A 142,234-nucleotide genomic window follows, 5' to 3' on the forward strand; every position below is an offset into this window, starting at 1 on the left:
GCTTGATTGTAAAAAAAAACCCTCAAGGTGGCTTTTAAAAAAGATAAAATAGTTAAAACTCACAACCCTACTTTAAGACAAATGGAACTTAAAATATTAAAACAGATTTAAACTGCCTGGGCTTTGCAAGCATCTGGGTAAAGGTAAAGGTAAAGGGACCCCTGACCATTAGGTCCAGTCGTGACCGACTCTGGGGTTGCGCGCTCATCTCGCATTATTGGCCAAGGGAGCTGGCGTATAGCTTCCAGGTCATGTGGCCAGCACGACAAAGCCACTTCTGGCGAACCAGAGCAGCACACGGAAACGCCGTTTACCTTCCCGCTGTAGTGGTTCCTATTTATCTACTTGCATTTTGACATGCTTTCGAACTGCTAGGTTGGCAGGAGCTGGGACCGAGCAATGGGAGCTCACCCCGTCGCAGGGATTCGAACCACTGACCTTCTGATCAGCAAGCCCTAGGCTCAGTGGTTTAACCCACAGCGCCGCCTGGGTCCCTTTTAAGCATCTGGGTAGGATTGTCTAAACAGGAATGCTTTTAGTAAGCACCGTGCAGTGCCATGAAGGCGCCTGCTTGACCTCAACAAGCGGGGAGTTACAAAGGGCAGGCGGTCCCACACTAAACAATCAAGTTCTTACCAATGCAGAATGGACACCATGTGGCACCTCTGATCCAAAGCGGCCGGGTGGGTGCTTGTGGGGTAAGGCCATCTTGCAGGTCAACTGCTCCCAAGGCGTGAACACCTTGATATGCTAATAGCCACACCTTGAACTTGAGCCCTACAACCAGCGCAGACCTACAGGTACGGGTGCTATAATGCCCACAAGGCCTCACTCTGGTCAGCAATTGTACTGCAGTATTCTGCACCTGCTGCAGCCCCCCCCCCACCGGGTGCTACCTCAAAGCGTCCATGCAACATATGGGTCACACGCATCAGTTCCATATCTGGACCCAAAACAGGAGTGAGGGGCTCGTTCCTGACCCACCAGGCCTCGTGGCCCAGAGCTGGATTTAGGTTTGATGAGTCCCTAAGCTACTGAAAGTAATGGGGTCCTTTATATGTCCAGCTGTCCTTTGTCAGTAACAAATAGTTGCTGGTTTTTGTGTTGAATATATGCTACCGGTATATAGTAATTTACGGACCTAATAGGTATCTAAAGCCATTTGCACATAACAAAATATGTATTTTATCAAATTAATTGTTGAACTGAAATACAATTAAGAAGAAGTATATTAATAGTGAAATACAATTAAGAAGAAGTATATTAATACAGTAGTGAAATAATTATTAAGCTCTAAATTTAAATGATTTTTTATTCATTTATGCAAACACACTGGCATTTGGCAATAACAAAAGTTCCTTTAGAAACACAATTTACAAAGACTCATAATCTAGTCTCTAGAAACTTGCTATAACATGAAATAATAATAGCAAACCAGTGATATTTTAGGGAGCAGGCTAGCAGGCAGGGCCCATTACTTACATCATAGGAGCCTACACAACACAGAACACTGTTGCTGTATGTAGGTTTTATTTTATTTGTTTTTTATCTTATATTTACTACCTAAATTGTAGAGAAATTTATTTATGTATGCTACTACAGCAACAAGAATGTTATGTGCCGCAAAGTGGAAAGGAGCAGAAGTCCCAGCAAAAGAAGAATGGATACAAAAACTCATGGAATATGCAGAAATGGCAAAACTTAGCGGAAGAATAAGAAATCAAGATACAGGGTACCAAACGTTTTTTTAAATAAAAAAATGGAAGTGGTTTATTGAATATTTACAGATAAACTGTGAACGGATAAAAACATTGGGAGGATTAATGTAAAAATAACTTGCAGTTTCACAAGAGTATATATTTACAGGAGATAAATAAATGAGCAAGTTGGATATGCAGAAGGTATATTTTTTAAAAATTAAGGAACCGCAGAAAGAGGGGGGAAGTCAAAATTCGGAAATGTTAAATTGACTGCAAAACTAATGAAACGTATAAATTTCAAAAGTATAAATAAGAAACGAAAAAGAAGAAGAAGAACGAAAGCCCCCGAAAACACGCGCGCAGAGTATAGGATATCGCTCCTGCGCGAGAGTATTTTAGGATATCGCTCCTGCGCGCGCGGAAAGGCCGCGCAGCCGCCCGCGGATCGCTGAGGGAGCCTTTCCCGTCCGACGGAGGAAGTCGGGCGAGGCCCCCCGGCCGCCTCAGCGCCACCGACGGGCTTCCCTTGAGGAGCGGGGGAAGAAGATGGAGATGCCGGCCTGGCCTGGCCCTGCGGCGGAGGCGGAAGGTGCGCCGCGGCCTCTCCGGCCGTCAGTAGGCGGGCACGAGGCGGCGTGCGCCCGCCCCCTTCCCCGCCCCGCTCCGCCTCTCTGTGGTCGGCGGCGGCCAGGCAGGAAGAGGCGGCGGCGGCGGCAAGGCCCGGCTGAGGCGAGGAAGCGGAGCGAGCGAGCGAGTGAGTGGCTGGGAGAGAGCGGGCTGGCGGCTGGGCCGGCGCCGAGGCCTACCTGCCTGGGGAAGGCGGTCCCTCGCGCCCATGGGTGCCTTTCTGAGGGAGGGGGGGGGAGATACACAGAGGCGCCCTCACACCCTCCTCCTCCTCCTCCTCCTCACCGGGAACACAGGCTGCTGCCACTGTCGTCGCCTCCGGTCTCGCAGGCCTCGGTGGGCTTGGAGCGGGTGCGGGTGTTGGCGGGGGGCTTCCTTCTTCCTCCCCCCACCCCACCCCGCACCTCCTTTTTGGGCCTGCTCCCCTTTACTCAAAGGGCGGGGGGGCAAAGAAACTTGGGGGCCCCCTAAGGGAGGTTGTGTGGTTGTGTGCTTTTTGTGTGTGTTTAAAGGCGGCCCTGGGATCCTCAGATGAAGGGGATCCTTTGGGGGGGTGTCCCCCCATAAAATATTTGAGGGGGAAGTTTGAGGGAAATTCCCATTCAAATGTGTGTGTGTGTGTGTGTGTGTGCACCACGGGGGCTTTCCTGGGGGCCCCAATATTTTATTCACGTTGGCACCCCCTGGGTGATATAGAATACAGTAATGATAATAAATGAAGTTGGCACCCCTGGGTGGTATAGGATAATGATAATGATGATAATAATTGGCACCCCTGGAATGATGCGGATGCTGCACATTTTGCTGGGCCCAGTGTGCACGAAATGCAGATTACAGCATGCTTGTTTTATTATGCTGACTTGCCTCCCCGAAAATGATCTCAAATTACCTGTTTCTCCCTCCTTCCCTCCCTTCTTGTTTTCACAACACCCCTGCGAAGTACCGTAGGTTGGGCCGAGAGGTGCTGAGTGGCCAAGTGGGAGCCAGTGTGGCGTAATGGTTAAGAGCAGGCATAGGCAACCTTGGCTCTCCAGATGTTTTGGAACTACAACTCCCATGATCCCTAGCTAACAGGTCAGGGATCATGGGAGTTGTACCGTAGTTCCAAAACATCTGGAGAACCAAGTTTGCCTATGCCTGATTAAGAGTGTTGGACTACTAGGACCTTGGGAGACCAGGGTTTGAATCTACACTGCGGACATAGAATCGTAGAGTTGAGAGCGACCAATTTATCGATCTAATCACTACAAACGCATGCACGTTCAGAGGGGTGGGAAATGGTATAGAGAGTGAGGCCATAAGATGCAAGGATGTGCGTTGAGCTCAGAAGGCATAGACGTGTTGCAAACCATTTGTGTTTCTTGTGTGTCATGGCTTTTTGGTTCTGTTCGCAGCTCCAGTTTATGTTTTATTCTATCTGTGTCTTCTAAATGAGATAAAATAAAAAAATTCCTTCAGTAGCACCTTAAAGACCAACTAAGTTTTTATTTTGGTATGAGCTTTCGTGTGCATGCACACTTCTTCAGATACAGTGAAATAGAAGTCCCCAGGCACTTATGTAGAGAAGGGGTGGGGAGGGGTGGGGATGGGGAGGGGAGGGGGGATCACTCAGAAGGGTGGTGGAAGTGGGTGATTGACTGACTGATAGCTGTTGATGACCGAAAACGACTGCAAATGGTTTTGCATGAAAAAGCAAGGGTTGAGATGGCTGAAGATCGCTTATCATGTATAATGAGATAAGAATCCGATATCTCTGTTCAAACCAGGTCCCTCCATGGTTTTCAGCTTGGTGATAAGTTGTAATTCAGCAACTTCTCTTTCCAGTCTATTTCTGAAATTCTTTTGTAGTAAGACAGCTACTTTGAGATCTTGTATAGAATGTCCTGGGAGATTGAAGTGTTCTCCTACTGGTTTTTCTGTCTTCTGGTTCCTGATGTCAGATTTATGTCCATTTATCCTTTGGCGTAGGGTTTGGCCTGTTTGTCCAATATAGAGAGCTGAAGGGCACTGTTGGCATTTGATGGCATACACAATGTTAGAAGATGAGCAATTAAATAGTCCTGAGATGGTATGTTGGATGTTGTTGGGGCCAGTAATGATGTTGTCCGGGTGCATGTGGCAGCAAAGTTGGCATCTGGGTTTATTGCAGGCTCTGGTACCAGTGTCCATGTTAAGTCTGGTGGTTGTATTATTGTGGATGAGGAGTTGTTTAAGATTGGGTGGCTGTCTGTAGGCAATGAAAGGTCTTCTTCTAAATGAGAATTATGCTTCTTGTTTTTGACAGTGAGGTTATGCTCTACAAGAAAACTTTCGTTCTTTAAGATGCTACAAGGTTGCTATCTAGTGGGCTCCAGTGACATGCTAATATAAGGAGTGTGAGTAGCTCCCTGCTTCTTGGAGTAAACCTATCTTGTATGGGGAGATGTAAATTACACTAATTGTACTTAAGGCCCACTATCCAAACGCTTAGTATACAAAAAATAAAATAAAAAAATTCACTTATCCAAAAACAGATTTGAATATCTACTGTAAACAGCCAGATCTGTGTATAGTACTGTTAAACAAATAAGCCTCTTTAAACAAGGCTTGCTTTTTGCAGCAGCTTTTTCATCAGAAACCATGGTGAAAGAGGGGAGGAAGGATGAGAGATTGGACAAATAAGATAACATTTTTTCCTTCTTTGTTGCCTTTTGCAAGGTTTCAGAGGGTTTTCCCAGGGTTGTTTTTTTTTGTCATTTTGGGATCAAAGTTCCTTGGTCGGGAGCACGTTAGAAATTTTCCTATAGGAATCAGTGGAAATAGACTAATCCTGCGTTTAGACCAATCCTATGCATGTTTATACAGATATAACCCACTGTGTTTAATGGAGATTACTGTACTCCCAAATAAGTGTGGTTAGGATTGTAGCATTACATCATTTGAAGATTGGCATGCTTGCATTTGTCAGAATTTGTTACATTTCTTGCTAAGCACTTCTGAATTGACTTTTCAAGGCTTCAGGTTGTTTCATGCCAAATCTTCATGACTGGTTACTTATCCATGAGAAAGTTTACAGGATTATGCTGAGTTGACATGCTGTAAATAGAAGATGCAAAACGATTTGTGGTTATTGATTGATCTCTGAAGTTCATACTGAATTTTGGTGTCATGCAATGCAAAGCATTAATATGGGTCTTCCCAAGTACTTTCTAATCTTAATCTTTGCAACCCACTTTCCTCACTGTTATGATTCAGCCACTTGCCCCAAACCATCACCAAGTGTGTTGAATAGCTGTGCTCCACATTTTATTATGTTTATGCATTAATCAGCCTTAAAACTTTCCCAAGGTTGTCTTTCCTAAATAACATAGGTTCTCTATGATGGAAAATAAATATGCAGTCACTTGATTGGCCCAGCTCAACCCTCACTCCATTTTTACACCTATGAAAGCAGTTCACTCCAAATTTCTGAGGGCTGTTCTTCAGGTACCCTGTGGCATGACAAACACCACCCAGTGTCTAGAGGCTGGCCTCTAGAAAGCTGAAGCCGGGGATTAGCTTGCCATTTTCAATTTTTGGCTGAAGCTAACCTTACATCCAACTGGCTTAGTAGCCCCACAAACCATTCAATTTGCTGTTCATAAAACTCCTGAACTCTAGCTATACAGATTTTCCTTGGGCTCTGTCAGCTCTCTGGCATAGGAGAGGGCTAGAGTGGCTCTCAAGCAGTGTTTTGCAGATGTTGAACACAAACATCATTTAGGTTCAACCTCCAACCACACACTAATTGACGGAGCTCTCTAATTCAGTAAACCAGCTAACTGTCTTTCTGCACTCTTCGTCCAAAAGCATTGCAGAGACTTCACACTGGTGTGCCTAAATGCCCTAATACTGGTATAAAGAATGTGCAGCACTTAGAGGGCTTGGAACAGTCTTTTTTTGCAGGACCCCAAACCCACCTGTCCTCCCTAGTCCCCTATAGATCAGACAAAAGGGAGAAGAAAGGCAGACTAGGTCACATAGTGCTCCTGAGATAAGCTCAAAAGCAAATTATTAACCATGCTCTTCTGATGAAAGTAGAGCCAGGACTGGGAGGGACTACTCACTTTATTAATCTTTATTATTAAGAAATCAAAGCAAGAAGCACATTGGAACATCTTATCCCAATGTGTATAATACAGTAGAGTGAAAAGAATAAAGAAATAGAAATAGCATATAGAAAAGTAAAATTGGAATGAACATTACAGTATAGAAAATTGTAGTCATAACATGTACTCCAAAAATGGAAAGTACAAAACGTCTTGAGGTCAGTTCCAGGCCGTGATTGCTTACTGCAGCGCAGTACTTGGCCACACTGAGAGTGATAGATTCATTTTGATCTGAGAGAAGTAGGAGGAGGGTGGATGGCAGTTAACGGATTGAGGTTGAATCCTGATGACAGAAGTACTGTTTCTGGGAGGCAGGGGCAGGCAGGTCCTGAATGGGGTAACTGTGTCCCTAAAGGACAGGTGCTCAACCTTGGGGTCATATTGGACTCATACCTGTCCATAGGGGTGCAGGTCAATTCTGTGTCCAGAGTGGCTGTCTTCCAGCTCCATCTGGTACGCCGACCAAGACACTACCTGCTTGCGTACTGTCTCACCAGAGTGGTACATGCTATGGTTATCTCCCAGTTGGACTACTACATGGGGCTACCTTTGAAGGAGACTTGGAAACTGCAGCTGCCAGTCTGGTGACTGGAAGTGGACATATAGTACCAGTCGTAAAAGACCTGCATTGGCTCCCAATATATTCCTGAGCACAATTCAAAGTGTTGATGTTGGCCTTTAAAGCCCTTAATGGCTTCAACCCTGAAGGAGCGTCTCTGCCCACATCGTTCAGCCTGGACACTATGGGCCAGCTCCAAGGGTCTTCTGGCAGTTCCCTCACTGTGAGAAATTAAGTTACAGGGAACCATGCAGAACACTCTCTTCTCAGATGTGAAAGAGATAAATAATGATATGATCTTCTGTAGACACCTGAAGGCAGCACTGTATTGGGATGCTTTTAATGTGATGTTCTGGTTGTGGTTGTGGTGGTGTTTCTGTATACCCTGTTGGAAGCCAACCTAAGTGACTGGGGCAACCCAGTCAGATGGGCAGGGTATGATGATGATGATGATGATTTAATATGATCCTGGCTTACGGGTTGTTGTTTTTTTAAAAAAAAGATTTTATGCAGTTCTTGGTAAAAAGAGAACATGAGTCACCATCTTGACCTTTTCACAGGGGCACTTGTGTTCATGGTAGGTGCTGCACATGTTCCTTATTTTTATTTTGAATTAAGAAAAGATGCAAATGGATCATCACTCCCAGCAACTGGAGTTCTGCCTGGCAAAAGGGCCAGTGAACTTACTGTGAGACATTTCTGCTCCTCCTTAGTAGTCCCCTGCAGAAGGACTTGGGGACCACATCTAGTTCTTACCTGGGTCAGATGTCATGCACCTCAGCAGCAGCTTGCTTGCAGAGAAGTCTACCCTCCTGAGGGCTGTTGCTGCAAATATGTTGCTTTTATAGAGAAATTAAAGGCAAGAAGAGGTTGCTGGATATCTGAAATGATCTGTAGAGGTCTTTTGAAATTAGGCTGAGGGCTGCCTTTGGCTCTGGGTCTGAAGGGTGCACACCCCAGGACAGGGGGAAAGGCTGTTGTATTTCTAGTTGGAAGGAAAAGCTAGATTTGGCTGAATTCTATTTTTTAATATTGTTTAGTCTCCAACCAGGTAGGATCAGAAAATAGGTGTTAGTTGCATTCAGCTTTTTTCTAAATGCCCTCCTCCCATTTCTGTATTTTGTAACTGGCTCCTGGGTGCAATTTCCTTTTGGTGTGTCTGGGCTGAGGCCTTGAAAGAGATGTCTCATATGGCCCTGTGTCATCCTTTAGAAGAACTCCAGAAGCATATGAAACCTGCTGTTTTCCTACCCCCAGCCCTCTGTTCTGCTTACAGTCCAATTGCAGAGAAGTGACAGTAGCTGGGGAACAAGTGTGGCACACTTAGAGCTGTGGTTCCCTGGACGAGACCTTGCCCTTTGTAACTCATCTGCTGCCTGGTTTTCCTTTCCGCTAGGTTTTCAGAGGTGGAGGATGCCAGGAGACTCATGTAGTCATATTTGGAGAAGCTTTCAATGAAAGCGATGGCTACTTTGTTTTAATGTCTCAATTAATGACTGATAGCTTCCTGGATGGAAAAATGGGACACAAATATTACAAATAAATAAAAATGTCAGTCCTGTCTCCCCCACAAATGCCATTGTGAGGTTCCTTGCCCACATTTTTGTATAACTAAGGGTAGAAACGTACATTTTTGCCTTTAAAAAACAGTAAAAATTGAGGAACAAGGCCAAGCATTCATACTATCCAGTGCGCTCGCTGCAGTATTTTCACTGTTTTCTTTCATTGCAGGGCATCTGTTGCTTGCTGTTCCAGACGATTAACTCCCATGACCAGTAAGGCAGCAAAACGTGACCACCCACGAGCAAGGGTTGGGTTTCTGCATACCCAGGTGACTCCACAAATATGTAGAAAAAAACTGGATTTAAAGGCAAGGTGGGGGAACACCAACACTGAAAGAATGAGAGAGTTGTGTGCACTGTCATGGAAACATACAGGACAGAGAAGCTGGGGTTGTGAGGGTGCATGATATCAAGTACGAATCCCCAACCAAGAATCCATCAGGCCAGGAGTTAGGAATCCCTGACTTATCAGGCCTCAGAATCCCAGACATTGCTCCCCACAATGGAAGGTGATAGAGCTAGTGAAACAATTACAGAGTGCTGAAAAAGGCTACCTACCTTGCTTTTGGCTCTTAGGGTCTCTGCCCCATTTGCAGTTTAAAGGCTAGTGTGGGGACGATTTGTGCCTTTCCTCTTATCCTTTCTCCATTCCTAATCAATAACTTCCACCAAGCAATCTTTAAGCTACAAGGCGCATACTGGCCGTAGCTTAAAGAGTCTTGTAGGAAGTGGCAGAAACAAGGCTCAAGTGTGTGAACTTTTAGGGACACACTCCACGAACCTAGAGTAAAGGTTTGGGGAAGAAAAATCTTGCCCCTGAAAGTTTTCCCTTTGGGGCTGCTCAGACAACAACCAGAAATTATAATCTCCTGCTCTTGTTTGGGGCTTGCTGAGTCCAGAATGGGAAATGCTGTAGTGATGGATGGGGATACAGCTAAACACTGTGGGTTCCCACATGTTTGTTCCTGGGTTGTTTCCAGTCTCTTCCTGCCCCCATTTTAATTTTTTTTAAATAATTAAATTATAAGTATTATTGATAGACCTCCTATCTCTTAAATTCTGGAAAAATAAGAGAATGCAAGGAGGGAGGGAAGCAAGCATGCAGGTGGCAAAATGGGAGTGGGACAGTATTAGTTTCTCTGCCCCTTCCCTTAAAAAAAAGCAAAATGCCATCCCACTTTCCCCTGACATTCTGTCCTATTTATTCATGTTTCATGCTAAAAAAAGAAAGAGGCCTAGTGCTTTTCATTTGGAATGTTGTTAAGAAGACATTGCTAAAATGTGTTTCACTGAATATTAATCCTCAGCTGTGAAAGGTCATCCTATATTAATCTGCCTGCCAAAAACAACCTAGGGTGCTGCCTTTGAACCATACATCTCTTAATTGCGTGACTTTTACAAGTGGGTGAAGCTTCCTTACTCAAAGGCATCTCACCCACTATTATCTATTCCCACTTAACAGCAGCTCATCAGGGTCTTGGACACAGAGAGGCCTTTCCTTGCCTCATACCTTCTGGTATTGCTCTAATGAAAGATGTATGGAATTGTACCTGGGACCCTTTGCAGGAAAAGCATTGGGATCCCTAAAGGAGGAGTTTTACTCTTCTTTCTACCAACAAGGATCTGAGCTGAGCTGATGTTTAAGGAGTGCAGTCTTACTAGAAAATTGTTTCTGTAAGGTTGTTGATGTCATGAGCCCCACAGCATTGTTGAGAATCAGGATTGAGTTGGCAGACTCTGAAGCAGGAGGAGGAAGAATGATGGGGAATGTAGGCACTCTGGGTTGGATGAAGTATCTCCCCCTTCTACTGTGATTTTGGAACGAGGAGAAGTTATGCCAGCTCTCCCTTCCAACCTTCCTGCGGAGCAGAGAGACGCAGTGAAGATTGGGAGAGGCTTTGATCAGTCAAGGGCAGAAACTGAACTCATTCAAGAGGCTAGACAGGAGGGCACTGCTTTGTCACCTGGAACCAGATGCCGCCTTCACAAATGGGAACAGTCCCACCCACCCCGAAGGAGTGCACACTTGCAATCTCAACATTCCCAGAAGGCGAGAGAGTCTTGTGAGTAAGTGTGCCTGGCAAGAGGGGCAGGGAAACTTGCTGGGACATCTTTGCCATTTCCATCCGGTTCTGAAATTCTTATTCTGCTCCAGAACTCCTTTTTCTTGACTCTTGAGCCTGTGTCTGCTTTCCACCCTATGTCATTAAATTGGACCTCTTTCTCTCTTAAAAGCAAGAGCATCTGTCTTTGTTGAGCAGGAGTCAAGACAGTTGGGATGGCTGTGGCAAAAAATGCAGAAAAGTTTTCAAACTTTGACACACAAACACACACATTTATATTTATATATTTATATGCCTAGGCATGTAACATTTTCCTTGTGTTTGCAGGTTCATGTCTTTTAGATTAAAGTGTTCGACTAACGGCGTCATGAGTAGAAGCAAACGTGAAAACAACTTCTATAGTGTAGAGATTGGAGATTCTACTTTCACTGTACTCAAACGATACCAGAATTTAAAACCTATCGGTTCGGGTGCTCAAGGCATAGTATGGTAAGGCTTTTCCTTTTTAAAAATAGCTCAGTGATGAAATCTCATTTTGTTTAAAATGCGAACATGAGCAAAACTGATTGATGTGCTACTTAAATGCTAGATAGTACTGGTTGCTAGAGAACCATTGCTTTTGTATATATAGTGCCCCAGTCCTTTTATTGTAGTGCAAGGTGGAAAGAGAGAATAGAACCAGATACAATGACATCAGGTCGTGCACAGGTCATGTGTCACTAGGAAGCAGGTGTGACAGGTACATAATTGGGAGAATAGCAGTTGTATGCACACTCCTGTCCAGGAGAACAGCAGCAAAACTCTGCCTCAAACCATTGAAATATAGCACCTCATAAAATGTGAGAATCAGTCTCCTGATTGAAAATAACCACAGAGGGCTGTCTTTTTCAGGGAATGGATTGATTAGCCTTTTCCCTTCCTGCCCTTTTGCCTCATCTAAATCACCCTCTCTGTCTTACTGTTCTGCAGCACGATGGTGGAAAATACAGGGACTTTGTATCTTGTCCTTTTCACTCCAGCAATTATTTTTCTCCACAAACATTTCACAGTATCATAATGTGCTAGCTGTCTTGATTCTTATTCAAATCAGAATATCTATAATACTGCAAACCTCTTTCAGATCCTTGACTGATTGTGTTTCATGGATAGGTCTTGACTCCAGTCTCCCAGGCTTCTTGTCAATTTTAATATAAATATGGTTATGACAGTTCACTTTTATTTACAGTGCAGCCTACGATGCTATCCTTGAAAGAAATGTAGCAATCAAGAAGCTAAGTCGGCCATTTCAGAACCAAACCCATGCCAAACGAGCTTACAGAGAGCTTGTCCTCATGAAGTGTGTAAACCACAAAAACGTAAGTACATTTGTTCATCGTTTAAACATCAACAGTAAGGGTCAGACTAAATGTGGGATCATTCCTACTCATGAATTTGCCACATTCATGTGTAAAGATGGACAAGCTGATCCTGTTTCTTTCACCTTTTGTTGTAAAAAGTAGCATCCCATTCTCCTCTTTAATGCTTAAATAGGACAGACATCAAGTCTAATTTTGAATAGCAAGAAAATAGCAAGTAGGATACAGGATGGTTTAATTTGCTAGAAACGGATTATATTTTATTATGTTGATTTATACTATACTATCTTGATGATACTATACTGTATTGATGGGTTTGGGACATCAGCAATTTGGTATCTGTAAAATATTTATGTACTTCTTTTCAGCTAAACCTCACAAAGCGTTTTACATAAAAAGATGAAAACAAGCACAAATTAAAACTATATAACAAAACAACAAAGATAACCTACAAGGAAAAATAATACTGCCCCCCATTCTCCATTTATTTATTTATTTATTTCCACCCATCCTACCCTACCCATGCAAAGCGACAATTGCATAAGTAAATTAAGTGTAAGATGAGGATTACCTGTATACAGTACAGCTATTTGGGCTTGTCTTTGAGGTTATAGGTGAAAATGTGAGAGAGCTTCAGTGAATTTGGTCAAACGCTATGATTTCTTGCATGTTTCCTTTTGCGTTTATTACTTAACTCACTTAGAGACAAACACAGACTGTTTGCAGGCCTTCATTGTGACTTGTTTCTTTCCCATAGATAATTGGCCTATTGAATGTCTTTACGCCACAGAAATCACTGGAAGAATTTCAAGATGTGTAAGTATCTTTTTTTTGTAAAACTTGTTCAGCGAGTACATTATGAGTGCACAATTGATTTTATGACCTAAGTTGCTGCTCTCATCTGATTTTACGTTTTGATGTTCTTCAAAAGTTACATAGTGATGGAGCTCATGGATGCAAATCTCTGCCAAGTGATTCAAATGGAGCTCGACCATGAACGAATGTCCTATCTCCTCTATCAAATGTTGTGCGGCATTAAGCATCTTCACTCAGCTGGAATTATACATAGGGTTAGTGAGATTATTGCCGTTGTTTTAACATTCCTGTTTGGGGAGTATTTTTCTTTGCTGTTAAGCCAGGCATCCCCAAACTTCGGCCCTCCAGATGTTTTGGACTACAATTCCCATCTTCCCCGACCACTGGTCCTGTTAGCTAGGGATCCTGGGAGTTGTAGGGCAAAACATCTGGAGGGCCGCAGTTTGGGGATGCCTGTGTTAAGCCAAAGAAGATTGCTGTTCGCTTGAAAGAAAACTGCCATGGTGGCGATGTTTTAGAGCAACTGCAGTTTCAAAACAGCCTTCAAACGCAGACCTATGTACAACACATTACAGTAGTCAACCCTATATCTTACTACAAGATAAACAGATGAAGGGCACTCCCTAGCAGAGGCCACCTGTCTGGTTATACCTCCAGATTACAAACGTAATCCTTTAGGGCAGGGGTGGGGAAATGGTAGCCTGCTAGATGTTGTTGGATTCCAACTCCCATTGTCCCCAGGCGGCATGAGACTTCTGGCTGAAAAAAACCCCTCCCTGCACTTGTATCATAATTTCCAGGTTGTTTTTTATCTTCTACTGGGGACTTTCATGCTTGGCTTAAAATAATCTCTCTGTCTCTCTCTCTCTTGAAAGGATTTGAAACCTAGCAATATAGTAGTAAAATCTGACTGCACGCTGAAGATTCTTGACTTTGGATTAGCTAGAACAGCAGGAACCAGCTTTATGATGACACCTTATGTTGTGACTCGTTACTACAGAGCACCAGAAGTCATCCTAGGGATGGGATACAAAGAAAATGGTCAGCAACTTTCATTTTGTCCCTTAACATAATATGCTATATATCTTCTGTCCCTACACCCTGCACGTTACATTTTACATTTTTCTCAGCTGCTGAAACTTATTTTTTAAAATAACACCATGACCTAAGTATGCTAAATGTTTAATCGCACTATGTTGTGTTGAAAGCATGTTAGGAAATACTATGTTTTATTCTATCTGCGCAAATAACACCTTTTCACTCTATGCTAAGTCCACCTTGATCTCCTGTTTGACATGGAGGTTAAAATTTTAAGCTCAGTTATCTAGAACTGATAATGGAAATGGATGTAAAACTTCATTCAAGCCACCACTCAGTTGTCAGCTTTTATCCTGTAAAAGCTGCAGTGTGGTGGCTGCTCTTTGTAGCCCGAGATGGTGGCCAATCTCCCACCTTCTCTGGGGATTGGAGAGGCAGGTGGATATCTGTTGCAGATTTGGATTTACCAGAAACTTTCCCCACAATCTCCAGATAGTGAAGGTGAATGAATAGGTAGGCTTTCCCAGAGAGATAAAGACAGATGAATGATCAGAAGCAGCAATTGCTCCTTGCAACTATTACTTGCACAATCCTTCCTGCTGTGCGGCTATGAGAGAGGAGTAACTGTGGAGATGACAGCTGCTCCTTTCCTGCTATCCCTGTGGGCAGCATGGAAGGGAGAATTAGTAAAGCAATGGCTTTAAGATGCACCTGCCTCTGCTTCCAAGATCTCACTTGTTATCTTCCTCTGGGAAGCCATACTGCTCAATCACACTCCTTTTTACAGTCTCCTACTAGGAAGAGAGGAAACCATGTTTGCTGCTTTATATAGAGGTATCTACCATTTCTTCTTGCTTGTCCTCAGCCTCTCTCCGGGCAAGTTTTAGGGAGAGGATTAGGACAATAGAACATAGAAAGCTGCCTTATACTGAGCCAGGCCACCTTTCTCACATCTGATGTCCTACGTGATCCTAGGAGTAGGACAGGAGCTGTAAAGTGCGCTCCTGATTGTGCACTGGCAAGAGAAAGCAGGCTTCAACTCTCCCACTCATCAGCAGATGGATGTTAGAGCCAAAGCCTGCTTCATCACCTGCACTAACAAGTTCCCCAGAGCCACAATTCTCAGAGTGGCTTAACAACCAGCCCCATTTATTTATTTATTTAGTGCCAATTAGATTTATATACCGTCATTTGTCACAAGATATCAGGGCGGTTCACAAGATAAAAATACAAGGTAAAAAGCACAAATGCATACCGTATTGGCCTGAATATAAGCCACACCCAAATATAAGCCGCAGCTTTAAAATTGAAGGGGGGAAAATGAAAAAAAAACCGGATATATATCCCCCTTCCTCGCTCTCTCCCTTCCCGGCCTTGGGGGAGAGGACGGGGGACTATGCGCGGGGCGGGCGTTGCTTTGCTGCGCTCCTGGCACTGTTTGCCCCATGCTCCTGGCTGTATACCGTAAGGTCACAAATATAAGCCACACTTTTAACTTTTCACGGTCAGAATTTGGGGGGAAAGGGTGGCTTATATTCGGGTCAATAGGGTAGTTAACACGAAAACAACAATAGTTAAGATGAAAACAAAAAGAAAGTAGCTTTGTGAAGAGAATAGGGGTGTCCTAACAACTCTCAGCACCTATAACTAACTGCAGCTCCAAGAATTAGGGGAAGCCATGACTCTTTAAAGTGGTGTCAGAGTGATTGAAATGTATTGCGTGAATGTGGTTTCTATCAAGGACCTCAGAACTTTACCACTTTAAGAGGTTCTAATGAACAGGATCAGGAAATTCCCTGCTGGAAAAGGAAAAGCTAACTTGCCTTGAAGTTGACCATGTTGTCTATAGCAATGTGATATTTGTTTATTTATTAAATCTCTATACCACACTTCATCTGAAATCATGGGGCAGTTTACAAAATAAAAAAACATACATACCATAATAGGAAACAAAAACAGTACCCCGCTCTCTCTCACATGGTTTAAAAGGCCATAGATTGCTTAATTGGCCAACGGCCTGGGAGAAGAGGAATGTTTATGCCTGGCACCTAAAGATAGGCAACAAAGGCACCCACCTCCCTGGGGAAAGCATCCCACAAACAGGGAGCCACCACAGAGGAGGCACAGGAAGAAGAACCACATATGGAGAGAGGTGGTCCTTAAGATATTGCAGTCTTGAGCTGTTTTAAGGCTTTATAGGTCAAAACCAACACTTTGGAATGGGCCTGGAAACTAATTGGCAGCCTGTGCAGTCAGGCGTTACATGCTCTCAAACCATCTTGCCCCAGTGTTAGCATACCAGTCCACCATAGGAAGCTGTTTCAGGGAGCTCTGGTATAAATTAATATATTGTGGTATAAATTAATGTATTAATATATTGTGATAAGAAAGGACACTCTGCTTGGAATTCAAAGGGGACACTTTTTGCATAGCAGCCTGAGCTCCAGTGGTGCAGCCTTGTTTGTGGCACATTCTTCCCAGAGAAGGCTCTCCATATGGATGCCCCTCAACTTACCTTGGATGATGGTGCTCCCGGAGAAGAGACTCCAGAGATGAACTAAGCACACAGGCAGGTTGTGATGGGAACAGGTATCTGTTCAGGTACCTGTGTGGAAAAGCACAACTGCAAGTGTTTAGTTAGAAACTTGTGCCCCAGGCTCTAGCACTTTGAATTGTGCTCAGAAATGGCCTGGAAGTTCTCTTGATACCCACCAGGCAGTCCTAGTCAACAGCCTGGTGGCTATATTATGAGCTAATGGTAGTTTCCAAGCAGTCTTCAGAGGCAGGCACATGGATGTATAGGTACATTAGAACACTCAACACTAGACATTTATCAGAGCATGGATAATTGTGACCAGGCTGTCTCCATCCTGGAGAGATCCCAGCTGGTATGCCATCCTAAACTGATAAAAGGCACTCCTTTGGCACAGAGGCTATCTGGGCCTTTGGTGACAAGGAGCCATCCCACCTATCCCTTGATATTTTTAGAGTGAGTGCAACCCATCTAGAACCGGTTGAACACAGTCTGAATAGATGAGCCACCTTCCCCACTGATGTTCTGCCTTTTTGAGATTAATTCTCATTACTAATTATGAACCTGTGTGTATTTTCCTCCATCATTTCAGCCGTTTGTTAAGGAATTCAGTTATTCTTAATCTTTTCTTAATGAACAAGAATTTTTTTTAACAAAAAGCTTTCAAGTATTGGGGGTTTACTCTACCAGGGACTTCTGCTAAGCAAGTTGCATTGAAATGTAATGGGAGCTATGTAAGAATGCTATTATTCTCCTGTGGCCATTATTGCTTCCATTGGGTCCCACTCAGAATATGTTTTGGACATATGGAGCTGTGTGTGTGTGTGTTCTAAAAATACGTTTACAGCTTGATCCCATGATTGCTTCTTCCTTTTTGGTGCTTTCTCTGCAGATAGTAAAATGCAGTCATGCCCTCCTGCTTCTTTAATTTTCAGTGACTATTTGCTTTGCTTCTTCTTTTTGTGCTACAAACATAGTGGATTTATGGTCTGTTGGGTGCATTATGGGAGAAATGGTTTGCCACAAAATCCTCTTTCCAGGAAGGGACTGTATCCTTGTACTGCTGCAGCATGTGAATTTTTTTTGGTAACTAATACCTTGTGACTCTCTTCCCCCTTTGCTGCCCCCCCCCCAATATTCCTTGGAAAGTGCTTATAACTCCCTCCACCTACCCTTAAAAGGCTCATAATCATTTCCTCCGGATAAGTATAAAAATTATTAGAATAAATTTGGTTCTATTGAGGCTGCACTTAGCAGTAGGAAATAGTCTCTGCTGGTATGATAGCAAGCACATCTTCACTTTTTTCATTCATTTTCATCCTGCACTGCTCTTTATTATCATTTTTTTTCCTTTTAAAGTCCCTTTTGCTTTTCTTTTAATCAGTTAATGTCATTGCATTTTGTTTTCAGTTGACATTTGGTCAGTGGGGTGCATCATGGGAGAAATGATCAAAGGTGGTGTATTATTTCCTGGTACAGACCGTATCCTTACTTTGGGCCTAGAACTGAATTATTAAAAGTCAAATGTATTCTAGCATTTTCCTTTTCAACATCAAATAATGCTGTCTCCAGCTGCCGAGGCTTTAAAATTCTATTGTTTCAAATATGTATACAGTTTGCGGTTTGCCCCCAATTAAGAGCATAGGCTTACTCGCTTTGTAAACAAAGTGGTTTTTATATGCTCCAGAATAGTAAAAAGTTTTGTGTTAAGAGTTCAGCCAGCCATCGGAACACCTTGTATAAAAGTGTTTTAGTGGACAGCATGTGCAAAATTAATGAGATCCTCCTGCTTTTTTCCTCTGTAACTTCATTTTTTTTGCATGTTCTCCTTTCTATTGAGTACCCAAGTATATTGTCTTAATTGATTATGTTTAGCTTTATGTCCTAACAGAGTTAGTTATTTAACATTCTGTTGATCTTCATTTGTGTGTGGACACCTTCATTAGTGGTACTGCTATTTTGTAGTGTTAACAGGTTGGGGCAATAGGAGCACCTGCTCTGGATACCACTTGGAGAGTAGCATGAGATGGACATCACTTACACAATGACTGACCCTTGCATAAGTGTTTGCTTCCCTGGTTTCTCTCTCTCTCTGGTCCTCTAACATTCTTGTTAGCAGTCATTTCTCACTCTTATAACGTATTTTTCTACAAGTGATTCCCTGACTGATGCAGAACGGTTCTTGGCTTAGATTGAGGTATGGGGAGAAGGCTGATTGGTTTACTGGGTTCAATGGGACAAAAGCACCACACCCTGTACTGTCAATCTTACTGATATTCCCTGCAGGGCAAGGGGTGTTTTGGAAGACACTTTCTCAAGTGATGATCACAAGTTTCCCCAAATTGCCAGACATTCAAAAAGGAGAGATACAGAAGTCATGGGAGACTCCAACTACCCTGATATCTGTTGGAACTCAAACTCTGCCAGGAATGTACGGTCCAACAAACTCCTCAGTTGCCTCGCTGACAATTTCATTTCCCAGAAGGTTGAAGACACAACAGGGGGATCATCTATCTTGGTCCTGGTCCTCACCAACAGAGAGGAGGTGAACTGATCGACGAAGATCTGGAGGTACTGGGAACCTTGGGAGGAAGTGATCACGTCCTCTTGGGTTTCATTATATAGAGGCAACGTAAAGCTGAGGGTGGTCAAACATGCACTCTAGACTTTAAGAAGGCTGATTTTGAAAAGCTTAAGGAACTACTGGGTGGGATTCCATGGTCAGAAATAGTCAAAGAGAAGGGAGTCCAAGATGGATGGGAGTTTTTTAAAGGTGAAATATTGAAGGCACAAATGCAGACGATTCCAACGAGAAAGAATAGTGAGAGGCACCTAAAGAAACCGGTGTGGCTGTGCAAGGAGCTTACAGACGAGCTGAGATTTAAGAAGGACATGTATAAGAAATTGAAGTAAAGGGAAATCACGAAGGAGGAGTATACCTGAATAACCTACAGCTGCGGGGAGATGGCCAGGTGCAAGAAAAGTTACATATATATAAATATATGGATGGTTTCTTTGGCTATGCTCAAAACAAGAGGAGGATATATTATAGCCGTCTTCAAATATCTAAAGGGCTATCACATGGAAGATGAAGCAAGCTTGCTTTCTCCGGCTCCAGAGAGCAGGACCCAAACCAATGGATTATAGTTACAAGAAAGGAGATTCCAATTAAACAGGAAGAACTTTCTGGCAGTAAGAGCTGTTTGATAATGGAACAGTCTCGCTTAGGAAGTGGTGGACTCTTCTTCATTGGAGGTTTCTAAATAAAAGTTGGATGGCCACCTGTCATGGATGCTTTAAATGAGATTCCTGCATAGAAGGGGGTTGGACTAGATGACCCTCAGGATCCCTTTCAACTCTACAATTCTATGATTCTGTGAAATACTGATTTCCTAAGAGTACTTCTTGGCTCAGGACCAGAAGATCAGCAGACATACATATACAGAGAGTGAAGTTAATAAGCTATGTTGACATAGGTGTTCCCTATATGTTAAATTGTTTGCTTCTGGGTTTGTATGGTGTGGTAGACGATTTTGAAATTTAATATTGAATCTTAGGTTGTGATGTCGTTTTCTGTTGATTGGGCCACTGATAGATTAGTTCAACTGGATCAGTTATATATGAGCTTTCATATGGTTTCAGTTAAACCTGTTGCCAAATTGTTTAGAAAGAAGTAATATTCAGGTATTTTCCCATGTAGTTTTCCTGCTAAGTTTTCTAAACTCTCCAGAACAGTCTTGAACGTGGCAGTCCTAACAATGGAGGGGAAAACTCAGACTTTCAGTTGATTCAAATTCTTTCTGTTTTCTGTACTGTTCTGAAAGCCTCTAAGTGGCATTTTGAAATGCATGAGATCCTGTGTGCCAGGTGAGACTATCCCTTGTTGAGATCATAGCGAAGAGGGCAGTTATTTGATTTAGTCATCATTGGTTCTCTAACAAGTTATTGTTGGCCATAGCTCTCCCATTTATTGTTGGTGTAGTTTTAACATGGCCTTTGTCCTGAACGCTACATAAACAATTTTCCTTAGCTGCTTCACCTCAGATATTGATCAATGGAATAAAGTTATTGAACAACTAGGAACTCCGTGCTCAGAATTTATGAAGAAGCTGCAGCCAACAGTGAGGACATACGTGGAGAATAGGCCTAAATATGCTGGTTATAGTTTTGAAAAGCTCTTCCCAGATGTCCTGTTTCCAGTTGACTCTGAACATAACAAACTGAAAGGTAAGAGTTTTGTGCAGTGCTGCACTTTGATTTCCACTGTGACGGACACAAGCCCGCATGGCTCTTTCCCTTTCCAGCTCAGATGGAGGAGTCAGAGGCTAGTTTTGGTTCTGTGCTTCCATCCAGCAAATGCAGAACCAAAACGAAGCCCAGCCTTCTTTCCATATTTGAGAAGGGGGTTGGCATCATCCTCGGCTCCAGGGCTGGGAAGATGCATTTCATTTATCTTGCTCTCTAGGGGCTGGCTGACACATCACCATGATGAAAGTAGTAAGCAAGACTGTAGAGCCTTACTCATAAACTAGTCTACATTGATATTGAAGCAGCTAGTTTGCTTGTATCGCCAAATAAGCTGTATAATAATAAGTTTGTTCCTTATTTTGCTTATGACTCTCACCCCACCCTTTCCCATGTTTCCCGAAATGTTTAAATATCACATCCTATGTTAAATGTTACTCCTGCAGCCAGTCAGGCAAGAGATTTGTTATCCAAAATGCTGGTGATTGACGCATCAAAAAGAATCTCGGTAGATGAAGCTCTACAACACCCGTACATCAATGTCTGGTATGACCCTTCAGAAGCAGAAGCAGTAAGTTGTATTTATTATTTAGAATCTGGATTCTTTGTTGGCAGCGACACCACTGATCATGGTGTCTGGTGCCGGAAGGTAGTCCAAAAAGGCTGATTGTCTGCTCTACAGCTAATCAAAATTTAAATTTAAATTTAAACTGTATTTTAACCCGTATTTTAATTAATTGTTTTCTTTTCTTTTATGTCTTATTGTAATTTTACTGGTGTCAGCCGCCCTGAGCTCTATTTTGACTGGGGAGGGCAGGGTGTGTGTGTGTCTGTGTATACCGTGTATATATATATATATATATATATATATATATATATATATATATATATATAATAGCTTACTCTGCATTATTGAATTGGAGTTTCGGAAGGTTCAGGATAAACATAACCTATTGTATGCATTTTTTGGAGGCTTTTTCAAATGCTGAGCCAAAACAGGAGGCATTGCAGAAAGCTTTGCCAGAATAGAAATCAACCCACTTTTGAAGGAGAGTGGTCTTAAAACTACTTTATTCCGGGATGATCCCTAGGCTCTGTTTGCCCTGGTACATAGCTAAATCTTTTTTTAAAAGTCATTTTTATTGATTTTACAAATATAAAGTACAGATAAACAAAAAGTAAAAAAACAACAACCCCATATCTATATAAAGAGATTATCTGAATCTTGGGACTCCCCCCCCCATCCCCTCCATGGGGTCTCAGAGCACATAGCTAAATCTGACTGGCTGTGTAGCAGCCATCATTTAATTTTTAAAATTAAATATATTAGTCACTTTTTTTTGCCATGGCACCTCAAAGTGGCTTACATTAAAAACAACAACATCACACACATGAAAACCAGGGAAAGAAATACATTAAGACATCCCACTATAGAAGGCCATAGATAGTTAAAAGCCAGATGGCCCATTGTGCAGATAGGGGCGCAGCTTGGGCCATTAGCCGAAGCTGGTGGAAGGCACTCCGCACCACTGAGGCCACCTGACTCTCAAGCAACAGCAGTGGATCCAGAAGTACCCTTAAGCTATGTACCTGCTCCTTCAGAGGAAGTGCTGTAACCCCTTCAAGAGCAGGCAACCCCCCATATGTCTAGTCTAGGGAACTGTCAGTCGTAACTGGACTGAGTGTCAGCTTGCTGGCTCTCATCCAGTCCACTGCCAAGACAAGAAAGCAGCCTAGCACACCCACTCCCTCACATGCAGATGTAAAGGAGAAATAGAGCTGTGTGTCGTTAGGATATTGCTTCAAAACTCCAGATGACCCCATTTAGCTTCATGTCACAAAGCTAAGTCTACTTGCAAAAGAGTGAAAGGGAGATAAAATTTGGTTGCCAAATATCCGTGAAAAGGGTAGGATTAAGCCCTGGCAGGGGCCCCCTTCAAAATAACTTGAAGAGCATCTGGATCAGCACTAGATGATGATGATGATGATGATTATTATTATTAATTTTGCTTTTAATGACTTCTACACATGGCAGAGGGACGCAGGTGGCACTGTGGGTTAAACCACAGAGCCTAGGGCTTGCTGATCAGAAGGTCGGCGGTTTGAATCCCTGCGACGGGGTGAGCTCCTGTTGCTCGGTCCCAGCTCCTGCCAACCTAGCAGTTCGAAAGCCCGTCAAAGTGTAAGTAGATAAATTGGTACCGCTCCAAGCGGGAAGGTAAACGGCGTTTCCGTGCACTGCTCTGGTTCGCCAGAAACAGCTTTGTCATGCTGGCCACATGACCTGGAAACTGTACGCCGGCTCCCTCGGTCAATAACGCGAGATGAGCGCGCAACCCCAGAGTCGGACACGACTGGACCTAATGGTCAGGGGTCCCTTTACCTTTACCTTTACACATTATGTTATGTGCAAGGTTCAGAGTTTCCAAGTTACGCTGTAAGTGTAATTATACGAATCTTCATTCATTTATTTTTTTGCGGGGGCGGGATTTTCATTTGTATTGTCGTTTTCACTTTGCTGATGTCCAACTCATGGATGTGTTACGCATCATGGAGCAGGTTGGCACTCTAACTCCTAAGCATTTATTCTACTGCATACAGCTAGTTTTGCAGCATTGGGATTATTTTCCAGAAGTGGATTGAGGATACATTTTAGCACACTAATTAGCACTGCTGATTAGCATCCCTAAACATAGAGGGGAGTTGGCAAATTTCAGAATCCTGCTGTATAGGTATCTTGAGAAAATCTAGGGAAATGCAAGTGGAATGCTGGGCATGTATTCCTACAAAATATCAGTTTAGAGGCACAAGTGTAAGTTATGCTACTTCTTGTGGAAAAGGTCCATTTAAATTATCTATGTTTAGGCTTGTGATCAACATTGGGCCCTTGTCACAATACCCTCCCCCAAGTGAAATAGCAGGAACAAAAATTCTACATAGTGATAGGTGCTTGGAGAATTTCATGGCTGGTGTGTAATGCAAAATAACTAATAAATTGAGGACCAGTCTGGTATTAATATCCTGGGATTAATGCACGATTATTCTGAAATTGAGAGTGTAAATTTATATTTCCTGCCTTTTATTCAGTTTTCTGCTACGTTTTTGTTTTCAGCCTCCTCCAAAGATACCAGACAAGCAGCTGGATGAAAGAGAGCACACAATAGAAGAATGGAAAGGTGAGGTTAATACTTTAAGTATTAATATTATTACCAATGAAGCTTTTGCTGCACTGTTTTAAGATGCTAAAGTGTGGTGGGAACTGCATTTGCCCCCACAAACACTGTTGGGAATAACAGCCCCCAACAATTTTCTAAATCAGCAGGTTCTTGAACACTTGGGTTGGTTGGTGGTTCTTTTTCTCAGCCTCTACTCCTGTAATAAATAATAATAATCCCCAGCCGCTCCCAACAGATGACTAAAAACAGAATAAAACTTCAAACATTAAAAACTTCCCTAAACAGGGCTGCCATCAGATGTCTTCTAAAAGTCAGATGGTTGTTTTTCCCCTTGACATCTGATGGGAGGGCGTTCCACAGAGCGGGCGCCACTACCGAGAAGGTAGAAGTTGTGCAAGCTTATTAATACATAGCTTATTGATATCTTCTGGATCAGACCAAAGGTCCATTTAGTTCAACATCCTGTTTCCCACACTGGCCAACTGGTTGCCTGTGGGAAGCCCACAAATAGGACAATGAATGGCAGGAGTACTTAATGTTCAGTTACCATTTTGTGCTCACAGCTTAGGTATAGTAGGAGATTGGTATCCGTTATTTCAGTGCCTTCTTATGAAGGAAGTACAGAATCTAATCTGCTTGTAGCTGGAAACAATGAAGTGTGGGTATCATGAATAAGTAAATTAAAGTGGAGTGAAAGAATATGATCCTGTGTAAGTATCATCACCTTTGAACGGCCAGGGAGGCAGTTAGTTGTATGGCTCAAAGTCATGCAGAAAAGGAGAGAACAAAGGTCAGAGAGAAACTTGGAACAAAATGTGTGGGAATTAAGAGTTATAAAAGGGGCTTCTCCTTGAACTTAGATAAAGGCATTGCTTTTAAAATCCCTTGCACATTTTAAGAATTGGGTGTTATAGTATCCATTAACTAGTTTTTGATATATCCAAATGGGATCTGTAAAGGCACTATAATGGCCACCTCTCTTCAGGAGAAGGTCCTGTATGCCTCTGTATTTTTCTTTCTAGAATACTAGCAGTGCAACTCTTGGAAAAGGCACCCATTGTGTATTTGAAGTCTCTTGCTTGGGTAGATTTTCTGTTTCTTGATAGTGTTCTGAAGTTTTGCTAGTTTTGTGGTTGAAGAATCATTTGACCCAGAAGCATATAAGGAAGCAAACATTGCCTGCAGATATTGAGGAGTCGGGGTGGGTGTGACCTTTTCAAAATGCTTTTTTATGTGCTCATCCTCAAGAAAACCCTGAAGCTGTTTGCTCAATGAGTTGCTCAGTTTTGCAAAGTGGAGCAGAATGGCAGTATTTCACGGGTGCATTGTTTGACTTGCCTAATGTACTACATTCTCTGCTTTCTGCTTGATCAACAGAGTTATGTTCAGTAGAACATGTGATACTTGTTATATACGAGTCTGTTTCTCTGGCTTGTTTGAAATACTGTATGGATAACACTACACCTGGTGATTTTCAGAGTTGATTTACAAGGAAGTTATGGACCTGGAGGAGAGAACCAAGAATGGAGTTATATGTGGACAACCGCCTCCTTTAGGTTGGTTTACAATAAAAGTGCTGTTGCTCTAGTTTCTGCCACTTAGCCCTCTTCAGGTGTTTGTGCTGGAGCATGCCCCATCCACCTTCACTACTTGGAGAAGAGCTGTCTGTACCAGGCAACTTGCTCTACTCGTGTGCATTTTACACACATACCCAGTTACCCATTATTGCCATGATACAGTAAGTCATTTTAGAAACCACTGGAAATTACAATGATGGTGTATGCATAAGCACTTCTGATTCACCTTCTTCCCCTGCAACAAGATGGCAGGTGCAGATCTGTTAATATCTGCATGCAGTAAATACACCTGCCTCCTTCACTGTGAATTGCTATGTGCAGCTGTCTCTTAGGTCTGTGGGGCCTGTTTGGGTCTATACGACCTCAAAAAAGTCTTTGAGGGATACAAACACTAATCCCAATTAATTCTCCGAGGGAGAATCCCTGTTATGCAAGTGGAAACCCTTGCTTGCACTGGGCTTCTGCTTGCAGGATTCATTTGGTGAATCCCATCCAGTTTTCAGTACTTCCTCCATTAGCCCTTTCCCAAATCTTTGTGACTGCTCTACTCTGGAGAAATAACTCACTGAATTAAAGGCTGCTTCTCCACTTGAACTCAGAGCGTTTTGCTAGTCCGCTTTCTGTCTGTCACTTTGAAAAGGCAGCTTTTGGGGCCCCCCAGAGAGACCGAGGACTTCAGGAAATCCCTGATCAGACTTGCATTGCCTAGCTAACAGTGTAATCTGACTTGGGCATATGCAAACCTCACCTGAATCACCCAGGTTTGCCTTGTAATTCAGGAAGGAGACCCCTGTTGGTTACCCGGTCTTTCTTTGTTGGAGCCCTATAATTGGGGGAGGGGGTATTTTGTTTCCATTTTAAATAACTGGGAGTTAGACATCCTTGTTGATCTACTTCAGACCACTCAGAGATCTACTGGAACCCATTTCTGACGTAGACAACACATGGCAACTGCAACCTTTGCACCAGGCAGGCAAGTCACCCTCCACTCTGCACATGTGTCATAAGCTCACCTGCATCCCTAATGATGGAATCCCCCAACTTCCAGAGGCGTATCCTCTGTGGGGCATATTTGTTCATCCTACCAAAGGGTTCTTTTTTTCTCTTCAGAGCAACTCCCACCTCCCGGGCCTTCATTCTCTGTGACTGTGGAAGGCCTGCAACTCTGGGAGTGGGATGCTATTATCATATCCCTGAAGGCCTTGTCCCCCAACCTCTCTGATTCTTGGCTTCTTGAGGTTAGCTGCCTTGGCTTCACGGGGATGAGCTTGATCCTTGAGGGCCAGGAGCTCATGGCACCAAGCACCCACCCACAACCTCTGTCCAACAGAGAGGCATGTCACATTCTGCACAGTATGACTGATAGCCCCTAGACCCCTCCTGACTTTCTATAGTGCCTGCTGTTTGTTGGGTGGAGCTCGGAATTTCTTCCATCAATAGCTTTGTAGGGGAGTAATCTGCTCTGGCCTCCTGACTGCCTCACTCCTACTGCCAAACTCACCAGCTAACATGACTCTTTGCCGACTGGGCCCTCCTTTTTTCTTTGCTCACAAAGTGGACTCCCTTGCTTGCTTGCCCTGATTTGTAGCCCTGACTAGCTTCCCCCAGCCGTTGCTGCAGCCAGTTAGGTCAGGAACGCCTTGTTAGAAAAATGTGGCTCAATTAATGGGCTGCACCCAGGTCCAGTGAGTAGAAATCTGAAATGGGATTTGGGGTCATCTTAGTGCCCCCCCCGAATTGATTATTATTATTTTGTCAGGGGGGTTGACAAAGGTCGGTTAAGGCAGTGTTTCTCAACCAGTGTGCCTCCAGATGTTTTGGGACTACAACTCCCATCATTCCTGACCACTGGTCTTGCTAGCTAGGGATGATGGGAGTTGTAGTCCCAAAACACCTGGAGGCACACTGGTTGAGAAACACTGGGTTAAGGTGAAGATATGGGCAGTGAAGAACCTCTGGAAATGCAAGAAGACTCCCTGTGAGACTTTTTAAATTGAGCTGATTTTTAAGTTATTTTGAAACTTAACCAAAAGCTGAGCTTTTAACTTGGATTGAGGCTTACCCTTCCACCTAGATCATATACAGCACTTAATAACTTTGCAATAAGCTTAATCTCGAGCTTCAACTGAGGGTGGTTGGTTGGTTTTTGTTGGTTTAGAATGTAAGTTGCCCTTTGGTTTTAAGTGGTAACTTAGACTGTCTGGTTTTTTAAAATGGCACTGAAAGCTGACACTCAAGGGGTTACTGTATTTTAAAGTTGATCCTAGCTTTTAACCGGTTTTAAATGGAGCTGAAAGCTGAAACATTTAACCTGGAATGAGATCTAAGCCCAGGGGTCAGCAAACTTTTTCAGCAGGTCCACTGTCCCTCAGACCTTGTGGGGGGCCGGACTATATTTTGAAAAAAAAGAAAGAAAGAATGAATTCCTATGCCCCACAAATAACCCAGAGATGCATTTTAAATAAAAGGACACATTCTACTCATGTAAAAACATGATGATTCCCGGACTGTCCGCGGGCCGGATTGAGAAGGGGATTGGGCTGCATCCGGCCCCCGGGCCTTAGTTTGGGGACCCCTGATCTAAGCCTACACTTAGCTGATGTGCTTTCCTGTGTAACCTAAAGCTGAATCCTACAAGATTTAAGCTTAACCAGCCTGTTATGAGCAAAGTGCATTAATGGACAGTCAGAGTGAAAACAAGCCAGTGAAGGAGGCCAGTCTCTCTGTAACCGAATTGATGTTCTGTTTCTCATAGCACAGGTGCAGCAGTGATCAATGGTTCTCGGCATCCCTCTTCATCGTCATCTGCCAATGACGTCTCTTCAATGTCTACTGACCCAACATTGGCCTCTGATACAGACAGCAGCCTAGAAGCCTCCACAGGCCCCCTGGGTTGCTGTAGATGACTACTTGACGTACTTGGGGACAGGGGTTCTCTTAGTTACAAAAATTGGTGGTATTATTTGGGGGAGTGTTTTCAAAAGTAATTGTGGGATTCAAGTGCTAATTTTAATTTAAGTTGCGTTTTAAAAGTAAGCCACAATACTTTCCTGTAATAAATTGTACAGTATTATTAATTTTTATCATGAGTTTTTAAATTTGCATATGTTTTACTACTGTGATGTGGACCTCGTTTTAAAAAAATACATTATTAAATGTAACATTGCTGTCCCGTTTGTTACATGACAGCTTTATTTAAGGTTTACTTGAGTTTCAGAATCATTTTATTAGGGTATTTTTGTGTGTTGCACACCCCTTTTCAGTCCATAAGCTAAATGTTTTATTTTTAGCCATTTGAGTGGTTAAACTATCTAATTATAGGCTAAGGTATAGCCACGGAGATAGCAGTTCTGAACAGAGACATCTCCTGCGGTATATAGGGAACATTATATATGCTCTGACAATGTCACATGTTCTTGTGCCCAAAGGAATCACACAAAACAAGATGAAGAAGCATGATAGAGCACGCCTTTGCCATGCAAATTTAACTTGCCCCATAGTTAAATAGATTAACAATGCAAATTCATGTTTCCCACACTCCCACTCTGTAGTGCTCATTTCTCTACCTTCCTTGCATATTCAGGCTAGTGCATCTCTTAATTTATAAAGCGCTCTTTTCCTCAAATTTAGCACTTTCCCTTTACGCAGCATCTTGTCGCTTCAGGATCTGCAGCAAATACAGTGCATAAGATGATGCTGCAGGGATGTCCATTGTGCTGCACTGACAGCGTCCCTCTTTTGCCTCCCCGTGCCATTGGAGAGGCATAGAAACCCCCCCAAAACTTGACAGTGGGTCATTCTGAAGCCATGAGAATTGGGTAGCATTTCAGCACAGAGATCCCAACTTTGGACGCGCTCCCTTAAAAAAAAACCAAAACCAACCATCAACAACGAACTATGTAGAAATGTTAAATATAATGTAAAATGGTGCTGCTCTTCACTGAAGTATGTTAACTGTTTACAGTGTACATTATTGAATGATATTTTTTGTGCAACTGATTAAGTTCTGTGTGAGTAAAACAATCATTGGGAATTTGTCCTTAGAAAATGCAATGTTTGTGAATTTAGGCTGTGCTGCCTGCCTTGCGTAGATAGAAGTATTTTGTGTAGTGGATTTAAATGTGAACAAAACTGTACATCAGTGCTGCCTACAGAAGCAAATATTAAACAATAGCACAAGTATCTTGTTGGACACAACCATGAAGGCTGAGAGAATTGAATCTGCCTGAAACTGTTTGGTTCTATCCATCCAGTTCTTTGGAAGTGAAAGTCTTGTTTCTTTGCTTGCTTGCTTGTTTTTAAAGAGAGGCTACTTCTTTTCAAATTTTTGTTTCGTCTGTGTTTGTTTTCAGTGGCTGCAAAAAAAGCAAATGTTTTCAGGCGGCATGGGAGAAAACAGGATTGGGTGATTTCACATTGTTTGCCATTCTGGAAAGTGACAGAATGGCAGGCAGTAGATTTAGCAGGTGGGTAGGGGGAAATGGGGAAACTTTGCCATGTGGTCCAGATTTTGGTGATATACTGGCATTTCCCCTCTCTAACCCTGCCCCTTACTACCCTAGGTAGGGCAATTCCATACCTCTTTCCATCCCAGAATATAATGGTGCCTTTGTAGACCCAGGCTTTCTTCTCTTTCAATATTCTTTCAACCAGCTATATACCCCCCCGCCCCCGGGTGACTCTGCTAGTGAATTCCCAGAGATTCAAATAGAGCTGTTGATTCATATAGGGCATTCTCATTTTCTCTTCTCCACTTCCTGGGGTCAGAAACTGCAAAGCTAGAGAGACTAGCATGAAAAAGCAATAAATGTGTAAACCACAGGCAACAATAGCAGTGCTTTTCATTCTGCCCGGACACTGAGGTCCAGCGCCGAGGGTCTTCTGGCGGTTCCCTCGCTGCGAGAAGCCAACTTACAGGGAACCAGGCAAAGGGCCTTCTCGGCAGTGGCACCCGCCCTGTGGAATGCCCTCCCGTCGGATGTCAAGGAAATAAACAGCTATCTGACTTTTAGAAGACATCTGAAGGCAGCCCTGTTTAGGGAAGCTTTTAATGTTTAACAGACCATTATATTTTAATATTTTGTTGGAAGCCGCCCAGAGTGGCTGGAGAAACCCAGCCAGATGGGTGGGGTATAAATAATAAATTATTTATTTATTTATTTATTTATTATTATTTACCAGCTTAAGCTGAAATGCTACCACACTTTAAAGGGCTGGGGGGAAGTGGTCAGAACTGGCACCCTCTCCCTCTAGTTGCAGTGGGATTGACAAAGCTCTTATTTATGTTAAATATGTTTGTTTACTTTAATTTTGAACCATGGCATCCTGGCAATGAGTAAATGTGTGTCTTGTTACGATCCTTGAGGAATGGGTGTGCTTTGATGTTGGAACCAGTGAGGGCGTTATGGGCCCAGATCATAGATTCTGATGCCCCCAAATCTTGAAACCAAAGTTTACAGCAGCCATCATATCTAGTGTGGTTATAGATCTTAGAGCTGGTCTGAAAAATGATGCAAATTTGTTAATTTTTGGGAGCCCACTTGACAACTCTTGACAATTCCCAAGCCAGTTTTTTAACCTGAAGCCCACAGTACAGAATGAGGGCCAGAGTGGTGTCTTGAATGAACATTTCCTTTTTCTATAGCTGGAAAAAATAATCAACACCTTAATTGAGGATTACAGGTCCTACGAAACTGTCCTACGGTATCAGCCCAGCTGTCTAAAAAGGAACACCCAAGTAGATGGAAGAACAAGAATCCAGAGGAGCCCAGACAAAAGGCCAAAACAATGGAAAGAGGGTGCCACTAAGCTACACTCCCCCCTCCAGCATGCCAGAAAAGTTCCTTTTGCAATGTAGAGATCCGCCCCGCTCAAAGCCCACCTGTACAACCCCTTCCATTTCCAATGGGAAATGTATGGATTTTGTTGGAGTGCAGCAAACTAGTTCCATGAGATGCTAAACATCTTGCTTGTGAGATTCTCAAGAAGCTTAACCACGTCTGGAAATTGGGCGGTGGATTACAGACACCCTTATCTTTCTTTCCCCTGATCCCAGAAAAGCAATTTCTTATACATTTATTGTGTGCATATATTATCCAGCGTCTCACCTGCCTGGTTTCCCTGAAATGAACTTAATGCCATTTGTGCAAAACCCGTGAAGGTTTCTGAACTGTTTAAATACTGTTTTGCCTACCAGGTCCCTCAAATTCCGTCGTTCGGTTGAAGGCACTTTACATTTGTCCGGGGCCTCCAGCATGTTCCTTGTTGCCTACCCTATCCCATCTGAGAATACAACCACAGCCCTTTCCCCACTATGTCCAACAGAAGTAGTAGAGGCAGAAAGTAGGGCCTACTTAGGTACCCTAAGCCACATGTTGTGCAAAACCACACCAGAGGAGGAGAATAGTGTGGCTTTTGGGCAGCTGGATATTGTGGGTCAAACTCCAAACCTTTCAACAGAGGTCTTCCTAAAACATAGCTTGTTTTGGAAAGGGCATCAATAGAACATATCCTAGACTTCTGTTGGAGGTTGAAGAGAATTGAAAAAAGTGAACCAGTAGCAGGGTTGTCCCTTCTGGTGAATGGAACTCCATAAAATAATGCAGTCTGAGAGATGCCGGAGTCCTGGGGGATTCCTTGCTCACATCCTGCTTGTGGAATGCTCTTGGGGAGACTCACCTGGAGCCTTCATTGTACATCTTTAGGTACCAGGCAAAAACGTTCCATTTCAACTAGGCCATTGGCTGGTTTAACATTCTATGGCTTTTAAAATGCGGGTTTTTATTGATTTGGTTTGAATTTGAGCTTGCTTTTATTGTGCATTTTGTGTTGGTATTTTGTGTTTTATGCTGTGGACCACCCCGAGACCTTCAAAGGAAGGGCAGCATGCAAATTTAATTCATAATAATCAGTTGCTGTTGACACCGTAAGCTGGCAGTATTGATTATGCAAGCAAGCAGTTATGCATAGGATAGAAATGTTGACTATGCAAGTTCATTTTAATTTAGCAGATCAGTTAAACGTTGCAAACCGAACTTTGTGCTCCCGAGTAGGAGAAGACAGTGCAATTCTTCAGCAGAATTCAGGCACTTTGCAACCATGCACAGTATCACGCTTGCCCTGGACCATCAGAAAGATACTGCCAGAAATGATAACAATCCCCTTTGCTTTCAAGATGAGAGGTTCAACGTCTTCCTCACCAATCTATCATCTGTCTTCAGCTGTTAACAACTCTGGCAGTTCAATACGATAATGTTTGTAAGCCAGTAATTTAGCAAAAGTTTTTCCATACCACTGCAAGCAAACTCGGGCAAAATGGAGGGATGCCATTTTGAAGTGGGGAGCAGGGCAGGAGGAATCTGGCTGGTGGCTTCTCTTTATTTCGGGGTGCTGGCCATCTGGCTTTCTGCAGTCAAATCCCCCAAAGTTTTGAAGAAATCTTCCATCTCTTCTTGTAGGAGGTGGTTTCTCTTGTCTGCATCATTCCGAGCCCTCTCAGAGTTCCGCAACTTGATCGCCAGCATTGTGTATTTCTTCTTTTCTTGATCGAGCTCTTCTTCTAATCTTGCCACCCTCTTCCTCAGTTCCGTGTTTGCTTCTTCAATCCTTAAAGCCAAGAGAGAGCATGAACAAGTTAAACTTGCAGCAAATGCTGCCACATGTTTATCTGTGATGTGACAACCTGCCGTAGAAAGCCTGGGAAAGTCATGTCCCCATAGTGACACAGCCAACCAACTTGTACTGTACTAGCGCAAGACATTTTTCTGCCTGAAGTAAAGCCCAAATACAGAACACAGGGACAGCAGTTTTTAAAACTACACCAATTCCTGTGTTCATCTATCTCCCACACATGGTGCCATCGGAAGCAAGTCATATCACTATGGACTTAGCTACATAGGTCAATTTATGTGACATTATAAAGACGTTATAAAAATGTGACACCAGATGGTGCTGTAGAGCAGCAATTCCAAGTCAATGAAAATTTCCATTGGGAGCTGTATTTTTTATAGCGTTTTTTATAGCTGTAGATCCAGCCCTTGATGTACAGCAGGACCAGCCCTCAGTTTGTGTATGCAAACTTTTCAGTTGCACGTAAATCTATAGGTGCAGACTGCTCACCTTACCTACTTGGTAACTCTAAAAATGTAGTATTTCCCTATTGAAGTGGTGGGAAAACAAAATACCTTTTGGAAGATCCCCAGGATATCCTCACCCATCCCTGTGCAGAAACACCAACCTTTTATTAAATGTATCTGCAAAATGTTAAATCTACATGGCACCAATACCTTTTCTGTAACTCTCTTTGTGAAACCATGCACTAGGAGATATAGAGCAGGCATCCCCAAACTGCGGCCCTCCAGATGTTTTGGCCTACAACTCCCATGATCCCTAGCTAACAGTGGTCGGGGAAGATGGGAATTGTAGTCCAAAACATCTGGAGGGCCAAGTTTGGCCATGCCTGCTTTATGCTCAGACCCTGGTCTGCTGCATTCTGATGCTTCTTATTTGGGGAATGCCTGATATAGAGGAAGTGAAATTACTTCATCATGAAGCACCCTGAGTGCATGCTGACATCAAAGCATGGGCATTGAGGCTTAAGCTCCCTGGTTCCCCTGGGTTGGTTTTTTTTGGGGGGGGGGGAATGTGTGCAATTGTCAGCCCATCAGAGTCTTCCAAAAAGGCAACATCTCCAAGGCAGGAGGGGGAAACCCCAGATCCAAGTAAATCTTGGCAAGAATCAAAAGCTGCCCTCTTGTCCTTTGTCTTTATCCCTGGCATGAGCATGGTACTTCTTGTTAAATAGTCTTCCTGAAACGTACTCTCTAAATGCCCTAAACTAGTGCTATTTTTCTAGAAAAAGAGGTGCTGAAACTCACCATGAACAATGTTATCTTACAATGGCAATGGAGCCCACTTGAGAGGTGCTGGAACTCAGTTCCGGTGAGTTCCAGCTGGAAAAACAACCCCAGAAAGAACCATTCAGAACCTCTTGTATTGACTCTCAGGCATTTACTTGCCTTCCTTCTGGAACGCTTACCTTTTGATACTGGAGTCATATGCAATCCTTTGTTTGCTCAGCTCTGCCTTCAGCTCAGCGACAAGACTCTGCAGGGCTCCAGAGCAGTGGGCGGAGTCTTTGGAAGCAGACGTCCCATTGTTTTGATCACTGTCGCCGCTGCAGGACGCCCCTGACCTCTCCGCGCTGTTATCCAAGCAGGCTTCGCTTTGCAGAAAGGAACTAGCCGTGGCCCACTCCACCTGAAGAGAGCTCAAGGCCGAGGAGTCGCTCGCCCTACAGGCAGGGCAGCTGCTGACGGAATCCACGGCGAGAGAGAGTTCGCAGGATGAGCTCGACCAAGTGGCACTGGTGCTGCTGTGGGTGCTGAGAGAGAGGCCGGAGGTGGGGACATTGTCGTAGGTGGAGAGTCTCTGAGGCGAACCTGTGGCCCGCCCTCCTGAGGATGGCCTGCAATGGCCTTGAAGGGAATACAGTCCATTCATGAGCCAGTTCCCACCGGAAGGGAAACTGGGGCTATCCAGCAAGGAGCTTCCCAGTTTGTGACTGAGCGACCCAGCCCCCTGCTGCCGAAAGGAGTATTTCCAGGCGGGCAACGTTTGCCTTCTCTTGCCGGGGCTCGTTGCAGGAAGGCTGCAGTCTGCTTTGCTGTTCTGCTCCTGAATAGCTCCCTTAGCTGCAGAAGATGCTGCCTTGAAGAGTTGGCTCACAGGGTTGACCGTGGGGCTTTCTAACTCGCAGTCCGCTTTGCCGTCCTTGGAGAGATGGTCTATAGTGCCATGTGGGTGCTGGTCGGCGCCCTCCGTCAGAGAGGCACCAAAGAGCTGACCATGCTCGCTTATCAAAGCAGTCATTAAGTGCTGGACCAGGGAAGTACCTGTGCGGTAATGTTAAGAAAGTTAGGTGGAGACAGCCAGCTTAATCCTTTGCAAACATTTGCGATGATATCCATACTCGGAGCAGACTCACTAAAACCAATACACCTGGACCACTGAGTTCAATGGGTCTGTTTTGACTTGGTATTTTGTCTATGCATTCAAAAACTTGAATAGTCACAGGTTCTATAGCTCCTGAAATTGTCCAGACACCCCTGAAATATGCATCGGAACCTTAGGAATATAAAGTGCATACCTTCCATTATAGCTAACGGATCTTCTACTTGCGGTCGAAGGATATTTGGTCCAAATACAGTGGCGAGATTCTGGACACTCATCTTGTTATGGCTCGAGTGAGACTGAACTTCATCGAGAAATCTTGAAAAGAGCCCACCCAAGAGAGAACAAAGTTACATTCACCACCAACTCTTCTCGGTGGAGGAAGAAGACCAAGACTCGGTGGAGGAAGAAGACCAAGACTCATGTCACTGCCATGGCTCTCTTTACTAAGGGTCAAGTTAGAATATGTGGGAGATACAAGATAAGTCTCCTGACGTTTTTACGAAAAGCAGCAATGATAGGCAGTGAAAGCCCAAGAGATTACCCCTTTAACTCAAAATCCACACACCCTGTTCCTACCTATCAGGGAAAAGAGATCAAAAATTCAGGTGATTTGATAGTGGGAAGAGAAAAATGTAAGCGGCCTCCTTCCGTCTGCCATTCCTCTGATGAAGCTTCCAGTCTCTTGCAGCTGCTTTCCACCACTACCACCACACCTGTGAAGGAGTGCCATGTGTCTCTTCAGCACAAGGTTGGCATGGTGCCAGGTTTGACCCAGATTCTAGCCAGGAGCTATTGGTGAGGATTGAGGAGAGGCGGTGCAGTGCACTTGACTTCCTTGGCAACAGGTTTCTGCCACTTGCCAGGGAGAGGCAGAAGGGAGGCTGGTACAGGGAGGGCACACGGGCAGAATGAATCTGGCACTCCTGCTGGTGGACCCACACAGTGCGCAACCCCTCACTACCTCCTCCCCCTCCCAGTAAGTGACACCAACGCTGCTGCCAGGAGGCCAGGTGTGTGGCACTGCCCCTCCTCACCTAGCTGCAGATTCTAGCCATGGTACTCGTGCCCTTTTGACCTACAAGTTCGGCGAATGGTCACAGAAATCGGACAGCGAGAAATACAATCGGCATCGGAAAGCCACAAAATGCTCACAATTGTGGACGGAGATGAAGCTGTAACTTGAAATACAGTGTATGAGCGGTTTAAGCGTTTCCGTGAAGGGCGGCAAACCATCGAAGATGACCCTCGGTCTGGCAGACCGCCGACGAGCAGAACGGCGGCAAATGTCAACAGAGTTCGTGAGTTATTGATGCGAGATTGGCGTTTGTCCGTCCAAATGATGGCGGAAGAATTGCATTCCGCGTGAAATCGTTACTGAGTCGTCCCACCCTCTATATTCTCCCGATCTGGCCCCACCGGATTTCTTTCTTTTCCCAAAACTGAAATATTCACTGAAAGGGCACAGATTTCCCAACATTCCACATGTCCAAGCTGCTGTGACGAGGGAACTGAGAGCAGTACAAAAAGAGGACTTCTCCAGAAGTTTCCAACAGTTCTACCAACATTGTCAATGGTGCATTGTGTCAGAGGGGGCCTACTTTGAAGGTCTGTAAGGTAAGTATGTTTGAATATTTCCCACTGTCCGATTTCTGTGACTACTCACCATTAATTTTTATAAAGCAAGTCTCTAGCCCAGGCTTCCTCAACCTCGGCCCTCCGGATGTTTTGAGACTACAATTCCCATCATCCCTGACCACTGGTCCTGCTAGCTAGGGATCATGGGAGTTGTAGGCCAAAAACATCTGGAGGGCCGAGGTTGAGGAAGCCTGCTCTAGCCCGTATAGAACTAGAGATGTGAGGCAAAAAGTGCAGATGCTATTCTGACCAACTGTTGCTGTGGTTTTTTTTTTAGAAACTAGTCTACTACCACCTTTTAGTCCTGTTAACCAATGAATGAAGGCACTGCTATGATTAACGTTTAGGAGAACAGTGCAAGTCGCCCCCAAGACAGGCGTCAGCAACACTCTTTCTAGCTCATCTCTCCTTTCTACATTGCTCCAGCTTGAGGATGTGCCTTTCCCATCATCTCCAGAATCTGAGGATGATTCCCCTGCAGCTTCTCCTATTCTACCACCACCCAGGTGCATGTGACTGCCACAATAGGCTACAGCTTCTTTTAATACTGCAAACAGGTCTTCCAGTGGGTTGGAGCCGTTGGAAGGGCAAGCCCTGATGGCCTTTCCAAAGCTTCAGTTGACTCCAACCCTTTGCTGAGACCCAAACTCAACAAGCAGGACCCACTGAGGGCTGCACCCATAGTCCAAGTTTGCTTCACCTTGGATCAGGCATCCCCCAAACTTTGGCCCTCCAGATGTTTTGGACTACAATTCCCATCTTCCCCAACCACTGGTCCTGTTAGCTAGGGATCATGGGAGTTGTAGGCCAAAACATCTGGAGGGCCGCAGTTTGGGGATGCCTGCCTTGGATACTCATCCTGACCTAGATGAGGTCCTGGTGTTCATTATCACTTGCACTGTGGTCCTCAACCTCCAGCAGAGGAGAGAGAGAGTTGCTTTAGCAAGTTATTATCTCTAGGCATCAAAGCCATTGTGAGTAGAAATTGGGATGCTGCCATGCTTGTCCCCCTGAATAGACAAGCAATTGTCAAGATCACATAGGCAGAGTACAATTATGGAACTGTGTAAGCCTGAGCCTTCATGCCCTGCCCATCATTTGGGAGAGCAGAAAGAGTGCAAAGGTGCTCATGCACGGGACATTCAAGCAGTTATGCTCTTGCTGATGATTATCTCTCTGTTAGACCATCAGTTCCATCACCCAGAAGAAGAAGGTTTCATGCCGATACTGGTTGGGCAGTAACCCCTCTGGTGATAGCGCCCCCAGTGCTTCAGTGCTAAGGTTTCTGTCTGGTCTTTGTTGTCAACACCAAAGGAAAGATTGCTTAGGCCAATACTTCCACCCTCCTCCCATGAACATGACTTACTTGCAGATGTACTTGAGGAGATTGTAGTTGGCCTGCGGAAGACTTCTCACATGCCTTGCCAGTTCCTGAGTACCCTGAGGGACGGGACGAAAGCAGAATGAACACTTAAGTTCCATAGTTCCATAACTAGGGCCAAACACACAATCAGCCCCCATATTCAATGGCCACCTGGGGAGATCGATTAGTCTGTAGTTCTGGACAGAGTTGTCCTCCCCTGGAACGAGGCAGCGCCTAACCTGTGTAGCAGTGATTTTAGATTGATGCTGGCAAACCGCATCAGATAGAAAGCTAGCTGTCAAAACCCTCAGCTGTCAAACACAACGTACAGTGCTGGCAAACCTTCCTGTACCGCAGTATGCACAAACACGCATCCATAAGTTGGGTCAGGGGGACATTAGAGGGCAGCAGGTCACTACTGGACTGGCCAGAGTTGGGAGGATCCTGATGGAACCGGTTAGAGCAGGATAGAACAGGGGAGGCTAGTCCAAACCTGAAGGGTCAGACCCAGGTGAAGAGAAAGACAATGAGAAAATGGCAATGAGAAAATCCCCCAGGGATCACGAGTTAGAGAGGAGGGGGATGTTTGAGGAGTGGGCAGGTGACAGAGGCATGATCATGGTGAACGTGAGAAACAGGGACTTCCCTTATGGTGGGTTTTTGGGGTGTTGGCAGGATGTGACCTATGCAAGAACACCACCTCTTTGGGGCTTGACCAATTGTCATTGGATGAAGGATGCACCTCTGGTTAAACATTGACAGTTCTTTAAAATTTCAATAAAAGGGGGCGCCTGCTTTCGTTCTGGGCGACCTTCCGGATCCACATTCTGTCTCCCGCTGTATTCTTTGTTGCGATCTCCCCACAAACCTGCTGATACTGCTGGATCCAGCCTTACCACTTGAAGACTCGTGGCCTCAATGGCTAGGAGAGTGCCTTTCCAGTTATGGCTGGTTCACCAGTTATGGCCCCATTTGGACAGAGATGACTTCGCCACTGCATTCCATGATCTCGTAACTTCCAGGCGGGATTACTGCAATGCGCTTGATGTGGGGCAGCCCTTGAAGACGACTCGGAAACTCAGCAGGTGGATTACCAGCAGGGGTAATCTCACATCGCCCTCATTTTAAAACAGCTGCACCTTGCTGCCAGTTCATTTCTGGGCCCAATTCGAGGTGCTCACATTAGGGTTCAAAAACCCTACATATTTGAAAGAGCCCCTCCTTTCCTACACCCCCTCTTGGGAATTAATATCAGCAGAGGGGTTCCTCTGGGTAGTTCCACCTCAGAAGTTATGGGGGTGGAAGGAGGGGCATTTTCTGTGGCAGTCCCTAAACTGAGGCATTCCCTCCCCACTTAAGGCACCTATCCCGTAATGGCAATTTGTTTTAACTGATTTTAATACTGTGTTTTTATATTGCTGTCACATGTCTAGGACCTCCTGGTGAAGGGCAGGTAAAGAAGTTTAATAATAATAAAAATATTGTTTAGAATTCATCACCTTCTAAAAATACCCCCAGTTTGAGTGATCTCTGCACAAAGGTTTTTTCGTGAGTTTGCGATGTGTTTACCGACCTCTCCTTTGTCCTTGGAAAGCAGCTGCCCACAGGAGAGGAAGTCTTCATATCTGGCAAAAGGAATGACAGGCTCTGGAAGCTCTCTGAGGTAGAGTTTCAGGAGGGAGGCTACCGTGTGGACATCAGTGTTGCTGCAAGAAAGGAAGGGGGAAAAGGAAGTTTTAGCAAGAAACTCTGCAGTTGCCCTTGGCAAAGATGGACAGGCTTTGGAAAACACGGGAAGATACCTTGAAACACACATTTATTTATCTAAGTCAGGCATCCCCAAACTGCGGCCCTCCAGATGTTTCGGCCTACAACTCCCATGATCCCTAGCTAACAGGACCAGTGGTCGGGGAAGATGGGAATTGTGGTGCAAAACATCTGGAGGGCTGAAGTTTGGGGGTGTCTGATCTAAGTGGTCAGTCCCTTTTTCTTGTCCAGAGCCAAGTGACATAACCAAACAGACGATAAACCCCATATAGATGCATGGAAGCAAAGAGGAAAGAGAAATGCATTAAAAACATCCCACTCACTTCCTAAAGGTCACAGATTGTTGAAAGCCAAAGTCTTGGTTATAGAGGAAAGTTTTCGTCTGGCACCTGAATATGTATAATGAAGGCACCAGGCTAGTCTCCCTGGGGAGAGTGTTTCACAAACACGGAGCCACCACAGAAAAGGCCCGTTCTCGTGTTGTCTCTCTCCTGACCTCTCACGGAGGAGGCAGTTGGAGGAGGACTTCAGATGCTTGATAACAAACAAACACAAACAAACAAACAAACTTATTACTTATACCCTGCCCATCTGGCTGGGCTTCCCCAGCCACTCTGGGCTGCTTCCAACAGGATATTAAAAACACGATAAAACATCAAACATTAAAAACTTCCTTAAACAGGGCTGCCTTCAGATGTCTTCCAAAAATCTGATAGTTGTTTATTTCCTTGACATCTGGTGGGAGGGCGTTCCACAAGGCGGAGTACAGTAAACCCTCAACTTATGTGTGGGGTACGTTCCAGGGATTGCACCTAAAGCCAAAATCATGTATAGGCGAAACACATCGGGTGCAATGGCAGGTGGGATTGCCAATGTCTTTTCCCCCTGGGGGCACTTCCTGCCCTCTTTTTAGTTAGTTTTCTTAAAAAAATTAAATATGCATAAGTTGGGGGCTTACTGTATCATATTCTTGAAGCATTTAAGGCTTTATAGGCCAAAACCAGAACTCTGAACTGGGTCCGGAAACTAATTGGCAGCCAGTGCAGTTGGGCTAGGATTGGTGCCCCGGTGAGCAACTTGGCTGCTGAATTCTGCACGCACTGAAGTTTCCGAACAGTCTTCAGAGACAGCCCCTTGCATCATGAGTTACAGTAATCTAACCTAGAGGTTACTTTTAAAAAAAATTGAAGTAGTTTGTGTATGTAACAACCGCCGCTGGGATTCTTTATGTGCAGAAGTGGAAGGAAGAAGAAATTCCCACCCCTCAAAAAATTAACAGCAAGATTTAAGACAATGTAACAATGGGCGTTTTATGGAAGAATGGGTGCCTTTCCCCCCGACTATTTAAAGAAATAGTATAGTATGATGAACCCGTGAGCAGGATTTGAGCTGTGAGCAACAGAAGGAATCAGATTATAGTCTTGTGGTTGTGATTTAACAGGGAGAAGGCAGGGTGCAGCAGAAGGGGAGAAACAGGAAACAGGGTTGGGAGTTGACAAAAACAAGAGGGGCGAAAAAATTAAATGCATTTTGGATTGTACAACATATGTTAAAAATGTTGGAACCTCATAAAATATAATTTGGGGTGGTGGAACCCTAGAAGTTACTAGGTAGGTAAAGGTAAAGGACCCCTGGACAGTTAACTCCAGTCAAAGGCGACTATGGGGTTGCGGCGCTCATCTCACTTTCAGGCCAAGGGAGCCGGCGTTTGTCCACAGACAGCTTTCCGGGTCATGTGGCCAGCAGAACTAAACTGCTTCTGGCACAACAGGACATGGTGAAGGAAACCGGAGCGCATATAAACAGTTTACCTTCCCGCCGCAGCGGTACCTATTTATCTAACCTATTTATCTACTTGCACTGGTGTGCTTTCGAATTGCTAGGTAGGCAGGAGCTGGGACAGAGCAACGGGAGCCACCCCATCGTGGGGATTCAAACCGCTGACCTTCCAGTCGGCAAGCCCAAGGGGCTCAGTGGGTGTGGAGATTCCCTTGGGACAACGGCATTATCCAAGAGGCTGCATTCTATACCCCCCCTCTCTGTAACCTTGGAAATAAAAAGGGACTATAGGAAACTTTCCCTTGTCTCTGTCTTTTTGTCCTACCATGACCCTGATCTCTCCCACATGTTGCACAACAGCTTTTTGAGCGGCTGCTGTTGCTTTGTGAGTTACACCATGCTTGCTGATGGCTACCTGCCATGGACCAGCATCGCCGCTACTTACCTGATAATGTTTAAGCCTCCTAACCACCGTGGAAGGAAAAGTAGCCACTGTTTTCCCCTCCTATCATAGGAGCCAACTCGTAGGGGCCAAGGTCCTTTTGCCCCACCCCAAAATATTTGAGGGGATCTGGGCCCCCCAACAGGGGTGCCAACTTGGATAAAATATAGGGGGCAGCCTGGGTGTAGCCAAGAGGGGGCAGGGGGCAGCTGCCCTCCTAAATCAAGTAGATGAATAAAAACAGTTAAAGAACTGAGGTTCTGCCCCCCGCTAGCATGAAGTCTGCCCTCCTACCATAAATCCTGGCTATGCCCAAGGGGGCCAGGTAAGCACCCCCCCCCACATAATCAATCACAAGATGCGGCAAAAAAACCACCCCCATTTGAATGGCAAATGCAGCGCACAACATGTTAGTTCTGTCGGCCAGGCACCCAAAGCAAAAATAAAAATAATTGAGGGTCCCTTGGCCCTGCCCCAGGCCCCCCAGAGATGGTGTCTGTGTTACTAGTGATACATACCTGGGGTCTAGGTAAGAAACAGACACTGCTACAGTGGTACCTCTACTTACGAATGTAATGCGTTCCGAACGCACATCCATAAGTCGAAAAAATTTGTAAGTCGAATCCCATAGGAATGCATTGCGAGAAAAAATTTGTAAGTCGAAGCAACCCTATCTAAAAATTCGTAAGTAGAAAAAATCCTATCTAAACCGCATCCAAGATGGCGGACGGAGCTCCATCCGTAAGTAGAAACATTCGTAAGTAGAGTTATTCGTAAGTAGAGGTACCACTGTACTTCTGTATTGGTTAATCGTTAAGTGTTTATAGTATGGTTATATTTTCTTGTAATTGTACACTGCCCTGGGGGGTTCAGCTGAACTCAGATATTTTCTAAATACGGTGGCGATCCTCCTTCCGCAGGAGGAGGGGACAATGACGGCAGGAAATCTCCCAATCCAGACACGTGGGAGACTTGCAGCTCTCCTAGGGTTCCCTTAAAAAATGCCAGTTCACCTGTCAAACAGAGGCTTCTCCCCAGAGTCAAAGGAGTCCTGCAGCTCTTTCACCAAATTGGCTTGCCCAGGCATGCGGAAGAGTCCTTCCTCAGCGAGGCCATGCTCCCGGATAAAATCCACACATTGCTCCACCAGAAGCGGAGCCAGGTGCTTCCCGCACTTCTTTTCGTATTGGACTGTGTCTTCCAAGCGTTGACCAAAGATCCCTGCCAATGGGAGAAGCCAAGCATTACCTTTGGTGGTCCACAATCTCAGGCCTATTTTCCAGGGACAGCCCCGGGTTTACAGAAGCCGTCCTGGTTTCTGAATTGATCCTGGAATGTTTCGCTTTTCCTTAGGGCGCCCCCCTATTTTTATTGGAGGAATGTTGGAAGGTATGGAGTTATGAGACCCCCGAGCCAAGGAGATAAGTAACTATACAACCTTTAGAAGACATCTGAAGGCAGCCCTGTCTAGGGAAGTTTTTTTTTAATGTTTCATTATGTTTTTCTCTATGTTGGAAGCCACACAGAATAGCTGGAGCAACCCGGGTATAATAATAAATAAATAAATAAATAAATAAATAAATAAATAAATAATTAATTAATGGCTAGGAGAACAATAATAATGGCACTAGGAGAAGGGGACAACAGAGGACGAGATGGTTAGACAGTGTTCTCGAAGCTACGAACATGAGTTTGACTAAACTGCGGGAGGCAGTGCAAGACAGGAGTGCCTGGCGTGCTATGGTCCATGGGGTCATGAAGAGTCGGACACGACTAAACGACTAAACAACAACAACAATAATGGCATAGGACATTCCTGTTTTCACTGGAGAAATGTTGGAGGGAATGCAATTTTGATGTGGGAGGAGTTGTGAGGGCAAGCAAGGCGAACGGAGTCCATCAGGTTACATGAAGTGAAGGGAAAAGGTGATGGGGAAATTCATTTGGGACCTGAAACATTCTTAGATGGTGTTTGAGGCCCCAGCACCACTTTGCTCGGGTGCCTATGGCTTGAGAGGAATCGCAAAGTCTCAGGTTGTACGAACCTTTCCCCAGATTCAGGCAGGTAGCCCCCACAAATGCAGTCTACACACAGGTGTGATGTCAAAGTGCACCCCACCAGCAGTATCCTGCCTTGGAACATGTAACCAATCATACATTGCAAAGGACCGTTGAAGAATTGTAGTTCTTCCTTAATGAGGAACGAGGAGAAGCCCTGCGTGGTTATGGGATGTGTGCCGTTTTATGAGGGGCATAAAATGTGAGGGAAACATAGCTGCCAAGTCTCCCGTATTCCCCGGGAAACCCCTGTTTTTCCAGCTGTTCCCAGCCGAAAAAACGGATTTTTTTGTTTCCCCCCGGTTTATTCTGGCGCGGCAGCCATTTTGGAACTGGGTGGAGCATGCTCAGAAGCGACTTTTGATGCTGCTTTGCCCAGTTCCAAAATGGCTGCAGCGCGACTTCTGGTGCGGCGGCCATTTTGGAACAGGGCAGAGCAGCATCAAAAGTAGCTTCTGAGCATGCTCCGCCCTGTTCCAAAATGGCAGCAGCGCTACTTCCGGTTTGCTTCTTCCGGTCCAGTCCCTTATTTCTCAGGCCGGAACTTGGCAGCTATGGAGGGAAAGGACAAATGGAGACCAAGTCAGCTGGCTAACGGTCATGGGGAGAAGAACTGAAAGGACAGAAGAAAGCTGAAAGACAGGAAAGGGAGAGAGAGGACTCTTAAGGACCAAGGATTCAAAAAAACTTGCTGGAATAGACCAATCACTTTCTAAATAAAGGTGGATAATTGACAAGTCCTGAAAGGATTAGGCTCATTCATTTATGTGATTCCTCACCAGTTACAGCAGTTTTCTTGTTTGTGTTAACTGCTATAAATGATATTATTAATAAATATTGTCTAATAATAATAATAATGATGATGATAATAATGATAATAATTTATTATTTGTACCCCAACCATCTGGCTGGGTTCCCCCAGCCACTCTGAGCAGCTTCCAACAAAGATTAAAAATACATTAAACAATGTGAATACTTAAGCCTAGATTGAGGTTACTAATTTGCCCTATTCAATTGAGGACCCTGTACCTTATAAAGGCCACAACAGCTGTTTGTGGCATGTTATCAAACCTATTCCATAAAATACAGCTAGTGGAAGAGAAATTCCTTTGGTGCAAAAGCTGGATCCTAGCTTTACATCAGAGGTCGGCTAGGAAGGCCGGACTATATTTGGGGGGGGGGGAATTCCTATGCCCCACAAATAACCCAGAGATGCATTTTAAATAAAAGCACACATTCTACTCATGTAAAAACACGCTGATTCCCAGACTGTTGTTTCTCCAACACCTCCCGTAATTTGGAAGTAGTGAAGCATACTGGTTACTTCCGTGGAACAATTGCACCTAAGGCATTTGTGATCCTCCACTCCAACAAAATTATTCAAAGACTAGTATATATCTTCAAATGAACCAGAGGCAAACAGGTCTTAACCAAGGGAAGGAAATTCTTTGGCGCTCTAGCCTCCGTGCATGAGAGAGAGAGAGAGCTGGTATAACAGGCTAACTGCGAACCACGAAGTCCTGACTGAATGTTGCCTCTGCTTTGAACTAACTAGGTGGCTTCAGGCAAACTATTCTATCTCAGCCCACCCCCACCCCCACCCCCACCCCCACCCCCTACACAGCATTAAGATATTAATAGCCACCTAACTTTAGGAGGTTGTGGTAAGGGTTACATTAAGAGAATGAATGCAAACACTGTAACTGCTATAATCGATGCTGTTATTATATACGAGCTTGCCCCCTTTCACATTACTTGATGGAGCATTTTGCCAGATTAGGATTGCACAAAACGTGGAGAAAACTCCAAACGAATGTTCCTCTCCTACCACCAAGCACCTTCATGGACAGTGTAGAAATAGTGTTTGCACTCCGATCTCTCTACTGAATTCCGTCCCTAGAATCAGATGCACTTTAGAACATCTAACTCTCATTTTAGAGTATCTGTCCCTAGAGCAAAATGATTCTATCGAGATGCCAGAGTTCCTCAAGCATTTGATCGAGAAGCTTCTGGCCTCATTCCATAGACTCAAATATTGTAGCATTGCAAAGAGAAGTAGCTGCAAAGGATCTGGAAGTACCTATGCTGAAATAACCGCAAAGGGTGGCATTCAACCATGTTTTACCCACTGAAATTAATGAACATGATGACTAAGTGAGGCCCATTCATTTCAATAGGTTCTACTCTGAGTAGGACTTCAACTACCACTCAAAGACTTGGGGCAGAAAGCCGCAGGTCCTGTCCCAAGCTCTCCAGGGATGGTTGGGGATGTCCGAAATCTTACGGCCCCGCGAAGGACCTTAAGGTCCATAAATAGTAACACCTTAGAGGTCACGGGCCCAAAGGAAGTCAGATTAGCCTCAACTAGAACCAGGGCCTTTTCAACACTGGCTCCGGCCTGGTGGAATGCTCTGTCTCATGAGACCAGGGCCCTGTGGGACCTGATTTCTTTCCGCAGGGCCTGTAAGACAGAGTTGTTCCGCCTGGCATTTGGCCTGGAAAAGACTTGATCCCCTCCCCCACTTTCCCTTTTCCCTCCCGTATGAGGCTGCATTTTAATTTTAATTTTGTATTTAATCTTGTTTTTAAGTTGTATCTTAATCAATTGTTTTATTTTTGGTGTTAGCCGCCTTGGTCTTGGCTGGGGAGGGCAGGGTATAAATAAAATTTATTATTATTATTATTATTATTATTATTATTATTATTATTATTATTATCAGTAAGTGTCGACAATACCAAGCTAGATGGATCAATGGTCTTAGAACCACAGGGATCATCTAGTCCAACCTCCTGCAACGCAGGAACATGCAGCTGTTCCGTAAGGAGACTGAACTTGTAACCTTGGGGTTATCAGCACCATGCTCTAACCAACTGAACTAGCTAGCTTGAAATGGCCTCTTCTGGTCTCATGACGTTCCTCTCTGATAATCAGCTAAGGGGGGGGGGGCGCAGCACTAAATGTAGGGCTAAACAAAATGTCCTATTTGCAGAGATGTGTCTAAGCTTCTCAACGCCACACCTGGAACTGGAAAAGCCATTGGGATTGGAGAAGCAGCGAGGGGAAGGGTAGTTTGCTTCACCCACTGTTTCTGTGCTCCAAATCTTCCTCTCCATGGCTATTTCCCCTCACAGTGCCTTAAATGCAGAATGCACTTAACACCCCATGGGAGGAAAGTTGTGCGGAGAGGATTCTGAACAGGGAACTAGCTGGCAAAGAATTGATAGAGAAGCCTAGTGGTCACCAAACTTCTGGGGTGGCGGATGCCAGTCACAAATGGGCACCCGTTGGGAGCTTGGCGTAGCGCAGAATAGCTGCCACACCCAAAACAGTTGAAAAAGACAAGACCACAAAAGTGTTCAAAGATGGAAAGTGCGGCCTTGAACAGGCCAGCCAATTGGTCCATCTGATCTAGAATTCTTGTGTTCAATTCTTGGCATTATCCGGCAGCTTAACGGGCACTGTGCATTTCCAAGAGTTTGCTTGTCAGTCATAGAAAAGCTCAAGGAAAAGGCAATGCTGATGATGGGAACTAAACAGTTAACTTATTTTCTAGAGCTTTCCCCTTCCTTATGAAGCCAGGTGTTTGGCTTGGTTTAAGAGCAATAAAAATGGCTTGCTAGGTTTCCATCCTTGTATTCTAAGGTCCAACAGACAAGCAAGCTCTCAAGTCAACACACCTGGTGCAGGATGAAGAGATACTTATAGACAAGCTGCCTGTTTCTTAAACAGCCCTTGCAGACATAACTTTGAGTGGAGAAAACAAAATTATTCTGTAACTACAGGAGGGGGAGAAAGGTTCTCTCTCCATCTGGGATAAGTTACTCAATAAATGCTTAGCAGAACAAAGTCTGGACATGTTGAGGACGGGGAAAAAATATTTGGAGTGCGTCACAAATCCCTAATTCAACACCAGCTTCAAAGACAAGAGTCGAAATTCTGAAAACGTAAAATACATTCGTTGGTTGGTTTCATCCATCTGCCCAGATGGTAGGATTGCATTCCTTGCGCGAGCTTCTGGTTCACACATGTTCAGGGAGACAAAGTCATCATGCACTTTCTGGTTTGCACATAGGCAAGCCCTCAAAAGAGCAGAGAGTAACACGTTCGCACTTTTATGAAAGCACATTTTCAATTGATACAAATGTAAATAGTTAATCTAGGCAAATTTTCCTGCGTTGGCTCGTGTGTGCATGCATGCATAAAGCTGCTCGATATCTTATCAGATGGACCATTTGTGTATTTATTCTCATTTCAGCAAGCTCTCACTTCTTTGCTTTCTATATTTCTTTGTGTGTGTTGGTTACACTGGGACACTTTCCTGTGTGTGTGTGTGTGTGTGTGTGTGTCAAGATGAATGGGCAGCTTTAAGGTTCAGCTGTGCTGCTGAATACAGGTCACATGTAAACACAATCATATTGGCATCCTCACTGCAAAAACCAGCCAGCACACCATGTGCATACAGGCAGAATCAGCACTTTCAGCATCCAAAACCTACGGTCTGATGGAAAAAAACAACAACCCTATATTGGCGGCATGATGATCAATGGCTTAGAATCCTAAAATTGTGGAGTTGGAAGGGACCCTGAGGATTATCTAGTCCAACCCCCTTGCAGCGCAGGAGTAAATAGAGTTTGATAAATACCGGTAAGGCCCAGAAAGACCCATGGTTTGATGGCCGACGTTTGATGGCAGAGGCCATCGTAGAGCTGAAGATGCCTACATCGCCGTTGCCCTGCAGCCGTCTTTCACTCATGAGTTTGAGCTGCCCATACAAAACGCTGGCCCTCAATTCTCCGCTGAAGGGAGCTTTCAGCCCGACAAGCGAAGGCAAGCCTTCAGCAGAAGCTCCGACCCCCTGCCTGACCTTGTAAGCTTTCCCATCTGAGAAATGACTGCGGCTTTCCCCCTGCACCTTACCTCTGGTTGTGGCGCAGCACCTGGGTGCATGGCAGCCTCTCAACACCCAGCAGAAGTCTGGCAACGTGATGGAACAGGAGCGGCAGAGGAGGAAGGTCTTGACTCCAGGCATTAGACACATTCTGGGTCCCTGTGCAGCCTCGGTTGCCCACAAAGACTCTGCTGCAACACGGAGAGCAGCCTCACGGCTCCCCTCCGGCTGCAGAGGATTAAATCATGGCAGCACATCTGGCCTCAGCGCCACGACTCGCTCGGCATTAATTATGACTTGTTGCTAAAGCATTTGAAATATCCAATGAAAACGGGGAGCTCGCTAGCTTCCAATGCAGCGGCAAAGGAGGCAAGGCAGGTAGAGTCTTGCCCACTCTCCGCACTCCTCCCAGTTGCAGCCAAGGTAAACAGCAACCCAGTCTGGGTCACAGGTTTTAACAAATGTCTCCCCCGTGGGCTGAGCATGAAATTCAGGGTCTTATCAGAGATCTTCTTGATGACTTCCAGAAGCGTGCAGTCGGCACCATGCCATGCTGTCTGTCCCTTCCAGTGAAACATTCCTGGGCTGCCTCAACGCTGCTGCCTGCCAGGCACCAGCTTAATGCCTTCCGTCAACAGAGGGTGCTTGTCGGCCATGAAGAGAAGCACAGATTGACCCAATGTTTCTCCACGGACTCAATGGCTCAGAAATATCAAGCATAAGTAGGCACAATGACCTGGTTGCTGAAAGTATCAAAGGTTTGGCCGGGTAGAACTCCACTGGATTGAAAAGGCAAGTTTGTTCCCCATCCAAGTTACTGTAAGCACCTAGATTTCCTAATCCGGCCTTTCCCAAACTGGTGCCCTCCAGATATTCTGGACTGCAGCTACCATCAGCTCCAACTAACACGGCCAATGGGCAGGGATAATGGGATCTGTAGTTCAAAACGTTTGGAGAGCACCAAGTGTAGAGTTCAAAGGGACCCTGAGGGTCATCACATCCAATCCCATGCAATCCAGGAATATCAGCTGAAGCATCCCTAACAGATGGCCATCCAACCTCTGCTTAAAAGCCTTCAAGGAAGGAGAGTCCACCACCTTCTAAGTTCATTCCACTGTCAGACAGATCTTACTACCAGAAATTTCTTCCTGGTGTTTAGTTGAAATCTCCTTTCTTGTAACTTGAAGCCATTATTCCAGGTTCTACCCACCCGAGCAGGAGAAACCATCCTTCATGTGACAACCGATTAGATATTTGAAGATGGCTATTATATCTCCCTTCAGTGTCCTCTTTTTTTAGGCTAAGCATACCCAACTCCCTCAACTATTCCTCATAAGGCTGGGTTTCCTGACCATTTATCATCTTGGTCACCCTTGCCTGTCAATATCCTCCTTAAATTGTGGCGCCCAGAAATGGACGCAGGACTCCAGGTGTGGTCAGAATAAAGTGGGTGATAAGGTTTTTGCCACCTCAAAGCTGCGAACACCAACTGTATCAACTGCTTAGAGAAATGAACTTTAGAAGAGCTCTGCAAGCCAAACCAAGAGCACAGGCCTCCACGATAGACCTGCTCTTTTCATGAACTTTCCCAAGAATGAAAACAACAAAACTCCGAACCTTTGGACTTGGATAGAGGCCACATGTTGGTTGGAGGTGTTCCCTGCATAACCATTTGCTACATTTTGTTGTTGTTTAGTTGTGTCCAACTCTTCGTGACCCCATGGACCATAGCATGCCAGGCACCCCTGTCTTCCACTGCCTCCTGCAGTTTGGTCAAACTCATGCTAGTAGCTTTGAGAACACTGTCCAACCATCTCGTCCTCTGTCGTCCCCTTCTCCTTGTGCCCTCCATCTTTCCCAACATCAGGGTCTTTTCCAGGGAGGCTTCTCCTCTCATGAGGTAGCCAAAGTACTGTAGCCTCAGCTTCAGGATCTGTCCTTCCAGTGAGCACTCAGGCTGATTTCCTTAAGAATGGATAGGTTTGATCTTCTTGCAGACTCTCAAGAGTCTCCTCCAGCACCATAGTAATTCAAAAGCATCAATTCTTCGACAATCAGCCTTCTTTATGGTCCAGCTCTCACTTCCATACTTCACTACTGGAAAAACCATAGCTTTAACTATACGGACCTTTGTTGGCAAGGTGATGTCCCTGCTTTTTAAGATGCTGTCTAGGTTTGCCATTGCTTTTCTCCCAAGAAGCAGGCGTCTTTTAATTTCGTGACTGCTGTCACCATCTGCAGTGGTCACGGAGCCCAAGAAAGTAAAATCTCTCACTGCCTCCATTCCTTCCCCTTCTATTTGCCAGGAGGTGATGGGACAAGAGGCCATGATCTTAGTTTTTTTTGATGTTGAGCTTCAGACCAATTTGCTACATTACCCTGAGAGAAAGGGATTTAGGTTATGTGAATGAGAGCTGTGAATCATACCTCCAGTGAAGGGTGTCCATATTACCCGCCGTATAGCTTTCACCCAATCTTCCATATCATTCTGGGAGCTAGCCATGAACAAGAAGGCTTCGTGGTGGATGGGCACCTTATCCCGACCTGCTGTGCCACCTGGAAAGAAGACACACTCCCGTTACTATCTGTACAGAACGTAACCTCTACTCTTCCCTGGTATAAATGTATAGTGCTTCATTTGACGTATAGTGGTTAATGTCAAGCTCAAAACTCTTGAATTATATATCCAGCACATGGAACCTTACAAAAGGACAATATGAATGGACTCTCTGCGCCCTTACCATAGTAAAAAGACTGATATGGATGAATTGGAAAAATAAAAATGCAGCTCCCTTCTACGATTGGATTGAAGACTTATACAAACTCGCAACGTATGAACAATTTGCATATAAACGCAGACTTGCCATGGACAAATTCAATGATACTTGGAATCCATTTTTACAAATACTGTAATACTGTAATTCTTACAAATACTGCAATTGGTTAAGATCTGGTGAACATAGCTGTTAAGTTCTCCCTTTTTTAAAAGGGAAATTCCCTTATGCTGAATAGGCTTCCTCGTGAGAAAAGGGAAAACTTGACAGCTATGCTGGTGAAGTACAAGAACAACTTTGTAAAGTATACAGTTTTGGGTCCCCCCCCCTTTTTATTTTCCCTTATACATGGGGGCTGTTTCTCCCCCCTCCTTTTTTTTCTTTTATTGATGCCTCACCATGTTTAGTGCACATATAATTATGAATTGTTTGAACTTTCAGTGAAGATGTCAAAATAAATAAACAATAATAATAATAAAGACCAACTAAGTTTTTATTTTGGTATGAGCTTTCGTGTGCATGCACACTATATCTGACGAAGTGTGCATGCACACGAAAGCTCATACCAAAATAACAACTTAGTTGGTCTTTAAGGTGCTACTGAAGGAATTTTTTTATTTTGTTTTGACTCAGACCAACACGGCTACCTACCTGTAAATAATAATAATAATAAAAGACTGGCCTAATATCCTCCCTTAATCCTAGAAGCATGGCAACTCGGCATATGTTTGGAAATATCCATCTGCGTTCACAGTGGAAAACAGCTCCAGCTAATTCCTGACAGCAGAGATTTGTATTCTATGGGTTGATGGCCACTTTATCTCTGCATTCTGCCCGCCCCAATATACTTCAGGAAGTAAGCATGGAAAGGCCAGGGCTGCTTCAATATATTGTGTTGCCAGAGACAAAGCTGGCCAGGTGGGGCTCGCTAGCTCTGGGAGGAGAGATGTGAATCCTCAGCTGGAGTAGGCTTAGAACAGGTGAGGGTTGCCTGCCTCATCAAGCCCTGATGCTGCAATGAGCATGCTCAGTACATCTACTTGGCTGGTTGATGGACCTTGTCTTGGATGCTCCTCAACCTCCACGGGACTGTGCTTTGGAGTTGACTCTGAACTGTATCCCAACTGCTGGACTTCAGACTTGGCTACTTGAACTTCGTTTCCTGACCTTTGGACTTTGCTTGGATTTTGAACCCGGCACACTAATTTGCTGCCAGGTAAGCCCGGGGTTTGGGGACAATTGGGGGGGGGGTCCAGATCTTACTCAACATTGGAAATTGGATAACTTCTTTGCGTGCTTCCAAGGGCAGGCTAGTTTAGAGGGTAAATGGCCTATGCACTCATAGCTCCGATCTCCAACAGAGGGGAATGGTTGGGGTACTTGGGAAAAATGGGGGGGGAGCTGCCACTTCTGTTCCCCAGCATCTGTTGCCAGAGAGACAATTGCCTCCCTGTGCGAAATGTTGAGCCACCTTTGAACAAGACAACAAAACAAACCCCAAACTTGTATTGTTATTCTACTCTGCGCAGCTGACAAAGTCCTTCCTAGTCTTCCCATGCTGAAATGGATTGATTAAAAAGCTAGAATGTCTATGAGCAACACCTGATTGCACTAACTACTTAGGGCTGCCTATTTTAACCCAGGCTAAAATAGCATTTTAACCAGGCGGGTGCTGGCAATAAAGTAATAAGAAAAACAACATGCAAATGTCTTTGAAGATATATGTAGGGCACTTATATGGCCTACTTGCACACAGACACACCTTTATAAGACATTGTTTAAAAAAGGCTTAATCTCCTAAAACAGACAAGAATTTGATAGGAAGGTGTGATGATGTACATTTGTTCCCACACATTTCATCTGCAATCTGCTGGTGGCTGCGTTCACCCTGGGATGTCACTACTTTTGAATATTCCAAGCTTGAGGGCAGATGCCTTTCGTTTCTGCAGGAGGCAGGGACATTTTGCGTGCTTGCGAATTTTCACCAGGCCTGTAGCTACAGGGGACCTGACTCCCATGGGAGCTCGCCTGCAAATTCCAGCTCTCGCTTTTTAAAAAATGACAATCGTTGAGCTCTTTTCCTTTCAGGGTGGTGAGGGGGAAAGTGCAAGCAGAAGGATACTTTCTCATTACCCCTGAAGAGATAGAAAAAGCACTTCTCCTGTTAACCCCTTACTGACTGCGCTCATTTTCATATGCCCTACTTCATAAACTTTCTCTGCCTTTCCTCCCCCCCCCCCGCTTACTCACCTGTAAGGCCAGTAGCGACAATTGAGAGCAGGTGGCAGAAAAGCTGAGCTCAATCTATCCTTTTTTGGAATTGCCCCCTCTGCTTCTAGCGGGGAAAGCCACTTCTGCCCTGAAGAGGAGGTGGGGTTGTGGGCAGTCACGACCCAGCCACGCGCGCAGGGGCCGGGTGCTCAGCCCCTGAGTGATAGGTGGGATTGCTGCCCGCGCTGTCTGCAGGCCAACCAATCCAGTCGACCTGGGGGCATGTCCTGCACTACTTAAGCAGGGGCGCGGGCGGGAATCCCCCTCTTTGTCCCGCTCACCAGCTGCATTGGTTTTTGCCGCCCACCCACCCACCCTTTAGATCTTCTCTCTTGACCAGGCATTCCCAAACTGCGGCCCTCCAGATGTTTTGGCCTACAACTCCCATGATCCCTAGCTAACAGGACCAGTGGTTGGGGAAGATGGGAATTGTAGTCCAAAACATCTGGAGGGCCGACGTTTGGGGATGCCTGCTCTTGACCTTGCTATGGACCTCAGTTGGTCGCCATTGAGGGGCCTGGTAGGATTTTTTCCCCAATTGGCAAATTAGCACCGGCCATTCGGTTTTTGGCCTACCTCAGGCATGTCAAACCTGCGGCCCTCCAGATGTTTTGGACTACAATTCCCATCTTCCCCAACCACTGCTCCTGCTAGCTAGGGATAATGGGAGTTGTAGGCCAAAACATCTGGAGGGCCGCAGGTTTGACATGCCTGGCCTACCTCATAGCAATGCGTCACAACTCTTAGTTTGACGGTTAGGCATTGGGATATTAATGTTGAAGTCAGGAGGAGGGGAGGTAGTGCCATCACCTGCCCCCCAAAATTGAGGGGTATTCCGTTAAAGGATTCCGGGGGCGTGGCCATAGCTGCCAAGTCTCCCGTATTCCCCGGGAAACCCCCGTTTTTCCAGCTGTCCCCAGCCGAAAAAACAGATGTTTTTGTTTTTCCCCGGTTTATTCTGGCGCGGCGGCCATTTTGGAACTGGGCGGAGCATGCTCAGAATTGACTTTTAATGCTGCTTTGCCCAGTTCCAAAATGGCTGCAGCGCGACTTCTGGTGCGGTGGCCATTTTGGAACAGGGCAGAGCAGCATCAAAAGTCGCTTTTGAGCATGCTCCACCCAGTTCCAAAATGGCGGCAGCGCTACTTCCGGTCTGCTACTTCCGGTCCAGTCCCTTATTTCTCAGGCTGGAGCTTGGCAGGTATGGGCGTGGCCCTGTCCGAAGCCTGTGGAGGTTAGGGCCTAAGGCACGCCCCTATCGGTGACCCCAAGGGGAGTTCCTTGTCAATGTTCACTTCCCGGATATAGCCAGTTAGGTTGGGGTCGGATATAGCCAGTTAGGGTCCAATGCCTAAGCCAGTCATCCTCAAACTTGGGCCCTCCAGATGTTTTGGACTACAATTCCCATCTTCCCCAACCACTGGTCCTGTTAGCTAGGGATCATGGGAGTTGTAGTCCAAAACATCTGGAGGGTCGCAGTTTGGGGGTGCCTGGCCTAAGCCAATACCGCTCAACATCCGTAACCAATAAAGTTGTGGCCTTTTCTTCCCATTAACCTTAATTGATGTGTCATTATTTCCATGAGGGGCGGGGGACATTGACATGCAACTTGTCTCAAGAGTACGCTGGTCCATGGAAGGTGAAGTCCAGGAGGAGAACAATGAGTGATCTACCAACCATTCATTGCAATGCATCTTGTTTTTTATGTGTGATAGTATGTGTGCATCTGGGCATGTGCAAAAAGACTTCCATTCACCAGTGACCGAGTGAACCTCTGGCTTCACCTCATCCGAAATCTGGGATTACAGTAGCACTAAGTCTCAGAACTTCCAGACATGGGGCTAAGCCCATCCCTTGTCTTGACATGGTATCAAGAGAAGCAGCAAAGATGCTTGAGGTAGCTTAGTCGGTAGAGCACGGGACTCTGAATCTCAGGGTCGTGGGTTCGAGCCCCATGTTGGGCAAAACTTTCCTGCAATGCAGAGGGTTGGACTAGATGACCCTTGGGGTCCCTTCCAGCTCTACAATTCTATGGCACCAACTGTCTTCCCCTCATCCACTCCCAAGCCGCCCTTATCGCATGTAAATGACAGCAGTGGCAAATGGGAGTAGAGTTGAGGTGCTTTTGGGGGGGGGGCGGAGAAGCGTAATGCTGTCAAAAGGTTTCTGGCAATAGGTTTGTTTTTTTAAATTTCACCAAAGAAGAAAAATCTGGATTAAAGGATGTTTGTGTGGAATGAGCTGGCATTTTGATGCCAATAATGAGGTTGCGAGGGCACTGCAAAAAAACTTGCATGTATGCTGAGCACTGGTGCCATTAAAAAAAAAAACCCCGCACCCATTCAGAAGCCCTCTATATTGTTACTTGGACTGCAGTGAACGTTGTAACCTAATTCAGGAAGCTGAGTCGAGCTTATTCGCCAGTGCAGTTAATTAAACCTAGGTGCAAATGTTAGCTAGTAATTGAAGCATTTAATGGCAGCTCCACGGTAATCATTTGGTTGCTGCCGCCATGAGTGGAACACTTTATCATGTGCACAAGTAAGTACCCCGGAACTTACACCCCCCAATTATCCCTGATGACGCCCTGGGGCTCGCGCTGTCAAGTAAGCCACAGCTCACTTGAGTCAATTAAACTCTCGGGAGCTCAAGCAGGAGAATAATGGAAGCAAATGACTGTGCAATGCAAATGTGATCACGGAGCCTGTTCGGTAATGGGAGCGGCATGAGAATGCTCTAACGGAGCTCAGCACATCTTTTTTTTTAAAAAAACACAACAACCTTAAAATTTTTATCTGGTTCTCTGGCACACCCTGCAAACAGACCTGTGAGGAAAGGGAAAGGGGTGGTGATGGGGTCCAACTTTATGCTCACAGAAAAGTAGTAAGGGCTAATTGCTCGGGTTTATCTGTGGTTTAAACCACAGAGCCTAGGGCTTGCTGAACAGAAGGTCAGCAGTTCGAATCCCCGCGATGGGGTGAGCTCCCGTTGCTTGGTCCCAGCTCCTGCCAACCTAGCAGTTTGAAAGCACGTCAAAGTGCAAGTAGACAAATAGGTACCGCTCCAAGCGGGAAGGTAAACGGTGTTTCCATGTGCTGCTCTGGTTTGCCTGAAGCGGCTTTGTCATGCTGGCCACATGACCTGGAAGCTATACGCTGGATCCCTCAGCCAATAATGCGAGATGAGCGCCACAACCCCAGAGTCGGTCACAACTGGTCAGGGGTCCCTTTACCTTTTTATCTTACTTATTAAGGTTGAACTGAGCTCAAAGCTTGCTTCCAAGTAAATCCATTTGCCCCAGTGAGATTTGGCAGCTAGTAAATGTGAGGAGGGCCACAGCTGCAAAATGTTCGGAGACTGCCGCTCAAAATTCCCCGCTATATTCCTGGAGAAGAAACACTAAAACAGGGGTCCCCAAACTAAGGCCCGGGGGCCGGATGCAGCCCAATCGCCTTCTAAACCCGGCCCGCGGATGGTCCGGGAATCAGCATGTTTTTACATGAGTAGAATGTGTCCTTTTATTTAAAATGCATCTCTGGGATATTTGTGGGGCCTGCCTGGTGTTTTTACATGAGTAGAATGTGTGTTTTTATTTAAAATGCATCTCGGGGTTATTTGTGGGGCATAGGAATTCGTTCATATATATTTTTTCAAAATACAGCCCGCCCCCCCCACAAGGTCTGAGGGACAGTGGACCGGCCCCCTGCTGAAAAAGTTTGCTGACTCCTGCACTAAAACAACAACCACCACCACCCTACCTACCAGGGTGATAAAAAAATTACATTTAGGGGCACCCAGGTGTGGAGGCAAGCCTCTAAACATGACCCCCCCTTTTGTAATAAGAATAGAAAGCCCTGCAGTTCTGTGGTCAGCTATGAGAGAACTACAGTGGTAGCTTGGTTCTCAAACGCCTTGATACTCAAACAACTTGCAACCCAAACACTGCAAACCCGGAAGTAAGTGTCCTGGTTGTGAACTTTTTCTGGAAGCTGAACGTGCTTCGTTTTGAGTGCCACAATTCCATTTTGAGTGTTGCACTGAGCTGTTTTTGCTATTTATTTTGCGTTTTTGTTTTTGCGGCTCTTTTTGTTTTGTTTTTGTGACTGTGTTGAACCCAGTTCAGCTGCTGATTGATTGTGTGACTGTTTATTGCTTTCGTTTTATGGATCGGTGGTCTCGTTAGATAGTAAAATCCATGTTAAATTGCTGTTTTAGGGGTTGTTTTTAAAAGTCTGGGACGGATGAATCCATTTTGCATTAATTTCTATGGGAAAGCGTGCCTTGGTTTTGGAACGCGTTGGTTTTGGAACGGACTTCTGGAATGGATTAAGTTTGAGAGCCAAGGTGCCACTGTATAGGAGCATGTAACATTTTCAAACATGGAGGACATTCTGGTATCAAAGTGCTGTCTTGGACTATAGCTATGTGCTCAGTTCCCCCATGTGGTGAATTACCAATATTCAGGCAGTGGCTTTCTCAGTGAAGTAACCGCATGAACTGACTGGTTTTTGGAGTCTTCGGGGCAGATAGGAGTACAAAGGGCTTTGAGTTCCAGCTGATCCTTGCTTGACCCCACGGTCTTCCTAAGCTCTGGTTTGTGCCTGCATGGTTTGTTAGCTTGCTTGCTGTCCCTGCTGTCACAATTTTGGTTTCTAGTCCCTGCTTTTATATACTTAGCTTAGTTAAAGGTGAAGGGACCCCTGACCCTTAGGTCCAGTCGCGGACGACTCTGTGGTTGCGGCGCTCATCTCACTTCACTGGCCGAGGGAGCCAGCGTACAGCTTCCGGGTCATGTGGCCAACATGACAAAGCCGCTTCTGGCGAACCAGAATGGAAACACCATTTACCTTCCTGCCAGAGTGGTACCTATTTATCTACTTGCACTTCAAGCTTTTGAGCTGCTAGGTTGGCAGGAGCAGGGACCGAGCAATGGGAGCTCACCCTGTTGTGGGGATTTGAACCGCCGACCTTCTAATCGGGAAGCCTTAGGCTTAACCCACAGCGCCACCTATACTTAGCTTAAGCATAGCCATACTCACTCTCGCATGAACCTGTATGGATGTGCATGTGTGGCTAGATGTACGCAGCTCTTTAAAAATGCTCTGCAAAAAAACCAATTGAAAATATGATTGAGTTGCGAGTTCAGCCATCTGGTGCTGTATAACGCTGTATTTTGACTAAGGTAGCCAAGTCCTTGGACTCTTTTTGCAGAGAGCATGCTGATGTTCAGCATCAAAACAAGCACAACAGTTGTTGTTCAAAACCTGTTGACAGCTAAAGAGTAGCTACAAAACAGCAAGTTCCTCCAGAGTGTAGGCCTAAGACAATCATGGCAAGAGGAATCCAAGCAAAAACAGGAACAGGCTGTTTAAGACAGCCATTGTCAATTTGGTGTCTCCTGGGTGTTTTGAACTACAACAGGCTCAGGTTGATGGAAGGTGTAGTCTAAAACATCTCATAGGTAAAGGTAAAGGGGCCCTGGATTGTTAAGTCCAGTCAAAGGCGACTATGGGGTTGCGGCGCTCATCTCGCTTTCAGACTGAGGGAGCCGGCGTTTGTCCACAGACAGCTTTCTGGGTCATGTGGCCAGCATGGCTAAACCGCTTCTGGTGCAACAGGACACTGTGACAGAAACCAGAGTGCACGGAAACACCGTTTGCCTTCCCGCCGCAGCGGTACCTATTTATCTACTTGCACTGGCGTGCTTTTGAACTGCTAGGTTGGCAGGAGCTGGGACAAAGCAATGGGAGCTCACTCTGTTGTGGGGATTCGAACTGCCAACCTTCTAATCGGCAAGCCCAAGAGGCCCAGTGGTTAGACCACAGTACCACCTGCATCCCTAAAGCATCTCATACCCTCTTAACATTTCTCAGATGAGAAGAGGTGCATTTCTCACTCCCTCACAACTGACCTTCCTCAGCCCCCCCTTTTTTGTCCCCTCGACCCCAGCAGAGCATTTCCTATCAGAATTAAACATTAAAATGCCCCACCATTGCGTTACGCCACTTCCCTGCTCCACTCATCAAATTGGAACCATATGATCAAGACAAAGGAGACCCAAAGGCAGGCCTACCTGGAGAAATTTCAAAGAGGTACTTCCCTGGCTCCTCAGGATAGGAGGCCACTTCATTCACCTGATTGCCTTGCAAAGGGATGAACCCCTGAAATTGGCAAAAAAAGAGAGAAGTAGTCAGGGAACAGAAGGCAAGTAGACATTTGAAATGTAAATGTGGAAGGTAAACAGCATACAGAAAGAGGGTCGTTCAGCTCCCCATAGATCCAAAAGATGCCCTCCAAGTGTCCCTATTTTCCAAGGTCAGTCCTGGATTTACAGAAGCCACCCCGGTTTCTGATTCCTTAGGATGTCCCTATTTCCATCAGAGAAATGTTGGAGGGCATGGAGTTATGAAATCCCCGAGCCAAGGAGATAACTAACTAAATGAAGGCAGCTAAGGCAGGAAAGTTTTTTAAGAAAATGTTTTATGTTTTTATATAGTACGTTGGAAGCCACCCAGAGTGGTTGGAGAAACCCAGTCAGACGGGTGGGATATAAACAAAATATTATTATCATTATTATTATTATTATTATTAAAGGTAAAGGTAAAGGGACCCCTGACCATTAGGTCCAGTCGTGACCGACTCTGGGGTTGCGCGCTCATCTCGCATTATTGGCCGAGGGAGCCGGCGTATAGCTTCCAGGTCATGTGGCCAGCATGACAAAGCCACTTCTGGCAAACCAGAGCAGCACATGGAAACGCCGTTTACCTTCCCACTGTAGCGGTCCCTATTTATCTACTTGCATTTTGACGTGCTTTCGAACTGCTAGGTTGGCAGGAGCTGGGACCGAGCAACGAGAGCTCACCCCGTTGTAGGGATTCGAACCGCTGACCTTCTGATCAGCAAGCCCTAAACTCTGTGGTTTAACCCACAGCGCCACCTGGGTCCCTCCAAGGCAACTACTCTATTCCAAACTTAAAAATGGAAAGCGTAATGCTGGTGGTCAACAAAAGAGGTTTAAAGACTCTATCAAGGCAAATCTAAAAAATAAAAAAGTAGTATAAACACTGACAATTGGGAAACACTGGCCTGCAAACGCTCCAGCTGGAGAACAGCCTTTACCAAAGGTGTCATGGATTTTGAAGATGCTTGAACTCAGGGCAAAAGGGAGAAATGTGCTAAGAGGAAGGCACGCTTGGCAAATCCACACTGTGATCAACTCCCACCTGGAAACCTATGTTCCCACTGCAGAAGGACGTGTGGATCCAGAATTGGCCTCCACAGTCACTTACGGACTCACTGCTAAAATCCTGTTTTGAAGGACAATCTTACTCGGCTACGGGTGATCGCCAACGAAGCCTTTGGACAGAACAGACACAGCCAGATATGCAAGGCAGTTAAAGCAGCCACACAGCCACACAACCACAGACAGGAGGAACGGCTTAGGGTTATGAGGAACGGCTTAGGGAGCTGGGTATGTTTAGCCTGGAGAAGAGAAGGTTAAGGGGTGATATGATAGCCATGTTCAAATATATGAAAGGATGTCATATAGAGGAGGGAGAAAGGTTGTTTTCTGCTGCTCCAGAGAAGCGGACATGGAGCAATGGATTCAAACTACAAGAAAGAAGATTCCACCTAAACATTAGGAAGAACTTCCTGTCAGTAAGAGCTGTTCGGCAGTGGAATTTGCTGCCAAGGAGTGTGGTGGAGTCTCCTTCTTTGGAGGTCTTTAAGCAGAGGCTTGACAGGCATATGTCAGGAATGCTTTGATGGTGTTTCCTGCTTGGCAGGGGGTTGGACTGGATGGCCTTTGTGGTCTCTTCCAACTCTATGATTCTATGATTCTAGGAGTCCCACCAAGGGTCTCTACAGATTGCTGACTACCTTTTCTCAATTCCAGCCCAGTGGCGCCTTACCTGTGGCTTGACCTCATCCTCGTTCTTATAGTACAGGAGCTGGTTGCCATGAAGGACAAACCAGCGCTGCTGCCAGTTCTTCATGATGCTTCTCTGCTTCTTCAGCCAGCCACGTTTCAGGGCTGGCTCTTGTCGGCAGGGGGAGCAAGGCCGGCAGGGCAAACCAGGGGGATCCCCCATCACCAGGCTCTTGGAGCGGTCTAAGCAAAAGAGAGGGGGGATCTACTTTTTTCCCTTTTAATAATAATAATAATAATAAAACATTCACTAAAGAAGACAAAGACAGAACATTTTTCTGTATAGTAGTACCATGGTTCTCGAATGGCTTAGTAGTCAAACAACTTGGAACCCAAACACTGCAAACCCGGAATTAAATGTTCCGGTTTGCGAACTTTTTTCAGAAGCCGAACATGCTCCGTTTTGAGTGTTACGCTTCCGATTTGAGTGCCACACTTGCATCCTGAGTGCCACACTTCCGTTCTGAGTGCTATGCTGAGGTCTGTCTGTTTTTGCTATTTATTTTGCGTTTTTGTGGCTTTTTTGTTTTGTTTTTGTGAACTGGGTGTGGAACCCAGTTCAGCTACTGATTGATTGACGGATGGATGGATTGATTGTGTGACTGCAGTACATTGTTTATTGCTTTCATTTTATGGATCAATGGTATCGTTAGATAGTAAAATCCATGTTAAATTGCTGTTTTAGGGGATTGTTTTTAAAAGTCTGGAATCCATTTTGCATTCCTTTCTATGGGAAAGCACCCCTTGGTTTTGGAACGCTTTGGTTTTGGAACGGACTTCCAGAACTGAATAAGTTTGAGAACCAAGGTACCACGGTATCTACCAGAATTTGCTCCAAACACTTTAACGCCAGCAATCTCTCTGGCAAGACAGTCCGCGGGCAGGTAGGGTCTCAGCCTGCGTACCAGATGGAGCTGATAGACAGCTGCCCTGGACACAGAATTGACCTGCGCCTCCATGGACAGCTGTGAGTCTAAAATGACTCCCAGGCTGTGCACCTAGTCCTTCAGGGGCACAGTTACCCCATTCAGGACCAGGGAGTCCTCCACACCTGCCCACCTCCTGTCCCCCACTTCTGTCTTGTCAGGATTCAACCTCAATCTGTTAGCCGCCATCCATCCTCCAACCGCCTCCAGGCACTCCAGGGAACTGAAGTTTATGTTGAGGGGTAGACTGTAAGTTTATAGAATGACTAAATAACCCAAGCCAAGGTATGAAGGCATGGGGGGGGGGTAACCCTGCATTTCCTTCTGCATAGATTGACTTTCCATTGCTCAGGCTATGGAAAACTGCCTGCGATACCTTATTTTGACAGGTGAAAAGAGGCACAGCGGGGATGAATGCTGGCCTGCAAATGGCACAGATAACTCAAGCACGAACTGCAGAATCAATGCCGAGTGCAGAACTGCATCAGCAACAGCCCAAGGCTGCAGAATGTATCCCCCTGGCAATATCTTTCGCTAATGGAGCCTCTAAATCTGCCTGTTTCATCAAGATGTGGAGAGCTAAGAGCTCTGTGGTAACAAGCCGACCGAATTCCTGCACTCACGTAGCTGGCAAATCTAGGTTTCTGTTCCGTCAAGGGCCTCTTCCAGAGCAGGCTGACTTTATTTCCTGCGTTTTGTTTTGTTTAAATCAGATCACGACAAATGTTTCATAAGTGTTGCAGCAGGGGGTGGGTGTCCAAATGTTGACGAACTACAATTCCCATCATCCTGGGCCATTGGCCATGCTGGGATATTGAGATGCGAGGGTCCACGCCTTGGTCCTGAGCTAAGTTTCCCCTCCTCTCACAGCTCTTTGAGAAAAATCAGAAGACATTGGGAGCCCAGACCACTATGTACAGATTTGTGGCACTTGTTCATCTCCGATTTTTCAGAATGCCCCTTGCAAGGGACACGATCCATACATTTCTGCAAACAATTTTTGCAACATGGCCACCCATACTTTAAATGGTATTACGTTGAAAAGAGAACACAGTACATATTACCAGGGAACTTTACAGGCTCAACTGAGCAGATAAAAGTTACAATGCAGCAAGGCAAATCCCACTTCCCCCCCAGTTCCAGAATGCAAGTCTTGGACTTGAAGATGGACAAGATCCTCTTCTGCTGTGCAACACACACACACACACACACACACACACACACACACACACACACACACACAGTTTCCTTCTCTAAAGCATCAGCAAAACAAGATACAGCTCTACACCCCTACCTGCCTCTCGGAGCTCAAGAAACAATTTTGGAGCAGCAAGATAATTATGGCAGTGGAGTATGCTGTGGCCGCCTTGGTAGCGTTCAATATCACAATTTGTATTGGCGATACAAGGAGCCAGAAAACTTTCCTGTTTTGATCTCGTGACACTTGAAAGCAAGATTGTTATGGTCTAGCTCCGGAGTTAATGCTACTGTAGATCTGAACTGTACTCACCTCTCCTGGCTTGCTTTATCTTGGGACTCAACATAGCCCTCCTGATTGCAAGTACAATTTACTCCTCGTCTCCATCATCCTGCCCTCCTCTTCCCCATCTTACTGGTACTCAGTTGAATCCCCTCATCGCAGCATCTCTTGTCCTGTTTGTCTGCAGCGAGCTCCCGCCTGCACCAGCCTCTTCTCTGCTGCCTTGCATTTAGCTAAATAAACCATCGTGCATTATTTATCCACCAGGCCAGAATTAATTCCCATCCAGAATCAGCCATTAAGTGCCTTGGTAATTAGTGCCAATAAATCACATGGAGGACAGATACAAAAGGCCTGGCCTCCTCTGGCTCTGTCCTTCGTCTAATTGGCTGGGCAATGACTTGAATGCTGCGGCTCCACCTTCTTCCTTGCTTCTACCAAACACACAGTCTATAGTTTGGCAAGCATCAGAAACCAATTTCTCCAAGCCTGGAAAAAGAATGCGCAGCGAGGCAGTGTAGACCTAGGGGTAAGCTGTGCATGGAGGCAGAAATAAGCAATTATATAATAATAATTATCATTTACTGTACATATGGCATGGGACTGCTTGTTGAAGTAAGGGTAGCGAAATCACAGCTAAGAAGCTCAAATCATATACAGTATATGACAGACACCCTTCTTTGGAAATTAAACCAATGTCCAGACTTTAATATTCGAAAACTTTACTTGCGGAAACTTAGAGTTACAGATTAATTAAAATGTAACATTTACAGTTACTTCCAAACAGCTGTATTTTCCTGTATTTCCAGAGCTCAGCACTCAGCCTTCTGTAGCTCCTATGAGAGATGTCCACTTTTACCTTCTCCTGCAGCGTGGTCCTCTTTCAAGCAGAGAAGAAGCACTCCAACACTCCATTCAAATTAGCAGTGTTCACAGTGGATCCCAAAACACGGTCATCTTGCTTCACATGAAATGGAGTCTCTCCTTCACTAGATACCACCCATGTGTGAGGGTGCTGTTGGCAGCAGCTGGTCGACTGCCCAGGAAAGCAGAGAGGCAGGGACACGGTGAGCTTTTCCATTCTGTTTTTATCAAGACACCTCCATGAAGCACCGTTCAGTAACCAACGTTGCTCCGAGTGAAGCTCCACCCCCTTCTCTGTTACTTCCCTATTCATCAGACTCCTCCAGACTCTGATGGTGGCTGGTCAGAACCACTTGCCTTTGAGCTTTCTTCTCTGCTATCGTCAGTGAACACCTGGTTTGGGGAGAAGGTACGGGTTCTGGGAGACTCAATTGACAGTGTTTCTTTCAACTGCTGCTTAGGCTCTGCCTGTTGAATGCTATCAAAGTCCTCCACCTCATCTCCCATTATCTCCCAACTTTTGCCCTCATCTTTCTCTAGAGTGGGTCTTCTGCCAAACCCCTCCTGGAGGTCTATACTCTCTGCTCCTTCCTCCTCTCTGGAAGACTCCTGGGGAGGCGGTCTCCACCACTCCTCTTCATCTGCCCAGTCCCTGACACCACGTGACCAACGTTAGCCAACCACATGAGTGTCAGTTTGCATTTCTTAGTGCAGAAAATATTGCTATGATGTGTAGAGATCTTTTCTGTTCTGCTTAGTTCAAGAGGGTTCTGGAAGGTTTCTTTTCTGTGTGAAATGAGGTTCTTCTTTGGGTTATTCCTTCTGAGAAGCTGAGTACAGCTGGTTTAAACTGGTTCTGTTATCTTTCTGTCAAGGTCATGCTAACTATAGTCAGGCCAGAAGGAGCCTTGGTTTTCACTTACTTTCTCTTTCTATCTCATTGTTCCGATGTGGTGTTCCGTTCTGTATATAGTGTTAAGGTTTAGACTTATCTTAAACTAACAAGAATTTATAATCTTAGCTGCCAAGTATCCCGTTTTTTGCGGGAAACCCCCGGATTTTAATCAGTTTCCCGCTGTTCTCCCGAATGGAGAAAAATCCCGGAAATCCCCCGGATTTCCTACCTGCCAGGGAGCCTCCATTTTGGGTGCCGCTCTGCCCATGTGTGGGCACCGGAAATGGGGCAGACTGGCACCGGAAGTCGCTTCTACGCATGTCCGGCGGCCATCTTGGTGGTGGATTCCTTTTGGATGTATTGGATTTGTGACCATTATGTTCGTTTGCCTTCAGGAGCAGTAAAGCTCTGCTGGATGAAATATTAATTGCCTCTGGTCTATTTTTTGGGAACTCTGCAATGTGTTTAGGTTTTCCCTCCACACGCACGACAATGAGAACTACCGTACTAGATAACTCTCTAGAATTCATTTACCGACCAATCAAATTTAAACACATAGCAACACACACAAGCACTCACAATTTCAGTGAATTAAATTACTATACTCAACCCTGTCACCTTCCCATGGATAGAAAGGAGGGGTGGGTGACTACCACCAATTTTCAGGCTCTCTAGAAAGAATGCAAAGGCCACAAAGTTGATGGCTATCATAGGGCACAGTTGCCAAGCAATCTAGCAGCAGAAAGAAATCTCCACAATCTGAATATGGCTTCTCTGGGCATTTCTGAAAGCTTTCTGGGATCCTGATTGAAATGTAACTCTGTTCAATTGGATCTGGGACAGAGGCCAGCAGTTTCATCATCTGGCGGAGAAGAACAACATGCAGGCATCTTCAACCTCCGATATACAGTGGTACCTCAGTTTACAAACAGTCCCGTTTACGAACGCCTCCGTTTACGAACGTCGCGGACCCGGAAGTGTCTACATCCGGGTTCCACGGCGTCGGATGCACAGACGTGATCTGCGCAGCGTGTGTGTGCGCAGAAGCGCTCTATTGGTGCTTCGCGCATGCGCAGAAGCGTGCCTTTGGGGAACAAATGCCTCCGTTTACGAACGCCTCCGTGAAACGGATTGCGTTCGTAAACCGAGGTTCCACTGTACTCGTATTTGCACAAGCATTTGCTCCCCAATCACTTAAGGAAATGAACATTACCCGCCCTTTTATGCTCTTGTGTCATAAGTATCTGTCAATATATTTGTTTCAAATGAAAATGTTGAAAAATATTTATTATCATGGGCTGCCATCCTTGTTTGCTCCTCCTGCCAAACCCCCTTCTCTCACACCCTTTATCCCTTTACACCTTACCAATCCCCTCGCCTATCTCCTCACAGCTTGCCCAAACCTTTCCTCCCCATCCCTGTTCATCCCATCCCCCTTTAAAGGCAGGTGAGAGTTGCTTCAGAGAGCAGCTTGGCAAACTTCTCCCTGAAGCGCCTCCCAGTCTCCTTTAAGCAGCTTTCCCATGCGGACCAGGAAGTGACCTCTCCAGACATTGGAACGACTCTGATTTTCTTGTCTCTGCAGTTGTGATCTCCTGGGTGATGCGCATGCCCACACCATCCATTTCCCTCCTTCTCACCCCCTGCTCTGTGTGGCCCCGGGAAGTGGCAGCTGGATTAAACCCTGTGGAGGCCCCTAGGCAGTTGAAATCTGGGGGTGGGGTGGGCTCGCAACTTATCTCCTAATACTTGATTGTCATTTTATTTCAAGATCAAATCAATATTGTTTTGATCCGTTGCTGTGGGGCCCCTAAAAGGTGTGGGGCCCAAAGGCCAGTGCCTACTCTGCATGTTTGGTAAACCAGGACTGTTGCCAAGCTTTCTTCCCCACACTCTGGCATGTGGCTTGCTTGCCTGCCGATCTGTTGTCATACTGGAGTTGCTGTGGTCAAATTAACATCAGAAATAGGAACAGGATCTTCCCCTTCCTCGGTGTCCTGCCAGTTCATGACACAATACATTTCTGTATGTTATTTTCACCAATATCTTCATTTTTTACGCACTTTCCCCATGTATATTCATTCTTGTAGACATCATCCGGTTTGAGCACTGCATTGCGCAACTTGCAAAAGTGCAAGTTTTGAAGAATAGCTGTGTTTTGGTTTGCACGTTGTTTTGAAAAGCAGGATTTGAGATACAGGTCAATTGCAGTCACCAGCAGTCGTTAACAGCCATCTACAGGTTTACCACTCCCATCAGCCCATCACCCATTCCCACCCACCCCCACCACTCTCTGTATATACATAAGGGTCTGACTCTTCTGTTTCAAGTGTATCTGAAGAAGTGTGCATGCACACGAAAGCTCATACCAAAATAAAAACTTAGTTGGTCTTTAAGGTGCTACTGAAGGAATTTCAGAATTTGAGAGATATGGCTTTAAATGCACACAGGATCTGATTTCTCCTTCGCCAAGCATCTTTTGAGCTAGGGGTCCTATAGCGTTGTCCTTAACAGCCAATTGGTTGAGCAGATCACTATGTTTGGATCCACATCAATGACATGCTTTACTGACAGGTTCCGAGATCAAACTACTTGCCCTACATGACAAAGGGGTTTCCTACTCAAAGTCGTCCTAAGTTGGACTGGATACAATGCAAGAAGGAGGGACATTCAACCTGCTCTGAGCCTTTTGAAGGAAGACTGGGCCAAAAGCAGAGTAAAAGTGCAATAGAGAAAGTGACTCTCATTTGTTCTCAGGATTATCAGGTGCCTCTTGGCCTTTTTCTGCATGGACACCTGAGTTTGAGGGTACTTTGCTTGCTCCTCCTGAATTTTCAGGAAAAGCTTATTTGTAATGAATCCATGTGGCCACATGATGTCACTATTGCCTCAGAAAAGATTAATGAATGCTCTTTAAAGCTGGAGACCGATTCCTCTTTCTTTTTTGAGTTACAAAGGTGATTCATAACCTTTCACTCCTTTCTAAACACAGTGCTGGATTTAGGGCAGTGCAGGAGGTTTTCCCGCACAGTGCTAATATAATAATAATAATAATAATAATAATAATAATAATAATAATAATAATAAATTATTAAATAAAAATAGGGACTCGGGTGGTTATTGACATAGTTCCATTTGAAGACTGTCTCATCCCAAAAGGTCAAGAACAGATTAATACATAACTCCCCCACCCACCCAGGGACCCAGGTGGCGCTGTGGTTAAACCACTGAGCCTAGGGCTTGCTGATCAGAAGGTTGGCGGTTCGAATCCCTGTGACGGGGTGAGCTCCCGTTGCTTGGTCCCAGCTCCTGCCAACCTAGCAGTTCGAAAGCACATCAAAGCGCAAGTAGATAAATAGGAACCGCTACAGCGGGAAGGTAAACGGTGTTTCCGTGTGCTGCTCTGGTTCGCCAGAAGCGGCTTTGTCATGCTGGCCACATGACCCGGAAGCTGTACGCTGGCTCCCTCGGCCAATAACGCGAGATGAGCGCCGCAACCCCAGAGTCGGTCATGACTGGACCTAATGGTCAGGGGTCCCTTTACCTTTACCTTTACCTAATAATAATAATAAAATTACTTATACACTGCCCATCTGGCTGGGTTTCCCCAGCCGCTCTGGGTGGCTTCCAACAAGAGTTTCGCATTCTGGATGGCAAATGTGCACCTGGGATAATATCCCTGACAGCATTGGTCGAAACTTTAACGTCTTTGACCGGTTCGCCATCAATGCATTCCAATGGAAGGCTGTACCTGGCCCTGTAGGTGTTTTCCCCCAAAATAATTTTTATTCTTTTTATGCTTAAAACACAATAAAACAACAGCCACAATATAACATATGCATAACAATAAAAACAAAATAATGTGTCTTTCTCAATTCTTAATCTTTTCATCACATTTTGGGGTGACTTCCTCAAATTCCCCCTATCTGCGCTTCATTAACAATCATCTTTATCAATTTCTATATCCTAACTTGAACTCATACACAATTTATATTAACCTTTCCTCAAAAAAACCCTATAAATTCTAAACCTGCAGTTTCTATACACTTCCTTTTTTTAAAAAAAATATCATTTTTATTTCAACATTTCTGAATTTAGGTACATACAATAATGGAAATTAATACATATACATAAATAAAAGCAAACATACAAGTCTATGCACCTCTTAAATAAACTTTCTTTTAGACAATCAAACTTTAGTTGTGTCATGATTATCTTTACTTTTCCTATAACGTTCATCTTCTCCACTTGTTCTTTCGAACTGGACTTCCTCCTGTTTCTTTCTTGGTTTTATTTCCCATTCCATCATTTTCGGTGCCATACTTTTTCTTGCCTGTCCTTATCTTACTTAGAATTTCCCTTTGTATATATACATATATATATTCCTTCCGTTTGTTCTTACCTATATTTAACATATAATTTTACTTATATTTTTGTGGACAATGGCTTTATAATTCTTTGTTGTATTTTAAATGTAATTCTACTAGTGTTTCTAATCATTTAACATAATCCTTCAAATATTCCATGAATTTATTCCACTCCTTTCGATACCTTTGTTCTTTTTGGTCTCTTAGTCTTCCTGTCATTTTTGCCAACTCTAAGTATTCTGTCAATTTCTCTCTCCACTCATCTATGTTTGGAACCTCTGGTGTCTTCCACCTTTGAGCTAAAATAACTCTCGCTGCCGTGGTGGCGTACATGAAGAGGTTTTGATCTTCCTTCTTAATCTCCCTCCCCAGTATACCCAACAGCATTTCTTCGGGTTTCTTTGGGAAAGTATAACACAATAATCTTTTTAACTCATTGTAAATTGATTCCCAATAAGTCTTTATCTTGTCGCACGTCCACCAGAGATGATAGAAATCCCCATCTTTTTTATTACATTTCCAGCATTTCTTATTGTTTGTTTTGTATATTTTAGCCAATTTGACGGGCGTGAGATGCCACCTATACATCATTTTCATGATGTTTTCTTTCAGTATTACACAGGCAGTGAACTTAATCTGGTGATTCCACAACTTTTGCCATTGATCTATGTTTATGTTATAACCTAGGTCCATTGCCCATTTAATCATACATTCTTTTGTCGCCTCGTCTTTTGTGTGCCATTCCAGTAGAAAGTTGTACATTTTGGACAGCAGTTTCTCATTACCTTCCACTAATTCTAATTGGAATTTGGATTTTTTATTTTCGAATCCGAGGTTCTTCCTATCTTTCATGAACAGGGCATTAATTTGATGGTACTGCAGCCATCCTATTCCTTTTTCTTTTAGTTGTTCGTATGGCTTAATTTTCCAACCTTCTTTCGAGTCTATCAGAATGTCGTCATACCGTAACCAATTTGCCTCCATATTTATCTTTTTTATACTCAGGACCTCTGTTGGCGACAGCCACCTTGGAGTTTTCCTTTCTAGGAGATGTTTGTTTCTAACCCAAACCTCATATAGTGGTTTTCTAATTACATGGGTTATAAAGCCCTTATGTCCCATTTTTTTTCTCGTACCAAAGGTAGCTGTGCCAACCGAATACATTGTTAAACCCCTCGAGGTCCAGGAGGTCGGTATCTTTAAGTGTGACCCATTTCTTCAGCCATGTAATACAGGATGCTTCATAATCTATACACTTCCAAATCACTTCATACTAATCAATTTTGCAGTATTTCTTTAAATATGCTTTAAATTTCTTCCAATCTTCTTCCACCGACTGTTCTCCCTGATCGCATAGTCTCCCGGTCAGTTCAGCCAGTTCCATATAGTCCATCATTTTCATTTGCCATTCTTCCACAGTTGGTACCTCTTGTGTTTTCCAATTCTTAGCTATTCTTGCTGCTGTTGTGGCATACAGGAAAAAAGTGACATCTTTCTTGGGGATTTCTTTTCCAACTATACCCAATAGAAAGGCCTCTGGTTGTGTTTTTCAAATGTGTTTTTCAACACTTTCTTTAATTCATTATAAATCTTTCCCCAAAAGTCCTTTACTACTGTGGCCCTGTGGGTGTTGGCTCTACGCTGCCATGCCCACCTGGGAAAGCCCAAAGCCCCCTCACCGTGACCCCAATACAGACCCAACGCCCCGTCTGAATCATCATCATAGGTCTGAGAAGAAGAGGAGGAGTTGCCATCTATGCGCCTCTTGGCCCTGTGTTTGGAGCGAAGACTTTTCTGCCGCTTGCCACCAGAAGAAGGAACTCTAGGCACTGGGAGATCCCTCGAAGGAGCAGACCGGACCTGCACAGAACCAAAAGCATGCGAGGAGCTTGGCTGGGAAGAAGATCCCACCCCACATGCTGTGGTGCTCCGGGGGTGCTGGCTGCGAAGGCTCGCTGCATCATGGCACCCATACTCCCAGAATGACTCCTAGGACTAGCTGGGACTGGGATCCTGGAAGGTTGGAATTGGGAGAACAAGGCACCAGAAGAATCAAAAGCCTCACTCCCTTCACTCACATCCAAAGGAACATGGGCCTCAAAAGCAGTAGAAGACATGGAAGGGCCTGGCTGAGACACAGGCTGCCTTCCAAACTGCTGAGCCAAAGACTCCATCTCAGTATTAAACCTTGACACGGCCGCAGGATCTGATCCAATATCAGCCATAATTGCACCCAAGCGATCCAGCGTATGCTGGGGAACTGCTGGGGGAGGCGCTGGACGCAGTGACTGAGACGGGCCTCTGATCACCCTCCTGGAAGGGAGAGCAGGACTGGGATTCCTCTTAATAGGCATCCCGAAACCTTCTTATTAAAACAAGGGGAATTACAGAAAATACAAATGGAATCAAAAAGGCACCCCAACAATCAAAATGGCGCTCCCACCAAAACAAGGTGGCGCTCCCGCCAAAATTAGCTGGGTGAAAACCTCCCCTACCCAAAGAAGGTACAAAATGGTGATCATGTTAAAACTGTGTGTGTGGGGGTGTTTCCTGGCCCTAGGAAATTCCCTACCAGCCCCCTAAGCTGAACAGTAGCAAAAGCAATTCGCTTGGAGAGAGAACTCTCCGCGATGCCCAAAAGCGATCACAGCCTAATAAAATTCAGGCAATTAAGGCAGCGGCAAGCTCCACAAACCGGGCACTGGAGGGCACTCGAAAGCCCCTTTGAGGGGAAGGGAAAGGCAAGGCAAGGAAAGGAAGGGAAGGGAATTAACACAGGAGGGAAGTAACTTCTGGGAGAATCAAGGGGGGAAAGGGGGGGAATAAAGGAAAGAGATCAACAGGACAATCCGTCGAAGGTAAATTGCGCTCTCAGTTGCACAGAGGACACGCTGTTCCTGTTCCGAATGCACGCACCAAAAGAGGAAGCTCTGGGTCACGTGCATGCATATATATAGGTCCCTCAATCTGTTTGGACTGCGCCCCATTGGCCAGATTGAACCTAACATTGAGGGACCTACCAATCGAGTGTTGTGGCTGACCAATCTTACCCACCCACAACACAGGTGGTTGGTCTCCAGGTCTCACCACAACACTCTTTGAGGGAGGACCCGATCGAACAACATCTGAAGAACACACAAGGGCAGGATGTGTGTCGCTCTAACCCCTTGACTCTTCATTGCTCCGGCTATTCATAGGTAAAATATTCACCAGGTTGCAGAGGGGGAAATCCTTAGAACTGTAAATAGCCTCCACACCAGTCTTTACTCTTGCACATAATCCTTCAGTGAGTACACATGCTCCCACAGCCTCCCGCCTCCAGACACAGGCAGATTTGCATGATTCCACTGTAACAGAACGGAGCGGCCAATACTTTAGTTTCATTTGATATACACACCCAAAAGTGGTCTCAGAGAGCTTGGGCTCCCTTCCTCCCCTACCCCTGACCACTCCAGCTAGCCTTTTGGGGGGTGCTGGAGCATACCAGTTCCTCCCAGTTGCACTGGGAGAAAAAGACCGAACGGGCTTTTGTCAGGCAAGATAAATGAATCAGGCTCTGCTTTCCAGGTGGCAATCTTCATAGCCCCAAGCCTGCCTTCTGCATCAGCGAGAACAAGTGAAGCAAGACTGAGTTTCTATGACCTCACATTCTTAAAATAGCAAGCGCCAAGTCCACCCATTCATACTGGGGCAACAGCAAGGGGGCCGCAGGAATAGTGAAGCCGCTGCTGATTCATCAAGCCAGTGCTTTGCCTGGGCCACAGCAAATGAGCATGTGTGAAATGATTTTGGTACTAACACACAAGGCAGAGCTTTCCAAACTGTGTGTCGCGACATGCTGGTGTGTTGGCTGCAGTGTTTAGGCGTGTTGCATAAACGCTCCCTGCGCTCCTCCCAGGGCTGGAAAGGGGTCAGTTTAACCTCTGGTTTGCTAGTAAAACTGAATGAATGTGTTGTGAAATGATGCATATCTAAAAAGTGTGTCGCCAACGTGAAAAGCTTGGAAAGCTTGGATATAAGGCTTAATACAGCTTAGAACAGGGGTTCCCAAACTAAGGCCCGCGGGCCGGATGTGGCCCAATCGCGTTTTCAATCCGGCCCGCGGACGGTCTGGGAATCAGCATGTTTTTACATGAGTAGAATGTGTCCTTTTATTTAAAATGCATCTCTGGGTTATTTGTGGGGCATAGGATTTCGTTCATATTCCCCCCCCCAAAAAAAATATAGTCCAGCCCCCCACAAGGTCTGAGGGACAGTGCTGAAAAAGTTTGGTGACCCCTGGCTTAGAACCAGGTTACTTGAGAGCAGTGGCCCCCTAAACCCTAGAAATTGTTGTTTATTTATTATTTTATTAATTAAATTTGTACACCGCCCTAGATCCACAGATCTCAGAGTTGTTACAATGTAAATAAGCAAGCCAGGAGTGCAATTTGGCTGCCTAAATGAAATGAAATGAAATGCAAGCACAATGTTAGGCTGCGTCAGCAGAAGAAAAGTGTCTAGATCATGATGAGTAATGGTTCCACTGTATTCTGGACTACTCTGGTTGCATCTAGAATATTGCATCCAGTTCTCGGTGCCACAATTTTTAAAAAAAGATGTTGACAAAATGAGGCCTCCCCAGATGCATAGGTGCCATCTAGGGTGGTCGAGGGCCCCCCAAAATGTTCAAGAAGAACATATGTTTAGAGAAGATTGAGAAATGTTTATTGAATGTATGAGGGGAAATTGTGTACACCTGAAAACGCTGGCAGCATTAAGACAAATTCAGCAGTGTAAATAAGGTTTGATGGAGGTATTAATGGAATATTGAATGGTTTAGTTTTTGTAAAATATGCAGGAATCTATGATATGTAAAATGAACCATGGAAGGAGCAGAAGGGAAGTCATTCATATTTTAAGGATGTTAAAATGAGTATTTTCAATTGTATAACAGAAAAATTTATTAAAAATTTATAAAGTGGTACCTCCAATTATGAACTTAATTCATTCTGGAGGTCCGTTCTTAAGCCAAAACTGTTCTTAACATGAGGCACGTTTTCGCTAATGGAGCCTCCTGGGGCAAAGTTTGCAACCAGGAGCATCTATTTCTGAGTTAGCGGAGTTCATTACCCCAAGCATTTGCAAGGAGGACGGTACGTAACATGAGGTTCCACTGTATATAAAAAAGAAGGGGGACAGCCCCCACAAAAAACTGCAGCAGCAGTGTGCGCATGCCACATGACATGCTCACCTTAACCTGCAGCATTGCACATACCCTGTAGCCAGTGCCGGATTTACATATAAGCTAAACAAGCTATAGCCTAGGGCCCCACTCTCTTGGGGGCTCCCAAAAAACTTAAAGGGAAAAAACCTGAATGTACATTTCCAAAATATAAGATAAAAAACAAATAAAATAAAACCTACACACACCAACAGTGTTTTGTAGGCTCCAGGGCCGTCTTAAGCGCCCCTGGCACCGTGGTGCGCCGGATCCCTCCGGCGCCCTCCCGCCCTTTTTCCCAGCGCGGCGGGCGGGTGGGCGCAGCGCGGCTGCCACAGGCGCTGCTGCGCGGCGGGCGGGCAGGCACAGCGCGGTTGCCATGGGCGCAGCTGCACGGCGGACCAGCGGGCCAGCGGGCCAGCGGGCGGGCGCAGCTCACGGCGCCCTCCTGGCGGGCTGGCGCCGTGGTGCCCTGCGCCACCCAGCCTGGCCGTAGGGCCGGCCCTGGTAGGCTCCTATGATGTAAGTCATGGGCCCCTTCTGCTAGCCTACTCCCTAAAATATCACTGGTTTGCTCTTTTCTGTGTATAGGGTGCCTACATTCTGCATGGACTGGTTGCATGGCAACATGTGCAAATGGCTTTAGATACCTGTTAGGTCCATAAATTACCATATAGCATATATTCAACACAAAAAAACAGCAACAATTTGTTGTTGACAAAGGACAGCTGGACATATCAAGGGCCCCATTACCTTCAGTAGCTTAGGGCCGCATCAAACCTAAATCCGGCCCTGCCCGTGACGTGCACACGAAACGCCAACATGTGGAAATGGGTGGGTGGGAAGGGGCTCAGAAAGTTTTAGGTAAATGAGCTCTTAGCAGAAGCAACTTTCGAACCCAAGGCCTTCTCAATTGAGAGCAGCATCTCTTGCCAGGTGCTACGCAAAACTCCCACATGCCAACTCCCCCCCCCCCAGCGCCACCAGATAAGCAGCCCCTGGCCTTGTCGTGCATTTTCACTCCAACAGAGCTTGTGGGCTGCTCTCTGCTGCGCCACTTCTGCTTTTGCCAGGAAATAAGCACACAACTGCCTAGTCAAGTGAATCTCAGTAGAAAGTGATAGGAGAGAGAGCAGAAGCTTTAAGATGCCTGGCAGCTCAGAACATGCTGCTGTTGTCTTTGGCTAGAGGCGCTGCCGGCTCCGGGGAAACGCCAGCCCAGGTATGTTCAAACGGCCCTGCCCTCTCTCCATTTTCCCTTTCAGATCATTGCTGGCTGGTGCCTTCTGTAAAGTTGCCATCCCAGAGAACAGAAAGTACGTATGTGAGAGTTCAGGTTGTGGCAGCGTGGCAAGAGGGTGGCTACTACCAATCATAGAAGCCAAAAGAGGAGACAAAAGACACAGAGGTAGGAAGGCTGGGCTGAAGTACACCTGAGAACTTCATATCTGCTCCATGCTTCCCATATACTCATATACCGATTTGCTAATTATTAACCCCCCTTCCCCCCTTCTTGATTCTTTCCTGCTGTACTTTCTGTCTGTGCTGGTAGCACCGAGATTTCCCCTGAACACGGTGTCATTGGGCTCCCCAACCCGATACTGAGAATTTGCAGATATTTCCAAAAGGCAGGAATCTGAGAGGAGCACAGGGAAGTTCCAGAGCTGGGGAGGGTCAAAGTCAACAAAGGGGTGTTTCTTAGCCAGAGCTATCCATTTCTCTGCAGGCAAAGGGTGGTATTCAGTTAGGTTTCACTCTTTGTAGACCTACTTATTAATGGACATGGCTAAGTTCCATTGGGGATGCGGGTGGCACTGTGGTCTAAACCACAGAGCCTAGGGCTTGCCGATCAGAAGGTCGGCGCTTTGAATCCCTGCAACAGGGTAAGCTCCCGTTGCTCGGTCCCAGCTCCTGCCCACCTAGCAGTTCGAAAGCACGTCAAAATGCAAGTACAGTGGAACCTCGGTTTACGAACACCTCGGTTTACGAATTTTCGGTTTACGAACGCCGCGGACCCATCTGGAACGGATTAATTCACTTTCCATTACTTTCAATGGGAAAGTTCACTTCGCTTTATGAATGCTTCAATTTATGAACAGACTTCCGCAACCAATTGTGTTCATAAACCGAGGTACCACTGTAGATAAATAGGTACCGCTCCGGCGGGAAGGTAAAGGGCGTTTCTGTGCGTTGCTTTGGTTCGCAGGAAAGTTGCTTAGTCATGCTGGCCACATGACCCGGAAGCTGTCTGCAGACAAACGCTGGCTCCCTCGGCCTATAGAGCGAGATGAACGCTCAACCCCAGAGTCATTCGTGACAGGACCTAACAGTCAGGGGGACTTAATGGTCAGGGCTACCTTTACCTTTTCCTTAAGTTCCATTGATTCGGGTTGGTTTAGTTGAATACCACCCAAAGAGATGTAGCATGAAAGAGCCCATCAAGGTGGACTGGTAGTGGTTAGACAGGCCCAAAAAATTATTGACATCTCAGCTTACCCTGGTTGTAAATCACTGAGTTTTCGGTGTTGCAGGGAGGAACTTGGCCAGATTATACTCTCGCCTCCCAGACTTGTTTTCTGATTAATTATACAGAACTAACCAAGGCTTGCAATGGTGTAGCACAGGCATCCCCAAACTGCGGCCCTCCAGATGTTTTGGCCTACAACTCCCATGATCCCTAGCTAACAGGACCAGTGGTCGGGGAAGATGGGAATTGTAGTCCAAAACATCTGGAGGGCCGAAGTCTGGGGATGCCTGGTGTAGCACTAGTAAATGGCACTTCTTCCACCTTTTGCAACCTGAACCTTCGTAAACATGCATGGCAATTGGCGTCGCATGTGGGGGGCCACAGGGACGGTTGCCCCAGGTGCAAAATTGTTAGGGGTGCAAAATTTCATCACCCAGTGTGAAGTGACATCTCCAGCCAACAGAACGACTCTTCTTATCTCTGCTGTTGCAACCTTCTGGGAGACAGACACTGTTAGGCAGTTGAATGCAAATGCATACTCTGTCCGCTTCCCTCCCTTCCCCTCCCCCCAAAGAGAAAAACGTTTCTCTGTCTCCTTCCCCCATGCTGTGTCTAATTTTATAAACTTCTGAAGTTTATAAAGAAATCAAAGTTTTCTCCTCTCTCCTCCAGAAGCCATATTGGACTTTCTGAAGCAGCTGACACAAAGGGTCTACCAGTTTAGAGGGGAATTTGCTCAAAACAGTTTTGTTTCTCCTTATGCCTATTGTATACAGTTATCAAATGCACTTTGCTCCACCTTGGGCTGTTAAAAACGGTTGGATGGGTTTCATTTCCTGGTTCTTAGGCACTAAAAGCCGTTCCAGATTTACCTTGCATAGCCTCTTTGTGACCAGTTAAGAAAGCAAACTTAGGGCTAGCAAACACATGAATAACTGTATTGTTACAAAAGTTGAGTGCCACCCCCCCTCTCTCTGCTGAGCGGTGCCAAGAGCCCATGGGGTTCCAGACACTCACCCAGAGTCTGTGTTCCTTTGGAGAATTGAGACTTGGAGGAGACCGTCATAGCTTTAAGAAATGTGGTTTCTTCACCTATCTGCACCTTCAGTCTGCATGGAGGGAGGCCAGATCTTACAGCTTGGTCATTTCAAGAGGGGCTTGTACCCCACAGCAGAGAAGCCAGCCTTCAGCCAGTCTGCCCAAGATGGACCCCAGTCTTTTTCCTCCTTCACAAAACACCTTGCTAAAAACTATTTTCTGGTCACCTCACACCTCACACCTCAACTTATTATTATTTATTTTTATTTTTACAAATGTTTTATTGTGGAAATTCCACAGTAATAAAACAAATAGTTACAATAATACAAAAATAAACAAAAGTAAATATCGCTATTACATTTCATTAATTAGATTCCATTTATAATTGACCCCCCTAATGACAAATAATTACAATTACAACAAATAAAGGCTTGACATATCTTGCTTTGCTTTGCATCTATCTCATATATTGGTTTCACCTTTTAAGTTGCATTACTGAAATAAATGCAAAATATTCTAATTTTCTGAGTTTCACCTGTATTAGAAGTGAAATGAATTGAAAACAATGCTGCTGCTCTAAATTGTTTGCACCATTTTGCAGCAGAATTGGGGACCCACAACCTTTGCTCACCTGGAGATTCATCTCCCGTGCACCGTTGCTAATACATAATCTTAGGACCCGTTCCAACACTACCTTAGCATCATGATTCTTCTCATTCCATTCCGCCAATATGGGAACTCATAACTCAGAGAGGATGGATTTAGAAACCCTGAGGTCAGTTCCGGCCCCGGGTAGGGGAAGTGCCACCGGGGTGTGTGTGACACAACCACGTCAGTGAACTATAAATGTCAGGTTTGCACGTTGCCACAAAAATGTAGGAAGAAGCGGCTTCCATGGCACTGCCATAACATCTGAACTGTCACTACAAGGTGATGGGCTGCTCTGTACAGTGAAACGGAGACCTTGCTCCCAAACCTTTTGCACTGTTGTGTCAGCACAGCAACTCATCCAGTCCCGCTGTTAGTGTAAGACACCCTGCAAGAAAATGACATTTTGGTCTTTCTTCCCAGATCACTTTGACCCAAGCATGGAGGCTGAGCTAGAGTTCCCAAAACAGCTGGAAGAGGATTCACCCGACAAGAATGCAGGCCAGGATCAAACCCAAACAGAACCTGCTGAGCTCAGTAAGAAAGATCCAAGCGAGTGCCCTCCCTTCCTATGGGAGACCCTAAGCAAGCAGTTCATGGAATATGGGGAGATGGATCCTGCAGAGCTACAAAGCCAACTTCTGACTTTCTTGCCCATATTTCTGAAGGTTGGTTGGATCTCTGCCTATTGCATATTTTTGTTATGAGGTCTTGCTCATACAGTACTGAGGGATGGGGTAGGGTGGTCGAAAGAACTTCTCTAATGTGTGCATGTGGGGGACAAGGTGGCAACCCTCCCCACAAAACTGCAACCACTGGAATATCAACAGCCTCCATTTTACTCCCTCTGAAGGTCGGCGGTTCGAATCCCCGTGACGGGGTGAGCTCCCGTTGCTTGGTCCCAGCTCCTGCCAACCTAGCAGTTCGAAAGCACGTCAAAATGCAAGTAGATAAATAGGAACCGCTACAGCGGGAAGGTAAACGGCGTTTCCATGTGCTGCTCTGGTTTGCCAGAAGCGGCTTTGTCATGCTGGCCACATGACCTGGAAGCTATACGCTGGCTCCCTCGGCCAATAATGCGAGATGAGCCCGCAAGCCCAGAGTCGGTCACGACTGGACCTAATGGTCAGGGGTCCCCTTTACCTTTACCTTTAAACAACAGTAATGGGTTTCAAGAGGTGAGCGAGTAGAATTTGACTGAATATCTAGGAATGGTTTTGCTGGGCAATGAATTGGATCACAAAGTAGAAACTGCAGAATACCTGGGAATTTTTTAAGAGGGAGAGAGAAGGTTTACACACTATGCAGCGTCGCCGCTATCCTTCTGGCTGCCCGGGGCGGCAAACCAGAAGGCACCCTGCGGGGGGCGGTGCCCCAGCACCGGCAACCCACTCCATAGCGCGACATGTGCTTCTTCCTACTCAGGTGGAGCGGCGAGGGGTGGCCCACCTGCTCTCTGGCCCACCCCTTGCCTCTGCCCCACCAGGAAGAAGCGAGGGGCGAGGCCAGAAACACCGGGGCCTCCGCGATGGCAGTTGTGCCGCTGCCACAGTAGCGAGGGGGCGCTGCACTGCCCCCCGTAGCCGCGCTGCCCCCCGCAGAGCGGAGCCCGGGGCACCCCACCCCCTATTGCGACGCCCCTGACACTATGGTCTCATTATGTGACCCCTGCACCCTCGGAGACTTACACTGGTGTCTGCAGGGTCCTGTTGTTCTCCCTTCCCCTATTGCAGAAATTAAGTTTGAAAGAAATCTTGTAGCCAAGAGAAGAATTTTTTTTCAAGCTTATTTGCTGTGGGGAAATTGATCTTCTTGGAGGCTGCAGTTGGGAAGAGAGAGAGAGAGTGTGTGTGTCCACAACTAGGGTTGGGAAATCCCAGATTTCAGGGTCCAAACCTGCGACTTAGCGGCGGCCCCTGGTGATGTAATTAAGCATGACAAATTAAGAGCTAACCACAGTCACTGAGAGCATGTCATTCAAATGAAAAAACAAAAGTCTAACAAATGAGGAAATATGTCACTGGTTGGATATTAAGATAGAAACCTCTGATAAGGGGGGGTGTTCCTCTTGTGGGTTTTCTTTTTGTTTCCTAAATATAAATTTATTTATTTTGCTGTTGCAAAATAGTACACGCATGTGAACTATTCTTGTGACCAGCCAGTTCTCATGATGCAATGGCCAATCCGTACTGTATGTAGGCTTTTAATTCCCTTCTGATCTCAATATCTACACCTCTATCATCAATGCTTATGCTACTACAGTGGAACCTCGGTTTATGAACACCTCGGTTTATGAATTTTCAGTTTATGAACGCCCCGGAACCATCTGGAACAGATTAATTCATTTTCCATTACTTTCAATGGGAAAGTTTGCTTCAGTTTATGAACGCTTCAGTTTATGAACAGACTTCCGGAACCAATTACACCCATGCTTCAGTTTATGAACGCTTCAGTTTAAGTACTCCGCGGACCCGTCTGGAACGGATTAATCCACTTTCCATTACTTTCAATGGGAAAGTTTGCTTCAGTTTATGAACGCTTACTCCGCAGACCGTCTGGAACGGATTAATTCACTTTCCATTACTTTCAATGGGAAAGTTCGCTTCAGTTTATGAACGCTTCAGTTTATGAACAGACTTCCGGAACCAATTGTGTTCATAAACTGAGGTACCACTGTATATTATTAGCTACTCTTGAAGGTGTTTAGGGAAAACAAACAAACAAAGATGAGACATTTTAAGAGTTCATGGGAATATCTGGCATGAACATCCACATCTGAGATCACCTGTGCAGGTCTACCTGTCTGGAATATTAGCAGGGCTTGGGGGCAGCAGCACAAGGCAGTTTAACCTTGCCAGCCTTTGCTTGAAACAGAAGCAGAGACACAAAATTTATTCCCCAAGCTTTGTGTATAAGATGTCAGAAGCGATGGGAGTTGTTGGCCACTGGAGGACAAATTGCAAGGATCCTCCTTTTTCACACCAGGAACAGAACCTTCCAAACTTGTTCAGCTGGATGGCTCCATTGGTTAGAGAGCGGCGCTGAGAACTCTGAGGTTGCAGGTTCGATTCCCATAAGGGCCAGTTGCATATTCCTGCATTGCAGGAGGTTGGATATAAGACTGTCTTCAGAGTCCCTTCCAACTTGTAATCAATGATTCTGACTGAAACACAGACACAATTTATTTCCCCAAGCTCTGTGTTCTGGGAGCCAGAAATACTACGGGGCTAGCAGAAGCCCCTTTTGTGAATCAATATAGCTCCGCCTTCAATCCAGATTTTAGTTTGGAAAACCCTTTCATTTTCCCTAAACACACTGTACACGCCACCATCATTTTCCCCCTATGTCCTGTCATGGAATCCTACTCGATATGATTCAGAGTAGAACTCCGACGTATACCGGTAGTTAGCAGAGTAAAAACTTAAACATCTTGCAGGATTCCCCAAAAATAGACCAGAGGCAATTGTATTTCATTCAGCAGAGCTTGACTGAAACTGAAGGCAAATGAGCATAATGGTCACAAATCCAATACATTCAGGATTGGCCCTGTCCATAAGAAATCCAGTTGCAGCAGACTTAACTTAAACTTACAATAACTTATAATAAGTCTAAACCTTAATACTATGTGCAGAACACCACACAATGAAAAGAGATAGAAAGAGAAAGTGAAACCCAGGCTCCCTCTGCCTTACTTTAACAATAACAATAACAATAATAAATTATACCCGCCCATCTGGCTGGGTTTCCCCAGCCACTCTGGGCAGCTTCCAACAAAATATTAAAAATACATTAAAACATCAGTCATTAAAAACTTCCCTAAACAGGGCTGCCTTCAGATGTCTTCTAAAATTCAGATAGTTGTTTATTTCCTTGACATCTGATGGGAGGACGTTATAGTCAGCATGACCTTGACAGAAGAGATAACAGAACCCGTTTAAGCCAGCTGTACTCAGCTTCTCTGAAGGAATAACCCAAACATCATGGACCTTCTGCTTGTTTCTTTCACACAGAGAAGCTTCCAGAACCCTCTTGAATTAAGTAGAATAGAAAAATCTCTGTGCATCACATCAATACTTTCTGCATCCATAAATGCAAACTGACATAGCCAGTAATTTCCTATGCCCATTACTGGGACTTCTGATTAGAACCCCCCTACCTTCAAATGGGATTGGGAACTTTCCAGTCAAACATTGTATTTTCTTCAGCCTCCGAGGCAGACCCTACCACACTTGCTTCCCTCAGAAATTATCCATCTCTCCACTCCACTTCAACTAACATAAAATATATCAATGGCTCCTCCTCATCCTGGAGAGTAGTGACTAGTGGGGTGCCACAGGGTTCTGTCTTGGGCCCAGTCTTATTCAATATCTTTATCAATGACTTGGATGATGGGCTTGAGGGCATCCTGAGCAAGTTTGCAGATGACACCAAATTGGGAGAGGTGGCTAATACGCCAGAGGACAGGATCACACTTCAAAATGACCTTAACAGATTAGACAACTGGGCCAAAGCAAACAAGATGAATTTTAACAAGGAGAAATGTAAAGTACTACACTTGGGCAAAAAATATATGAAAAGGCACAAATACAGGATGGGAGACACCTGGCCTGAGAGCAGTACATGTGAAAAGGATCTAGGAGTCTTGGTAGACCACAAACTTGACATGAGTCAACAGTGTGATGCAGCAGCTAAAAAAGCCAATGCAATTCTGGGCTGCATCAATAGGAGTATAGCATCTAGATCTAGGGAAGTAACAGTACCACTGTTCTGCTCTGGTCAGACCTCACCTGGAGTACTGTGTCCAGTTCTGGGCACCACAGTTCAAGAAGGATACTGACAAGCTGGAACGTGTCCAGAGGAGGCAACCAAATGGTCAAAGGCCTGAAAACAATGCCTTATGAGGAACGGCTTAGGGAGCTGGGTATGTTTAGCCTGGAGAAGAGAAGGTTAAGGGGTGATATGATAGCCATGTTCAAATATATAAAGGGATGTCATATAGAGGAGGGAGAAAGATTGTTTTCTGCTGCTCCAGAGAAGCGGACACGGAGCAATGGATTCAAACTACAAGAAAGAAGATTCCACCTAAACATTAGGAAGAACTTCCTGACAGTAAGAGCTGTTCGACAGTGGAATTTTTTTACCAAGGAGTGTGGTGGAGTCTCTTTCTTTGGAGGTCTTTAAGGAGAGGCTTGACAGGCATATGTCAAGAATGCTTTGATGGTGTTTCCTGCTTGGCAGGGGGTTGGACTGGATGGCCCTTGTGGTCTCTTCCAACTCTATGATTCTATATCCTCCAGTCCGGACTCTCCCCTCTCCCCTCCAGTTTCTCCTCATGTCAGTCTCCTCTGGTCATTTCTTGTTCTTGCCTCCTTGGACTGGCTTGAGAAAAACCAAAGGCCACCTCATTGTCCCCTCCCTCTTCTTGAGCCCAGACCATTTATTCTCCTTTCTCTGTCCCCCCCCCCCCAGCACAGAGTGCTTGTCCACATGTCGTTTCCCCCACACCTATAAAGCACAGGTCCAAGTGGTTTTCCATTTGCCCCACTGCTTTCTCCAGGAAAACCTGCTCCTCACTGCTGAACTGGAGCAAACATCAATTTGTGGGGAACCCGACTGACATTTGCTCTGATTCAGTGGTAAATAGCAGGTTTCCCCGGGGGAAGGTGTCAGGGCAAGCAGAAATGTGGATGAGCCCTGGAGACGGAGGTTAATTGGGAGAAGAGAGGATGACAGACTTCCTCCCCAAAGTCTGTGCCATAGCTTGCAGATAAGGAGGTTAATTGGGAGAGGGAAGCGGTGGAGGAGGAGGAGGAGGGCAGAACCTACCAGAAAGTAATATATAAACATAATCACAGGACTGTTTTCCTTAGTGGGCTCCAGCTCTGCCCTTTAAACTCTCCAATGGCCTCTGTTTGGGAAATTAACTTACGCCCACGTTTTCATGCAACGTGGGAATTTTAGCCAATACCACAGAAAGTTCCCCTGCAATGTGATCCTGATGAAGGCAAGTGACTATTTCAAAATATACCCAGATGTCTTAACATTTTTCTTCTTCCCCTGTCCATCAGTTCCCCCACCAAAGGAAAGTATTAGAATTTACAGGGCCTCCTTAATCATTCTGACTCACAACCACATGATTCAGAGGGGAAATGTGATATATTTATTACAATTGCATAACCAAGTGTTCCAGGGGAACCCAAGTTCACCGTACAAAGTAAATTGTGTTGTATCCCGTGCTGAATGTCCATAAAGGTATGATGCAACTGCAACTACGTTTTTTATTTTTATTTTATTTTGCAGTCTCTGTTATGTGCCATCCTTTAAATCCTGCAAAGTCTGTCCTTCCACAAGGACCGCTACTGGTTTATTCCCTTGCCATTTCCCTCTGCTCGAAGTCCTCCTCCTGATCTCTCTTCTTCGCTGCTTACAAAGCACTCACCCCCCCGCCACCTCTGCTTTCCTATCCCCTTTTTTTCTACTAGGCAAAACTAAACAATATAGGGTGCTTAATATGACAGCGCCTGCCAGAACAGGGCACACGAGATTATCTGGTAACAGATTTGGGAGGCTGGTGATATACGTTATGTAACATGTTACTGCTAGGATAGCAGCAATGGAAATTAATGCCTGGGAAGCAAAATCGGTGTATTTAATACCAAATGGACACACACACCATTTTTTAAAATTATAATCTTTATTAATTTTATTACGCACATATAACATCTTACATTTCCAATTACATTCCACTTGTTTAACTTATAACACGATTGTTTACACTCATTGCCAAACCAAGTGAAGGCTTATATCACATATACACTTATGTTACCTATATTGATACACCATGAAAATAAAATATAAACCTTCCCCCCTTTCCCCTTATTCCCCACTAATCGACTTCCCTTCTTCCTTCTTCTGTTTTCTTTAGTCCTCCTTATAGTTTGCGTTGTTAATTTCAACTTTCAAACTTTTCACACACACCATTCTTTTTTTTTTTTGAAATATCCTTTAGGCCTGGGATCAGTCAGCTGGCAACATCTGCTTTCCAAACACCCACCTTTTAGCAAGCGAGACTTCGAAGCTTCTGGCAAAAGAAATCAAGAAGAAGCTGAATGGGAAGCCTGCAGGTGAACCCGACTTCAGAATGCTTCTTCTTCTTCCTGTTACCTCAGTTACAGTGGCGTAGCATGGGGACGACTGTCCGGGGCACAAAATTGTTAGGAACACCCAGAGCTGCCTCAATACAGCTGCGTGCTTCTGTCACTAGGCTCTGTTGAAAACGGCTTCTCCATGCGGGCCAGGAAGTGACCTCTCCAGACAATGGAATGACTCTGCTTTTCCTATCTCTGCAGTTGTGATCTCCTGGGCGATGCGGTTGAATGCGCATGCGTACTCCATGCATTCCCCTCCCTGCCACCCCCTGCTCCTTGTGGCCCCGGGTGCTGGCAACCCTGTGGAGGCCCCTAGGCAGTCAAAATCTCGAGGAGCCCCCACCCCGCGCTCTAGTGGGGTAATATTCAACTAAGAAAGCTTGGTTGTAATTTTCTTTCAAGAGTAAATCAATATTATTGTGATCTGTTGTCACGGGGCCCCTAAAAGGCGTGGTGCCTACACTGCCTGTTTGGCACTGTGGCGCTGCTAGCAACCCATGCTATGCTACTGCCCGGTTAATATTCCCTGGGCGAAATGGGTCCATGTTGGTTAGACCCCGCAGAAATCGGGACCCCATTTATACCAAGCTCGGTTCCGTCCCAGAGACTTTATCCCCATGCCAGAGTGTTGGTTCATAATGAAATTTGGAGGGGAGGCCCTTCCAGGGAAAGATGACTGATCAGCAGGGATAAAGATGGAGGAACGTCAGCTCTGAGGGAGGATACACACAGCCATAGCTGCCAAGTACCCCGTTTTCCCTGGGAAACCCCTGTTTTTACTTACCTTTTCCCGGTGGTCCCCCGTATCACTTCGTCTCCCATTTTTCTCCGTTATTTTCTCCTGCCGGCGGCCATTTTTTTCTGATTTGCCCTTCTATGGGCACCAAAAATGGCCGCCGGCGGCTTCAAAAGTCGCATCTACGCATGTCCGGAAGTGCGTAGATGGGACTTCCGGTGTCGGTGTCGGCCATTTTGGGTGCCCATAGATGGGCAGAGCGACACCGGAAGTTGCGTCAATGCACTTCCGGACATGCGTAGAAGCGACTTTCGAAGCCGGTGGTGGCCATATTTGGTGCCCATAGAAGGGCAAAGCGACATCGGAAGTTACGTCGACGCAACTTCCGGTGTCACACGGCTGCCGGTCCTGGATTCTCCAGTCCGGGACTTGGAAGGTAAGCACAGAGCAGACCACTGTGGGTGACAGCTGGAAGATGGTGGTGCGTTTTCCATCGACGATTAAGGCTCGCCATGCCAGAGGAAAAAGGAGATGCCCAGAAAAAGGACTGTGCCAACCATGACCAAAGGCTTTTATAGACCTACTGGTAAAGAGCTGCTGCTTTTAGGCTGTTTTATGTATTAGATATTTTATGGTGCTTTATTGTGAAGCCCCCCTGATTATGTATTTGAAGGATGGGGCAGAAATCTAAGTAACAGAGACACAAACAGTAGGATGGAGAAGAGTATGTTCTCTAGCAGCCCTACACTTGGGCCTTGAGCAAAATAGAGTATTGTAGGCATCTGCTCAATAACCTAAGCATTCTGCTGTTTTCCCCCCACCCCACCCCAATGTTGTGTATTTTTTTCACTCTGCAATGCCAGAAGAAGCCCAGCTGGCTGTGTGGCAATTTCTGCAACGGAAGGAGGAAGAAGAGCCTGCTGATGGTTATGTGCTCCTGAGATCTGTCTACTTACTTTCCCTTGATCACTTGGTGAGATAAAACATTTCCCTCCTCTGCCCCCGACTTGCCGCTCTAAGCAGTTGGTATGGATGCACCCTGTGGGTGCCGTTCACTTACCTGAGTCAGTTCTAAGTGGAGCTGTTTCCACTTCAATGATATTGAAATTAGCTGGGACACAAAACCTATTAGTTTAAGGAAGTTTGGTTTCTTAAGGTCCTATTGTGACGAAGTTTGAAAACTGAAGAAGGTAAGTCTCTGCATACCCAACCGATTTCTGCTTATTTCATGCCTTGAAAGTATAGGTCCAGGTGGTTCCCCCCTTGCCTTGCTCTTTCGTGCTAAATTGCAGCAAACAACAATACGGGGAAACCCAAATTGCTGTTTGCTCCAGTTTTCCCCATGAGTGTAGATGAGCCCTGAGGCTGTGTGGGCACACCAGTGGAGCTGGTTTGCCCAAACTGCCACGATCCTGCTGTGCCAGCCCCATTCAAGTAAGCCATCACCACTGCCAGGAAGGTGGCTCCATGGCCGTTTCCCCACCCCACAGGCCAGTGCTCTCCATACCAGAACGCTTTTACAGAGTGGGCCGCAGCCATGGAGAGAGTGCAGGATGGTAAGAAGAGTGAGAGGGTGATCTCCATTGTTTATTTAGGCCAGTACCTTCAATATGAAGATAGCTGTGCCCCCCCCCCCATACTCCAGTAGGGCAGCGTTTCTCAACCGCTGTTCCGCGGCACACTAGTGTGCCACGAGACGCTGGCTGGTGTGCGGCAACGTGCGGCGACGAGAAGGGCGATTTGCATTGTCACGTGCCTGGCGGTGTGCCTCGTGATTTTTTTCATGGAACAAGTGTGCCTTGGCCCAAAAAAGGTTGAGAAACACTGCAGTAGGGTCACTGCTAGCTCCTTGAGCTGTGGTGTCTGCTATCCTAGGCTCTGACAAGCCCTGTTTGAGTTTGAACTAAGATCTCCACCTCACAACACCCTCTAATCAGTTATACCCCTTCTTTTCTGGTGGGGAGGGGGCATTGGCTTTTTTTGGGGTCTCCTCAGGTGCTGAAACATATTGGGCCAGCCCTGGCACTTGTCGTATTCTAGTTTATTTACTAGCTGATCTGCTGCCTCAGCCTAAGAACCCATCTCCTTCATCCTTCTCTTCTCCAGGTGTACATAACTCTTTCCAACTTTTCTCATGGGACTGTTTTCTATACATGAAAGGATAGAAGCCCTTAAATGAGGGTTAATGCAATCAGCTTTGCTTTCCCATATCCAGGAACGAGGAACCCGGTGGAATATAATCAAATCTGGGCTACCGGTCGCCCTGTTCCAGTGCCTATATTTCTTCTTTGCCTTTCCTCTGGAGGAAGCCGGTGGAAAGACTGGGATGAGTCAAGCTGAACGTCAGGCACAGGAAATGTTTGTGCAGGTAGGACTATCAAAGGCAAATGGAGCATCTAAGCATCTCAAGATGGGGAAAGTATTTCAAAGTAGGAGGTGGTTTGTTGCTTTTTGTAAGCCCAGGGAAGGGTCTGCTTGGCTATTAGCACCTGATTCTTCCAGTTGTTGTTCTTTACTTCCAGACGATGCTCAACATTTATGCAGAAGAGCAAGGGGTGGAGGAGCTTCTCACGGCTACTGACCTTCAGTCTCTAATCATAGCAACAGCCTCCTTTTGGGACCAAGGCAGCCCTTCCTGGAAAGGCCCCACAAGCCATGTGCTCCGAACAATTTCAAAGGCCCAGTCCAGAAACACAATTTCATACTTGCAAGGTAAAAAGAATCATGTTCTTCTGTACTTATGAGATGGAGACGACCTGCGATCATCATAGATATCGTGGATCTGTATTGGCATTGTTTGGGTTCAAAGATTCTTTCCCAGGGCTAAGAAGTGAATGAGATCCCATCAGGTACCTCCCACATAGACTTCATTGAAAACACTGACTCAGAGTGCAGCAGCTGTGAAGAAAGCAGATTATATGTAGGGCTAGTTCAGGCATCCCCAAACTGCGGCCCTCCAGATGTTTTGGCCTACAACTCCATTGATCCCTAGCTAACAGGACCAGTGGTCGGGGAAGATGGGAATTGTAGTCCAAAACATCTGGAGGGCCTAAGTTTGGGGATGCCTGGGCTAGTTGATGTCTGGTTTTCAACTTTGTAATATATCAGCAGCTAAACATCACAATATACCAATATATCACAATGTCTGCAATAAGGATGGAGCTATATAGAGTCATTGGCTGGCTTATCAGGGTATGGACTTGAAGCTGGTTTTGAACAATATATTGATATATTAGAGCTGGGCGATACATCCATATATTGTCCAAAATCAGCCCTGACACACATCATGATTCGTGATATATTGCCAATATGGACGTCAAACCGATTTTGGACGATATATATTGTCCAGCCCTAATTATACGCTAGGGATTAGCAAAGGGGCTGAAAATAAAACTGCCATCATTGTACAGTAATGTCATTACATAAGCCTACGTTGCAACAGGCATATTGTTTTGGTTACCGTATCTCTAAAAGGATGTTGTACAGCTTGAAAAAGTGTAGGAAAATGGAACCCAAATGATCAGGGGGCTGGAACAATTCCGCTATGAGGAAGGGATATATTTGGACATTGTTAACTTTTTTTTTTTGGGGGGGGGAGAAGAACAGTAAGGGAAGGCGGACATGAAAGAGGTGTATAAAATGATGCATAGCATAAAGAAAGTGGAGAGAAAGAAGCCTTTCTCCCTGTCATCATATATGAGTCATCCAATGAAAAAATGAAATCAATTGGCAAGTGATTCATGACAAACAAAAGAAGTGATGCGATAGCAGGTAATTAATTTATGGCATTCGATCCAATCCACAAGATGTATTGTGATGCTGGCCAAGAAGTAGTGGTCTGATTTATCCAGTCTTGGACATTCCCTAGGAAGTGTTGAGCTTCCATAGTTAATATTTACCCATTTTGCTTTTTTATTATTATTTCTAGCTATGGATTGCATCAAAATTTCCGTTCAGAATTTGTCCAGGCTTGCTGACTCCCTGTCTCCTCATGATGTATGTGAAGCAGTCAACATCATCCTGTGCTTTGTGAGGGATTCATACCTGATCTCGCCTGCCTTGCTTTTGGAGTTTGAGAACAACGGGGGCTATCAGCTCCTGCTGAAAGTGTTTCTCAGGCAAGTCTGTTGATACAGCCTGTTGGTTGTCACAGAGTGATGACTGTGTGTTTTTTCGTTGAGTAATTCTATTGGATTTTGTCACAAGACTCTTGGTTTCATTAATGCACGCTTCTTAGGACTCATGCTTTCTAGCCACAAGTCCACGCTTTCTCGGTCCGTGTCCAAACTCTGCTTTTATTTTTTGCCCTACCTCTTTTGTTAGGAAAACCACCTCTTTAACGCTGAGCAGAAACTAATGGCAATTTGGGTTTTCTGCAGAGTTGGGCTTTGCTCCTGTTCAGTGGTAAATAGCTAGAGGGGTTTTTTTCAGGGAAAGGTCCGGGGCAACACCCCCCCCCATTAAGTGCTTGGATGTGGATCTTTATAGCTCCATCTGACAAATAGCTCAGTTGGTAGAGCATGAGACTCTTAATCTCAAGGTTGTGGGTTTGCGCCCCACATTGGTTGAAGATTCCTGCATTGCAGGAAGTTGGACTAGATAATTCTCATAGCCCCTTCCAACTCTACATTTCTACGAATGTATGAAAGCACAGACCTGTGCCCTAACTTCACTTTATTTCCTACCATGGGTTTCAAACTTAATTGTTGGGTCTCTGTTTTGGTCCCTTAAAGACCAAAACGATACACTGTATTTGGCAGAGAACCCAAGATCCCCAATCCAATATTCAGATTACTGGGTTTTCTAACATGCCTGCTTCTTCCAAATTCCTGACCTAGAGAGGGGCAGATCTGACGAGTTCCATTTTGTTCTGGTTCTGCGTTTTTATTTTGGGTAGGCAGCTATTAACTCTTTTCAACGAGTATGGGGGAACTGTTTAAATCACGGCAGGAGGAGCGCCAGACTACAGTGGTGCCTCGCTTTACGAATGGCTCGCACAACGAAAAACTCGCTAGACGAAAGAGTTTTGCGTTGCGCGAGGCATTCGTAAGACGGCAAAATTTTCTATGACCGCCACTTTGTCTTACGAAGTGCGGCCATAGAAAGCGGCAAAGGAAGATCAGCTGTCAGCGCGGGAAGCTGACAGCTAATCTTCCTTTGCCAGGGGGGACGGAGCCGAAACGCGGCGGTGCGGTGGCTGCCCCTGCCTGTCTTCCCCTTGGCTCGGGGAAGACAGGCAGGGGCAAGCAGCACCCGCTGCGATTCGGCGCCGTCCCCCGCCGCCTCTCGCCCCGCACCACCGGCACGGAGCGCAACTTTGGAGACATCCGAAGTTGCGCTCCGTGTTGGGGGAGGCAGGCAAAGCGGTGGCTGGGAGAAGAGAGCTTCTTCCCCCGCCGCCTTGGACACAGCCGGCATAGGACGGGGCTTCGGAGACCTTCTCCGAAGCCCTGTTGCATGCCGCTGCCAGTCCCCCAGAGCCTATAGGAACGCATTGATTAAGTTTCAATGCATTCCTATGGGAAACTGGGACTCGCTAGATGAAAAATTTGTTAAACGAATTGACCCGTGGAACGAATTAATTTCGTCTAGCGAGGCACCACTGTAGTTGTATTAAGCAGCTGTTCATTGTTCAAAAGGGGTGATTAAAGGCCCCTCTTCCCAGATCCCCCCCCCAGGTTAATTGTGTTCCAATCTGCACCTCTGTCCAAGGATGGGGATCAGTTAGGTTTACCGAGGAAACAATATCTGGACAACAATATCTGGACAACATGATGTCATAGCTAGTCTGATTATCTTCTCCCTGGTCTTGAATTAGTCAGTCCTAATTTAAGCCTTGGGTATCTTTAGCTGTTCCCATTTGCGTGGACAGGCGGAGTCCCCCAAACCCGCAGGCGACCCCCCGAGCGGAATAAATACACGAGACAATGTGCTACAGGATTCAAATTGGCCACAACTTTATTCAAATTCAGATGTAGGGAGACCTTGGCTTCAGGCATTGGGCGTTATCCTTCCCAGGCACCAGCCGGGGTTCTGGGAAGCTTCGGGGTCATCCACATGTATGGGGGTTGGGGCTGGCTCTGGAGAACATATGTTCAAGCAGAGAGAGCCCGCCCCCTGTTTGCCGCCGCTGGTAGGGGGAAGTGATGACACCTATTGGCATGGTCAATAGGGTGGGTCATAAAAAAAACTTTTTGGGGAAAATGTTTCCTCCCTTCATCTTATATAAGGCGTATGGTATCAACATAGTCAATATTTATTTATTTAAGATAAAACATGTTGATAATTTACATGAAAAACCAATGGTTTTGAACAAATTATATGGAACAATTAAGCAAACGGTGTACTAAACAAGTAAACATAAACATTAAACAATAAAACACCACTTCCATATAATAAATATTCCAGATAAATATTGCAGAAAATAATAGTATGCAACTATTATTGCTCTACATAAAATCTAAAATTTATGTTTATTAGTTCACAATTCAACATACTGAGAATAAATGAGTCAAATTCCTATGTTTTCATCAATCGTAGTGAGGCAATATTTCAATCTGTAGGAGCAGGGTCTAAATATTAACCGATTTGTCCCAAATTTGAAATTTGACTATGTTTATACCATACGCCTGATATAAGATCAAGGGAGGAAACATTTTCCAAAAAAAGTTTTTATGACCCACCCTAATGGTCAAGGTTTTCCCCAATACCCCGATCTTGTCGCCTGAGAACCTGTAGAGAAAAGGTTAGCCTGCAAGGAAATTGAACGAGGGTGTGGAGGGTGGGAGAAGCTCTGGAACCAGCTGGTGCTTGGAGGTAAGATTCAAATGCTATTGTCCGAGCTGGTTTGTCCCTCCCCTTACCTGGCCACCCCCTGGCAACACCTCCCCAGGCAGGATTGGATGCCAGTCATGGGTAGGCAGAGACCCCTGGCATCCTACCTGGGAAAGCGGTGCCTGTCCTGAACTTCCAGGGAGCCGCCCTCTGGGATCAGGGGGCTGCGCGCATCCACGCAAAAAGCGCCCCCCCCATTGATGTGTGGAGCGGTCATTGTGTCTTCTGGCACTTGGGAATTCTGCACTGCAGCAGAGGCTGTGAGGTCAATAATGTGCCCAGTTGCTGTTTCCACATGTGATAACTAAGTTCTCCATCTGCGTTTCCAGATATGAAGGGCCGCTGAGCAGCAAAGAAGATGCCAGTGTTAAAGAAATGCTGGATTTCCTGGCACAACTGACTGTTTGCGGGAAAACAGAACTGAAGGTTTCAGGCAATATTACACCTCCCCAGCTGCCGCAATTCAGCGCTAAACAGTCCCCCTCTCCAGGTATGTATTATGTAGCCAATGGTGTGAGGGAATCTGGCTGCATGGCATGAAAATGTGAAAGGGTATTGTCACAGTGGCCGGAGTGGACTACTTCAGAGTAACGACGCCACGCAGCTCTGCATTTTATTCTTTTATTTGGTGCTGCGTATTTACAGTGCTCAAGTCATTGCTATTTACACGGAGTGATGTGGTCAGTCAGTTTCAGAACCTCCTAATGGCTTTTGGCGCGTCTTTCTCCAACACAAAAGCTTTGGCAGACCCATCCTCTTGCCCCTCCTCTTCCTGCGTAATTCTGGAGTTGGGGGGATGGGTCTTCCCCCCTTGCTTGCCCCTTCCTGTCCCACCTGGGACCCTGGCTCCTTTACCTTGCCTGAGCCTCGGACACGACTTCCTGCTTCCCCACTGGAATCGGAACTCTCCCTGCTTTCCCCTTTGCTCGGGGACGGGCTTGAACTCAGGAGGGGAGGGACTTCGCGATATCCCCTGTCCCTCACATCCACCCCCCTCCCAAGCTCTCCTTCACCCCTCCCCAGGCCCCCCCCATGTGTCGGTGACGACTGGAAGCCTAAGAACTCAGTGCTCTCCGAGCCCGTTGGTGTGAATACCTCCCCCCAGTCCTGCGAGCCCCCCCCTTCCGCCTGGGCGGACGGGAATCCCAAAAAGTCCGTGGCGTCAGAGCTGGTGGGGGTAAAAACGTTCTGCCAATCTGCTCCTTCCTCTGACTGGGTGGATCTCGGTGACACCCATACCTCATCCTCTGGTTCCTCAAACTCCGCTTCCCAGCGCCATGGTGAGCTGTTCTCCCGTGCCTCCTCCTCCTCCCCCTCCCTTTCCATGTGCCAGGGCTTGGGTCTGTGGGGAAAGAGGGCGTGAAATTCTTCCACCAAGAATTCCTCCTGTATCTGAGTGGCTGGGACCCATTCATTCTGGGACGGTGGAGCATCCTCCCATGCCATGAGGTACTCCAGTCCCCCCACCCCCCACCTTGAATCCAGGATGGCCGTGGCCTCATTGAGTTGCTCCCTGCCTTCCCTCTCCCCCCCTCCCTCGGGGGTTTGTTCGCTGTCTCGGAGCCTGCTGCTTTCCCTGTACGGCGACAGCAGCGATCTATGAAACACTGGATGCACCCTCATGTCCTCTGGCAGTGCCAGCCTGTATGCCACCGGGTTGACCTGTTGCGTGACCGTGAAGGGTCCCAGCCTTTTGGGTGCCAGCTTTTTGCACCTCCCTCTGGTGGGAAGGCCCTCCGAGGACAACCACACCTTGTCCCCCACCCTGATGACCTCCCCTAGTCGCCTGTGGCGATCTGCCCCCTTTTTGTACGCTTCCTTGGCCCTCTCCAAGTGTTCTCTGAGCTGCTGGTGCACCGTCTCCAGTTCCTCTGCCCAATCCTCAGCCTGTGGGCCCTCCTCCTCCTCCTCCCCCTCCCTCTCTGGGAAAGATCTGAGGTCGCGCCCGTAATTGGCCTTAAAGGGCGACACCCCTGTGGAGACGTGCACTGCATTGTTGTAGGCAAATTCTGCTAGTGGCAGGCGATCCACCCAGTCCGTTTGCCTCTGGCTGACGTAGCATCTCAGGTACTGCTGCAGAATGGCGTTGACCCTCTCCGCTTGTCCGTTGGTCTGCGGGTGTCTAGCCGTCGACAAGCTGACCTCCACCTGCAGGAGGTTCATGAGCCGCCGCCAGAACCTGGAAACAAATTGGCGGCCACGATCCGAAATAACCCTTAAAGGTAATCCATGCAGTCTGAAAACGTGATCAACAAACAGTTTGGCTGTCTCTTCTGCAGAGACTGCCCTGGCACACGGTATAAAGTGGCACATTTTGGACATGAGGTCCACCACCACCAACACTGCGGTCTTACCCCGGGAAGAAGGCAGATCTGTGATGAAGTCCATGGACAGCACTTCCCACGGCCTGTGTGGCGTGGCTAAGGGCTCCAGCAACCCTGGTGGCGCTGCCCTGACCACCTTTGCCCGCTGGCAGGTGTCACAGCCCCGTACATAGTCTCGAACATCTTCCCTCACCCCTGGCCACCAGAAGTGTCTCATGACTAGGTGAGTGGTCTTGTCCCTTCCAAAATGCCCCGCCGTTGGGTTGTCGTGCATCTGTTTGAGGACCGTACGTCTGAGCTGGGTGGTGGGCAGGTACAGTGCCCCCTTGTAGAAAAGCAGCCCTCTGCGTTCTGCAAAGTCTTTTGCCTGCTCCCTCCCCCCTCTCAGTTCTCTGAAGATGCGGTTGGCAAAGTCATCCGCTGCCGTCAGTGCTGTGAGTTCTGCCTCGCTCACCACTGCTGCTCCGCAGGACCATGCCGACGGGGGGAAAATGTGCCTTGGGGCTGGTGGCTCCTCCTCCTCCATGTACTCTGGTTTGCGGGAGAGGGCATCCGCCCTGACGTTCTGCTCTCCCGGGATGTAGTGTATGGAGAAGTTGAAGTTCGAGAAGAACTCTGCCCACCGTATCTGCCGCTGGTTGAGCACCCTGGCAGTTCTCCAGAACTCCAGGTTTTTGTGGTCTGTGCACACCTGGATGGGGTGCTTGGCTCCCACCAGGAAGTGTCTCCAATGTTTGAACGCAGCGTGGATCGCAAGAAGTTCTTTGTCAAACACGGTGTAGTTGCGCTCGGGCTGTGTCAACTTCCTGGAGAAGAAGGCACAGGGTCTCCACTCCCTGTTGGCGTCCAGTTGCAACAAAATGGCGCCCACAGCTTTCTCAGAAGCATCTGTCTCAATGCGTAGGGGCGCGTCCTGGACCACGTGGAACAGGTTCTGGTCCGAGGCGAACACCCTCTTGAGGCTTTCGAACGCTGCTTGCGCCTCTGGTGTCCACCTGAACTTCTGCTTGCCTCTCAGGCAGTCAGTGATGGGAGCCGTAACGCGAGAGAAGTTCTTGATGAACTTCCTGTAGAAGTTGGCGAAGCCTAGTAGGCGTTGGGCATCTTTGCGCGTCCTGGGGCTGTGCCAGTCCAGGATGGCCTGCACCTTGTCCTTGTCCATCGCCAGCCCCTTGTCTGACAGCTTGTAGCCCAGGAAGTCCACCTCCTTGGTGTGAAACTTGCACTTCTCCAGCTTCACATACAGGTGGTTCTCCTTCAGGCGCTGCAACACTTCCCTGACATCTTTCACATGCTGCACTGGGTCATTGGAATAGATAAGGATGTCATCCAGAAAGACCAGGCAGTTCTTGAAGAGGAGGGACCCCAGGACGTGGTGCATGAAGGCCTGGAAGCAGGCTGAGCCCCCTTGCAACCCGAAGGGCATCACCAGATATTCAAAAGAGCCCAGAGGCGTGAACATCGTGGTTTTCCATTCATCGCCTTCCCGGATCCTGATCAAGTTGTACGCCCCCCTCAGGTCTAGCTTGGTGAAAATCTTGCCCCTGCGTGCTGCTGTCAGGAGATCATCCACTCTGGGCATGGGGAAAGCCACTGGCTCTGTCACCGAATTCAGCCGTCTAAAATCCACCACCAGGCGGCGCTGTTGCGTGTCTTTCTTGTCCACCCAGAAGACCGGGCTGCCCCCTGCTGCCTTGCTTTCTCTGATGAACCCCCGCTTGAGGTTCTTGTCGATGAAAGCGCGCAGATCCTCCAGTTCCTGGTCTGACATGGCGTACAGCTTGGCTGGGGGTATAGTTGCCCCTGGCACCAGGTTGATCTGGCAGTCAAAAGGCCTGTGTGGGGGTAGGTGGTCGGACTCCGCTTCGCTGAAGACCTCCTGCAGGTCCCAGTACGGCTTGGGTATCGCCTCACCCCCTTTGACGTGCATGGTGGCCACCGTGGCTATCGGAGGCCCCTCCCCTGGTTGGTGCTGCATGCAATGTTCCAGGCAAAAGTCCGATCCAAAAGTGATGCATCTCTGGTGCCAACTGATGGAGGGGTCGTGGCGCGCCAGCCAGCTCATGCCCAAGACGATGGGGGGGTCTGAGATGGTGGTGACGTTGAATGCCAGTGTCTCTGAGTGCCTTCCCACCGTCATTCTCATGGGGGGGGTTTGATGAGTGATGGCCCCCCCCAGCAGCTCTCTGCCGTCAATGGTTGCCACGTGAAGGGGAAAATCCAGCTGCAGAAGCTGGATCTGGTGCTCTTCTGCAAAGTTTCTCGAGAAGAAGTTCGCTGAGGCACCACTGTCAATTAAGGCAAGGACTGTCAGGGGATAGCCATTTGGGAGCGTTAGCGTGACTTCTAGAACCACTCCTGCTCTGGGAGGGGTGGGCTGGCTCTGCTCCTCTCTGTGCGGGTGGGTGGGCTGGGGCTGTTGTCTGCTGACTGTGCCTGGCTGCTGCCCCTTGTCTCCTGCAGCCAGGCTTTCCCGTTTCCCTGCTGTGGTGCTGCGTCAGTGGGGGAGGGCACCACCGTTCCCGCCCTTCCTTGCCACTCCCTGCGATGTGGGCAGTCTCTGACGAGATGCTGGGGGGAGTTGCAGAGAAAGCAATTCCCGCCCTTTCCCTCCTTGCGTCTTGGCGCCGCTGGGGTTTGAAAAGCCCACGCGCGCGCGCTATCAATCTGCATGGGTTCCTGGTCCTGGCTGGCCCCAGGCGTGGCTTGAAAGGGTTGTTGGGGGAGTGGTTTCTCCTGCGACCGTGGGAACCAAGCCCGCTTTGCGCGCGTTGCTTGTTTGTCGCTCCACCGGGATTCCTGTCTCACCCCCACCGCCAGAGCCGCTTTGCTCAGCTGATCCATATCACTGGGCTTTGGACCTCTCGAGAGCTCATCCTTCACCTCCTCATGCAACCCCAAGTAGAACGCCGCTTGCATTGGGGGGGACCCCAGTTCCCACCCCAATCTGTGCACCAGCATGGTGAATTTCGCCCAATACGCGCGAACTGTCATATTTCCTTGGCGTAAATTATGAAGTTCCTCCTTAGTCTGGTCCATATGACTATCGGACGAATACATCGTTTTCAAACCTTCTAGAAATAGTTTGACATTCTTCATGCAAGGATTCTTTGTTGCAATTAACGGTCTTAGCCACTCCCTGGCTGCCCCGGTAAGGTGCTCCACAATAAACGCTACTCTGTGCTCATCATCAGGGAACTCATCGTGGTGCAGCTCAAGAGCATACACAATCTCAGTCTCAAAGCCTTGAAATTCCTTCGGGTCTCCATTGAACTTGCTAACTAGGGTCCCAGCTCTCCTTCCTGGCAGCACTTGGACTTGGGGTGCCCCTCCCGCCTTGTTTTTCTCTGCATCCAGCTTGTTTTGGAGGTCTACCGCCACCGCCCTTAATTGCTGCTCCTTTTCCTGAAGCTCTCTCACCTGTTCCGCAAGTTGTAGCCGGTCGTCCTGGACCTTCTTAGTCTCCTCTTTAGCTGCCTTCAATTCTCCCTGCGCCTGCAGCGATAGCTGCTGCAGTTCTAGCTGGGCTTGCTCCGCGATCTGCCGCCACTTCTCCGCCTCTGACACGCTCATCCCGGCAACTCCAAAGTAGCCCAAAAATGATTAGGAGGTTGCTGTCACAGTGGCCGGAGTGGACTACTTCAGAGTAACGACGCCACGCAGCTCTGCATTTTATTCTTTTATTTGGTGCTGCGTATTTACAGTGCTCAAGTCATTGCTATTTACACGGAGTGATGTGGTCAGTCAGTTTCAGAACCTCCTAATGGCTTTTGGCGCGTCTTTCTCCAACACAAAAGCTTTGGCAGACCCATCCTCTTGCCCCTCCTCTTCCTGCGTAATTCTGGAGTTGGGGGGATGGGTCTTCCCCCCTTGCTTGCCCCTTCCTGTCCCACCTGGGACCCTGGCTCCTTTACCTTGCCTGAGCCTCGGACACGACTTCCTGCTTCCCCACTGGAATCGGAACTCTCCCTGCTTTCCCCTTTGCTCGGGGACGGGCTTGAACTCAGGAGGGGAGGGACTTCGCGATATCCCCTGTCCCTCACATCCATGATTTGTGGGGACATGCAACCAGGAATTTAAGCACAGCCTGTGAAAAAGTGAGCAGAAATCAGGCTTTCAACACTCCCATGGCTGCCAAGAGTAGTAACATAAAAATAGTAACATAACAGTTACTATTTTACTATGTTACTACTAATAGTAACATAATAGTAATAGTAACTAATAGTAACATAAAAACTAGTAAATTAAATTAGTAACTAATAGTAACATAAAAAAATTAAATTAGTAACTAATAGTAACATAAAAAATTAAATTAGTAACTAATAGTAACATAAAAAAGATATCAGAAGTGTGTTCCTTCATTATGGATCATTTCCATAATTAATTGAAAAAAATGTTTTAACCCCCCCCCCCCCAAAAAAAACCCCAGAGTCCTTTATGTTGGGGATAATTCAGACTGAAATTCCCAGGTGTCAAAAAAGTTATTCATGTATGACTGTGGCCCGTGTTTTGTTAGCCAAAAATGGAAAACGAGCGAGGTCCCAACCAAAGATGAATGGCAACTTAAGTTGACAGAATATGCACAACTTGCAGATTTAACATATAGAAAAATAAGAGAACAAGAAGTACATATATTTAAAGAAGATTGGAAAATGTTTAATGAATATGGGGGAAATAATTGTGTACAGCTGAAAATGTTGGCAGCATTAAGATAAATTCAATGGTGAAAATAAGTTTTGATGGATACAATACTGGAATACTGAACGGTATAGTTTTTGTAAAATATGCAGAGGTTTATGATATGTAAAATGAACCATGGAAAGAGAAGAAGGGAAGTCAATGATATTTTAATGGTGTAAAAATTGGTATTTTAAATTGCAAAACAGAAAATAAAAATTATATGCAAAAAAGAGAAGTGTGTTCCTTCAAACAGCAACAGTTTTAATTCTGAACATTTGGACCAGAAGTGGCCATGCTTTGAGAATCCCCATCTAATGTGGGCCTCCTCAATGGAAGGACCTCTCGTTTAAGTGCACTGAAAAGGCTGCATACCAAACATTGCAGCAGGACCATCGTCATTCATTTCCTTAGCACTTACATGACAGCAAGGCTTGCTAGATTTTCCCCAATTATGCCTTAGGAAGAGGGCTGTTGAGACTTTTTATTTAAAAAAAGAAGTGGTTGCAAATGATCACCCAGGGAGAATAGCAGAGACATTGCTGGTGCTGTTGTTTTCCCTCCACAGGAAATACAGTGAAAAACTTGAAAGCCTTCCAGGTCTTAGAGTCCCTTTTCCGGAAATCCAGCAACACAGAGCTTTGCCGGCACATCTTACTGGCCCTGAAAGATATTTGGACCTGGAACCCCATGAACTTCTTCCTCCTGGAGTGGTCTCTGCAGCCCATTTCCCAGTTTGTGGGCATCATTCCTCGCAAGCCCACGCTGGTCCAGAGACAGTTCTTCCAGTTGGTGGAGTCCTTGGTGCTGGATCTCTCGTACACCCCCCACGAGATCCTGAAGGATATTCAGGGATTGATCAAGGAGAGTCCCGATCCGTTGTGCACTTCGCTTGCTCTGCGCTGCCTCCACAGCATCACACAGAGGGACCTGCTCTTCACAGATATCTTCAGAGACTCGGGGCTCTTGGGAATGCTACTCGCGCAACTACGCAAAGAGGCGAAGATATTGAGAAAGAAAGGTACAAGGCCTTAACCCACACCTCTCTCTATGATGTAGTGCGATTTCAGCCAGGCAGCATGGACGCGGGTGGCGCTGTGCTCTAAACCACTGAGCCTCTTGGGCTTGCCGATCAGAAGGTCGGCGGTTCAAATCCCTGCAATGGGGTGAGCTCCTGTTGCTCTGTCCCATCTCCTGCCAACCTAGCAGTTCAAAAGCACACCAGTGCAGGTAGATAAATAGGTACCACTGTGGTGGGAAGGTAAACGGGGTTTCTGTGCACTCTGGTTTCCGTCATGGTGTCCCGTTGCGCCAGAAGCGGCTTAGTCATGCTGGCCACATGACCCGGAAAGTTGTGGACAAACGTCAGCTCCCTCAGCCTGAAAGCGAGATGAGCGCCACAACCCCATAGTCACCTTTGACTGGACTTAACTGTCAGGGAGTCCTTTACCTTTACCTTTACATTTTTTAACGAATGTGTATATTAGTGGAAGAAACAAACATTAGAGGAAGTTGTCTTGTGAATATCTATATCTATATTAGGTGAAATTTGCATACAAATATGGGTTTGAGTCCCATGTTGGGCAAAAAGATTCCTGCACCGCAGGACGTTGGAGAAGATGACCTCTGTGGTCCCTTCCAACTCTATGATTCTATGATTCTCTGTGTGTATTAGAAGAAATCTGAATGCTGATAAATTTCATTGGGACTTTAAAAAATGCAAATGGATGTGGAAATGTGGATAACAGAATCCAAAATTTCCAGATTTGCTCACCGTCCCTATCAACAGCTGATGTTAGTGTTTCCCTGACATAGCCACAGAGTGTTTCCTTCCTTCATGGCTCTACTACTTTCTTCTGAACCTGCCTTGTATTTGCTGCTCCCTTATCATTCTGTGGTCTAAACCACAGAGCCTAGGGCTTGCCAATCAGAAGGTCGGTAGTTCGAATCCCTGCGACGGGGTGAGCTCCCGTTGCTCAGCCCCAGCTCCTGCCAACCTAGCCGTTCGAAAGCACGTCAAAGTGCAAGTAGATAAATAGGTACCGCTCCGGCGAGAAGGTAAACGATGTTTCCGTGCGCTGCTCTGGTTTCGCCAGAAGTCACTTAGTCATGCTGGCCACATGACTGTCTGCGGACAAATGTCGGCTCTCTCGGCCAGTAAAGTGAGATGAGCGCCGCAACCCCAGAGTCGTTTGTGACTGGACTTAACAGTCAGGGGTCCTTTACCTTTACACCTCAGTCAGATAGTGGCGTTCCTCTACTTCCTGGTTGCTCACCTGTTGAGCTTCAACAGCCCTTGCCACTTCCTCGTGAGATGGCATTGTTTCGTTTCGGGAATTGGTTTTCCTGTTCGATTTTAAAAAGTCCACAAGAAGCGTTGTTGCTGAGGCAATCGGTCTGGTTTCTTTTTAATCCAGGTGGAAACCAAGCAGAGTATCAGGATCAGGCAATGGAAAGAGAGCTCACCAATAGGACACTGAAGCTGGTGGCTGCTCTTACAGGAGGATCTGTTAGGAACACAGGTAAGGGGAGGCCATGAAGGGGTGTTGGTCACTGTTTATGGTTATGTGTCCCAGGGGCTGGAGAAGAGACATGTTATTCAACTACGGAGAAGTGACCCAAACTGGTATTCTGGATTTCCTCTCCAGAAGGGTTATTCTGCTTTTTATTTAGTATCGTTTGATTAAGGATAAATAAATTGTCTTTGCTGGATTAATTTCAGATTCAGACATTATCAAAAACTGGCAGTTTTCGCTCCTGTTTCCTTTTTTGGATAATAATTTTTATTAGTTTTCAAGTACAATCTTATAGCCTCATTATAACAATACCAATTCATAATACAATTAGTAATAGCAATCATCCTGGTACTGAATTATATAATTTAGGTGGTCCCCCACGTGCTAGAATTGATTGTTTGATGATTTTCTTTATTTCTGCATTCCAAAATCTTAATCATTTCAATTACATTCCCGTCATAATAATAAATCCAGTATACAGTGGTACCTCTACTTACGAATAACTCTACTTACAAATGTTTCTACTTACGAATGGCGCTCCATCCGCCATCTTGGATGCGGTTTAGATAGGATTTTTTCTACTTACGAATTTTTAGATAGGATTTTTTCTACTTACGAATGTTTTCTTCCAATGCATTCCTATGGGATTCGACTTACAATTTTTTTCTACTTACAAATGTGTGTTTGGAACGCATTAAATTCGTAAGTAGAGGTACCACTGTACAACAACTGCAATATTAATAACTTCTATTCGTGCTGACACATTAAATGATTTATAGAACTACAAGTGAGGCACTCAAACTATACCATTGCTCTTCTGTGTGTGGCAATTATTCTCTCCGTAGTGTTTCTTCCTGTCCTTGTAAAATGTTATGTCTATCTTTTCCCGGTTGTTGCTATTATCCATCATGCCTTGGGCGGAGCTGATATCCCATTGTTGTTCCAGAAATATCTCCCTCACTCTGTCCCATGCTTCGTCGTTTTGCATCTTTAACAACAGCTGCAAAAGTCACTCTCTCCCAATAAATAACGTGTTCTTACCATTTCCCCTCCCCTCTCAGACTGGGAAAATAAGACAGCCGAATGAAGCTTTATCTCAATTTTTTGCTCCCGTTTCTGTGTTTGTTAGAATTCTCCTATGTGTGATACTGCAGAATGCTTACAAAAGCAAAGATGGGGGGCCTCTAATTTGCTATTTAGATGCTTTTTCCATGCATGAGTTAATTTCTAAGTCAGCGTTTCCCAAACTTGGGTCTCCAACTGTTTTTGGACTACAACTCCCATCAGCTCTAGTTAGTGGCCAGGGATGATGGGAATTGTAGTCTGAAAACAGCTGGAGAAACACTGTTTGGGAAACACTGCTCTAAGTTCTTTAACTCGTCTCTAGAGTTAGAACTGACATATTTAAACATTATTCACTATAGCCCTTATATTTATTTCTGGTGATTCTCAGCTAGCTAGCTGGTCCTTTCCTTGAAGACCCTGGATGATTGATGCAATAGGATAAGTACTAAAACTAAAATATCTTCAAAATTATGTCAGTATGCAGCAATCCGAGGTGTGGTGTGGTCATGGACCAGTTAACTATGTTTACTTACTGCTTTAGTGGTTCTCAGAGACTACGGGATGGTGCCATATATCAAGATTTTTATAGACGATGAATTGTACCGAAGTGACACCCTGGCTATCCTGGAGCATCTGTCAATTATCAACCCTGAGGAGTACATGAGCATCATGGTTGGGGCCTTGTGCTCTTCCACCCAGGGGGAACTAAACTTCAAGCTGGATCTACTTAAGGTGATAAATAGTAAATGCTCCTCCTTGTTCATTTAGCTCCCCTCCCTCTTTATGTAGAAATACTTGGTGGCTGGGCTTGCTCCTTTCTCCTTTTGTTTTCCCATCCTGCACTGAATGCTAAGGAAATTCTATATGATTGATTGATTCATTTTGTATACCGCCCTTCATCACAGGGCAGCTCTCAATTACAATTACAAAACAAGAACGCAAATACATAACAAACAAAAGCAAATCCGTACCTTCCTCCCCTCCAATACATTAAAAGGCCATAGATTGTTCAAACAGCAAAAGGTCTGGTTATAGAGAAACTTTTTCGCTCGGCACCTAAAGGCAGTGGCGTCGCAACAGGGGGGTGGGCGGTTCGCCCTGAGTGCCATGTTTGGGGGGGGGGTGACCAGAAGGCACCCGTGGGGGCTCGCCCTGCCACAGTGGTGCGAACAGCCACCGCGCCGCCACAGCTACATGTGGAGGATCCTCCGTTCATGGCTGCAGCAGGCAACCTCCCGTCCATCTGGTCATGGGAGCCACCCACTAGCAGTGCCTCCTGTCTTATGCTCTAGTTATCTCCCGCTTGGACTACTGCAATGCGCTCGACGTGGGGCTACCTTTGAAGGTGACTCAGAAACTGCAATTAATCCAGAATGCGGCAGCTAGACTGGTGACTGGGAGCGGCCGCTAAGACCACATAACACCGGTCCTAAGAGATCTACATTGGCTCCCAGTACGTTTCCGAGCACAATTCAAAGTGTTGGTGCTGACCTTTAAAGCCCAAAACGGCCTCGGTCCTATATACCTGAAGGAGCGTCTCCACCCCCATTGCTCAGCCCGGACACTGAGGTCCAGCTCCGAGGGCCTTCTGGCGGTTCCCTCACTGCGAGAAGCAAAGCTACAGGGAACCAGGCAGAGGGCCTTCTCGGTAGTGGCGCCCGCCCTGTGGAATGCCCTTCCATCGGAGGTCAAGGAGATAAACAGCTACCTGGCATTTAGAAAACACCTAAAGGCAGCCCTGTTTAGGGAAGTTTGTAATCTGTGATATTTTAATGTATTTGGTATTTGTTGGAAACCGCCCAGAGTGGCTGGGGAAACCCAGCCAGATGGGCAGGGTATAAATAATAAATAAATAAATAAATAAATAAATAAATAAATAAATAAATAATTAGCTGGATTGAGCTTCAGTTTATTGGCTCTCATCCAGTCCATTACCAAGTCAAGACAATGATCCAGAACATCCGCTGCCACACCCGCAGATGTAAAGGAGAAATAGAGCTGAGTGTCATCAGCATTTTCCTATTTCATAGCAGGCCCTATTCATCATTGCCAGTACATCTGTGAGAAGGATTTCAGGCCAGATGGGAACACTATATATCAGTCAGTTCTGACACCATAGCTTTGCAATTATTTCAAGTTTCTCACTGTTGCTCAGATTCTTTAAAACAGGGCTTGTGTTCTAATGTTCTGCACCTCGCCCCACAACTGGGGTGGGTTGGGGTGGTCTCCTGCCCCCAGAAAGGTTTAGGCCAGGCATCCCCAAACTTCGGCCCTTCAGATGTTTTGGACTACAATTCCCATCATCCCTGACCACTGGTCCTCTTAGCTAGGGATCAGGGGAGTTGTAGGCCAAAACATCTGGAGGGCTGCAGTTTGGGGATGCCTGGTTTAGGCAAACATTTCTTACTATAACCCTACCTGCTAGAATGAAAGAGAACTGCAACCAACTCAAAGATGCCTTCCACCCACTGAAGGGAATAAACTTATCACAGTTGATCCAACATTCTTTTTAAGACTGAGTTTGTTGCATTACCTGATCCAGTGAGAAGAAATGCGGCGTTGATGCCTAATTCTGACAAATTATAACTGTGTTAATACATAATGTAAGAAAATGAATTTGTTATATATAGCCCTTGGGACGGTGATTACATTATGCACAAATTCAGATTGATTTGCTAATATATATTTAGCTGTTAAACCCCAAGCTCAAATGTGATTAGCTCTACGGTATTCCGGAGTGGCATGAGGTAGGCAATTATGAGGAATAACGAATAATGCAATGTGAAAATAAATTCTGTTAGCTGTAAATGAGTTAGGGGGTTCCACTGCAGGCAAACCTTTTTATAGATTCAAGCCAGAAGGACAGACAATTAAACTGTAACAGAGTTAGAGCGAGAAGAAATGGAGTTACTTCTGACCTTTCTAGATATGTGTCAGAGCTATCCTGATACTTTGAAGTCCGACTGATTAGATTTATGCTCTGTTCAGGAGCCTAGTATGATACATTAGCATGCAAAACTGAATGACAGTAATAAAGTCCCCCTCTTGTTTTTTCTGGCAAGCCGCCTTCTCACCCATTTGATGAGTTAAGGTGGAAGAGAGAGAATTTGTATGCCATGATGGGAATGTTTCACCTCATGTGCTTGGTCTGTGAGCACTTAGAAAAGGATGCTCTGAATAATAGATACCAACTCTATGGGGCTGAGGACAGCCCCCCCCCCAAGGATGTGGGGACAGCCCCCCAAGCCTCCCCGCAGCAGCAGTGGACCCCACCAGGCTTCCCTGGGCCTTGTGTGTCTGTGTCGCACATGTGAGGTCATGCACACACAATGAGCTCCCCGCAACATTGCGTGGAACTGGCTGCCTTACTAAGACCCAGCATGGGTTTCTCAAAAAACAAGCCATGCCAGGGAAATCTCATTTCTTTTTCTTGACGGAGTTACAAGCTTAGTTACAAGCGCCTTATTCTGGACAGTTCAAATTTCTCAGCCCTATTTTCCAGGGACAGTCCCGGATTTACAGAAGCCCTCTCGGTTTCTGATTGGATCCCAGAATGTCCTTAGGATGTCCCTATTTTCATCAGAGAAATGTTGGAGGATATGGAGTTATGCGACCCAGAAGACATCTGAAGACAGCCCCCTCTTTTAAGTTTAATGTTTTAATATATATTTTCATATATGTTGGAAGCTGCCCAGAGTGGCTGGGGCAACCCAGTCAGATGGGTGAGGTACAAATAAGAAAATTAATATTATTTTGGAATAGGACGTCCCTATTTTCATCGGAGAAATGTTAGATGGCATGTTGTTGTTTTTTTAAATGAAGGACCATTCAGTCAAGAGAGCCCCATTTGCATCTGGGTACAAGATCCTGAAGGAGCGTCTCCACCTCCATCGCTCTGCCAGTGCCGAGGGCCTTCTGGCGGTTCCCTCGCTGTGAGAAGTCAAGTTACAGGGAACCAGGCAGAGGGCCTTCTCGGTAGTGGCGCCCGCCCTGTGGAACGCCCTCCCACCAGATGTCAAAAAGAAAAACAACTACCAGACTTTTAGAGGACATCTGAAGGCAACCCTGTTTAGGGAAGCTTTTAATCTTTAAGAAATTAGTATACAGTAATACCTCGGGTTACGAACGCGATGGGCGCCGCCATTTTGCACATGCGCAAAGCGCGATTTTCACGCTTTGCGCATGCGCAGATCGCGTGATCGCACGCGCACCGAAAACACTTCCGGGTTTGCGCAGTTCGTAACCCGAACTGTTCGCAAACCGAGGTGGTCGTAACCCGAGGTACGACTGTATTTTAATGTTTCTGTTGGAAGCCACCCAGAGTGGCTGGGGAAACCCAGCCAGATGGGCGGGGTATAAATAATAAATTATTATTATTATTACACCCCAAAGGTTAACAACCCACCACACTGAGTCCTAGGCCCAAATCACCCTTTTTAAAGTTTACAGAGCAAATGAAGTGGCAGCTAAGCACTTTCTTCCTTTCTCTCTCTCCGATTCCAAAGTCTCTTCTGAGGACACTGGATAATCCCAAGGGTCGTTCAGCCTTCAGAACCAGCAGTGGTTTTAATGGGCTGCTCTCTCTGCTGGCTGACATGGAAGGCGCGTTGCAGGATCCGCCCTCAAGCTTGTGGGCCCCGTTTGGTCCTAGCCACATAATGGAGCTCGTACTGCATATACTCCAAGCAATAGCGGCTGCTATCTATTCGGACGCTGTCAACGCTGATTTTTTCCAAAAGAACGGGCTCTTTGACAAGATGGCGGAGGAACTTGGCTCGCTAGGCTGCTTCTCAGAACAGAAGTGGGGACAGATTCCAGTACAGCTCCATGCGACACGGTCGTTTGCCGAGTTTTCGAATGCAGCTGTTTCCTCACCCGAGTCCTTTCCTACCTGGCTTAAAAGCTGCGTAATGATACTCAATTTCCTTGACAACATGGCCAAGAGGAACCCCTTCGAACTCAAGAGCTACTTGGTGGACATGAAGCCAGGTGTAGATCAAGTCCCTCGAGATGTGAAAGAAAATAAACCAGAAGAAACTGAAGACAACTTGGAGCATGTAGGTGAAAATAGAGCACCTGCAGACCTACAGCCAGAATTCAAAGACAGGTAAGTTTTTGACTACTATAAGTGCTAAAAAAAATGTCTTCTGTTATTATATTTTTACAGCATTCTTTTCATGCAGTAAGTGAAGGGGGAGACATTTTATCCAGCTTCCGCTCCTGAAACAATATGTGAATTGAAATACATGGATCCTTCATGGTTTGCACTACTCTGGGTTTCATAACAAAGCTCTTTGGGCAAATAATGTGTACTAAAAGGTGTTCGATTTGGTTTGTTTTGTTTTTAAAAAGGGGAAAGTGTGCATAAAAATGCATATGTTTGTGAAAAATAACGCAAAATACATTATAATAGGGGAAATTGCTTGAAAAATGTGTGTATTGTGGGAAACTGCATACAAAAACCTTGCATGTCAGGAGAACTGTGGAAGGAAATGCTGGTGAATTTTCACGAGGATTGTGCCAAACTGAAGATTGGAAAAAGTAAGAAACTGAGGGGAAACTGACAGCGACCGGTTTGTCCATCTCTATGTGAATTAACTGGCAGCCTGCTTCTGTGCATGTTGACACAGGATAAAACAGGCATAGGCAAACTCGGCCCTCCAGATGTTTTGAGACTACAATTCCCATCATCCCTGACCACTGGTCCTGTTAGCTAAGGATGGTGGGAGTTGTAGTCCCAAAACATCTGGAGGGCCGAGTTCGCCTATGCCTGGGATAAAAGCTCAAACGCCATATAACATGACAGGAACAAAACTGCCCCTAACTTGGTTTGGAGCCCAGCTTGGACGATTGGAAGTCGTGGTATGAAGTGATAGGTTGAAGGAGGGTTCAGCATTCCTGCCCATGTGCCTATCTTGTGCTTTAAAATCAGGCATGTGCAGAAGATTGCAGCTTGGCAGCCTGATTTTTATACAGCTGCTGTATGTTTTGTAAGTGTTGTGGAATTATAGAGAAAGTCCTTGCAAAGGGAAATAATTCTGAGGGCCATACAACATAGTATGTTGTTCATACATGTTTTGAGAATGGTGTGTCCAGTATAAGCGTTCCTCTTGCAGTGTGTGCCCAAAATCTGTTCCAACGGGTCCACCAACCCTCTGGAGCAGATTTTGCAGGTGCACGGGGAAGTCCTGTTACACAAGAGGAGGCCTGTTGTACAAGTGGCATGCCGGTGTTGGATACAACCCAAAGCACAGTATAAGTAAAAAGGATAAAGGACCCCTGGATGGTTAAGTCCAGACAAAGGCGACTATGGGGTTGCGGCACTCATCTCGCTTTCAGGCTGAGGGAGCCGGCGTATGTCCACAGACAGCTTTCCAGGTCATGTGGCCAGCAGGACTAAACTACTTCGGGCGCAACGGGACACTGTGATGGAAACCAGAGCGCACAGAAACGCCGTTTACCTTCCCGCCACAGTGGTGCGTGTTTATCTACTTACACTAGCGTGCTTTCGAACTGCTAGGTTGGCAGTAACTGACAGCTTCCCCCTCAGATCTCTGTAGCTTCAAATGCCGCCAGTACTTCTTTTTTTGTGAGGTCTTGCCAAACATCCTGCTACGGCTTCCTGCTCCGACTCCTCAGTATTCCCACTTCCTCCTCAAAGAAGCCGTTTATTCAGAGGCCTCACACCAAAGAGCAGCGAGGAATCAAGAATGAGCCGTCCATATGGGAACCTGCCCTAAGCAGAGTCAGACCACAGGCCTGCCCAGCTCATTGCAGGTAGATCTCACCTTAGGCTGTGGTTATGTTCCTGACTATTGTGCGCATAAGCAAAATTTTGTAAAGCCCGATTGACCCCTGTGCGACCATCTCTACATGTTCAAAACGGGAGAATAGGTTCACCAACAGTTCAGAAAGGAGACTCTTCGACTCGGAGTAAAGTCAGCTGTTTTATTCGGGAAATTAGTATACAACAGAGTTCACTCAGGCAAAGCTGCCTTCAGTGAAGACGTTGCCAAGACTGGCTCTGGGCACCTCCTCCTAAATCTCCTGTGCCGGACATCTCCTAAGCAGACACAAACTCTGGCAGGCGAGGAGAACTCCCTCTCCCCTCTTGGGAGAGGACAGGGGACTGACCCTTCCCTGTCCTCTCCTTCAGATCCTGAGCTCGAAGCATGTCCCTCTGCACCGACTCCTGTCTTCAAGGGGCTCCCTGCCTCTGGCTCTTCTTGTTCACTCAAGCCTCCTGTTTCTTCTTCCTCCCAGCTTCCTCCCTCCCTCTGATCTGTCTTCTGTGACCCACCAGCACTCCTCTGGGTCCGAGCCTTCTTCCTCTCAAGCCTCCCACCCCACATTGTCATCCAGCCAGTCCCTGATATCCTCACCCCCATGCGAGGCAAAGAGCTTTATATAATCTCCCCTCCTTTGCTTACTGGGCTCTGGGAAAGTCTCTCAAGGGCTGCTGCAAGATCTCGGGTGGGTTTTCCAGGGGTTCCACCCCCCCAACTCCCCTGCCCCTTTTCATTTATTTATTTTTAATTCTGCAACCCGCATAAAGCTGCAATTGCCCAGTGAAATAAGCCTAAGATGCGAATTGCCTGTACTGTCTCCAACTGTCTCCAAGTTTTCACCCAACAGTTCATTCCCAGCTATCTATGGAGATGCCAGTTATTGAACCTGGGAACTTTAATACTCAAATGTGCTCTACTGCTGAGATAAGACTCTTCCCCAGATACATACAGAAGGGAAATGAGGAAATAGCTGCTGGAGCTATCGGAGGTTTATTTTTAACGTACTGCATCGGTTTATTTTGATTCCTTCCTAATTGCACAGGGTGGTCTCTGAGAGAGAAAGTGCTAGGCTTTCCCCAACCCTTCGCTATTTCAGCTATAGCAAATCTTCCCTAGCAGGGGGGATTATTGTGGACAGTTGCTGCACACCCTCGAACATTTCCCCGATGAAAATAGGGACGTCCCATTCCATAATGATAATTTTACTATTTATACCCCATACATCTGCCTGGGTTGCCCCAGCCACTCTGGGCAGCTTCCAACATATATAAAAGCATAACAAAACATTAAACATTAAAAAAAACCACTTCCCTATACAGGATCCTGCCAACCTAGCAGTTCGAAAGCAGTAGCTAAAGTGCAAGTAGATAAATAGGTGGGAAGGCATTTCCGCGCGCTGCTCTGGTTCGCCAGAAGCGGCTTAGTCATGCTGGCCACATGACCCAGAAGCTGTACGCCGGCTCCCTCGGCCAGTAAAATGAGATGAGCGCCGCAACCCCAAAGTTGTCCACGACTGGACCTAATGGTCAGGGCTCCCTTTACCTTTATACAGGATTGCCTTCAGACGGCTCGGGGATCAGATAACTCCATACCCTCCAACATTTCCCCAATGAAAATATGGACATCCTGCAATACCCTCCGGCATTTCTCTGATGAAAATAGGGACATTCTGGGATCAAATAAGTAACCAGGACAGCTTCTCTAAATCAGGGACATCCCTGGAAAACAGGGGCACTTGAAGAGTCCGTTGACGCACCAGGAAGTTGTGAACTAAGCAAGAAATTCTAGCATAATCATTTTTATGGGACCTCAACTTGCAGCCTCGCCGATGAAAAACATATCTTCATTGGCTCCTATTTAATTGATTTATCAGTTATTTTTACTGCTTTATTTTGGGCACATCCAGAAAAGTTTCTTACCCCTGAAATATGTAGCTTTACCACAGAACTGGGGGTGGCCAGAACTTGGTCCTGTTCATACATTTGTGCGTTGCCATGGGACCTGTGTCCCATGCTAGTTGGGCATTTGTGTGTGTGTGAAACAAGTGCACGGAAAGTCATGTGGGTATTTCCTACCCACATGTTGCCTTTCTGGGAAGAATGGCAACAATCCAGGGAGGAATAAACCACATGATCTGCCTCACCCAATTTGTTGTGTCAATCACACAGTGGAGTCAGTAGGGTGGACTTTTGCATGTTACGTAACATACAAAACCTATTTACACTGCTTCCACAAGAGAAATATTCCCCACCCACCCAATGTTTTTATCTGTTCCTATTTTATCTGTAAGCCAGCCACCTTGAATCGTTGTCAGTGAAAAAGGCAGGCCATAAATAACTATAAAATATAATATAAAAGTAATAATGAGAATAACCTTATAACCCACACTCAGGATTCTTTCGATGGGCAATGATCTGTAAGAATGTTTTGTGCCCGTAGGCAGGGCATTGTTTCTGTTAGGGCAGACTTCTGCAGTTGATCAAAGTGTTTGTTTTATGAAAAGCATATGAGGAATGATGCTGTCAGGAAAGAGTTGGCATTCATAAGTGCAGGCAATGTTCTCTTTCTGCTGCAGAATATATTGGAGCCCAGTGGGGCTGCAAGTCAGGCGGAATCTGAACAGGAACACAAAATTTGGGAATGTTTGCAGCCAGGCCCGTCCTAGCCATAGAGGCTAGTGGCGCGGAGAACCACGGCGCAGGGCGCTGGAAGGGCACCAAGTGAGCGCAGGGTTCCAGCGATCTGGCCAGGACTGTGCTCCTTCTCCGAGGACTCTGCGCGGCACCTCCTTCTCATTTCCCCAGCGCTGGGTTCCGCTCAGTCGAGCTTCGGCACCAGCACGCGCACAGTGCCCAAGCAGCTCTTGCTGGTCCTGCGGTGCGCACGCTGGTGGCAAAGCTTGACTGAGCGGAACCCAGCGCTGGCGAAACGAGAAGGAGGCGCAGCACGGAGTCCTCGGAGGTGGCCTCCCGCTGCTGCCGCGGGCCGCTTGGCACTCCCGGGCCCTTGGAGAGGCTCTGGAGGGGGGCGCTGGAGGGACCTAGTGCCAGGGCGCTGGATGGGTTTAAGACGGCCCTGTTTGCAGCAGTGGTGTTTTTCAAGAAAAAAGAGGTGCTAGAACTCACCACGAACGTTTCCCTTGTTCTCTTACACAACCGTACCTTGGAAGTTGAATGGAATCCATTCTGGAAGCTCCTGCAGCCAACCAGAAGCCACAGATTTTCAGTTTCCCAAAATACTTCGCAAACCGGAACAATCACTTCTGGCTTTGTGGCATTTGGGAGCCAAAACATCAGAGTTCCAGGGTTTTCGGGATCCGAGGTACGACTGTAATGGCAGTGGACTCCACCTGAGAGATGCCAGAAGCGAGTTCCTGTGAGTTCTGTCGGGGGGGGGGGAAGAGCCCTGGTTTTCCGTGATATCATTCCTCCCAACCAACCTCCTGAGTGATGTGAATTTTGGAATAAGTTCCAGCATAGTAGCATGTGGTTTTTTTCCAGGTTTACACATTAAAAATCTGAGGCTTGTATTTATCTCTGGTGTGGTCTTTAGGCAATTGGGTGACACTGGTGACAGTTATGAAAATGCCAGTTTTGACCTGCCAAGTTCAAGCAAACAGTAATTAAATTTAATAATATTTAGAAACAGCAATCTTAATTTTTGTTGCAGGGCAACCTGCGAGGAAGCAGCTGCCCGAGAGTGAAGTACAATTCTTGTGGCACTGGAGGGCAGTATGTGAGCCGCTTTGTAAACTGATCACACAGTGAAAAAGCATTTGTGAACAGTTTAATTACTACGGTAGTATTCGGTATCTAGGGCTCATCCTTTGTAAAGCACAGTCCTGTCATCATTTGTCATAGAGCATCTTTGAAACGGGTGGCCATGCTGGTTGGCATTTTGCCACCATCCATGCTTTCCCCAAAATTAGGGACTGCTTACTTTTAAAAAAATAATGATTTGTTAATTGACAAGTGCAAACTCTCAAGCATTTGTAGAGGGGGCAGGATGAACGCTCTTTCCTCTCCCTGTCACATGTCACTTGTGTTTAGGACAGGAGAGTTGAGAGCTTGGTTTCCCGGCCGCCATTTCTTGAACCTGCCTGAACATCGTGAAGAAAGGCTGGTGTAGCTTGGCAATGTGTTGCATTTTGCTTTGACTGGGTTGTACTGGAGCTGTTCCAAGGGTCTTTCTGTTATAATAATTATAAGGTCTCAAATATAAAACAAATGTTCAGAAGTGCACAATGTAAACACACAAGAAAGAGAGAGAGAGAATGAGAATCATTTTTACTGGTTTTACAAATAAAAAATACAAATAAGCAGAGAATAAAAAAGTACAGTCAAACCTCGGTTGCCGAACACAATCGGTTCCAGAAGACCGTTCAACTTCTGAAATGTTCGACAACCGAGGCGTGGCTTCTGATTGGTTGCAAGAGCTTCTCGCACTCAAACAGAAGCCGCGTCTGACATTCGGATTCCAAAAAAAACGTTCAAAATCCGGAGCATTTACTTCCGGATTTTTGGTGTTCGGGAGCTGAAACGTTTGAAATTGGAGCATTTCAAGAACTGAGGTTTGGTGGTATATTTATATAAAGAGATTCTCCGAATCTCAAGACTTCCCCCCATCCCTTCCATGGGGTCTCATTTTAAACATCTACTACTGCATATTCATCCATACTCCATTTTTTTAATATCAAAACGTATCCATCATAATTTTTACACTACAAGTGAAATCAAAATCCTGCCTTTGTTTCCATCTGCTTACAGTGGTCTCCTAACTAACTTACAAGTTTTTCCCATTCTTTTATAAGTTTTTGTCCTCTTGGTTTCTGAGTTTTCCAGTCAGTTTTGCCATCTACAAACATGAGTATATAAACCACATGTCTGAAAAAGTACAGGAGAGCAATCCTGAAGCCATCTTGACTCTTAATGACCCCAAATATTTCCTCTGCAGAAGGAAATATCTTGGAAAAGCCTTTCCCAGTGCCCCCCCTTACTTACAAACCTTCAAATCCTGTCTTAAGGGCATATTTTGTGTATGAATACAACTGGATTCAGAACGAAAGTATGGCCAGACTGACCAGGTAATGCAATCAGTAAATATTAGGTATCTTGTCAGACAGCAGAAAAACCATGCTCTGTTGTAGACCGCCTCTTTCTGTGAACTATGTGTGATGTTTTCTTTTGGGGGGGGGGTTGTCTTTTGGCTAAGGGGTTGGGCAATTTGTAAAGTGTTTTAAACATTCTTGTGCATCCTTATTCTAACTCCTCACCTCCTTGCAAAGGGGGTGGGAAACTGCGTTGCAATAGAAAAATAAAGATCTACATTGCATTTCTGCTTTATTAAACTTTATTAGAACTATACATACAATACAGTTTACAAAAACAAAACAAACAAAAACAAAACAAACAAAACAATACGGTCATAACAAACAAAAACACCAAAAAAAATCAGATGTTCTCTTGACTTCCATTCATCCCCTTGTGTTATCTGAACTTCATTTTCCACCCCACACTTTTTTATTTTCTTTTTCTAGATATTTAGTATTACTTTTTTTATTTATTTCTCTATTGTCTTGACACTTGCAAGATGAGTCCAGACCTGTCAAAGGATTTAGCTTTTTACAGTGCTGTTTTATATACTCTCTAAAGACATTCCATTCTTTATCTAGTCTCTGTTTTGATTCATCTTTTAGTCTTCGCATCATTTTGGCTAATTCTATATATTCTATCATCTTCACCTGCCGGTCTAATTTGGTTGGCATCACTTCTCCTTTCCATTTTTTTGCTATTAAAATTCTAGCCACGGCTGTTGCATACATGAAAATTCTTCTATTTCCCACCCTCTATTTCAGTGGACATCATGCCTAATAGGAAGGCTTCTGGTTTTTTTTTTTTTTAAAAAAATGAACATGTAAAGATTTTTTAAAATTCATTGTATATTGTATCCCAGAACTCTCTTATTTTCACACAACTTCGCCACATATGCAACATTGTACCACCTGCTTTTTTTACGCTCTGATTTCTCTTCAGATCGTATAAATCTTTCGCTTTCTACATTGCATTTCTGAATGCAAAATAAAATGTGTACTCTCAGAATGTGCTGCAGCCCCTCTCCCCTTGAATGAATGAATTTATTAATACGGTCGCAGACCAGCATCAACACGCACAATATCACAGATCATAAAACATATCAAAAATACAAAGGACAGTATGAATATAACAAGGTTTCAAATATAAAAATTAAAATTAATTATTAGCGTACCCTACACATTGTGGAAGCGGATCTGTCAACTTAGGTCCTCCCAGTTTCTCAATTTCCTGCCAACGTAAATTGGGTTCGTCATATTTCTACAGTATTTTTTAAACTTTCTTTTGAATAAAATCCTCATGGAAATTCTTCCATATTTTAGTGCAACTTTCTCCCAATAAGCACAATTTTCTCAAGCAGTTTCTGCTGATGTAACACATGTTTGTATGTTGTTTTCACTGGTATATTCGTTTTTATGCACATTTTAATCTTATTATATGCATTTTTCTAAACGTTGGTTTGTTGGAGAACTGCAGTGCAAAATTCGGATTAAGCGCAAATATGACCTGCAGCTGAATTCCATGCATGTTCGGTAAGCATTGTGTATCTGTGTTTGCAGTATCAAATACTGAGCTACCCAGCAAACTGAAAACTATAGCAGCTAAATGGGATCTTACATATGTCTTAGTACCAAGGAATATGAAGCAGTGTATTACGGTCATGTTCCTGCTCTGCTTGTGAACTTCTAGACTGGCTGGAGTAGGTGGACTCCGATCTGAACTGGCAAGGATATCCTTATGTTCTAAACTGTTGTCTTTTATAATACACTGATATCTATCTGCCCATGCCTCTAGTGTTACCGCACCTCTCTCCATGTCTTTTCTCTGCAGGTTAGATGCTGAGGACTGGGCAATTGTGTGTCCTGGGGCTCTTTGTGTCATGGTGAAACTGATTTGCAAGCTCTACAATGAGGCTCACCCAGAAGTAAGTCCTGCCCTCATAGGCATTTGTCGGCTCTTCGGTTCCTTAGATTGGTAAAGGTAAAGGGACCCCTGACCATTAGGTCCAGTCGTGACCGACTCTGGGGTTGCGCGCTCATCTCGCATTATTGGCCGAGGGAGCCGGCGTATAGCTTCCAGGTCATGTGGCCAGCATGACAAATCCGCTTCTGGCAAACCAGAGCAGCACATGGAAACGCCGTTTACCTTCCCGCTGTAGCGGTTCCTATTTATCTACTTGCATTTTGACGTGCTTTCGAACGGCTAGGTTGGCAGGAGCTGGGACCAAGCAACGGGAGCTCACCCTGTCACAGGGATTCGAACCGCCGACCTTCTGATCGGCAAGCCCTAGGTTCTGTGGTTTAACCACAGCGCCACCTGGGTCCCTTCGGTCCCTTAGATTACAAGGCCCCATAAGATCGAAAGCAAATGTTGCATTGCTTTCAGATGAAAGGATTCCTTCCAGCCTCTTTCGAGCGGGGCCTAGAAGCCCCACTTTGGGAAAACAAATGGAATTACTGTAGCCTTTCTTTGCCCTAGTACTCAGCTCTGAAAGTTGGGAAGGCATCTGTCGGGGGATTGTTGCGGCTACTCCCGAGTAAACACGCTCCAGTCCGTTCTGTCTTTAATGGTTTTTATTGTGCATAAAATTTACAGTGCAGAGAAAGCAGAAAACATGACCTCCTAGTCGCTCGCAGAATCCAGCAATGGCGCCCTTCTGCTCCCGGGCCAGCATAAAAGCTTGGGAACCCCGAAACGCTGCCCTCTAACCTTGGCTTGGGTGTGTGCCTCAATTTGGGCGCCGGAAGCAGCTGTGCTCCCTCTCCTGCTTGTTGTCTGGGGTGGTGCAGGGGCTCTGATACCTCGCTGAGCTTTGCCTCCTCCATTCCGCTCCCATCCTCATTTCCTCCCCCTGACAATTGAAGGTCATCTTCCAGGAAGGGTATAGGGAACCTTTTTCTATAAAGGTTTACCCATCAAATGATCTCTTTACCCATCAAATGACCCATCTGCTGACAAGGGAGGGGGCAATTTGTATTTCTATCAGGGTGTTGCCCAGCTCAGTGCTGCCTCTACTTTATTTCTCCCTCTTTATGCCAAATCTCCTTATACCCCCCTCAATTTGTGTAGGATTTTAGGGCGTTTGGGAAGTGTGAAAACTTATGGGTAACTGAGTTCTTGTTCACCTATTATTCTCTCCGTGTCTGAGATCTGATGTTTTCATCCCGGAATTCACACAGATCAAATTCCTTAAGCATTCCAAACTGAAAGCACAAGTTCAAGAGGAAATGTTACTAATTTAGAATATTTATATCATGTTTCATCATCCCCCAAAGCTTTCAAATGTATGGATCTGAATGCAATGGGAATAAACGAGAGCATTACGTTCATAGGATCTGCAGCGTAGAGAAGCAAAAGTACGGTTCCCAACGCTATAAAGTTGTGAATTGCAGTGGAAAGGAGGAGACGAAAACTACTTAAAAGTATATGGCATGTTGCTGAGTGACACTGTTGCCCTTAGACTTCACCCTCATGCAAAGTTGTGAGCTCGTCTGCTGATTTCTAATTGCACCTCCTGTATCCCTGACGAATTGTGGGAGTGATTTGTAGGAAAATCAATCCATAAGCTGGGGAAAGAGAGACTAGTTTCCTGCCACCATTAATTTTTTTTCACTAAAACCCCCTTTTTACTGGAATGAGCATCCCTGAAAACAGCACATTTTATTCAAAACGAGGCAATCTTGTTATTGGCAGGACTGCTGTCATAATGAGAACAATCAATTCCTTGTACTCCATTATGGCCATATTGAATTTATTTGGGAGATTACTTGTTTACTTAGCCAAGATCAACATAGGTTTTCTTTTCTTTTCTTGACCTTGCTTTTCCCCCACTGAAATAATTATTAGGAAGTGCAATATTTAAAGCACAAAAAAGCATTAGAAGCTACTTTAAAATATCTAGATGAAGCTGCTCTCTCAGTTCTTGGAGAATTGGAGAACACGGTCCCTTAAGAGTTCTTGTGGAAAAAAAACTCTTAGAGATGGAGAAGAGCCCATTTGGGCTTTGAGGAATTTCAGTCTGTTTCTCTAAGGACTGGCCTGAACTAGTCATTAACCCATTCAAATCCAGCTCATCTGCCATGTACTTGTGGCCTGGTGCCACCCTAGCTGTATAGTCCCAAACAGAAGAATTGTCAGGCTGACGATAAGAAGCCATATATTGTTGACCTCGTATAATGTTGCAGCTGCAGCATAGTCTCTACTCAGGACTGGGAAGAGACCAAAGATATAGAAATAATAGTTCATTATTATATTATTAAAAGGGACCCAGGTGGCGCTGTGGTTAAACCACTGAGCCTAGGGCTTGCTGATCAGAAGGTCGGCGGTTCGAATCCCTGTGACGGGGTGAGCTCCCGTTGCTTGGTCCCAGCTCCTGCCAACCTAGCAGTTCGAAAGCACGTCAAAATGCAAGTAGATAAATAGGAACCGCTACAGCAGAAAGGTAAACGGCGTTTCCATGTGCTGCTCTGGTTTGCCAGAAGCGGCTTTGTCATGCTGGCCACATGACCTGGAAGCTGTACGCCGGCTCCCTCGGCCAGTAGAGCGAGAGTATCGCTCCAACCCCAGAGTCGGTCACGACTGGACCTAATGGTCAGGAGTCCCTTTACCCCTTTACCTTTTATATTATTAAAAATCCCACCATGCCTCAACCATTTTCTTTCCTTTTTTAGATTTTCGGCAACATTTACAAATTTCCAAGAGTAGGAAAAGACCATTGAAACATACCCTCTTTGCAAAAAAAAATGCATAGCAAGGCAAATCATTTCTGCAAAGTGACATGGGATTTGTTCTTCACAGTTAATGCGAGGAAACTTGCCATAATTTTTGCCATTTTTCTCTCAAGTTTATGTAGCTATAATATGTATTCAGCTAGCTATAGTAGGCAATTCTGATTAATTGACCACGATACCGCGCAGTTTGATAACTCTCTTTCTTCATGTTTTGTGACCCAGCTAGATTAGATTTGCTTCCCAGGGGGAAGTTTAGTGGGCTGTAATTTGAGGTAATTAGATGTGCATAGCCTATAAAGGTTTTTTTAAAAAAGAAAAGAAAGGGTAAAGGTAAAGGAACGCCTGGATGGTTAAGTCCAGTCGAATTCGACTATGGGCTACGATGCTCATCATTGCTTTCAGGCCGAGGGAGCCGGCATTTGTCCACAAACAACTTTTCCAGGTCATGTGGCCAACATGACTAAACTGCTTCTGGCACAACAGGACACTGTGATGGAAACCAGAGCGCACAGAAACGCCGTTTACCTTCCCACCGCAGCAGTACCTATTTATCTACTTGCACTGGTGTGCTTTTGAACTGCTAGGTTGGCAGGAGCTGGGACAGAGCAATGGGAGCTCACCCCATTGTGCGGATTCGAACTGCTGACCTTACGAGCGGCAAGCCCAAGAGGCTCAGTGGTTTAGACCAAAATGCTACCACATAGCCCGTAGCTAGGGTAGGAAAACTCAGACTTGAGGGCCAATTATGCCCATCCAGGTTTCTCTCTGTGGCCTCCGGGACTCTTTCTAGGCCACATTCCTTCTCCATTCATTGTCCTTATCGTACATGGTCCTCTGCTGGAGCTAGAACAAATTTGAGACAAAACTTCTAAAAATTCTCTTCTGCGAATTCTGATGGTGAAAATAAGTGTTAACATTAACGAAATATTCAATCTGCGGCATCCAACATTTGCGTTCAGTTCCCAGTAGGACTATAATATGATAGCTGGCATGGAATAGCAGCTAGCTTTTTATGAAACCTGACTTATGGCTGTGAAGGTTTGATACTATCTGACAGCAGGCAGGGAATTATAATCTGTATTTGACAGCTGCCTTGAAACAGAATCTAATAACTTTCTATGAACCGCATTCATTAATCCTAGCCATCACTACAAGCAAATTTCAAATTTTTATTCCGAAGCTGGATGTTGAATTCCAGGGTGAGGTTTCTTCATTCAAGTCCAGCTTTCAGATTTGGAGAATCTGACAAATGCTGCCCCTTTTTTATTGATTCTGATTCATCTCTAGCTTATGCATATCCCATGAGAGTGCAGGTTTCCCTTGGAGAAATTAGCAAGCCCCTCATATTCTTTTTTTAAAAAAATTATTGAGTGTTTATTTAGTTACTATATAATAGAATATAGAATATACAAAATATAGAGTATCAAATATTTCATTTGTAGATTCCCATTTTCACCAGTACATTCCATTTCGTATCTATTTCATTAATAAACATGTGTACTGTATGAATATATAGTTTCCTTATTTCTATTATTGTGACTTTCCTCCACCACAGATGGACATCTTTTGATATATTTTTTGACTTATCATTGTGTTATATATATTAATTACCAGTGTGGTGTTAAGAGCGGTAGACTCATAATCTGGGGAACCGGGTTCGCATCTCCGCTCTTCCACATGCAGCTGCTGGGTGACCTTGGGCTAGTCACACTTCTGTGAAGTCTCTCAGCCCCACTCACCTCATAGAGTGTTTGTTGTGGGGAAGGAAGAGAAAGGAGAATGTTAGCCGCTTTGAGACTCCCTAAAGGTAAAGGGACTCCTGACCAGTCCAGTCGTGACCGACTCTGGGGTTGTGGCGCTCATCTCGCATTATTGGCTGAGGGATCCAGCGTATAGCTTCCAGGTCATGTGGCCAGCATGACAAAGCCGCTTCTGGCAAACTAGAGGAGCGCACAGAAACGCTGTTTACTTTCCCGCTGTAGCGGTACCTATTTATCTACTTGCACTTTGACGTGCTTTCGAACTGCTAGGTGGGCAGGAGCTGGGACCGAACAACGGGAGCTCACCCCGTCACGGGGATTCGAACCGTCAGCCTTCTGATCGGCAAGCCCTAGGCTCTGTGGTTTAACCCATAGCGCCACCCGTGTCCCTATTTGAGACACCTTAGGGTAATGATAAAGCGGGATACCAAATCCAAACTCCTCTTCTTCTAATCCCAAGAACAATCTTATGATAATTTTTTCTTAGCTTTACGAACTTAATCAGTGCCTATCAATAAATTTGTTTTGGAACGATGTTTTGTCATACTGTATATTCTTCCAAACAGATCCATTCCTTCTTGAGTTTCTGATTTGATTGAAGTCTAATGGCTGCTGTCATTTTGGCCAGCTCTATAAATTCACATAATTTGTTTAACCAGTCCTCTGTTGAGGGGACAATGTCCCCTTTCCAATTTTTAGCTGTTAGCAACCTGGCAGCAGCTGTGGCAAGCCCCTCATATTCATTCTGTCTGTTCCCTCCCCTCGGTTGTTTCAGCTATCATGGGAAATCCAATATGCTGTGGCCAATCACATCCAGTCCTTGATGAAGATGGAGAAGAATCGCCAAGTGGCGTGTGGGGCTGGCATGCTGAACGCTCTTGTTGCCTCCTGCTTAGAGGTCCTGCACAATGACAACAACCCCTTGCATCTGCCTCTAATCAGACTCTTTGAGAAACTTGCGTCCCAGTCAATTGAGCCCAATGTCTTAAGGTACTGCCTTCCAGGGGTTTTGGTAATGGAACATTATGGGCTTGTGGCCATCTCCTCTTGAGGCAAAAGGGGACTGAACCCTCTTTGCAGCTAAGATGCTTAGTAGATGCTTTGTCTGCAAACGTTTTCAGCAGGGGGCTGGTCCACTGTCCCTCAGACCTTGTGGGGGGGCTGGACTATATTTTGAAAATAATAATGAACGAATTCCTATGCCCCACAAATAACCCAGAGATGCATTTTAAATAAAAGGACACATTCTACTCATGTAAAAACACGCTGATTGTGCCGGCTTCGGCTCCCAGGCCTTAGTTTGCCTACCCATGGTCTGCATGTTATGAAAAATCTGTTGTTGGAAGCACAGAAGTTGACAACTTCAGAATGGTGTCCCTTCCAGAAGATGACATTTCTCAATTTGTGCTAATGCAAACCATGAGGCCTGAGAGCAGACCAAAGTTATTTGGCATCCTTTCATGCTATATTTGATTAATCTGCATTTATGAAACAAATCAATAACTGCACTTTAAAGTCCCAAAACCAACAGAACAAAAACTAAAGAAGCCTGTTATAATAATCTAAAACATGCTTAATTTTTCCAGCACTGCTTACTTCGGCTACCAATTTAAGATCAGTCCCAATGGAGTCCCTCGTGGCAGGAGGGGGCCTGTGGAGGGTGGACAGGGGGAATGTGGTAGACATTGGAATGGGTCCTCAAGAATAAGAATTGAAATTGGAATGAAGAAATCTGCTAAAATTAGTAAATAGAAATTATGAACAACCAGGAAGAGGGGATATGAGGAAGTCACTAAGATATTGCCAAGAGATTTAAAATAAGATGAGTGGTCCCCCCCCTTTTTTCCTTTTTGGTTTTCCTATTTTTCTTTTTGTCCCTTTTTCTTCTTTTTTGTTTTCATTTTCAAGGCAATTATGGAAAACTATTTGGGTGGATACCCGCCTCTACCTTTCCTTGCCATCTTGTGGCCTCTTGTGGCAGGGGGGGGGGTTCTGGGGGGGAGGTGTGGGGTGGGGAGAAACTCAACTACATAATGGACTGCCTTCGACTGTTCTCTGTTCATGGGGCTCTCTTGTGGCAGAGGCGGGCCAGTGGAGGCGGGAGAGAAGAGGGTAGAATATGTTTATGTATGTCTTTGTTATATAAAATCAATAAAAAATTATATATATATATATATATATATATGTATATATATATATAAAATAAGATCAGTCCCAATGGATAAGCATACTTATTACAGATCTAAAATGAAGCTTCCAAGTATATACACAGCTAAAATGTATATATATTTTACTGGCCCGTGCCTTCCTTAGTAGCACGCTTAGATTTCAGATCAGGGTTAGCTGAACTGAATGCACTTCTCACTAAAACTGACAGGCTGAAGCTGTAGCTAAGCTATACAGTATTTAAACTAATATGTTTAGTGCAATGGAAGCATGGCGTACAAGTGAATTGGCGTGTGTTGATAACTGTTTTTTGCCCTCTGACCATCTGTCACTGAGGAAGAGCAGCAACTCTGGCTCCCCCCGGAAGAGTGGAGGCAGGCAGATGTAGGCAGCTGCTATATTTTTACTGGGTTCGGCTGCCTCGTGCAAATGTTCCTGTTGCTTTTACTTGGTCATGTGAGCCAAATCTTACTTTCTTTGACTTGCCTTTTTCAGACAGTTTCTTTGCCTCAGGACAACATGGCTGCCCATAGCATCGGGGCCCGGTCTAAGCCCACCCTCAACTTCTCTCTGTCGCAGAAGTGGCTCCTGTCGTGCATCTTGGAATGAAGGTGAGGCCTGGCCACGGAGCAGAAGTTCTGCAGAGCTTCTGACTGGCATTCTTGGGTGGGGGCTATCTGGCTTCCTGACACTTCTTTGGCAGTAATTGTGGTATTTCCTCTTATAACTTTGGAGTGTCAGGCATAGCTCTAGTGGCTTTAGCCCAAACGTAGCAGAGTTTTCCTGCACAGCGCAGAAGCTAGTTGAGGTGGAAATGACTAGTCGGCTAGACGCAGAATAAGTATTTACAGGATTTATTAAAAGAAAATAAAAGCAGCAGAGTTTCTGCATACAAAGCAAAGCAAAATGAATCCTCTCTGTCTCTCTCTCTCCAACCATGCGCAGCACTCCTACTCCAAACACCCAACAAGAAACAACTGTGCTAGCATTCCTAGATAACAGAGTTCAGTACTGGTCATTAACCAATCAGAGAGCTCTTGCCAGGTCAGGCAGACCCTGGCTTCCTGCCAAGAGTAAATTGACACTGCCTTGAGTTAATTGTGTGAAGCAAGAATCTGTAAGTTTCCCATGAGAACCAATTAACAGAAACCGAACATTTCCATGGATGACGGCAACATGAAGGTAGGCTTCATGTTGCTGAAACGGATTTGCTTTTGGTCCAATCCTTCAGGGCTTTTCTTACTTTCTTATGCCCTGCCTAATGTAACAGAGCCTATATCATACCCTCCAACATTTCTCCAACGAAAATAGGAACGCGCCGCTTTCAAAACTGAAATAGCAATTAGCCGATGTGTAGCCATACCTGTAGTAGATAAGTTACTGTCTTTTTACTTTCAAGCAAACTAGATTGAAAATCAACTGTTTTGCCATAGGGAGCGGGTGCCGCTGTGATCTAAACCACCAAGCCACTTGGGCTTGCCGGTCAGCTCCCGTTGCTCTGTCCCAGCTCCTGCCAACCTCACAGTTTGAAAGCATGCCAGTGCAAGTAGATAAATAGGTACCGCTGTGGCAGGAAAGTAAACAGCATTTTTGTGCGCTCTGGGCACTCATCATAGTGTTCTGTTCTGCCAGAAGTGGTTTAGTCATGCTGGCTACATGACCCAGAAAGCTGTCTGTGGACAAACGCCGGCTCCCTTGGCCTGAAATCGAGGTGAGCGCAGCACCCCATAGCCGCCTTTGACTGGACTTAACCGTCCAGGGGTCCTTTATTTCTCTCCCCCCCCCCTTTTATACCTTTTTACCTTCTAGGAGAACAAGGGAGAAGTTCATGGTGAGCTCTGGCACCTCTATTTCTAGAAAAATAGCACTGGTTGTACAGATTACCCCTCAGATCACAGTCCTATCTCCCAGTTGTGGAATGCTTTGCTGTGTTCCTGTAAGGGGGAGGGCTTATAGAGACCCCCCCCCTTCATCAGAAGCAGCCCATCTCCCAGCAGCCATGAGAGCGAAGGGTCTGATGGAGGGAGCAAGGAAACGGAGAGGGAGTGCCAGGGCTCTGGCAACATCCAAGAGACCCTCCCCCATAGGCAGGAAGAGAGGGAGGCGGAAAGAGAAGACAGGAATCGGTCTGACAGAAGACCCGTGCTCCCGACGCCAGAATTGAGGAGGAGGAGGAAAGGGAGGCGCTTCTCAGTTCCGAGGCTTTTATGCTGGTCCAGAACGCGGAAGGGGGCAGTGCAGGAATCTGACTCGAGCGGGTAGACATGGAATCAGCAGTCCGTTACACTGTAAATAATGTGCACCAATAAAAACGTCTGAAAGACAAGCATGTGGAAAGTCTTTACTCAAGAGTAGTCACTACTACCCTGACAGTTCCTATAGCTACGTTTCTTCTTCCTCCAGTTGCACCTCTCAGAGGTTCTCCCTTGAAGGCAGAACTCGAGATCCATAACAGAGTGCATTTGCCGTTATAGGTTCCGAAGTCACTATAATGAACAGTTCCCCAAATCTTCATCGGGCTTCCCTGGGCTCAGACACATCCTGGATATCCAACAGCTCCGCCGTAGCTCTCCAGGCAGCCATGAGCCTGGTCTCCATGACGACGCCACGCAGCCTGGATTCCCATCATGCCTGCCTGGCACCTTCATTTGTGGAATTTGACATGTCCCTGGAAGGATACGGGTACCGCATTTGCTTGTGCTTCTCTACCTTGGCACTAACACCCTCTGCCTTCGGCCCCGTATATTTTGCGTTCAGTTTGCAAGAATGGCACACAGTTTCATTGTGGCGTTACATTACATTTCCCTCTTCTGCATTCCTGTCACTTTGCCAGCTTACAGACAAATTGCCTATTTATGGGAACAAAGCAGGTCATGGGTCAAATGCATGGCAATTCCATGGCTAAGGGTTTCTCGATTCTACCCTGTGATAATTTAAAGCAGAGGTCAGCAATCTTTTTCAGCCATGGGCTGGTCCACCGTCCCTCAGACCATGTGGTAGAGCGGACTATATAATTTGAAAAGAAAACATGAATGAATTCCTATGCCCCACAAATATCTATCGAGATACCAATATTGTCTTGTCTTTCTGTGCTTTTCCAGCTGTCTGTTTCTTCCAGCATTGTCTACTGTTCTGGGCCCCAACGCTGAATCCTCCATCTTGGGAGGAACTGGAAAAGGTAAATATTTCCAGGTGAACTTAAAGTCTGGTGCAGACTGTGAGAAGGACTTAAAACTACCCACATGATCTACACCCTCTAACCATTCAGGGAGGCTTTTTAATGTTTAATAGATTACTGTATTTTATTTTTCTGTTGGAAGCCGCCCAGAGTGGCTGGGGAAACCCAGCCAGATGGGTGGGGTATAAATGATATATTATTATTATTATTATTATTATTATTATTATTATTATTATTATTATTATGTGGGGAGGGAGCTGACTGGGAAGGAGCAGGAAGCAAAGGAAGAGCAGCACCTTCTTTTCCCTGGCCAGCTATCGGCTGGCACAGGGAAGCAGGTGGCGCTGTGGTCTAAACCACTGAGCCTCTGGGGCTTGCTGATCGGAAGGCTGGCGGTTCAAATCCCCACGGCGGGGTGAGCTCCCGTTGCTCTGTCCCAGCTTCTTCCAACCTAGCAGTTCAAAAGCATGCCAGTGCAAGTAGATAAATAGGCACCACTGTGGCGGGAAGGTAAACGGCGTTTCCATGTGCTCTGGCTTCTGTCACAGTGTCCCGTTGTGCCAGAAGTGGTTCAGTCATGCGGGCCACACATGACCCAGAAAGCTGTCTGCAGACAAACGCCAGCTCCCTTGGCCTGAAAGCGAGATGTGCGCCGCAACCCCATAGTCGCCTTTGACTGGACTTAACAGCCCAGGGGTCCTTTACCTTTTTATCGGCTGGATAGTCCCCTTCAATTGGAAGCATAAGGAGCTGCCTTGTTCAATGCAAGACCATTCGGTTCAGTATTGTTGACACTGACTAGAAATGGCTCTCCAGGGTTGCAGGCAGGCATGCTTCCCAGCCTTACCTGAAGATGCCAGGGATTGAACCTGGCACCTTGTGCTCTGCCACTGAGCTATGACCCATCCCCTACACTTTACAGGTGTTGACGCATAAGGGCCCCTATTTATCAACTTGCATCCTGACCATACATTAATTCAAATAATTCAGGGGAGGTCGGTTAGACATTGAAGTCATCCCACGGAGACAGGGATGGGAAGGCATGCTTCACAGGTTGATCCTTTAGGGAGCACTCCTCCCCCAGCCAAGAGAATAAACCTGTTCAATGCCCTCCATTCAGGTCCTCCACTTCTCCTGTGCGGAAAGTGAGGCTGTGCTCCCCTGACATTAAAGCCTTGAGGCGGTTGGAGGATGGATGGTGGCTAACAGATTGAGGTTGAATCCTGACAAGACAGAAGTACTGTTCGTGGGGGACAGGAGGCGGGCAGGTGTGGAGGATTCCCTGGTCCTGAATGGGGTAACTGTGCCCCTGAAGGACCAGGTGCGCAGCCTGGGAGTCATTCTGGACTCACAGCTGTCCATGGAGGCGCAGGTCAATTCTGTGTCCAAGGCAGCTGTTTATCAGCTCCATCTGGTACGCAGGCTGAGACCCTACCTGCCTGCAGACTGTCTAGCAAGAGTGGTGCATGCTCTAGTTATCTCCCGCTTGGACTACTGCAATGCGCTCTACTTGGGGCTACCTTTGAAGGTGACTCGGAAACTACAACTAATCCAGAATGCGGCAGCTAGACTGGTGAATGGGAGCGGCCGCCAAGACAACATAACACCGGTCTTGAAAGATCTACATTGGCTCACAGTACGTTTCCGAGCACAAGTGTTGGTGCTGACCTTTAAAGCCCTAAATGGCCTCGGTCCAGTATACCTGAAGGAGCGTCTCCACCGCCATCATTCTGCCCGGACACTGAGGTCCAGCACCGAGGGCCTTCTGGCGGTTCCCTCGCTGCGAGACGCCAAGTTGCAGGGAACTAGGCAGAGGGCCTTCTCGGTGGTGGCGCCTGCCTTGTGGAACGCCCTCCCAACAGATGTCAAAGAGGAAAACAACTACCAGACTTTTAGAAGACATCTGAAGGCAGCCCTGTTCAGGGAGGCTTTTAATGTTTAATAGATTACTGTGTTTTATTTTTCTGTTGGAAGCCGCCCAGAGTGGCTGGGGAAACCCAGCCAGATGGGCGGGGTATAAATAATAAATTATTATTATTATTATTAAAGCTCCTGGAGGCAGACGCGTTTCCTTGTGCCTCGGGATAACTTTGCGCTACCTGCAGCCAGGACAGCCCAAGCGCATCGCTATCGGTAGCACTTGACTTGCAACCTTCCTTTCTGGTTCTCTAGGCCCCAGGCTGTTCCCCCCGTTGGATGGCCTGACTTTCTCCTCCTGGTTCCTGGTCAGCAAGTTGGGCTCTGTTCACAGTGGCCACCCACTCCGGTTCCTCACGCTGGTGCGTCACATGGCGAGGACAGAAGAAGAATTTGTCTGCTTTGCCGTGAGCTTTTCTCCCGTGGATGGTTGTCTGACCATCTCCACTGAAGAAGTGACATTCCAGGCCCTAGGTAAGGCCTGTGTAGGGTCAGGGTCAGGGCCAGGGCCTGAAAATGCAAAAGAAATAAGCTTGCTAAGATGTTTAAGACTGAATCAGATAAGTGCTGGAGATGCAAAGAGGTGGAGGGAACATTCTTTCATATGTGGTGGACCTGTAAAAGGGTAAAAGGGTATTAGGAAATAATCCACAATGAATTGAAGAAAATGTTTAAAAGTACTTTTCAAAAAACAAAAACAAAAACCCAACAACAACCATAGTACTTTTTGTTGGGGATAATTCAGATGGAAATTCCCAGGTGTCAAAAATGGTTATTTATGTATGCCACTACTGCGGCCCGTGTTTTGTTAGCCCCTAAATGGAAAATGAGCAAGGTCCCAACTAAAGAAGAATGGCAACTTAAGTTGAAGGAATTTTTGCAGCTTGCAGACTTAACATAAAGAATAAGAGGACAAGAAGAACATACGTTTAAAGAATATTGGAAAATGCTTATTGAATATATGGGGGGGGGGAATTGTGTACACTTGAAAACATTGTGTACACTTGAAAACACTGTTGATAAATTCAACAGTGTAAATAAGTTTTGATGGATGCAATAATGGAATACTGAATGGTTTAGTTTATGTAACATATGCAGGGATTTCTGTTGTGCAAAATGAACCATGGAAAGAGAAGAAGGGAAGTCATTTTAAGGTTGTTTAAATGAATATTCGAAATTGTAAGAGAGCATATAACAGAAGGCAAAGCCAGCATGAGATGCCTCTTCTGGCAAGGAGTTTCCAGTTTCCAGATACATTACTGACCAGAGAGTAGGGTCTCTTTGTGGCTCCCAACTTTCAAATCCAGGGCTAAAGCCAACATTTTCTTATTTTCTTCTTTTTTAAAACTGCCTTTAGCTCCCCCCCCCTTTCCCCTGCATTACACCATTAAGCAAGAAAGAACGAGGTCCAGCCATCTACAGAATGGTTCGCAACATTGTTTGGAAAGGAAACATTAAGGAATCTGCTTGGCTCCCCTCCTAATTAGTGCTGCTTTGAATTCCCTTCTAATCTACGTACATCTGTTAATTTCTGCTGCCTCTTGTTCCCAATTGTGGTATCCACCCCAAGGAAACCCTCCTTCTTGAGGTTCTTTCCTGCCGAAATCTTGGATTTATAATGTCCTGAAACGGGGGTGGTTCTCCACCTGGCACTGTAGGGGACATACAATTTGCTGGCCTTGCCTTCTGTGGGAATAAGAGTCAAACATTTGTTTGTTCCCTTGCTTGCTGACGTCATGGTAAGTCCAGTTTCTGTGTAAAGCTGAGCCAATGTACAGATTCTCAACTTAACAGCCACGGTTTCCGTCTGAGGGTCTTGCCACATACTTCCACAAAAAAAAAAGCAACGGGTGCTTATTTGTCCAGGGGGGAGCCAGACATTTTTCTAGACTCGGAACAGCTCTGTTTTAGGGATATCACATTTGCCAACACTCAAACTACAACATTGTAACATTGGAAATTTGATCTTTCTCTTCGAGTGGGGCCTTCCGACACGATTGTGAGTGCTGCGTGGAATGTCATTGCACAAATGTTGCCAGCAACTGCACGGATACAATCTTAAGATTCCCCAACCCCTCCCAGTCAAGATATATTTCTCCAGGGTTCTCACTCAGAGGAGATGAATTTGCAGCCACTGAGGAATCCTAATATCCACTTACAATGAATAGGAATCAAGTCCTTTCGTGGCATCTAGTACTTTTGTTGGAATGTTTACACGCTTGTATTTGTTGTGAATGACTTGCTAGCTTCTGCCGTTGCAGACATGATGGAACCTGAATTTGGAGACCTTGGGCGGTCCTCTGCCTTATCTCAAGTCCAGTTCAGATGCGCCAACCTGCTAGTGACCAGGCAGTGGCATCATCTGGCGGTGACCGCGGCAAAAGAAACGAAACAGACCTGCACCATTTCAGCCTATGTCAACGGGCAGAGAGTTGGCTCTGCGAAGGTAATCACTTTGTGCTCAGCTGAGATTGGCCCAGGGCTTATCCACGCTGCCTCTCGCCCCGCTGCTTTCTTCCCGGAAAAAACTTCTCAATTGGAGCAAAGGGCAATTTAGATAACAATAATAATAATTTTATTTATACCCCGCCCTTCCCAGTCAAGGCTCAGGGTGGCTAACAACAAAAATATCAACGCAGGTGTAAAAGAAACAATTCAATTAAAATACAGATTAATACAATGTTAAAATTCCATTTTAAAATTAAAAATCTACAAGTAAGATAAAACCATTATAAGATAAAACCTTAGGGGAGGGTAACCCCGGAGTCAGACTGCATCAGTCCAAAGGCTAAGCGGAACAGCTCTGTCTTGCAGGCCCTACGAAAAGATGACAACTCCCGCAGGGCCCTAGTCTCCTGAGACAGAGCATTCCACCAGGTCGGGGCCAGTACTAAGAAGGCTCTGGTCCTGGTTGAGGCCAGCCTAACCACCTTGTGACTCGGGATCTCCAGTATGTTATTATTTGTGGACCTTAATGTCCTCTGAGGGGCATACTGGGAGAGGCGGTCCCGTAGGTACGAGGGTCCTAAGACGCATAAGGCCTTAAAGGTCAAAACCAGCACCTTAAACCTGATCCTGTACTCCACCAGGAACCAGTGCAGCTGGTAAAGCACTGGATGAATGTGATCCCGCGGCTGGGAGCCCGTAAGGAGCCTCACCGCGGCATTCTGCACCCGCTGGAGTTTCTGGGTCAGTTTCAAGGGCAGCCCCGTATAGAGCGAATTACAATAATCAAGTCTAGAGGTGACCATCGCATGGATCACTGTGGCCAGATCAGGTTGAGAAAGGTAGGGGACCAACTGCTTAATGCAGCGGAGATGGAATCCTCCCCCTCCCCCCAGATCACCATGTGTTCCAATCAGGGGGCAATCTAGGGGGCTCACGAGGGTCCAAGGTTGTCACTCAGTCCTGCTTTCTGACTGGCTCCTCCATCCTTTGGCTAGAACTTGCTCACGGCCAGTGTTGGCAGGGTGGGTGCTCACAAAACTGAATGCTCCTACAAAAATAAAAATAAAATCCTAGAAAATTAGATATCGGAAAGAAGGGTTCTAGCCTAGCCTAGCCTATATCTGAGTTCCAGGGCGAGGTGACTGAGCTACTGTCACGGCCTTGACCAGTATCACCTTGAGAGGAGAGAGGGCTGGGCAGGAACAGCTGGAAGGAAAAGGACAGGAAATGGCAGGAGGGGAAGGGGAGGGGGTGGCAAGAAGCAGCCACAGAGTGAAAGGGCTCACGGATGTTGAGCCGGAGCCCCAAGACCACTACACCAGCTTGGGAACATAAGGGGAAGCTACCCAGGTTGTCAGCAAGGGAGAGGCGGGAGTTGAAATGTAGGAAGCAGAAGCGGAGATTAGGGCTCCCTAAGCTTTTATGTGGGTTAAACCACAGAGTCTAGGGCTTGCTGATCAGAAGGTCGGTGGTTCGAATCCCTGCAACGGGGTGAGCTCCCATTGCTCGGTCCCAGCTCCTGCCAACCTAGCAGTTCGAAAACACGTCAAAGTGCAAGTAGATAAATAGGAACCGCTCTGACGGGAAGGTAAACGGCATTTCCCTGCACTGCTCTGGTTCGCCAGAAGCAGCTTTGTCATGCTGGCCACATGACCCGGAAGCTGTACGCCGGCTCCCTTGGCCTATAGAGCGAGATGAGCACCGCAACCCCAGAGTCGGACACGACTGGACCTGATGGTCAGGGGCCCCTTTACCTTTAAGCTTTTATGTTGGAGCGAAAAGCCGCCAAAAGTTACTTCCTGGATCTGAGTCCGACAGGACGGATGGCTGAATGATGTCTGCTGCCTTTGTACATATGTAAATAAAGACTGAAATATGTATAGCTCAGAGTAATCAGCACCATTTCTTGCGGAGAGCACCACTACTCTTACAGCTACCCAAATGTAGCATAGTCATTCAGCAGTTCCTTTTTTCCTGCTGCAGATGCACTACATCCAGCCTCTCCCAGGGAGCTTTGTCTCCATGGACCCATCTTCCTTTATCGATGTCTATGGTTATGTGGCTACCCCGCGGATTTGGAAACAGAAGAGCTCCTTGACTTGGTGCCAGGGCCCGATGTATTTGTTTGAAGAAGCTCTGCCCATGGGAACTCTGCAATTTATTGCCAGCCTTGGTCCAAGATACTGCAGCAACTTCCAAGCGGTGGGGTTTAAAGGTAAAAGGTGTCCCCGCGGCCACTTTTTCACCACTGTTTTAAAGGTTTCCACCAGAAGAGAAAGAGAGCTCCATTTGGCTGAGTGCCTGCCCTCTGTATAGGCTATGGCAGGCATGTCCAGGTGGTTCTGTTCCTGCTTGGCAGGGGGTTGGACTGGATGGCCCTTGTGGTCTCTTCCAACTCTATGATTCTATGATCGTGATCTACTGGTCGATTGCGGGGCCTCTGTGGTCGGTCCTGGTCGGTCCCGATCTATCACACACCCCAAACGGGGAGGGGAGCGAAAATAATGGGGGAATTCATCAACTTTGGCTCTGTAAAAAACAGCTCAACTATTTTGGTGTGTTGTTGTTTAGTCGTTTAGTCGTGTCCGACTCTTCGTGACCCCATGGACCAGAGCATGCCAGGCACTCCTGTCTTGCACTGCCTCCCGCAGTTTGGTCAAACTCATGTTCGTAGCTTCGAGAACACTGCCCAACCATCTCATCCTCTGTCGTCCCCTTCTCCTTGTGCCCTCAATCTTTCCCCACATCAGGGTCTTTTCCAAGGATTCTTCTCTTCTCATGAGGTGGCCAAAGTATTGGAGCCTCAGCTTCACGATCTGTCCTTCCAGTGAGCACTCGGGGCTGATTTCCTTAAGAACGGATAGGTTTGATCTTCTTGCAGTCCATGGGACTCTCAAGAGTCTCCTCCAGCACCATAATTCAAAAGCATCAATTCTTCGGCGATCAGCCTTCTTTATGGTCCAGCTCTCACTTCTCACTTCCATACATCATCTCACTTCTCACTTCCATACATCACTCACTTCCACACATCACAGAGGCCCCGCAATCGACCAGTAGATCACGATCATAGAATCATAGAGTTGGAAGAGACCACAAAGGCCATCCAGTCCAACCCCCTGCCAAGCAGGAACAGAACCACCTGGACATGCCTGGCATAGCCTATACAGAGCCTATTTTGGTGTAGCCTCCCCCGAAAAGCTCAACAACTTTGGTCAATCCAATGGGTAGATCACTGCCAGTTTTTTTTTAATAGTGGGAGTAGATCGCAGTCTCTTGGGAGTTGGACATGCCTGTGCTATACCTTGCCCTGGGCAGGAAAGTGCTGGGCCCCCACAGGTCAGGAAAAGGCCAGAGGCTTAAAAATGCAATTGACTTTTTTGGGGGTAAATTTATTTATTTGGGTTTTTCAAATTATTTTTTTTACAATATATGAATGGGGAAGGATGGGGTGGGATATATTCTAATAACCAATGCTGGAGGGAATGGTTCCCTTCTCACCTAAATGATTGCTTTGCCTCACACTGAGAGTATGCCATCACCTTGCGTTGTCCTTAGGCGCAAGCTCTTGTAGCAGCGTACTGACTGCAGCCTTGGTAGCACAGGAGAAGATTTCATTCGGAATCAATGCCATGAACTCATCTTACACCACGATCAAAAATATAAAAGACTTCTATGGCGAGGTGGATGGTCGCCTGATCGCTAAAGAGGTTAGTTAGTGCCTTTTGGCCTTTTGCTGAGCAGTGAAATGAGAGATTTATTATTGTTATTTTTACAATTTCACAGAACACAGGAGGCTGTAGGATAACCCACCACAGAAGGGGTCCTTAAAGAGAGAGCACTGTGGCCAAACGAGGCATAACTCTTATTCTAAAAATGTAGCCAGTTAGCTTGTTTGAAGGCCCAAGTAAATTGATGCTGCTTTGAACATCTAGCAAATTCAGCCATGGGTCTGTCATTGTTCTAAAAAAGGAGACTTTCCCAGAAATCTTTAGGCCTGAGTGAAAGCTGGCAATTCTCAAAGTCTGACCTGAAGCAGTTTGACCCAAAGTCATGTTTGTTTGTTTGTTTGTTTGTTTGCTTGCTTGCTTGCTTGCTTTTTCTTCAGGGAGAAAGCCAGAAGCCTGGGCACAAAGCAGGGTTGGGGGGCTTCTCTTCTAAAATTTAAACTGCACATTTTTTGAGCATCTGAATCTACTGTTTTGTAAACACACAGGAAAGCGGGTAATGAACATGCACTACTAGAGCATCGTTAGAAAAACATGATGTGCTGGGGTTGGTCTTGATGACCCCCCCCCATGGTCCCTTCCAGTGTGGTGTAGTGGTTAAGAGCGGTAGACTCGTAATCTGTGGAACCGGGTTCGCGTCTCCGCTCCTCCACATGCAGCTGCTGGGTGACCTTGGGCTAGTCACACTTCTCTGAAGTCTCTCAGCCCCACCCACCTCACAGAGTGTTTGTTGTGGGGGAGGAAGGGAAAGGAGAATGTTAGCCGCTTTGAGACTCCTTCGGGTAGTGATAAAGCGGGATATCAAATCCAAACTCCTCCTCCTCCTCCTCCTCCTCCTCCTCCTCCTCCTCCTCCTCCTCCTCCTCTTCTTCTTCCAACTCCAAGTCTGCAATTCTAAGCTACATGGACCAATGTACAGTGGTACCTCTACTTACGAATTTAATGCGTTCTGAACGCACATTTGTAAGTCGAAAAAAATTGTAAGTCGAATCCCATAGGAATGCATTGGGAGAAAAAAATCGTAAGTAGAAAAAATCCTATCTAAACCACACCCAGTATGGCGGACGGAGCTCTATTCGTAAGTAGAAACATTCGTGAGTAGAGTTATCCGTAAGTAGAGGTACCACTGTACTTGGATCAAACTTTTGTTATTTACTTTGTCAGATTACTGTTTCATCTAGCCTAGAACTGCCAACCAGTGCCCTTCTCAATCCTGTTACTGGAGATCTTGTTTAGGTAGACCAAACCTAGATGAGCACATCTATGAACTATAGCTCCTTCTCTAAAAGTGTAGACTTGAGGTATATGTATATAGCTCCAAATTACGAGTATATGTATACTCGTAATTGCTGTGAGCTGCTAGACTTGCTCCAAAAGGCATCACATTTGAGCTCTGAGGTCACAACCCCCGAGCCTCTGGTTCTGAGCCTCAGGCATCCTGACTACCACATATGAGACAAGGAGACTACAATGGCGCATTAGGTCCTAATGCAGCCTGTGTATTGCAAATCAAACTCTTCCCCACTTCACATGACTTAGAATAATAGAAGAGTTGGAAGAGACCACAAGGGCCATCCAGTCCAACCCCCTGCCGAGCAGGAAACACCATCAAAGCATTCTTGACATATGCCTGTCAAGCCTCTGCTTAAAGACCTCCAAAGAAGGAGACTCCACCACACTCCTTGGTAGCAAATTCCACTGCCGAACAGCTCTTACTGTCAGGAAGTTCTTCCTAATGTTTAGGTGGGATCTTCTTTCTTGTAGTTTGAATCCATTGCTCCGTGTCCGCTTCTCTGGAGCAGCAGAAAACAACCTTTCTCCCTCCTCCATATGACATCCTTTCATATATTTGAACATGGCTATCATATCACCCCTTAACCTTCTCTTCTCCAGGCTTAACATACCCAGCTCCCTAAGCCATTCCTCATAAGGCATCGTTTCCAGGACTTACCAGAGGCAGAAGCGGTGACCTGGGAGGCTGAATAAAGTGTGCAGGTTTTGCAAAGGCATTAGGCACTCCTGAATGTGCTCTGTTCATGAAGGGAAGCCTAGCGCCACAGGAGCCGTAGTCCCACTGAGGCATCCATGCATGCCAATAACACCAGTGTGGTGTTGAAAGCATTTGCCAACCTCTGCAAGATCCTAGCAAGGCCTTTAAGCCTACAGTGGTACCTTGGGTTAAGTACTTAATTGGTTCCGGGGTGCCATTCGCACCTCGAAAGGTACTTAACCCGAGCGGCGATAGCGCGCGTACGCGAAGTGCGCAGAACGCTTCTGCGCAGGCACGCGCAGCGGAACCAGGAAGTAAACACTTCCAGGTCCGCCGCGTACTTAACCTGAAAGTACGCAACCTAAAGCGTACTTAACCCGAGGTATGACTGTATTGGCATCTTGGAAAATAGTCCAGAACATTTAAGCTATTTCCTTATAGGACCAGAATGGTCAACGGCTCTGAATTTCTCCATCATATGGCATTCAAGAGGTCCCCCCCCCCCAAAAAATATTATTATCCTTGTTGTTTACCTGCCTTGTGTGACACAATAACTTGCTGTATTTTTCAGCTGGAGCTCTCTTCCCGTGACAGCACAACGCCAGTTTTCATGTCTCGAAATACTGCAGGGAAACTTGCAGGTCCCTTAAGAACTATTGGATCAGTTGCTGTAGGCTTGTACGGTAAGCAGAAATGATGGCCATGAACAGTGAAATATGTTAAGAAGTATAGCCTAACTAACTAACTAACTAACTAAAATAAAGAAGTCTGACCAGAAGGAGGGCTGTAGGACCGAAGGCCCTTTAAACATCGCCACAAATCACGTGAAAGCCTTTTTCATTTGGTGGGTGACTACAGGTGGCAGGGGTCTTTCCCACTGAATTAGCACACAAACATTTTTTTGCTGCACCAATTCTGTGGTCAGGACAACACAGGATTGGCCGACGCCCCAACCACCCCTGGACCAATGGGGACAAGCGGCTGGATTGTAATTCTTTAGTGGTGAAGCTCTCTGCTACATCAGCTCCTAATGTGCAAGCGATAAGCAATAACACTTCCCGCTAACTAGCTGTCTAGGCAAACTGTGACTGCAGACCCATGACCCCCCCCCATACCCACCCCCACTTTTTTTTTGGGGGGGGGACGTGCCTTTCCTTGACAGCTGAAAGCTGCAAGTCCAGGTCACCTAACTCTTCCTCTTACCCTATGCAGATCACTAAAAATTTTTTTTGTTTTTTTGGTAGCTAGGACAATGTTTCATAGGCTCTTGCTGCATATGTAATTTCCCAAAGCACTCATAAGGAGGAATTTACCAATACAATCAATGAACATTTTGATAGTGGGAGCTGAGCTGTGCTGTCTGAGCGCTGGTACTTTTTGCAAAGTTTCTAATGACAGCTTTGGCTATGTGCAAAGATTTTGTGTTAGTGTCACATAGGTACATTCTCTTTCTATTCATTTATTAGTTTTTGTTGGCGGGTGAGAGAACTTGGAGGCCCCTTTAACTTGTTTCCTTCCTGTAACTACATTGTTAGAAAGATGGACAATTGTATGTAATAAAGAAACCTGATTCTGCTGCTGGGCTTTCCAATCCTTTTTTTCTCTCCTTGTTGCTTTCTGTGTTTTTGATTTCCCCCCCTGAATGGGACTACAGTGAGTTTGCCTCCTCACTTTATTCTCACTTTATTATTGCCTTCCTTACAGGGACCCGGGTGTTCCAGTCCTGCCCAGCAGCTGTCAGTCTGAACTACATAGGAGGCCCTGCTATTATGCTGGGTCTCCTTGCCATGGCCCACGATGACCACACTGTGTACGCTGCTGTCAAAGTCTTGCACTCCGTTCTCTGCAGCAGTGCAATGAGCGAAAATCTAATGAGACAGATTGGTGGGTACCAGGTGAGATGCTAAGTCCTTTTCCACAGCAACCATACCTACCAAGTTCGTGTGGGAGAATTAAGGGACCGGACCGGAAGTAGCAGACCGGAAGTAGCTACTGGAACTGGGCGGAGCATGCTCAGAAGCGACTTATGATGCTGCTTTGCCCAGTTCCAAAATGGCCGCCGCACCAGAAGTCGCACTGCAGCCATTTTGGAACTGGGCAGAGCTGCATCAAAAGTCGCTTCTGAGCATGCTCCGCCCAGTTCCAAAATGGCCGCTGCGCCAGAATAAACCGGGGGGAAACAAAAAAAAATCCGTTTTTTCAGCTGAGAACAGCTAGAAAAACGGGGGTTTCCCGGGGAATACGGGAGACTTGGCAGCTATGACAGCAACAGTGGTCTCCCTTATCATTCACATGGTGCTTTTCTCCAAAGTCTTTTGAAGCCTTGAGATAGATTTCTCCAAACCTCACTCAAAAGATGAACATTCGTAGATTAAAATTATATGAATGAATCGATTGAATGCTGTGTTGTAATTGTTTTTTAAAAAATGGATTATTATTTTTTTGAAATCATTTTTATTTGGCTTTACAAATACAAAGTTATATGGATCCAAATACAATGCCTTGCGCGGCGAAAAACTCGCAAGACGAAAGCATTTTGCGATGTTTTTGGTGACTCGCAAGACGAAGTTTTTCGGCGGGGTGTTTTTTTTTTTGCTGCGGCAAACCGCGCTTCTCAAAACGAAATTATCGCAAGACGAAGTGACTCGTGGAACGAATAACTTTCGTCTTGCAAGGCGCCACTGTACAGAGATTCCTCTGAACCTTGCGACTTCTCCCCACCCCCTCCATGGGGTCCCATTTTGAATATTTACAACTGTGACTGCAGACCTGTGCCCCCCATACCCACCCGCACTCTTTGGGGGCACCTGCCTCTCCCTTTTTAGCGTATTCTTCCATACTCTAACTTTTATATCAATCCACATTGTCCATGGTATTTGTTACACTGCAAGCAGGGAGGTGTCTCAACAGCCTCGAGCCTTCGTGATTCAGTGGGATTAAAATAAAAGACATAACGAGTGTGTTAAATATATGTAGGATGAAATAATGTGGAAACAGCTTTTGATGGTTCATTT

The 142,234-nt window shown here is 45.9% G+C and overlaps 4 protein-coding genes and 1 non-coding gene across 32 annotated transcripts in view; 4 read left to right on the plus strand and 1 right to left on the minus strand.

Annotated features, from left to right (window-relative positions):
* The first annotated feature begins 2,373 nt into the window (after window positions 1-2,373).
* On the plus strand, window positions 2,374-29,575 carry MAPK8 (mitogen-activated protein kinase 8). Of its 26 annotated transcripts, none has more exons than XM_088670043.1 (14): window positions 2,374-2,663; window positions 8,745-8,844; window positions 10,966-11,127; window positions 11,864-11,993; window positions 12,751-12,809; window positions 12,925-13,063; window positions 13,685-13,850; window positions 17,358-17,429; window positions 20,425-20,607; window positions 21,072-21,196; window positions 23,738-23,801; window positions 25,280-25,357; window positions 26,278-26,351; window positions 28,139-29,575. In XM_088670043.1, the coding sequence occupies exons 3-13, from the start codon at window positions 10,970-10,972 to the stop codon at window positions 26,313-26,315; spliced, it is 1,212 nt and encodes a 403-aa protein (XP_088526169.1). In that variant the 5' UTR covers window positions 2,374-2,663; window positions 8,745-8,844; window positions 10,966-10,969; the 3' UTR covers window positions 26,316-26,351; window positions 28,139-29,575. The 26 variants fall into 26 exon arrangements, with proteins under 26 accessions (XP_088526169.1, XP_088526167.1, XP_088526165.1 ...); XM_088670041.1 differs by lacking the exon at window positions 17,358-17,429 and adding an exon at window positions 17,791-17,862 and having other exon boundaries at window positions 28,134-29,575; XM_088670039.1 differs by lacking the exon at window positions 17,358-17,429 and adding an exon at window positions 17,791-17,862.
* A 2,678-nt stretch (window positions 29,576-32,253) lies between these two features.
* Window positions 32,254-62,391, minus strand: ARHGAP22 (Rho GTPase activating protein 22). 2 transcript variants are annotated; one of them, XM_060275117.2, is made up of 9 exons: window positions 62,224-62,391; window positions 60,384-60,471; window positions 51,693-51,821; window positions 43,332-43,539; window positions 39,904-40,036; window positions 38,334-38,407; window positions 35,526-35,647; window positions 34,416-35,271; window positions 32,360-32,983 (listed from the first exon to the last, which is right to left on the minus strand). In XM_060275117.2, exons 1-9 carry the CDS (start codon window positions 62,305-62,307, stop codon window positions 32,755-32,757), a joined length of 1,923 nt encoding a protein of 640 aa, XP_060131100.2. In that variant the 5' UTR covers window positions 62,308-62,391; the 3' UTR covers window positions 32,360-32,754. The 2 variants fall into 2 exon arrangements, with proteins under 2 accessions (XP_034993377.3, XP_060131100.2); XM_035137486.3 differs by lacking the exons at window positions 51,693-51,821; window positions 60,384-60,471; window positions 62,224-62,391 and adding an exon at window positions 49,295-49,634 and having other exon boundaries at window positions 32,254-32,983.
* On the plus strand, window positions 56,201-56,274 carry TRNAQ-CUG (transfer RNA glutamine (anticodon CUG)). The gene has a single exon. It is a non-coding gene; the product is annotated as a tRNA-Gln (tRNA).
* Window positions 62,392-77,207: 14,816 nt separating the features above from the next.
* Window positions 77,208-92,414, plus strand: LOC148685559 (WD repeat- and FYVE domain-containing protein 4-like). The gene is made up of 7 exons (XM_088669443.1): window positions 77,208-77,383; window positions 80,552-80,796; window positions 87,138-87,252; window positions 88,876-88,985; window positions 90,228-90,380; window positions 90,535-90,724; window positions 91,941-92,414. The coding sequence occupies exons 2-7, from the start codon at window positions 80,569-80,571 to the stop codon at window positions 92,141-92,143; spliced, it is 999 nt and encodes a 332-aa protein (XP_088525569.1). The 5' UTR covers window positions 77,208-77,383; window positions 80,552-80,568; the 3' UTR covers window positions 92,144-92,414.
* Window positions 92,415-95,156: 2,742 nt separating this feature from the next.
* LOC118096134 (WD repeat- and FYVE domain-containing protein 4) overlaps window positions 95,157-142,234 on the plus strand; it is a 158,507-nt gene continuing 111,429 nt past the window's right edge. For both annotated transcript variants that reach the window (XR_015949956.1, XM_060275113.2), the window contains exons 1-16: window positions 95,157-95,336; window positions 102,416-102,868; window positions 104,265-104,369; window positions 105,970-106,160; window positions 109,934-110,535; window positions 119,137-119,230; window positions 124,572-124,786; window positions 126,458-126,573; window positions 128,437-128,644; window positions 129,064-129,140; window positions 131,313-131,531; window positions 133,319-133,503; window positions 135,489-135,720; window positions 137,061-137,212; window positions 139,792-139,903; window positions 140,925-141,115. Coding sequence is in view for 1 of the 2 variants with exons in the window: in XM_060275113.2 (XP_060131096.2) it covers window positions 95,222-95,336; window positions 102,416-102,868; window positions 104,265-104,369; window positions 105,970-106,160; window positions 109,934-110,535; window positions 119,137-119,230; window positions 124,572-124,786; window positions 126,458-126,573; window positions 128,437-128,644; window positions 129,064-129,140; window positions 131,313-131,531; window positions 133,319-133,503; window positions 135,489-135,720; window positions 137,061-137,212; window positions 139,792-139,903; window positions 140,925-141,115 (3,267 nt within the window). In the remaining variant the exon portion in view is untranslated. The remainder of the gene's footprint in view (window positions 95,337-102,415; window positions 102,869-104,264; window positions 104,370-105,969; window positions 106,161-109,933; window positions 110,536-119,136; window positions 119,231-124,571; window positions 124,787-126,457; window positions 126,574-128,436; window positions 128,645-129,063; window positions 129,141-131,312; window positions 131,532-133,318; window positions 133,504-135,488; window positions 135,721-137,060; window positions 137,213-139,791; window positions 139,904-140,924; window positions 141,116-142,234) is intronic.

The sequence above is a fragment of the Zootoca vivipara genome, chromosome 5 (genome assembly GCF_965207765.1).
Source record: "Zootoca vivipara chromosome 5, rZooViv2.hap1.1, whole genome shotgun sequence".
NCBI lineage: Eukaryota > Metazoa > Chordata > Lepidosauria > Squamata > Lacertidae > Zootoca > Zootoca vivipara.

Coding starts and splice junctions, on each gene's coding strand:
- MAPK8 (XM_088670033.1), top strand. CDS start 10,970: ATGTCTTTTAGATTAAAGTGTTCGACTAACGGCGTCATGAGTAGAAGC. Junction 11,128..11,863: donor GGTGCTCAAGGCATAGTATG/GTAAGGCTTTTC, acceptor TTTTATTTACAG/TGCAGCCTACGATGCTATCC. Junction 13,064..13,684: donor CAGCTGGAATTATACATAGG/GTTAGTGAGATT, acceptor CTCTCTTGAAAG/GATTTGAAACCTAGCAATAT.
- ARHGAP22 (XM_060275117.2), bottom strand. CDS start 62,307: ATGAAGAACTGGCAGCAGCGCTGGTTTGTCCTTCATGGCAACCAGCTC. Junction 60,472..62,223: donor AGGATGAGGTCAAGCCACAG/GTAAGGCGCCAC, acceptor TGCCAATTTCAG/GGGTTCATCCCTTTGCAAGG. Junction 38,408..39,903: donor TTTCCAAGGACAAAGGAGAG/GTCGGTAAACAC, acceptor CCCGTCCCTCAG/GGTACTCAGGAACTGGCAAG.
- LOC148685559 (XM_088669443.1), top strand. CDS start 80,569: ATGGAGGCTGAGCTAGAGTTCCCAAAACAGCTGGAAGAGGATTCACCC. Junction 87,253..88,875: donor GCTGAATGGGAAGCCTGCAG/GTGAACCCGACT, acceptor CTGCAATGCCAG/AAGAAGCCCAGCTGGCTGTG. Junction 88,986..90,227: donor TACTTTCCCTTGATCACTTG/GTGAGATAAAAC, acceptor TCCCATATCCAG/GAACGAGGAACCCGGTGGAA.